Source organism: Acinonyx jubatus, chromosome C1 (assembly GCF_027475565.1).
Source record: "Acinonyx jubatus isolate Ajub_Pintada_27869175 chromosome C1, VMU_Ajub_asm_v1.0, whole genome shotgun sequence".
NCBI lineage: Eukaryota > Metazoa > Chordata > Mammalia > Carnivora > Felidae > Acinonyx > Acinonyx jubatus.
In genome coordinates, this window is record NC_069381.1 from 167864830 (window position 1) to 168009008 (window position 144179).

At 35.2% G+C, this 144179-nt stretch overlaps 2 protein-coding genes and 1 non-coding gene across 4 annotated transcripts; 1 reads left to right on the top strand and 2 right to left on the bottom strand.

The window, feature by feature from the left end:
• Window positions 1-8962: 8962 nt before the first annotated feature.
• Window positions 8963-116980, bottom strand: NCKAP1 (NCK associated protein 1). 2 transcript variants are annotated; one of them, XM_027055194.2, is made up of 32 exons: window positions 116724-116980; window positions 99584-99601; window positions 98422-98532; window positions 78813-78905; window positions 78558-78614; window positions 77621-77763; window positions 77447-77537; window positions 74861-74998; window positions 73680-73728; window positions 69602-69758; window positions 66517-66573; window positions 64342-64438; window positions 63587-63693; window positions 62734-62866; window positions 60100-60181; window positions 58503-58561; window positions 50005-50150; window positions 47957-48089; window positions 44579-44698; window positions 43796-43935; window positions 42830-42961; window positions 40086-40304; window positions 39760-39890; window positions 39384-39481; window positions 26791-26884; window positions 19255-19337; window positions 18753-18833; window positions 14624-14717; window positions 11858-11974; window positions 11143-11252; window positions 10712-10801; window positions 8963-9887 (listed from the first exon to the last, which is right to left on the bottom strand). In XM_027055194.2, the coding sequence occupies exons 1-32, from the start codon at window positions 116829-116831 to the stop codon at window positions 9771-9773; spliced, it is 3405 nt and encodes a 1134-aa protein (XP_026910995.1). In that variant the 5' UTR covers window positions 116832-116980; the 3' UTR covers window positions 8963-9770. The 2 variants fall into 2 exon arrangements, with proteins under 2 accessions (XP_026910995.1, XP_026911004.1); XM_027055203.2 differs by lacking the exon at window positions 99584-99601.
• On the top strand, window positions 84740-85113 carry LOC106988480 (60S ribosomal protein L39-like). Its single transcript, XM_053215412.1, has one exon. The coding sequence runs from the start codon at window positions 84797-84799 to the stop codon at window positions 84950-84952; it is 156 nt and encodes a 51-aa protein (XP_053071387.1). The 5' UTR covers window positions 84740-84796; the 3' UTR covers window positions 84953-85113.
• A 19486-nt stretch (window positions 116981-136466) lies between the features above and the next one.
• LOC113598322 (U6 spliceosomal RNA) lies at window positions 136467-136572 on the bottom strand. Its single transcript, XR_003418999.1, has one exon. It is a non-coding gene; the product is annotated as a U6 spliceosomal RNA (small nuclear RNA).
• Between the last annotated feature and the right edge of the window lie 7607 nt (window positions 136573-144179).

Below are 144179 nucleotides of genomic sequence, written 5' to 3' on the forward strand. Positions count from 1 at the left end.
AGAATAGCAGAACTCACTAGAGAGGTCATCAGCTGCTTCCCCTAATCACTTTCTGGGTGCTGTGACCTCCAGCAGCAGAGGCATTTATTCTCCAAGAGTATTCTGCCATCTTGAAAGCCTATGAGCCTTGTCGGTCCTCACTGTGTGATCAGCTGCCAAGGTAACTGCCAGTGCAATCTTGAGGATAGATGAGAAGTTATACTGACAGGATAACATTTCAAGGTCTCCTAATCCTTGTGCCTGATTACATGAGAAGATCACCAGACCAGCCCAAGTATGGGAGGTATTTCTACAAAGGGATAAGATTACGGTTAAGTGTCTCAAAGGTCCTGCCTTTTTAAAGAAGTACTGACTTTAGTTAGAGGTGAGTCACCAGATTGAAAGGATTATTTCTCTATTTCAGGACAATGACCTCAACTGTCACTTTGTAATTTCTCTGAGAGTTCCTCTTCTTTGCTCTTGGCATTTCACTTACATTTCCAGATTTTTTCTTTTTTAAAATCACTTTCCTGTAACTCTTGATCTCTCTCACTAATCCTCTCATCCTTATGCCTATTTATGTAAGAAGTTCAGATTCCACATCTCCCCTAAAGACTCCACACATGTGAATCATCTTGATGGGAGAAATCACAGATACCACTTTGTTTCACCACTGAGCTACCTCATTTCCGGGCACTGGAAAGCCCTACCTACCTGTACTTCATAATGCCCTGTTCCTCCACAAGAACAAAAAGAAAAATAACTTCTTGCCCCCAACATGAAGCAAAGGGCATTTTTTCTATAGCATGTCTAGCCATCAGCATTTTCCAGCATTCCATGCCTCAAGGCATTCCCAGAATCAAAGGAGACACAGATACGTAACAATTACACTATGACTCAGTAAGTACTATAATAAAGGCGTCTACAAGGTTCAGAAGAAATAGAGGATGGTGCATTATGAAAAAGAAGGTAATGTTTGAACTCACGGTTGACAATATGACCAGGAATCATATATAAAACTATATATATCTTATATATAAGTGAGAATATCAGCAAACATTCCATTCCAGAGGTAGGAAACAACATAAGGAAAAGCATGGAGGCTTCCAGTGAGCAATTGCTGAAATTGTTCTGGGTACTACAATGACATCTGAAAATGTAAGTTTTGTATCTTTTACATCTGTTGTGTATAATACACACAAATATAGTATAAAGTATATACAGGAAAGAGCAATCTTAAATTAACTTGGGCATCGCTTTATATTAAAGCTACATGAGATAAATAACTCTTCCCCACTTATGATAACATAAAGACTTTCAGACCAGAGCTGGAATACAGACTGATACAAAAACGTCCCATTCTCATGAATGGAAGTTGTGATGTTATATTATTCATAAAAACCATGAACTCTGAAGATGATAAGACAAATAGCGTAATTGTATCAGAAAAGCAACCATTTGCTGAATCTCACCAATTTATATACATGATGTCACTTACTCTATCCCCACAATAGCCCTCTGAGGTAGATATCCCCATTCTACACTACAGAAACAAACTCAGAAAAGCAATTCATCATGACATAAATGACAGAGCTGAGATTGAAATCCCAGAATTGTTTCATGCTATGGAATCCTACCTCTCATATACCCCTAAAACACTAGCAGGAACCAGCAAATGCTCATTAGGATGAAGATTTTGACCGTATAACTAACTATACACATATATGTAGCAACATGGCACAGGAGAAAGAACACTAGACCTACTGTACCAAGAATCAAGAAGACAGAATTCTAAGAAGAAACCTTGTGATCTCTACTATGTGACATTGGATAAATTACTTACCCTTGAGTAGGTTAAACTAGTTAATTTCTAAGACTCTATCCAGCTTTACAAGACTAAAGTGCTCCATTATTAACTGTCACTCAGTATTTTTATGACAAGGGGTTTAAAGCTCTTGTGATAGTTTCTTCATTCATTTTTCTTCATGAAAAAATAATCCCTACTGAGCAATTTGGTTGTGGAGATTAAATGAGGTCATGGGCATGAAAATGCCTCGTATCAAGAGTGGCATAATGCAATAAACACTGAGGAAGTGTTTCCTGACCCTTAAGCTGCAGTTAAGTTAGTGCAAAGCAGCTTTAAATGCTAGTGTGTAAAAAAGCCCACATTTATATCTGAGAGATCTGAGACAATGTAATGAGAAGTATATAGTTCTGGGCCAGATTTACATCATGGCTCTGCTACTTCCTTGCAATAGGAGTTTATGCAAATTACTTATCTTCTCTGAGCTTTGGTTTCACATCAGTAAATGAGGATAATCATCACGTAGGGTTAGTGTGAAGGCTAAATGAGCAACACTTAAAGGATCAAATCAGATAAAATTTAGCACAGTGTCTGGTGTCAGTAAATGTTAGCTCTATTACTTAGCCAGCATTTTCAACTTGGACAAAACTCTTATTAACAACCAAGGTCAAATTTGACCTTTATGCCCATCTCAAGTTCTGCCAGCTGGGCCTTGCTTCAGGTTACACACAAAGACCCTTCCTTGTACATTTTGGCTGAAGGTAAAAATTAGGAATGAGCTGAAGTTCAGCTTCAGCCTAGGAAGTTGTGCATTATCTGCCCCTCAGATTCAGCTCGTTTTTGCAAGATCTAACAACCGAATGCCTGCTCCAACCTGCTTTCTGGCACCCACAACTTGTACGTGATCAATGACCATGTAATTATATGGTTTATGGTCATACCTAGTTAGTATGGCATCTTGATTTAAGATTAATAATTGAATATCCACTTTCAAATAAAGATACACGTTTTAGATGTAACTTGCAGTGGAGATCTCCCTAAATTGAATTCTGTCAGTTCAAGTATGAATGTGCCTTTAGAATGCAAGTATTTCTTACATGATACTTGCTATAAAGATTCTCTTTCTGCTGCAAGGAAGATGCTGAAATTGGTGTACATGCTGTTACAGACAATATGCAAATGGAAATTCAGTTACATTGTTCCACTGTCAGATTTTTAGAAGCAAAGTTTACGAAAAAATTTCTTCTCAAGTAATTGTGAGGCAGTAAATGTATGCAAAAGTATTAAAAAAAAAAAACTGAACAAGGGCAACATACTTTAGGTTTGTTTCTGGAAATATCATCCAAAAATGCATGAAGTTTCAGTTTGTGAGAATGCTTTAATGAAATTTTATCATTACTACTGACCCCCAAAACTTCATATCCAGGAGTTAAAAAGGAAATGCCTTTAACTTAGTTACTGGTGGAGAAAAGGTAAATCTTAATAATTTGATAGCAAAAAAGCACACACACACACACACATTTAATTTGACATTAACTTCATGAGTTGCTCTCCACTCTACACTTGCAAGTAACTATTTAGTATTTTAAACGAGTGGGTTAACATGAGCACAGGAGCAATTTAGCAATTGACAAAGGTGAGAAATGAATGCTTCTGAACTGTATTAAACTTTAGAAATATAACTGATGTGATAAAATTATAATAATTTTTGAATAAAATTTGTTCATGTATTTTAGAAACTTATATAATAGTGATTTTCAACATAGGCCTTGGCCAAATACTAATTGCAAGACTAGACCATTGAGCATTTGGTCAGTACATACACTGTGAACATGACTTAACCATATACCACAGTTAAGATAGGGCAATCACCAGGTTGCTTATCCAGTATAGCCCCATCTTCGGGTCACTCATTTCCCAGGTTTATGGACCTTGTGCAAGAAGTTGACCAGAATCTGTCCATCCATCTAACTCTTTCTTCTTATACTGTTTTTAAAGTTCATTTATATTTATTTTGAGAAAGAGAGCAGGTAAGGAGCAGAGAGAGAAGGAGAAAGAATCTCAAGCAGGCTCCGCACCTGTCAGCACAGAGTCCTGCACAGAACTGGACCCCAACTAACTAATTTTTTTAAAGTTCACTTATATTTATTTTGAGAAAGAAAGCAGGTAAGGAGCAGAGAGAGAGGCAGAAAGAATCCCAAGCAGGCTCTCCACCTGTCAGCACAGAGCCCTGCAAAGAACTGTAACCCAAGAAGTGTGAGATCATGACCTGAGCAGAAATCAAGAGTCAGATGCTCAACCTACTGAACCACAAGGTACCTCCATCCATCTAACTCTTAACGCTAAAAGAAACTAGTCAGGTAAAGGTTAAGGTGGTTGCACTTAATTGGAAATGAGACATGGCCCTCTCTGGCTAGGTTCCTCACTTTAATTTGCTAATTCATCCTATTTTGTTATTTTTAGGTCAAAATGACAGCTGAAAACTTTTCTTGGAAATGAACCATATTAGAGTTAGGCATGCTTGATCTGAAATGTTAATGACAGTAATATGTATGGGAAGTTTGATTCATACAAGCATCCAAACCTTAATATACTTAAAGCAACTTTCCCCTCTGAAAATAACATCAAGTAGGGTCAATAAATACTAATTTTCCAGGGTGTCTGGGTGGCTCAGTCCATTAAGCATCTGACTCTTGATTTCAGCTCAGTTCATGGGATCGAGTCCCATGCCGGGCTCTGTGCTGACAGAGTGAAGCCTGTTTGGGATTCTCTCCCTCCCTCTCTCTCAAAAACATATTTCATTTTATTTTTTAAAAATTTACTTATTTAAAAAACATATGTTAATTTTCCTTTCAATCCAACAGGACCAGATAATCATTTTTCACTAAAGATTACAACATTTAAAATTTCAAACAATCTTATTCCCAAAAGACAAAGGTCACAGCAAATCTTTAGAAAGAGAGGCATGGTGTCTACTTGAAAATTAAGGCCAATGCCTTCAAATGAAATGGTGGTTTGTGCTCAAGTGGCCATAAAGAAGAGATGAAGGACAGATGCGGAGTTACTACTTTAAGGATTACTCATTCATAAACATTTTTATGAATAACACAGCTGAAGTCACCCAAAGGCAAGTCACTGTAACAGATTGCTGGGCCTGATTATATGCAAAGTAATTAGTAGATTATGATGCATTCCTGAAAAGAACTTGAGCTTGATTTAGAAGGTCTAGTGATAGGTATATAGTAGACTTTACCATTCTCAGATTAATGCCACAGCCTATCAGTGAATTTACTTTCTTTCTTTCTGACCAACTTACCTTAGACTGGATTTGTGAACTTTGAATATATAAGCAAAGAACAAAGAAAGAAAAAGAAGACAGACCAAAAAAGTAAAAGAGTTAGCCCACCCAATGAGGCTCCTACAACAGAAAAACTAATTGGTATACTTCCTTTTATTCCTCATGTATGTTAAGTTTGTTCTTGCCTTTGGACTTTTACCTTCACTGTTCTCTCTGCCCATTTCTGACTCCTTCTCATCTTTCATGTACCAGCCCAAATGATTCCCACACAGAGGCCTTCCCTGATGACACTTCCTAAGTAGTGCCTCAAGCAACTCTCTCCCTAACTCCCCAGCCCATCATCCTGTGTATTTCCCTGTCACTGTCAGAAGTTTGCTCTTTTACTATCTACCATTAACATGCAAACTTAACTGAAAAAGGGGAACTTCTCTATTTTGTTCACCACTATATCCAGGCATCTAGAAATATTTGCTGAATACATGAATGGAAAACAGGTAGGAAATTATTAGGAGAGTGCCAGTGACTTTGGAGAGGATCCAAAATGGGAAGTCATGGGAATCACTTGTGCCAAGTTCCATGATTACCTTGAAAAGAGAAGGGGAAATTAAGAGCAAAGTTGGAAAAAAGAAAAAAGGAATAAATACGAGTCTAATAGAGAAGGAAAAAAGCCCCATTTCAAATCTAAGGCACTGTTTCATGTTGTAGACTCTGAGTCTGGAGTTCTCTCTTGTCCAGCAAGAGAGCAGGACTCAGCATTAAAATGCCAAGAGAGGCTAATGTCCGGGGGGAAACAAGAGCCCTGAGTAGGGGTCCTTGCTCCATTTTAACTAAGATCAGAAGGCTTACAAACGTGATGGGTGTGAACAAAGAGACAATGAAATCTTGAACATTAATTTATGGGCATGGGGGAATGGGGGTTTTAAAGATACGTGGTGTTAGGGGTTTGAGTCAACATAAAACAAAATTCTGGCGCTGGGCAGAAGGTTGTTTACAGTGGACAAGAAAGACAGAGGATGCTACCTCAGGGTCAACAAGGCACCTTTCTTCTGCTAATTAGCTCTGCTCTGAGGTCTATAGACCTGTTTACCTATTTTGGTCCTTCCTTCCCGTGAAAGCAGCTTTCTGCTATTGTACTAAATTGGGGGGCATTTTTGCCCTGAATACCTAATCTTGTTTACCTCATCTTGGATGTTTTCATCCTGAGATTTCCTATTCCTATGCCTTTGTCCAATATTGGGGGCCTTTGCCCCATACCTAATCTTATTTACCTCATCTTGTTTACCCAAACGTGGGTGTACATCCTATGGCTAACTCTTTATGCCTTGTTAACCCATCCGTGCAAGCTCATGGAATTCCTAAGCTTATTCCCCAGTTTCACTTACTGACAACTACGTAGGGGTACTGCTAGCTTAGATGAAATTTATCTCATCCAGCCAATATTTGCTCAACTGCATCGGATTCTCCTTACTATCATACTATAATAGAATAAGGGAATTACAATCTTGGTGTAATTTCAATTGATTCTTACATTAGTACATTTAAACTGTACATCTTTTCATTCTTTAACAGGTATATATACTCTTTTTGTAGCCATGCTCTTCTTAACTTGGATGTTGGAAATAAATGTCCTCTACTTCTAAAACTCAATTAAAATTCAGTTATCAAAGCAGTTGTGCCCTCACATTAATTACTATGCACTATTAGTATATTTTAATAGCCATATCACTACACTCAAGACTGAACGGGGAGCTGTTTTCAACCCTAACTATATGTACTAAAAATGTTTAGATAGGCAAATAAGTGTTCAACTAGTATTTTAAAGTAAAAGCTTTTGAAAGTAACAAAACGGGGGAGCCTGGGTGGCTCAGTCAGTTAAACGTCTCTTAATTTAGTCTCAGGTCATGATCTCACATCAAGCCCCACACTGGGCTCTGCGCTGACGGTGCACAGACTGCTTGGGATTCTCTCTCTCTCCCCCCCACTTTCCTCTCTCTCTCAAAATAAACATTAAAAAAAAATGAGAATGAAAGTGAGTAAAGAAATAAAAGTAACCAATTAACAGAGATTCTACCTCCTTAATAAACAAGGATATGCAAATTAAAGCAAGAGGTGTGTTTCACCTTTTGAAGAGGCAAAGGTGTGTTGGCAATAACAGAGAAAAATATATTCACACAATTGCAGGAGTAAAACTGATAGTCGTACTAGAAGGAAATCTAATATTATGTGTCAAAGTTTAAAATGTGTACATGCTTCCACCAAGCAATCTTGTGAGAAATTATCCTAAGGAGACAAGTTCACCAAGATATAGATACAAGATATTTATAATGAAAAACAAGAAGTTGCCTAAATGTTCATCCAAATGAAATTATTAAATTAGTCACAGCATATGTGGAGGCATTAAAAAAAAAAAAGCAAAGAACTTTTCAACTATTGAGTGAAATAAGCAGAATATAGGGCTAGCATACATGGTACCATTGCAGGATTGTACAAAAAACAACAAAAACAGTATGTTGTGGTTTAAGTTTAGAGTAAGAAAAGTTAAGACAAAAAAAAAAGACAAACAAAATGTCAGAAATAGTACTGTCAATTTACTTTTACCTTAAATTTTCCAAGTTACCTTTGTCTTTTTTTTTTTTTTTGATAGATTATTAAGAATAATCAGACACTAGTCAGTCAGTCAGTCAGTTTGGGTGTATGAGGAAAAAGGCCCAGGCAAGAAAAACTTCACAAGACTATGAAGGAGTGCTATTTTCTTGGCCTGAACAGGGGTAAATAATGGCGTATGTACATGCGCCCTACCTCATTTTAATCAAGTGCACATATTCAAATGCCTACTTTCCCTCTCAGGATATCGATTACCAACAAGTTACCACCACTCTAGGATACTAATATTTCAAAATAAACAACATTTAGTCTTAATTTTAACTGCTCGCTGCATCATCAGCCTATTTCAACAGTGACAACTATTCAGAACCACTGAAAATTTTCAACAGTGACAACTATTCCCTGCTTTAAATATAAACTGGAAAAATCATACACAAAATAGCAATATGATAATCTTGTGGCACCTCAATGTCATTCTACTCTCTGTATCTGAACAAAGAAGAACGTTCTATAACTGAGTTCATGGTAGCTTTCTTTCCTCTTCACATGTTACGTGTATACTATAAGAAGTTGTGAGGGGCGCCTGGGTGGCTCAGTCGGTTAAGCGGCCGACTTCGGCTCGGGTCATGATCTCGCGGTCCGTGAGTTCGAGCCCCGCGTTGGGCTCTGTGCTGACAGCTCAGAGCCTGGAGCCTGTTTCGGGTTCTGTGTCTCCCTCTCTCTGACCCTCCCCCATTCATGCTCTGTCTCTGTCTCAAAAATAAATAAACGTTTAAAAAAAAAAAAAAAAAGTTGTGAAAAAAGCTCTATTTGATACCCAGATAGGAAGCTGCTGAGAAACAGGTTAGTTTTTAAACAAAATGAGCTCCTCTGCCCTCCATGCCAACCACTAAGCAGGTCTTTCCCATTTATTCATGATTGATGTAGTAGTTCTCAGCAACATGTGTGCTAGTTCCATAATCATTCTATTCCCATTCTTTCATCTAACTGTCCATTTGGTCACATAAACAATTAGTAATGTGATGGCACAAATTTCCTTTCAGTTCTTAATTTTTAAAAAATGTTATGTGATTTTATTTTCCAATTTTGCTTAAATTTTTTTTCCTGTGGAGTGTTTTTTCAAAATATTTAAGCAAAGTTTGTGACAGCTGACCTGGCATCAAATGCTATACTTAGACATTCCTAAAGTTTATTTTAAACTAAGTTGAAACTAAAACTCTCATATTATTGAATACATTTCTAGAGATACATAATTAAGGAAATAATTCAAAATGGGATACAGTCTAGTGTTTATTTTATGTTATGGCAGGTACACTTGAATTTCAAAAATTTAAAACATATAAAAAGTGGTTAGGGACTAACATTTGTATCAACAATTGATAAATGTCTAAGATTGTTTATTATACAGCAGGGTACAATGGTAGTGCTAATGCCAGTAGGGCACCATGGAAGTTAGTCTAAAAATTATCACCAGGCTTTATACAAGCAACAACATATGCTGCTGTTTTAGAATTTCCGGACATAGTCTGCTTCTAGTGCTAAGCAGTCCTTTAACATTTTTAATGTTATATAGTGTTACAGTATTTAGTTTGGCAAATGTTTCAAAATAAAGTAGAAATGTATTCATAACATCACAGAAATGCACATCCAGTTTTGTTTTCAATAAGAACCATAGGTACAGATCAGAACTCTTCCCTATATGAAATAATTTACACACAGATGAATGCTATAATATCACTATCTAAAATAATCACTAAATACAATTCTTTTTCAGAAATAAACAAGCAAAGGGTTTTTTCATTTTCAAATATCAAAAACATAGAGATAATGTATGCTTTCCAAACAATGATATTCTAAAATTATAGGAATAATTTTAGTGAATTCAGTGAAGGTAAAAGCTAAATCAACCAAGTATACTGTAGTACAACCATATTAAATGAAACCAATGATCAGAAAATACAATCGTAGGAAAGAAATTGATAATCCACAAAACTGCTTTTCAGGCCTCAAGGTAAAACAGTTCCACAGTTTACAGGTAAAACCAAAGCAACAAAAATGCGTGCTTGTCTTCAATAAGTAGATATTTTATGCGGAAGATGTAACACTTTGTTTGTAGACAGCGTGGTATGCATTTCTCAGCAAGACATAAGGAAAACAAGATTCCAAAAGATCCATTGTCAGGAATGGGGATTCCTGCACAATCTGAAAAGTTGCAAAAATTCATCAAAGAATTAAAGTTATTTATAATGGGAACATTTACTCATAGCCAGTAAATCATAATTTCTATAGTGTTCTTATTAGAAATTGATAGAAAATTATTTTCCTTTTACTTTAAAACCTGAAATATAAATGGGTCACAATGTTTTGCTAGCAAAATGTCTAAAATCACCACTTTTCAATGAAGTCTATTAATCAACAGGAATATATTGAGCACTTTCACATTTGCCCTCAAAAGTACACTAGACATGCAAGACAATACAAACATATTCAAAATATGGTCCATATCATCAAGTCCCACTGGGTTCCCAAGACTAAGTAAAAAAGCCAAATAAACATAAGACCAGCTGTAATGAAGTGGAAAGCCAGGAGTTCAAAAGGGATGAAAGATTAATGTGGGCCAGAGTAATGAGGAAAGTCTACCTAGACAAAGAGTATAGCTATGGCGTATGCTAAATCATAAGACAGATACAGATCTCTGCAGGAAAAGGAAACTATTTCAAGTGAGGGAAGAGTCACATGGTAGAAACAAGCATAGCTGGTTTGGATGGTGAAGAGACAGCACTGACTAGGCATAGAGAATCCAAGAATGCAAATCTTTTATTTTGTTGTCTTCTGATATGGTTGCCATTTGGTAAAATACAAGTGATGTCAGTCTTTCCAGCAATATTTAGAAAGAGTGAACTGAACAGAAGGGATCAAAAAGGTACTTCAGCTCTTACTGGTATTTAATTACTAAATCCCAAGAAAAGACTATCAGGAATAACAGAAACTTTGTTGTTGTTAATAAAAAATAAAACGAGACTTACCATATCTAGCAGTAAATAAACAGATTCTCTATTTCTTGTTGTTGTTTTATCTGTCTCCTGGCCAATTTTCAGTAGACTGGAGGATGCAAGCTTAAAGTATACAGACATTTTAAGTAAGTTTTAATGTTCACAAGTTACTTGTTTATTTTCAGTATGCTTCAACTTATCATACAGCTACATATAAGATAATGGACAAAATTCTAAGGCAGTCCAAACATTAGCTTAGAAAAAAAGAAGATCATATTGCAGAGCTCTAGGAGAGATCTGTTAAGGGAAAAAATGTCAAATGGCTCCTTGATTTTAATGCCTGCCTTCACCTGGTCCTCCTTCCAGAAAAAAATAAATAAATAAAGAGAATTTATTCTGTTGTATCTGACAGTTATCATTTTCCTCATAAAATGTCATGAGTTCTGCTATTAGATTATACATACCGCCAGAAATTCTTTCAGTCGGTCTTCAATGCTTCCTTTGTGAATTGTAAACAAAGCTGCAGCGATCTGGTTGATGGCTTTAGCCAAGCAATGTATGTTGTTGCAGTGCCCTGAGAAAGTGCAAATAGGGTTTGTGGTTTTTGCGAGACCCCAAAATTTCAAATAATACATAAAAGGCAACTCTTTAATGAATGACTTCACAATCTACATACTGATTCAAAAGAGTTATTAAAAAGAGTTGGGACACAGCCTGCCTTGCTCTCCTTTCACTGTTATGAGGACTAGTGCCTTCAAAAATACTATGGCAAAAAAAAAGCAACAAATGATTATGCCTGTGTTGAACAGGCATATTTTCAAAAAAATCCCTAAAAGAAATTATACATTAGTTTTATATTCTCTCTGAAACCTAAAAAAGAAGTTCTCAGCTGCTTTACATTTTGTCAATCTTCAAAACAATCTTAAGAGTTGGATACTCCCTCACCATTCCCTGTCACACACAGTCAAGCACCCAAAGGTTCACACACACACATTTCATATATCAAGATATGGAAAGCTTAGAAAAAGAAAATCAACTACTCAAGGTTACAAAGCTACTTAAGTGGCTAGTAAGTTAACCTACATTCTATCATAAATGAACATTAATTACTTGAAGAGTATCTATTATATCAAAACTCCTGACCTTTTCATTGCCAAAATAATTTTAAACCACTATTACCTTCTATAGCCGGGCTATACTGAGACATCACATTACTAGCCAGTGTCGGCAAAGAAACTGCCACAAAGACCATAAGGAGGCAGGCAATTTTATATTCTTCTTCTGGACTTATGTTTTCTAAGAGAGAAAATTAAGAATAAAACCAAGGTACTTCTTTAAAATTACTTGAGTTAATAATTAAACCAGAAAAAGTAATTTTAATTTTTGTATAAAGTACATTACTGAGCTTCTACAGAACTAATCAGAACTATTATAAGAAATATAGAACAGAAATAATATACATCATTGGTTATTATCACTACTCAAGCATATTTCGAGAACCTCTAACAAAAAGACAATTTTTTTAAAAATTGTAAGATTGTAGGGTAAAAACTGTGATTAGGATAAGTGGAATCCTAAAATTTAATTTTTATTTATTATTTCAGAGAGAGAGACAGAGAGAGCGCGCGCACGCACTAGCAGGAGACAGGGGTGTAGGGGAGGGGGAAGAATACCAAGCAGGTTCCACGCTCAGCATGGAGCCCAACACGGGGCTGGATCCCACAACTCTGGGATCATGACTGAGCTGAAATCAAGAGGATGCTCAACTGACTGAGCCATCCAGACACCCCCTAAAATTTCTTAAGTGTAAACTGGTAAGTAATTTTTTTTCAAATGTTTATTTTGAAAGAGAGACAGACAGACAGACAGACAGACAGACAGGGGGAGAGGCAGAGATAGAATCCCAAGCATTCTCCACACTCAGCGTGGAGTCCAGAGCCGGATGCAGAGCCTGATCTCACAAGCATGAGATGATGACCTGAGCCAAAATCAAGAGTCAGACACTTAACCAACTGAGCAACGCAGGCACCCCGAAAACTGATGTTACTTTATTAAAAAATTGTTTATTGTTGTTTAGAAAATTTATTATATCATAAATACTCTGTAATGTCATTTAAAAAATCCTTACTTTTTTTCTAGAATTGATATAAAAGTGATTTGAAGTTTACTATTACTATTTAAAAGACATAAATGTGGAAAGTGGAGATTTGCAACCTCTCCATTTTAGAAGACAGAAGGAACCAGTCATAAATAAAAATAACTAGCACCGCCCTAAGTCTTTTAAGACCTAATCCTTTGTAAAACATTTATTGTAATGTGTACTAAAATTGCATGTTACCTAGGCACTTGAATCTGGTGCCTGGGAAGTTCTAGTTACCCTACTATTCATCCCACCACTTATATGTAAGAATTGAAAGAGCCAGAATGTGTTTTTAAAATTTAGTTATGGGAGCACCTGGCTTAGTCGGTTAAGCATCTGACTTCGGTTCAGGTCGTGATCTCACGGTTCGTGGGTTGAGCCCCACATCAGGCTCTGTGCTGACAGCTCAGAGCCTGGAGCCTGCTTTGGATTCTGTGTCTCCCTCTCTTTGGTCCTCTCCCTCCCTCCCTCCCTCCCTCACTCTCCCTCACTCTCCTTCCCTCTCTCTCTCTCTCAAAAATAAACATTAAAAAAAACTTTTTTAAATTTAGTTATGAAAAATGTAACTGTGGCAAAATGAGTAATCGTGGCACTCATGTGACTATAAATTAACATAATGCATGAAGAATGAGACAAAAATCAATGTTAAATAAAAAAAGAACAGATGAACCCAGCCAAACATGCTAGGTGCAAGAGGACAGGGATGGGCACTTAAGTATCAGAAACAGATAAAATGTTACTTACTTTGTAGAAAAATCTAGAAATATCTACAGCATTCTGGGTATTACATTTCAAAGAGCTGGACTTACAATCTTTTAAATGTTTAATACAATATAACAATGTACAGACTCTATGGTAAATAGCTGTAGTTCAATGAAAATAGAACACCCTTTTCCAGTTATCAATTATGTTACCTACTGGGCCATCTCCATTAGTAAACAAATGTTGCTAGTTTCTTTCCTGAAAAGAATTCGTCTCTTGATTTTTTAAAAAAAATGTTTATTTTTGAGAGAGAGAGAGAAAGAATGCGAGCATGCATGCAAACGAGTGGAGTTGGGGCAGAGAGAGAAGGAGACACAGAATTCCAAACAGCACAGAGACCGACACAGGGCTCAAACTCATGAACCACAAAGATCATGACCTGAGCTGAAATTAAGAGTTGAACGCTTAAGCAACTGAGCCACCCAGGTACTCCAGTCCTTCTCTTGATTTTATTCCTGCCTCTAACTACTGTTAATTTCATTTCTTTGCTCCCTTTTACAGTAAAGTTCTTGATAGAGTTGTTTTATACTGATTATTTTCTATTCCTTTTTCCAATTCGCTTGAAAGCCCTAACAGCCTTTTGCTCCAAAAATTCCACTGCTCTTGGCAACATTACCTATTGCCCATATTAATTCTCCATAGTTGATCATTTCCTCTCCACTTTGCTGGAAGCTACTCTTTCCTAGTTTTTCTTCTCCTTCATCCATCCTTCTTTCTCAGTTTCTTTGTTGGTAGATCCTCCTCTTCTCCTGGAGTTCTTAAAGTTGCAAGTGTCCCAGGGCTCAGACCCTGATCCTCCTCAACTAACTGATCTCAGTAATCTCATCTAGTCTTATGGTTTAAATATCAACCTGTATGAGGACTATGTTCCAAACACCAAAAATAAATAAAAATAAAAATATAAATAAATATATAAATAAAAAAATAAATAAAATGCAAGTTTGACATTCAGCAGGCATTTGAGTAAATAAGTACCACATCTATATCTGTGTTGCCCTGATAATTTTAACTAAGACTAATATGTACTTACTAATGCATTTTACCTGATTTTTGTGAGGAGAGAGCTACCACCAAGGCAGGATCAATCTCACAAGGTAATCCAGCAGCTGATGATAACTCATATACATTCATTGCAACCTGATGAAATATGTAAGAATTACAGAGTAAGAAATCTCACTTTAGTAAGAAACGATAATACTGTTTAAATTAGAGTCTACCTACAACAACACTAGATTTCAAAGCTTAGGTGAAACAGGAACAACAGCACAACTAACCTATAATGAACAACTGTTATTACTTCATGATGTACTGCTTGTTAGAACTTCCTGTTGTTAAGGCCAAAGAAAATTTGTATACTTTCTGTATAAAATGCCAACAAAATCAGCCTAACATTATTTTTTTTGGAAGTATGGATATAATGTATCAAGTCAAAGATAAATAAATGAACAAAAGCAAATCAAAATCACTGAACTTATATTTACACTCATACTTATTTAATGAAAAACTGTGGTGGTTCAATGACTCATCATACCATAGCCATAAATATGGTAAATTACTTACCATAATAGAATTTTTTAAAAATTTATTTTGAGAGAGAGCGAGTGAGCAGGGGAGGGGCACAGAGAGGAGAGAGGGAATCCCAGGCAAGCTCTACACTGTCAGTGTAGAGCCCCACACAGGGCTCAAACTCAAAACTGTGAGATCATTTACCTGAGCCGAAATTAAGTGTCAGATGCTTAACTGATCGATGCACCCAGGAGCCCCCATAATAGATTTTTTTTTTAAGTAAGCTCCATGCCCAATGTGGTCCTTGAACTCACGACCCAGAAATCAAGAGCTGCATGCTCTACCAACTGAGCCAGCCAGATGGCCCATCATAGATTTTTAAGGAGTAATGACTTAAAACCCCATAAAGGAATTTCTAATGACTAAAGTAATTCTTTTTGGTGTCACATATGGATTTCATGTCTTTAGGAGATATATATATATATAAATAAAACCACCTACATAATTGGTTACCTCTGATAGTGCTACAAAAAAATTCAGTATAAAATATGAAGTAAAACTGTGTATCTTAAAATAAATAGAAATTGCCATGGATTAAGTTCTAGGAAAACATTTTTTTTTTTTTGTGATCCACAAAAAAAATTACTCCACTCACTCTACACACAAAAAATAACTCAAAATGGATTATAAACTTAAACATAAGAGCTAAAACCACAGAATTCTTAGAAGTAATATAGGTATAAATTTTTCAACTGTGGGTTAGGCAATGGTTTCTTAGGGAACCAAAAGCAGAGGTAATCAAAGAAAAAAAAAGACAAATTAGGTTTCATCAAAATTAAAAACTTTTGTGCTGCAGAAGATATTATTAAGAAAATGAAAAAAACAGCCCACAGAACAAGAGATTTGCAAAGCATGTATCTGTTACTGGACTTGTATCCAAACATATAATGAATTTTGTATCTCAGAATTAAAAAGACAAAACAATCCAAGTGAAAAAATGAGCAAATAATATGAACAGATATTTTTCCAAAGAAGATACACAAACAGCCAATAAGTAGATGAAAAGATGTTCAACATCCATCATTTCAGGAAAATGTTTAGCAAAACAAGGAAGCACCATTTCATACACACTAGCATGGTTATAATTAAGAAGACAGACAGCAACAAGTACTGACAAGGATACAGAGAAAGTGAAACTTTCATACACTGCTGCTGGGAATGAAAAATGGCACAACCACTTTGAAAACAATTTGGCAGTTTCTCAAAAGGTTAAACATAGAGTTTCCATATAACCTAGCAATTCAATTCCTGGCATATACTTAAGAGAAAGGGAAGCATATGTCCACACAAAAACCTGTATATGGATAGTCACAGAAGTATTATTTATAATAGCCAAAAAGTGAAAACAACATAAATGACCATCAACTGATGAAAGGATAAATAAAATGTTGTATATCCATATAATGGAATATTATTCAGCAATTAGAAATGAAGTATTGATACATGCTACATCAATAAACCTTGAAAGCATTATGCTAAGTAAAAGCCAGTACCAAAAGACTACATATTGTATGATTTATATGAAGTGTCAAGAATAGGCAAACTTACAGAAACAGAAGGTAGATTAGTGGTTGCCTAAGGCTGGGACTAGGAACAATTAGGGAATTACTGCTAATGGGCATAAGGTTTCTTTCTGGAATGCTCTAAATTGGCTGTGGTGATAGTTACACAACTCTGTGACTATAAATAAAGCTATTAAAAATACGTATCAGTCGGTTAAGCATCCGACTTCGGCTCAGGTCATGATCTCGCAGTTTGTGAGTTTGAGCCCTGAGTCAGGCTCTGTGCTGACAGCTCGGAGCCTGGAGCCTGCTCCGGATTCTGTGTCTCCTTCTCTCTTTGCCACTCCCCCACTTGTGCTCTGTCTCCAGCAAAAATAAATAAATGTAAAAAAAAATGTTTTTTAAATATGTATCTGGAGGACTGGTGGTTGCCAGAAGGGAGGGGGACTGGGCAGATGGGTGAAGGGAAGTAAGAGGTACAAACTTTCAGATATAAAATAAGTCACATGAATGAAAAGTACAGCATAGGGAATATAGTCAATAATGTTATAGTAACTTTGTATGGTGACAGATGGTAGCTATACTTATCAAGGCAAGCACTTCATAATGGGTATAAATGTTGAATCATTTCATTGTACATCTGAAACTAATGTATGACAACTATACTTCAATTAAAAATAGATTAATTTAAAAAAATACATGTTTGGTTTTTTTTTAAATATGAAGTTCTATTGAAAGTTTGCTAAAAACGCAACATAATTATGTTGGTGCTAAGAGAATTAAATAGTTGCTCAGAATATTAATTAGTATTCTCATAATCCACACACCAGTGTATTCTCAAGGAAGGATTCTTTAATGTTTTAACTTTTTTTTCTACAGTTGTTTCCACTTAACAATTTTGCACTAATCATCATACATGGTTTTCAATTATAAAATCGTAGGACAATCATTGATCTCAAATGTTTATGCAAAGCACTGTGGGAGAAACAAAAATATAGAAAACACGGTCTTCAAAATGTTTACAACTTAGTATAAATTTAAAAGGAAAAACACAATTATAATGCAAGGCAGAACTTATTTAACTCTACAATGGATAAACAAAAAGTTGTCTGATAATAATAAGAAAAAAATCCTTTATTGCCTGGGGATCAAGGAATGTTTCTTAGAAGATGGCAACTCAATCACGCCTTAAAAGATAAGCAGGATTTCAAAAGGCAGAAACAGAAAAGGGCAAGATTTGCAGGTAGAATAAACGAGAGGATGACACAGACAGATGTGAGCATGCACATTGGGAAGAATTAGTTACCTCACAGGATACATATATGAAGAGAGGGGCAGAGGAAGAAAAGGAAAGGGAAGAGCACAGGACAAGGATGGACAAGCGATGAAAGATAAGCCTCAGAAAGTGAGAGGCTTCAATCTGAGAAGACTTGAGTGTCATAAAAAGACTTTAGCGTAACTTTTTCAGTCACTGCATTTCAAAATATGAAACAGAAAATAATCTTTCCAAGACACATGAAAGTTTAGAAAACATATACATGAGGTCACTTACTGGATGTGTAACTACTGGTTAATTAATGCTGGGAGTAAATAAGTGAGTTGGATTTCATGATCAAAAAATTTTCAAAACAAAAATCATAAACTCACATGTGGTTACTAATCTTCTCTTATATTCATAAAAACAGGATATTAAAATTTTATTATACCCTATAATTGACATCCTTTTATAAGACTTTTTAAACATCAATTAAAAAAAACAGATTGAACTTTACTTTACTTAAAACAAAACAACTCCTATCTCAATGGCTTGTTTTTCTTATTCTGCTAATAACGACCATGTATAAAAAGCTATAAGCTTAAGGAAAAAAGACCAATACCAACCCACTTTACATTGCTATAGGTGACCAAGGAAGATGAACTTTCAAAATGCCCACACAGCATTTTAGTGCTGAGCTCTCAAAGATGTATTTTCAAAGGCCAGCATGCTAATTAATCACTCTAAAACAGAAACTTTACAATTGTTTTGAGTTTATTAAATTTTATTTCATATGTAACTCATATTTCATTTTAGAAAATGTTAAAATCCAAATAGAAGTTTTATTACCTTCATATCAGTTTCTCTTGGAATGTGATCCTTGAAATCTTCAATTGAACTTACAAGAAAAGGAATGTGGTAAGATAAGACCTAGGCAGGACAACAAATAAAAATGTAGACTTATTTTTAAATGGCAAATCCTAAATTTATTAAATATTACCATTCAATTATTTCTAGTTTTCATAAAAATTATTTTACTTTTTCTATTTTCACATGATTTTCTAAAGTACTAAGACACAGAGAAATGAAATATGTTTGATGCCAAGCTGAGTAAAGCCAAAATGGAAAATGCTTTAATGAAGAGTGAAGTTGAAAATGTAGTAAAGTATCTAGGCAAACTATACCTCTCACTCTCAATTTCAATACCAAAATAAAAAATAAATTTAATAACCCTAATTTCTACATATTTGATTATATATAACTATGAAAACTGGAATTTTAAGTAACTTTTAATTTCTGGGAAATTAACAGGGATTATTTGACTGGATATGTACTTATAATGGTTTCTTACATCTCTAAGTGCTTCTTGTGCCAATGATCGGAAGGACAAAATTACACCAATTATTGTCATCCTCTTCAAGACACTGTCAACAGCTAAATTGGAAGAAAGGAGAGGAGAACAACAGGAATTAGAGTCTTTCTTAACTTTGGAGAAAACTTTTAGTTATAAAATTCCCATGATAAAAGGCACAATAGCAATTTGATTAGAACAAGTGATTAAAGAGGCAAAGGTACTGAAAGCTGATATTAAAACTAAGGAAATTATAGTTTACTTCATATGGAGTACACACTATTCTTTAAAATGATTTAGATAGTTCACCAGAATCTTGAAATAATCACATAAGCAGCCACCCAGATAATCCTCTCAGAAATGGTAGAAGTAGGAGGGTGGAGAGAGAGACTTGGGGAGAAAGAGGAAGTTGTCAGAGTGGACAGGAGTTAAATGCCCAGAGGTCTCAGAACATGGAGATGATAAATTCTTAAATTGTTGAGGTGTGGAGAGTCAAGAAACAAAAAATGACACTGAGATCACAAGCAGTTTTGGTAAGACCAGGGTGCTAAAGACTATAAACAGATTTGATAATTTACATTTCGTTAGAAAGCATTATTCTGAAAATTATTATTATATATTCAGTATTAAAACTTAACAAACTCAAGGCAATTAGAACTGGAAGGATCAATACTTTCATATTTTAAAAAGCCAACAAACATTTACTGAATTATTCCTGATATATAAGGCATAATACTGTATAATAAGAACACAAATATAAACAGAATAATAATCTAGACATTAAGTAACAGTCTAAACGGACTGTCAAGAAAACTAAGAAAATATGATCCTATTTATGAGATAAAAGATATACAGTTGACCCTTGAACAACACAGGTTTGAACTGTGCAGATCCACTTACATGTGGATTTTTTTCCACAGGTAAATGAAGTACAGTACTATAAATTTATTTTCTCTTACGATTTTAATAACATTTGTTTCTCTTGCTTACTTTATTGTAAGAATACAGTATATAATACATATACCATATAAAATATGTTAATTAACTGTTTATCAGTCTTCTGGTCAACAGTAGGCTATTCGTCGTTAAATTTGGGGGGAGTCAAAATTTCTATGCAGATTTCTGACTATGGGGGGCGGGGTCAATGCCCTTAAACCCCATGTTGTTCAGAGTCAACAGTATATTATATATATATACACATACATATATATATATATTACATATATATACACACATATATACACACATATATTTGATAACATATTTCTAGAAAAACATACAGAAAACTGTTAACTATAGTTGCCTTTGAGGAGTAGGACTGCAGAGAACTGTTTTGACTTTCTACGTCCTGTGTGGATTGTTTAAAACTTGACCATAGCATCTTTATTAAAACATACTAACAGCCATAACATAAGCCAAAATGTGATGAGAATTAAAACAGTAGTGTTAATAAAATGAGGTGAGGCACAAATATGTTATACAATCCACATGAGCAGGAACTAGTCTAATCAATCAGTATTTTTAATCTTTCTCTAACACTCAGTGGAGTGAAACTCAGACTAGCAGATGTTTAATGACACGGTTATTCAAGAAAGGAGACTAGGAAATTGTTACGATCCAGAAAAGGAGAGAAGAAAAAGGGTGAAAGGAACTATTTAAGAAAATATCACCCAAGATGGTCATAAAACAACATTAAGAAGACAAAAGCATTCCACATCAGCAAACAACAAAAAAAAGGGAATCCAGAAAAAGGAAAGGCAGAGAGTATATCAGAAAATAAGTAGTGTGGTATAATCATGTATTTTCCAAGTGATGATACCCAGAACTTAATCAAATAATTTTGCCAAAACTATATCTCACAACCTCCCCTTGAACAATAATGACACATTAAAAGTTCTGAGGGGCGCCTGAGTGGCTCAGTTGGTTAAGCATCCGACTTTGGCTCAGTCATGATCTCGCTGTTCGTGTGTTCCAGCCCTGCATCAGGCTCTGTGCTGAAAGCTCAGAGTCTGGAGCCTGCTTCGGATCTGTGTCTCCCTCTCTCTGCCCCTCCCCCTCACACTCTATCTCTCTCTCCCTCTCTCAAAAATAAACATTAAAAAAATTTTTTTTTCAAGTTCTGAGAAACTTCATGGTAAGAAATGTGTTTAACTTAATTGTTAATGAATTATTTGCCATACCTTTTTAACCACTGGCACTTCCTCTTAGCCTCCATAATTTATTAATATCTTGCTATGCTTTGAATGTTTAAGTCTCCACAAAATTCATATATTAAAATCTTAAGCCCAAAAAGCTGATGGTATTAGGAGGTGTGGCCTTTTGAAGGTACTCAAGCCATGAGGGTGGAACTCTCAATAATTTGATTACTGCCTTCAGTAAGAGAGGCTTCAGAGAGAACCTTATCCCTTTCAGTTATGTGAAAATACAATGACAAGTCTGTGATGCTTAAGAGGGGCCTCACCCAACCATGCCAGCAGCATGAATTTGGACTTCCAGACTCCAGAACCGTAAGAAACAAATTTCTGTTGCATACAAAACTACCCAATCTTTGATATTTTATTGTAGCGGCCCAAACAGGCTAAGGCATATCCCAAGACTAAGAGCAGAGGCTATGTGGATCTCAGGCCAGGCAAGAAAAAGCAGTGGGGAAAATAAGGTTTCTAGAAAGAATGTTGGGACAGGAGGTTGATCCAAATAATGGCTTTCTAATGCCATGCTAAGGAGTTTGAGACTATGCTCCAGCAAGGAAAGGTTAGTAGTTCAGGTTTGTTTGTTTGTTTTTTAATATAAAGAGTGATAGGAAAAGAAACCTTTAGAAATATGACTTTAAATGTGGAAGATGGTTTAGAAAGGGAAGACTGGACTCATTAGGAAGCCACAACTGTAGTTCACAAAATAATGACAGAGCCTTAAATGGGAACCATGGGAATAAAAGGAATAGATTCAGGCATCACATTTAAGAGGTGGAGTCTGAAGGAGTTAAAAGCTCAAATCTATGGCAGGTAACATAAAATAGTTAAGTAGAATGGGGAAACAATAATGAGGAAGGAACTGGAGAAAAAAAATTCTAAAGGGGGCAACTGCTTATTAGCTCCAGCCAATCACTGCCATGTGGGGAAATATGTCCTAGGGTTCAGGAAGGAAGCCAGAAGTTTGGATATTTATGCAAAAATCTTTCATTTTTAAAATAATGATCAAAGAGACTGTGTTTTGTTTTGTTTTTTAATTTAATGCAGGATAGAGCCAAGCAAATTCTATCCTTGGGCCAACATGACCCACCAATTTGCAGACTCTAATCTGGAAGATACAGCTACTGGATGTGGAATGTGATGACAAGAAGAGTCAGAGAGCATACCCAAATTTCCCTGTGAGAATCACTGGCTGAATGGCATGGGAGGTAATAAAATGGCAATAAAAGTGTATCATGCTTTCTCCCCACCCACTTATACCTCCCATGAGGGGAATATCCTTCCTATTCCAGAGATGTTGCCAAGTACCTGTGGGTCATATAGCTGTAGATATCTAACCGTGTTTCTCAAACTTCAGTGCGAGTCAGAATCACTTGTTGGGTCCCAGCAAATTGATTTAGTAGGTCTGGGGTGGAACGCCAACAATTTACATTCTTAACAAACTCCGGTCCATGGACCACACCCTTGTCAAACTAGCACTTGGTATTAAATGCCTGGAGCTCCAGAGGGAGAATCAAGGCTAGAGATGAATATTTAAAGAAACACTGATACATAAGACTGGATACATTTTCCCAATAGGAGTGTAAAATGGTGGCTTGCAAAAGGTAAGAGACAAAAGTATTGGCAAATGAAGAAAATGAAGTTTCAATAAAAAGGAGAGCAAAAGGTAATACTACAGAGAAATCAAGTAGAATAAGAAAAAGGACCAGATTTTGAAAATGGATAGTCACTAATGACCTGTTCCAGAAAGGTTTCAGGAAAGTAACCACATTATGATGTACAAGAGTAAACAGAAAATTTGGAAGACAAAAGAGCAAATTCAAGCTAGTAAAATTTAGCAACGTGAAGAATGGTAGGGATGAATAAGAGGCAAGCTTAACAAAAAACAATAACAAGTGTTATTTTACAAGCAGTATCTGGCTTCCAGGAGGTAGGAGGTTTTTCTGGGATCAGGGAAACTGCTTGCAATGATAAGTGTAGCAAAGTCAGAGTATGACAGCACAGAGGAGAATGCAATTAAAATCACTAAACTTTATAGTCCAGAATGGATAAGGAAGTAAAACCAGGAAGTGGCTGATTAGAAAATAGAGAGAGATCAAAGTTTCAATAAGCCAGGACAAAAAATTTAACAGGGGCAAAGGAGTGAGGAGTGGGAAAGCCATAAGACAGGACTATGATCTGAGAGTAGAGTTTCAAATTCAAGATTTTACCAGTACAGCAATTTCAGGTGATAAAGAAAGACATTCAAAGTACTGCTAAAGTAAAGGTCTTTGGAGGCAACTTGTAGGTTTGCAGATGGTGGCAAAGTCAGGGCAAAATTAGAAAATAAAGATTTATAATAAGAAAGTCAATAAAGTGATTAACCTAGCCCCATGAGACACACTGTGAGAAAACAGAGAGACATTATTAAATTTGCTCAAGTCACATAGCTAGAAAGTCCTAAAACTGAAGATTAATTCCAGATTACCTCCCAATTCAAAGCTACTTTTAATAAATTATACTGCTTTTTAAAGGTATTAAAAGAATGTGGTTGTCAGCTATGAAAGTCAAACTGCTACAAAAGTACATCAACTTCTGGATATAGGGTAATAAAGGAAGCACAAAGATAGGGATCTAAGACAAAAGAATTTTGGAAAATAGTTCAACTGAAAGAAGAGCTTTCTCTACTCCACTAAATAAGCCATTCGCAAGCAGATCTTTTCTTTTTTCAAATCCCCAAAAAGATTTAATAAATTCTATTTAAAGGCAAATTTGACATACATGGGTCATTAAGACTCAGCAATTTAGATTTTGGCCAATTCTGTTAAGTCATGAATCACCACTACCATATACAAAAATTCAAGTAAATAAAATCTACATAAAGGATTATGAATTTTACTTTGAAAATCTGCAAACTGTTTGGAGTTTTAACAAATTTCATTTTGTTTCGATTCTACAAACAAGAGAGTTAAAGTTAACAGTAAACAGGCACTGAACATTGGAGTGGATTAAATGCTTCTAACCAGATGATATTGTCAAAACATTATTTATTAGTAAAAAGTTAAGTAGTTAGGCTGGTTGGGCGATCTATTAAAAAACGGTAGAAACACACAATAAATAATTAAGAATAAAGAAAACAAGACTAGCAAATGTAAGTACATAGTAAAACAATGAATAAAAAAGATCAGGTAGAGATTTAAAAATAATTTCCTACTAAATATTTATTCACACTCTACCTCCCTCTAATACTACCAACTCAGTACTTTCATTTTTAGCTTTTTAATTTCATTTTTTAAGTACCATACAGTAAATCTGACCTTCTTTCCTTCTTTTGGTATATAGCTCTAGGAAAAAAAAATTAATGTATAGATTTGTGTAACCACCTCGCCACTGTGGTAACAGTTTCATCACCCCAAAAAACTTCCTTGTTTGCTTTTCCCAGTTCTGGCAACAACTGACCTGCTCTACAAGGCAACATATCATATAGTTTAATTTTATACTAATTTTTATTAAAAAAGCTTGCATTTTTTAAAGCATTTTTGAAGACAGACTAATAAAGTAATTCTCTAAATCATTTTACACTTTTATAAAGTTTTATATAGCTGCCTAACATTCAAAAGAAGATTATCAGGGGGTGCCTGGGTAGCTCAGTTGGTTAAGTGCCCGACTTTGGCTCAGGTCGTGATCTCACAGTGTGCTGAGGCTGAGCCCTGCATCAGGCTCCGTGCTAATAATAAGCTCAGAGCCTGGAGCCTGCTTTGGATTCTCTCTCTCTCTCTCTCTCTCTCTCTCTCTCTCTGCCCTTACCCCACTCATACTCTGTCTCTCTCTCAAAAATAAAAATTAAAAATTAAAATAAATTAAATTAAATTAATAAATGAAATTAAAGAAGATATTGGGGCACCTGGGTGACTCAATCAGTTGAACATCGGAATTCAGCTCTGAACCCTGTGTTGGACTCTTATGCTGACAGCTCAGAGCCTGGAGCCTGCTTTGGATTCTGTGTGTCTCTCTCTCTGCCCCTCCCCTGCTTGTCCGTGCTCTCTCTCTCTCAAAAACAAACATTTTTAAAAAATTTAAAAAGTAAATAAAATTATCAAAGGAGAAGTATTATGTAAAATACATGCATGGCTTTAATTTTCCTCAGGACGATTTTTTATTTGGGAGAATAAACTCTGGTTTTCTCAAATACAAAGAATATTTTATTTGGTATTTGATTAATTTTCTACTGTTGGAATGGCCTTTATTTTTTCAAGCTTATTTATTTATTTTGAGAGAAAGCGAGCAAGCAGGGAGGGGCAGAGAGAGAAGGAGGGAAAGACAGAGAATCCCAAGCAGGTTCTGCACTGTTAGCACAGAGCTGGATACAGGGTTCAAAGTCACAAACCATGAGATTATGACCTGAGCTGAGAACAAGAGCTGAACATTTAGTTGACAGAGCCAACCCAGGCACCCCGGAAAGGCTTTTAAATGAATCATAAAGTATGACTTTAGAATAATTTTTAATTATAAGTTCAAGTACAAAGCAAATGAAAATAAATTCAAGTGGATCTAAAAGTTACCTGTCTAAATAGACTTTAATATATATTTAAGATTCACTGTTGTTTCACAACATACATCCCACAAAAAATCAATGTCAAGAAGACATTAAAAACAAATTTTTTTTCAGTTGTAGGGCTCAGGTTTTCATGCAATGAATACTAGTTAGCAATAAAAAGAAACAGATTACTGATTCACTTAACATAGCTGGGTAAATCTCAAAAACATATTGAATGAAAAAAGGCAGACACAACAGTATATGCAGTGTGATTCCATTTATATGGAGTTCTAGAACAGGCAAATTTAATCTATAGTGATAGAAATCAGATTAGTTTTTGTCTGGGTTTGGGGATGGTGAGAAACTGACTACAAAGGGAGAGGGAACTTTCTGAGGTGATGGAAGTGCTCTGTGTCTTGACTGTGGTAAAGGTTACTTGGATGTATACATTTGTCAAAATCCATCAAACTGCTCATTTACATGCACAGATTTCATTGTATGTAAACTACACCACAATAAAGTTGATTTTTAGAAAGTTAACTCAAAAGTTAATTCTCCTTTAGTCTAAATTAACATAGACTTACTTTGTATTAAATGAGTTTATAACTAATAGATAATATTTGCTAAATATTTGATCATGGGACTAAGAGTATGGTAAAAAAAAACCCAAAAAACCAACTGTGACATACATCAGTCATGTACTTAAAAATATCCTCTGACTGCAAGAATTTTCTGGTTCTCTTCATAAGCTAAGGAGTGCTTATATTTATGTTTGAATAAAGGCTTAATTCAAGGTCTTAATACTTACAGAAAGTATCATGAGTTACTCACATGATAATCTTTTAAAGAGTGCAGCCATCTGATCTGGTTTGTCAAAGCTGGTCCTCATTTGTGTTAGCACATCAACATTCTCTACCACAAGTTTCTAAAACAAAACAAACAAAAAGTAAGAAAGATTCTAGCTTAGGCATAGACCTCCTTGCATTAATGAGACAAGAGCATGTTTGAAATCACAATCCAGCAAGTAGGAAATACAATTCATGAAATCCAGATGCTCTATGCTATATACTTTTGTTGTTGGTTTAAAAAAAGAATCTTAAAATTATTTATATAGGATTAATGTTTTTATTCCGTTTGAAATTCAAGAAGGGAGGATGGTTCAAGAAAAAGCAATAAAGATAAACAGGAGGATAAAGGATTATCTAATGCTTAGGCACAGAACAGCATCAATAATAAAAAACAGACACTGAAGTGGATATAGAGAGCAATAAATTCCAACTAAAAAAAAAAAAACCCAAAAAACAAAAAACTTGCTAAAGTTAAAGGCAGCCAAGGACAGCCTACAGTTCACCACTAGATGTATACAATCAGAGGGAGAGTAATTTCTGGGGTATGTACCACTTCATGGGGATTATTAATAGACCAAGGTTTCCCACACAAATTATAAAATGGAAGTGTTAAAACTCTCTACCTTCTTTCAGAGACCACTGAGAAAAAGGAAGAGAAGAGGATGGAGGGATAAAAATAAGGGAAGGGAGTACAGACAGCTATTAAAGAACGCATAACTCTTTAAAGAAGGTTTGTCTTAAAAGGTGTTTTGGAAAAATAATTTAGTTTAGAAATTATAATTAAATATAGTCAATTGGATTCTGTAAGAGATAATGGCTTTATGTATGTGGAAAGTCTGGATGTAATATTTAAATATCCAGGGATGAAGCCTGGGCATATTTCAAAGTACATACAAATCCAAGCTTCATCCTTGGATATTTCAATTCAGCAGGCCTGGCTGCAAAGATTTAACAGCAAGCGTATTGTTAAAGTGCCATGAGGGTTTGTCAAAGGCTGATGATAACTGATTCAAGGGGAATATGAAAACCTATACAGAATGTTTATAAAAATCATTTTTCCTATACTAGTATGAATTTTGTTTACGTTACTTGATATCACAGGCATACCTAGGAGATATTGCAGATTTGGTTCCGGACCACTGTAATTAAGCAAATACCACAATGAAGCAAGTCAAATAACTTTTTGGCGTCCCAGTGGATACAAAAAGTTATGTTGACACTACACTGTAGTCTATAAAGTGTGCAACAGCATTATATCTAAAAAAACAATGTCCATACTTTAATTAAAAAATACTTTATTGTTAGGATGGCTCAGTTGGTTGAGCATCGAACTTCGGCTCAGGTCATGATCTCACAGTTTGTGGGTTTAAGCCCTATGTCAGGCTCTGGCTGACAGCTCAGAGCCTGGAGACTGCTTCAGATTTTGTGTCTCCCTCTCTCTCTTCCTCTCCCCCACTCATACACTGTCTCTTAAAAATAAACATTAAAAAATATTTTATTACTAAAAGTGCTAACCATCATCTAAGCCTTCAGTGAGTTGTAATCACAAATCATTTTAACAAATATAGTAATAATGAAAAAGCTTGAAATATTGGGAGAATTACCAAAATGTGATACAAACATGAGCAAATGCTGTTGGAAAAATGATGCCAATATATTTGACACAAGGTTGGCCACAAACCTACAACTTGTAAAATTGCAGTATCTGCAAAGTGCAATAAAACGAGGTATTCCTGTACTTCAGATTATTTCTCTTTATGTTCCCACCTGTAGTCATATTTGTTTGCTAAACTCAACTTCTACAATCTCTGATGAAAATGCCTACTCTTTCTGGGGCTAATCCAATACCTGTTCCATGCTCAAACTTGGTTCAATCAGTACACACTCAAAGTATATGCTCAACCCTGAAAGTCTTCCTGCACTCTGAACATAATACCACATATCACTGAATCATACACCACTGAATTTTAAGTGCACCATTATCTTATGGGCCATTAAGGAAAAAAAAAAAAACAAACAACCTTCACTAATTAAATTGACACAGTGTTTCTAATATACAACTTTAAGACATCTATAATTTCAGAAATACTAATATGGAATAACTGTTGTTTTAGAATCAATAAATTACGGTATATGGTTTTTTAAGTTTATTTAGAGAGAAAGAGTACAAGCGCATGGGGGGCAGGGGAGAAGGGCAGAAAGAGGAGAGACAGTAGTATATGTTTAATAGTAAAGACACTGTAATCACTTTTAAGCTCCTGTACCCGGCAATTTACAAATAACCCCATTTACCTATCCACATGAGAGGTGACATTCTAATTTCAACTGAAGAAACTAAGGCTTGGAGAAATTAAATAATCTGTCCAAAGTTAGAGAGATACTAAACAGTGGATTATGCAATCTAAATTCAGGTATGTCTGATTTAAAAATCCATGATCTCAATCCCTAAAGAAACGGTTCCCAATTTTTTGTATGTATCAGAACAATCTAGAGGACTTATTAATTAAAATATACATTGCTGGGTCTTAGTCCCACAACAGATTTTGACTGGCTCAGTTGGAGGAGAGTGCGACTCTTGATCTTAGGGTTGAGGTTCAAGCCCCATGTTGGGTATGGAGCTTACGTAAATAAAACTTAAAAAAAAAACAACTGTGCATTGTTAACAAGTTCCAAGGTAATGCTGCTGCTGCTACAAGGACCATACTTTAAGAACCATTACCCCAAAGTGGTTTGCACATTATCCACCCCCCCAAAAAAAAAATTAATGATGTCTCTACTTAAAAAGTTTATACATTTTTAAATGTTTTTCTTTTCTCCCTCAATTGCATCCTGAAAGAGAGCTCTCTACACACTTAAAGCCATTGATTAATATCATTGGCAAATGGGCTGCAAGCTGGAAGTAACATTAGTGAATACAAATCAAATGAAACATATCAAGAGTACTAAAAATAAACTCGGTTTTCAGTTAATAAGAAAGTGTTAAATTCTTGGCACAATACATATTTAAATTTCCTACTTCATTTGAAAAAAAAAAAAAAGTCTTCCATGAAGAACTGGAGGAACTGATCTATAAAATGCCAAAAACGATTCTTTTGGCAGGATTAAAAGGAGATATTGACTCAATGGGCACACCACCAAATGAAACACTCCAAGAATTTTAATAGGAAAGAAGACTGGCTGTTTTCTTCTTCAGAGAGCAATGAACATATTTTACCATGAATATGCATGCACAGTGCTGACTATGTCTGACACACAATTTATTCACGACCATTAAATATAAAGCAGCTCTCCTTTTTTTCACTGACAAATTTACTCTTTGAAATAAAAGGGTCCTCAAGACATAGTATAGAAGGCAAGTTGATGCATGCTTTTTAGGACCCAAGCAGGGCTCAGAAGTTGTAGGCAGTGACATAGAAAGACTTAAACCTAAACAAGAGGGTTATTACATGTCTGTATAGGGGACTGTTGCACATCCAACCTCTCACCATCTTAAGAAGTGATGCCAACAAGGACAACTCTAAATTCAGGAGCAAAAGTTGGTGGTGGGGGTGGAGGGTGTAGCAGGAGAGAAAATGACCTGAGACAGCCAACTAGAGTACTAAATCTCCTATTCCACACTCCAATGATCTCCAACAGACTTCCACTCTCCAGCTAGAGGTTATGGTTTTTGAAAAAGTTTGTAAGAATTACTTGAAACTTTTCTCCCAAGAATATTTGTTATCTTCTGCCAAGTACTTTGGGGCACAACTCATCCAGGACCATCTTAATCCATATTTAAGACTATATATTCCTTGAACAAAGACAGTAACACCAAAAGGAGGAGGAAAACCTGGGAGGGGCAGATCATATCCAGTTCACAACTGCCCTTGGTAGGCTAATTTAGACCATCTTTTCTCCAAAAGACAACTTAAAAAGTTGGAGAGCTATATAAAGAAAGAGTCTTCTTTCAAAGAAGCTAAAAAGGTAAGTAAGCTACAATCAAGGAGAAAGTGGGAACTCAGAAACATAAGCCTAGCACTGGAAGGCTTATATAATAACCCTTTGAGGTATCTGTATAAAGAGAGTGGAGGGGAATTTAAGCAGATTTCCCACTCTCCATTGCAGGTAGGCTTTGGGTTTTATTACAGACCCCCTTGCTCCACAAGACCACAAAAACTGTGTCTTAATCTTACAAATGTTGCTTCTTGATTAGCAAATGTCTTCAGGTCAAAAGTGGCTTCCAGTGCTAGGCTTGTGTCTGACTTCCCACTTTCTCCTTGATTTTAACCTACCTACCTTTTTTTTTTAGCTTCTTTGAAAGAAGAATCTTTCTTAATATAGCTCTCTTTTTAAGTTGTCTTTTGGAGGAAAAAAAATGGTCTAAATAACCTAGCTTACCAATACTTGAAGCGAAACACTAAATGTTATTTCTTCTTGTAATTTCATAAATTAGGTCATTCTAAGGGCAGTAACTTTATAGGACACTAAAAAATGCAAAACAATTATAATCACCACTGGCAGACTGACTACTTTTGGAGATTGATCTCAATGTGAGAGAATAATATACAACACACTGAACTTGTCTATATGAAACATCATTATATTATGATAAGATTTCTTATGTAATAAAATACAAGAATACACATGGAAGTATGCCTCAGTACACAGAGGCCAGAAATACAGTCATAAATAACACCTTCTCTAGTTCTTAATAATACACAAGTAGCTGAAATCCAATAAATTTGGACTATGTATGTATCTTTGTTAAAAGGGATCTCTTAGAAAATCATTGTAAAGTACTGTGCAATTCCAGAAAACTGAATCATTAGGACTAGCTTTGTTGTTGTTGTTTTTATTTCTTTATTTTTTTTGAGAGACAGAGACAGAGCACAAGTGGGGTAGGGGCAGAGAGAGAATTGAGACACGGAATCCAAAGCAGGCTCCAGGCTCTGAGCTGTCAGCAGAGGCTGATGCAGGGCTCAAACTCACAAACTGTGAGATCATGACCTGAACTGAAGTCGGACGCTTAACCGACTGAGCCACCCAGGTGCCCCAGAACTAGCTTTGTTTTGAAGAAATTTCAATGGTAAAGGCACAATGCTAGAAATGTAAACCTTTCATATTTATGGTTGACCATCTGAAGGAGTCTTTTGAAAAATAGTTAATCAAATCAGGATTTAAACTTGAGAAGTAAAAAGGTAAAAATAGGAAGTCCCTAAATACCAAAACATAATCATGTGATTGTTAAAAAGTCTTCCTACAAATACAACCTCCTATCATTAATAAAATATACAAGTTTTTATGAAGATAAATAAAAAGTCAGGCCAAGTAAGAGAACTCACATAGAAGATTTCTAAAATGCTAAAATCAAGGAAAGACTATATGCCTACAAATTGGACAACCTGGAAGAAATGGATAAATGCCTAAAAACATACAAACTACCAAAACTGAAACAGGAAAAAATAGAAAACCTGAAAAGAAACTGCACCAACAATAAAAAAAAAAAAAAAAAAAAAAAAAAAAAAAAAAAAAAAAAAAAAACCTCCCACAAAATAAAGTCCAGGGACAGATGGCTTCACAGGCAAATTCTACCAAACATTTAAGGAAGAGTTAATACCTATTCTTCTCAAACTATTCCAAAAAACAGACAAGGAAGGAAAACTTCCAAATGCATTCTGTAAGGCCAGCACTCTGATACCAAAACCAGATAAAGATTCCACTAAAAAAGAAAACTACAGGCTAACATCCCTAATGAAAATGGACATAAAAATTCTCAATAAAATACTAGCAAACCGAATCCAACAATATATTAAAAGAATCATTCACCACGATCACGTGGGATTTACTCCTGGGTTACAAGGGTGGTTCAATATTCATAAATGAATGTGATACACCACATTAATAAAAGAAAGGATAAGAACTATATGATCCTTTCAATAGATGCAGAAAAAGCATCTGACAAAGTACCACATCCACCACTCATAACAAAAACCCTCAGTAAAGTAGGGATAGAGGGAATATACTTCAACACAATAAAGACCATATACAAAAACCCCACAGCTAATGTCATCCTCAATGGGGAAAAACTGAGAGCTTTTCCTCTGCGGTCAGGTGCAAGATAAGAATGTCTACTCCCACTACTGTTAATTAACATAGTACTGTAGGTCTGAGCCATAACAATCAGACAACAAAAAGGAATAAAAGGCATCCAAATGAGCAAGGAAGAAGTAACACCTTCACTATTTGCAGACAATATGATACTCTATATAGAAAACCCAAAAGACTGCACAGAAAAAGTGCTAGAACCGATACACAAATTCAGTAAACTGACAGGATACAAAATCAAAGTACAGAAATCTGTTGCATTTCTATACACCAATAATGAAGCAACAGAAAGAGGAATTAATGAATCAATGGCATTTACGATTGCACCAAAAACAGTAAGATACCTAGGAATAAACCTAACCAAAGAGGTGAAAGAGCTGTACTCTGAAAACTATAAAACACTGATGAAAGAAACTGAAGACACAAAGAAACAGAAAGACATTCCATGCTCATGAACAAATAGTTAAAATGTCTATACTACCCAAAGCAATCTACACATTTAACACAATCCCTATCAAAATATACCAGCATTTCAGAGCTAGAACAAACAATCCTAAAATTTGTATGGAACCACAAAAGACCCCGAATAGCCAAAGCAACCTTGAAAAAGAAAAGCAAAGCAAAGCTAAGGCATCACAATTCCAGACTTCAAGTTATATCATAGAGCTGTGGCCAAACAGTATGGTATTGGCACAAAAATAGACACAAAGATCAAAGAAAAAGAATAGAAAACCCAGAAATGAACCCACAACTATATGGTCAATTAATCTTAAAAAAGTAGGAAAGAATATCCAATGGGAAAAAGACAGTCTCTTCAACAAATGGTGTTGGGAAAATTGGATAGCAACACACAAAAGAAACTGGACTAATTTCTTACACCATACCCTAAACTAAATTCAAAATAGATTACAGGGGCGCCTGGGTGGCTCAGTTGGTTGAGCGTCCGACTTCGGCCCAGGTCACGATCTCACAGTTTGTGGGTTCAAGCCCCACATCAGGCTCTGTGCTGATGGCTCAGAGCCTGGAGCCCAGAGCCTGCTTCGGATTCTGTGTCTCCCTCACTCTCTGCCCCTCCCCCGCTCACGCTCGCTCTCTCTCTCTCTCTCTCTCTCTCTCTCTCTCTCCTTCAAAAATAAACGTTAAAAAAAAATGCATTAAAAGACATAAATATTAGACATGAAACCATTAAAATCCTACAGAAGAACACAGACAATAACCTCTTTGTCATCGGCTGTAGCAATTGTTTTCTAGATATGCCTCCTGAGGCAAGGGAAACAAAAGCAAACATAAATTACTAGGACTACATCAAAAGAAAAAGCTTCCGCACCACAAAAGAAACAATCAACAAAATTAAACGGCAACCTACTGAATGAGAGAAGATATCTGCAAATGACACATCCTATAAAGAGTTAGTATCTAAAATATATAGAACTTACAAAACTCAACACCCAAAAAACAAATAATCCAATTAAAAATGTGAAGAACATACATTTTTCCAAAGAACACATACAGATGGGCAACAGACATATGAAAAGATGCTCATCATCACTTATCATCAGGGAAATGCAAACCAAAACTACAATCAGATATCACTGTATACCTGTCCGAATGGCTAAAATCAAAAACACAAGAAACAACAGGTGTTGGTGAGGATGTGAAGAAAAAGGAACCCCCTTGCACTGTTTGTGGGAAGGTAAACTAGTGCAGCCACTGTGTAAAACACTATGGAGGTTCCTCAAAAATAGAAGCTACCTAAAAATAGAAATACCTACAATCCAGCAATCATACTACTAAGCATTTACCCAAAGAATACAAAAATACTAATTTAAAGGGATACATGCACCCCAAAGCTTACAGCAGCATTTTCTACAATAGTCAAATTATGGAAACAGCCCAAATATCCATCGAATGATGAATGGACACACACACACACACACGGAATATTAGTCAACCATAAAAAAGAATGAAATCTTGCCATATGCAACAATATGGATGGAACTAGAGAGTATTATGTTAAGTGAAATATGTCAGTGAGAGAAAGACAAATACCATATGATTTCACTTATATGTAGAATTTAAGACACAAAACAAATGGGGATGGGGAAAAAAAGAGAGAGACAAAGAAAGAAACAGACTCTTAACTATAGAGAACAAACTGATGGTTATCAGAGGGGAGGTGGGTGGGAGGATAGGGTTAAATGGGTAATGGGCATTAATGAGTGCACTTGTGATGAGCACAGGGTGTTGTATGTTAAGTGTTGAATCACTAAATTGTATACCTGAACTAGTATTACACTGTATGTTAACTGGAATTTAAATAAAAACTTAAAATCACAAAAATAAAATGTTAAAATCAAAAGTTTTAGAAATACAATGGTTAGTATCCTAAACCATCTTTGTTTTGGAGCATATAGTATTTAATGAGAAACCCAAGCTAATTCACACTCATGCTTCTCAATTATTATCAACCTTAGTTCTTACACAAAAAGTTTCTTTTGTCTAGGTTTGTGAGTTAAGCTGAATACTGTCAAATATTTAAATGAGAAGTCAGCCAAGAAACAACACTCTTGAGTCAGAAAATTCAACAGCATTAAAAAAAAAATCAACACTATTTACACTCTCATCAAAACTTTAAATTTTAATAATATTCAAGAAAAGAAATAGTCACCCAGAATACAACAGAAATGTTAAAACATAAGCTCCTCTCATTTCTTTTTTAAGAATACAGGATGTACTTGACAATATTAATACCTAAGGACAGAGCTAAGAGAGTTATGTTCATAAATAAAGTATTAGTAAAAGATTATGACAAAATCTGCACTCAAAAAAGATCTGGGGGCACCTGGGTGGCTGAGTCGGATAAGCCTCTGACTCTTGGTCTTGGCTCAGGTCATGATATTATGGTTCGTGAGATCAATCCCCTCATAGGGGCTCTGTGCTGACAGTACACAGAGGCTCTCCCTCTATCTTTCTGCTCCTCCCCTGCTTGCACACATGTTCTCTCTCTCAAAATAAATAAACATTTAAAAAAAAAGATATAGAAATAATAGTATCTAACAAGATAAATTTTTAAAAGACAAACAATAAAGCAACACTTAAGTCTAAAGAAAAAAATACAAAATCAAGGATGTGGAGAGCCGTGGTTCAAGGTCAACATGTGAAAAAAAGAAAATTTATGATTGTAAGTTAACATGAAAATATTATGTTATAGGTACCAAATGTGTCAAAGCAATCTTAAATTGTACTAGTAAGTGTAGTGTCCACAATGGATAAGTGTACCTTTACTAATCAGATCTCTAGCTGAAGTTTATTCTCAGTTCAAGGCACTATTTTCTAAGAATGACACAAACAATTAAGACAGAATTTGTATAAAAGACAGAGAGATTAAACATGAATATATTTCACATGGAGAAGAGAAAGGCAATACACTACTAAAGTTTTTAAATATGTGAAGGGTGATCTTGTTAAACGCAATCTCTGCCTCTTGACATTAGAATGAAGACCAATCAGGGGTGCCTGAGTGGCTCAGTTGGTAGACTGTCCCACTCTTGATTTTGGCTCAGGTCATGATCTTATGGTTCATGGGTTTGAGCCCCGTGTCAGGCTCTGTGCTGGCAGCATAGAACCTGCTTGGGATTCATATTCATTCTCTCTCTCTCTCTCTCTTTCCCTCCCTCCCTCCCTCTCTGCCCCTCCCCTGCTCTTTTCCTCTCTCAAAAATAAATAAGCATAAAAAAAAAAAAAGAATGAAGACACATCAAAAAATCACTACTCAGATTTACTCAACATAACTAGAGATATGCAGTAACTGAAGAGACTGCCTCATTTTCAAAAACACCAGATCATCCTCCTAGAGAAATGTAGTGTACCTTCCTGCATTAGATAAGTGTGGGTTAGAGGACTGCTTAGATCTCTTTCATTTCTAAAAACAGCATAGCACAGGACTAGTATAAGGTCTAGGGCTAGACTGACTATGTAGGTTCAAAGTTCAAAGTTTAGTTTCACCATTTTCAAGCATGTGAGCCCAGAGAAGGTACTTAGTAGTTCTTGATCTTACTTTTTTAATTTGTAAAATAGGGGCAATACCACCAGTTTTATGTCAGGAGCTTAGAAAAGTCCTGGAACAAAGCAAAGGGTCAAAAAAAAGCTACCTATTTTTATTTTTGCATCCAACAGATACTTAGCAAGTACCTTCTATGTGTGGACACTGATTTAGCAAAGTTTTAAGAGGGTTTATAACTAAGTTTTTATTCTTGCGACAGTGACATAAATACATGACATGAAAGGTCACAATAAGATACACAAAAAGGTGAATAAAAAGAATAAAAAGTGATGCTTGCTGTTTTTAAAAGTGTGGTCAAGAAAGGTATTCTGATAAGGCAACATTTGAAAAACACACAAATATTATGAGAAGACAATACTTCAGTGAAAAGTATTTTGAGGTAACAACAAGCAGGCCAACCAGGCTGGAAGAGTTAAGGAGGTAAGAAAAGCAAAAGGCCAGATCCTATAGGGGCCTTCCAGTACTGTTAAGGACATCAAATCCCCTTGAACTCTCATAAATACAGATGCAGAGACCTAAATAAGCCAATCTGTACCACTACATGACAATATTCTATCCATCACATTAAATAGCAAAGAAGCACCCAAAATACTTAGTAATTCCAGAAGTACCTATTATTTAGTCTGAAATAAAAAATAGCTGGCAAAAGTGAAATTTTCTTGAATTCAAGGAAAAGAATATCTTGCCATAATTCTTCTATTATATCATACTGAAAAGAATACAAGAAAGTGAACTGAAGATGAGAAATCTGTTACCTAAAAAATAACAGAATAGAAAAGAGATCATGTATTTACAGGGGAACGAATCTAATAAACAAGAACGATATTACTTGTGAAGAACTAAAACTGTCATTGCAAGGTTTAGCATTTAAAACTATATAAAGTATACAGTGTGTGTATTTAAAACCCACATATAAAAGTTGAATTTTATAAAAGAATTGCAGAATGTTCTTAGAGGATAATGAACATGAAAAATACCAAGTAATAATTACTCAGTGCTTATTGTGGATGAAGAACTATGCTCAGTACCTAAGCATTTGATATGTATCATATAACTCTTTCAAAGTAAAAGCTTAGTGAGTTTAAACTTTGCCCAAAGTCAAAGCTCATAAGTGAGAGGACTGAAATTCAGGTCTTAAAAGCTTGAGTTCTTAACCACTGGGTAATACCACGTCTCCTTTTAGTCACAGACTCTTACATATTTTATTCATTCAGCAAAATATTTTTTACCTTGCAGGAATTGGCTTATCCTATATAACTGCTAAGTTTTCAGTAAATTGGATTACCACATTTAGACTTCAGTGCTCTATGTAAATGCAAGCTACTTATCAATGCTACCTACCATGTTCTTAAATTAAAAATGCAAGGCGCAAGTAATCACCAAAAAATTTCACAAAGGGCACAATTTAAAATATGCCTCTTGTATTCTGTTAAGTTATAAAGTTTTGGTGGTTCAAATTCAAATTCTTTCAAAAACTAGATAGCTATTATATACAGACTCATTCAATATAAATCACCTTAGAGCTGGGATATTTCTAAAAGACTTTAAAAAAGTCATTTAAAAGGCTGTTGCTTCAGCCCTTTTACATCTTAACAAAATGTTAAGCATTCTAAAGAAATTTTTTATCTACCTTAAAGGGTGTAAGATAATTTAAAAGATTACTTAGTAATAAAAAAACAATGAGCCCAGGGGCACCTGGCTGGCTCAGTTGGCAGAGCATGCAAATCTTGATCTCAGAGTCTGTTGAATTCCAGCCCCACATGTGGCATAGAGATTACTTTAAAAAAAACCAACAACAACCCAGTGAGCCTAATAATGTTTGCAACATAAACTGTGGGAAATAATACATTCAAACTACAAATTTAATTTTTTTTTTCAACGTTTGTTTATTTTTGGGACAGAGAGAGACAGAGCATGAACGGGGGAGGGGCAGAGAGAGAGAGGGAGACACAGAATTGGAAACAGGCTCCAGGCTCTGAGCCATCAGCCCAGAGCCCGATGCGGGGCTTGAACTCACGGACCGCGAGATCGTGACCTGGCTGAAGTCGGACGCTTAACCGACTGCGCCACCCAGGTGCCCCTCAAACTACAAATTTAAACAAATGACTTTGGCTGGAATTTTGAACAGTCCTTCAAAGAAAAGCATTATGGTACTATAGAATCAAGACTTGACCAAACATCAAGAAATCCGACTTTCAATCTCCTTTAGCAAGTCATTTCACCTCTCTAGGCTTTCAGTTTTTTCATCCATAAAAGAGAGAGTATTAAATGACAATGCAATTGAAAGGCCATCGTAGCTCTATAATTTCATTTACATGAGAATTTTCATGTTGGGTTAAGGTAATTAACAAAATAGACTTGTTCATATTCTTGAAATGTTTTTTCAGGAATCAATGTTTCAAAGCTAAAACTGATAAAGACTGTATTACCTTAAGTTCAGCAACTTGTGATGAGATATGCCACATAAGGCTCTCACTTAGGAACTTCATACCGTATGGGCCTAGTAGTTCTGATAATGACCTCATTTCTGAAAGGAAATGTAATTAATTTTACACTCTGATAGAGCAAATACTTTAAGAAAATGAATATTAACATTTTGGAATGTTCCATCATAGAAGCAAATTATTAATGCAAAAATCTCTAGTCTCTAGAATAAAAAGGAACACAAATGCAAAGGTAAGTCTAAGATATAATGTATGATTATGCATTGAATGAACGTAACTGAATGAAAATAGTTGTAACAATGAAAAGCCAAAAGAATCAAGGTTTCTTCACTCCATTAAACATGTCATAGGTTTTATTCACCTGATATGTCAGAATATTCCTCTGCATTGAATGTTAATTCATTTTCTGTAGGTAAGTTCACAAATGCTTTCATTGCAGGGAAATAAGCTATATGACCATTGCTGACTTGTCTTAACAAAGTTTCCAAATACCTAGGAAGAAAAAGTAAATTTATAACCGGGAGAAATTAATTCAAAGTTTATGGTATTATTCAAATTATGGTATACATTCCTGCATTAAGATGACTGATGACACAAATGAGCACTTACTGATAAAAAATAACTTTCCTAAGCATTTCACCACAAAGAAACTTTGTATCAATCCAAATTTCTAAATGTGCTCCTTACCAATTTGTGTATAGACTTGTAATGGTTGGTTCTCCATGACTGTCTAAATGTTGTGTTTGCTGAAGAAGAACATTATTAAACACTCTTGTAATATCAATTTGCACATAGTTTTCTATCGACTGTAGTACAGTCATGTATGCTCTTACACTTGTTAGAAGCTCTGATGGTTTTGCAATTTCCTGTGTGGCTTGATTATACATAGTCATTCCAACAATTGACCTGGGTAAGGGAGGGAATAAGAAATGAACTTTTCCATTTATGTACATAGGCCATTCAACCTACTGATCTCTAATATTAAGTATGCAATAAAATTAATTTTAACATACTAATTGTTACAAAGTAATGAAATTATTATCTTCCCAAGAAACCATCTTTAAAAAGAATGAACACCCAAAAGCTACAATAAGGTAGAATTAGGATTTTAAAAATTCTAAGGACATCAATAATAACAATGAATTAAGGATAAAGAGGGTCTTAAAAAATTCCTTTAATAGGACTCACTGTCTCTAGCAAGCACACTGGACTATTTAATCCATAGCTCAAACTCATCTGGCACAGTTATGTGCTAGTATTTTCTTAGGCTTTATATCAATCACCCTCATGTTTAAAACCTTGCAATGTATCAAAAATAAATAAAAACATTTAAAAAATTTAAAAAAATAAAAAAATAAAAAAAATAAACCCCTGCAATGTAGTTACTACCACCACCACTTCACAGGTAAAAAGAAACTAAGGCTCAGAACTGAAGTCAACTGAATACAGTCACTTTGTTTGGAAGTAGTGTGCCTAGGCTTTGAACCCACAACTGCCTTAGTGCTGCCCTTCAACAAAATGCATGACAGTTAAAACAAGGCAACAAACAAAAAACTTTATTGTTCTTTAATTGTTCACAGCACGTGAAACACAGTTCTGTTAGGTTTATATCCCAATAAACTATAAAAGCCTAAAAAGAAACACAGATTTTGAAAATACTTTCCCTTCTGATCTTTTCCTACATTGGCCACCCCTATTTTACCATCTTTAAAACTCCTTGAGCATTGGATTTATAAAGATCTTAGACTTATTTATTTGTAAGGATAAATCCTTAAAGACAATGACAAACCCCATCGATAGAAAACAATCCCAGAAAACAAGGATTCAAGGCAATAATTGCTATCCTTGTATATAACCCCTAAAGTCCTAAGATTGTGCTCAAGTGATCAGTAAAACCCAACCAACTAACACAGCTATTTGTTTTGGCAAAAAAATCTTTCCCCGTAAACAAGTTTACAGCTTTGCCTTGATCCTGATCACTAAGTGGATGTTTTGTTACAAGAACATGTTTCTCTGTGGAGAACATACTTACAGAAGGAAAACAAGGGAGCTGAAAAGTGAGCTCTATCTTCCACCCACAACTCTACCACCCCGCTGACTAGAGAATAATAAATACCAGAAGCTGTAATGTCCCTTTCGTCTAAATACTATTCTGGGTTTCACTGTGAGGCTGCCTACCTTACTAAATTTAGGATAGTAAAAGACAGTCTTTGTTTAACACCTGACTAGGCAAGTGATGACTTAACACACAATTTAGTGCCCACTTATACATTCTCCTATTTTGTTCTCTAATTGTTAAAGTCTTCTCACAAACTATAGCTCTCAGCTTTATACTGTTTTATTACTACTCACAGAACTTAACACACTGTCAAGCACATGGCGCAGATACTACTTGTTAATGACTACAAACCTTTGAAAAAATCTTTGGCTAAATTTTGGTTTATAAAGTGTTTTAAGGCCTTCAGGAAAAACTTCTCAAATTAATCAATATTTTCTTTAACAAGTATGTAACTTTAGAAACATATATAAGACTTATAAAACTCTAATTAAGATTGAGTGCCTCAAGAGTCTAGAATTCTACTGGCCTAACAGCATACATTTGAATTCAGAAAAAACAAGAGTTGGGGCACCTGGGTAGCTCAGTCAGTTAAGTGTCCGACTTCGGCTCAGGTCATGATCTTGCAATTTGTAAGTTCAAGCCCCGCATGGGGCTCTGTACTAACAGCTCAGAGCCTAGAGCCTGCTTCGGATTCTGTGTCTCCCTCTCTCTCTGCCCCTCCCCCACTCATGTTCTGTCTCTATTTCTCTGTCTCAAAAATAAACAAATGTTAAAAGAAACCTTTAAAAAAGATTAAAAAAAAAAGAAAAAACAAGTGTTTATCTAGTCCTGATATTTTCAAACATTTGACTGGACCAACTATAAGATATGTAGTTAGCATCACAACTCAGTACATATATACATATACATAGCGAAGAGTTTCATGAAGCAGTATTTATATTTACTACATACAGTGCACTGGTTCTTTATTGTTTGTTTGTTTATTCTTCCTTGTTTCTTTTCCTTCCCCTCCCTCTTCTTTCTTTAAATGTTGACTACAACAACCTTCTACACTGATTTCATGACCCTACTTGGTTGCTACCTACCAGCTGAAATACAGATTTGCTCCAGTCTTCTCATTTTGTTTATACAAAAGCTAAGGCTCACAGAGATTAACTGCTTTGTCCAATGTTACAACTAGTTAATAACAAGTATGAGACAAGAATCTGCATAACATAATTCCCAGTTCACTATTCTTTATACTTCCCCATTCGTTATTCTTGATACTACATCAGTTCTAATACTTTTCCTCATAAAAGGAAACACCATAGACATATGAAGACTATAACAAACCTATTAGCTGAACCAACAAAAAGTTCATATTCTCTCTTACTTAGTAAAGCGGATTTCCAGATGAGACGTCAAATATTCTCGTGGGGTAAAGGTATGTTCCCAAACTACCATGTTTGGTACATAATTTATAGAGAAACACAACTCAGAAAGTGCAGTGTGCAATTTATCAAGGCTGAAAAAATATTAATAGACAGTAAATAAAATGTTAAACATTTCATCACAGCAATACAAAATTAATTTTATAAATATATCAGACCTTATTTGAGAATTACAATTGCAGAATTCAATATTTTTCTTCCCTAAATGGACAAGTTCAAAATCTTTAAAAAATTACTAACATATGAGAGCAATTTTCTAAAGATAGCATCATTCATCTGTTTCTACATTCAGATAATAATGACTTTACTGATTTTATAGACAAGAAAGTTTATTACATGCTCATAAAGACAATCATTTCCAAATCTTGCTATATTTTCAGTATTGGAGGAAGAAAATAGTCTACAAAATGGCAAATAGCTTGTTCAACATAAAAAAGCAAAGTAGTAGGAAATCTACTTTAAACAAATGTTGATCCATTATTGCCCACCAATGCCTACCCTCTAAACAAACACATGGCCCTTAATAATATCTAGTCTGATATACCCACTTTAAAAATGATATATGTTCTAATATGACAACATGCCAAAATAAAGTCTCAGATTATCTGATTTTAAATAAATGTAAAATTACTAGACAGATTTCTAGACAGATTGTTGGCCTTTAGTATTCACTATATAAAGACAAATATTACCTATTACATGAATTTTCTTTAAAAATCTAAAATCTGTATTTTGGAAATTAGCACTACCTCCTCAAGTTTCACAAAGGTAAAATAACAACAACAACCAATGGCTGAAAAATGAAGAATTTACAATTACTAGCATTCCTTCAGTACTAATGCCATACAAAAAAATGAAAAAATTCTCCTACTCATAACAAAAAGATATAATAAAAATGGATGGCTTACTTGGTCACTACCAGTCTGTTTTTCCTCATACTCTCAACTCCTGGTTTTTCCCTTTCAGGTTCCCCTTTCTTACCAGTCTGTTTTTTTGACTTTTTATTCACTGCTTGACTAATGGTTTTGGCACAATGCTTGGGTAGCAACTAAATTTAAAAAGAAATGAAAATTTACATGACAACAATTATTTTGAAAACATATTAACTATGTAAGCAAACCTTAGCTGAATCCAGACTATGTAGCACTAAGAACAGAGGTGTAAGTGAGATGTAGATTACCTAGCTAGCTAAAGGAGCTCGCACAACTTGGTAGAAAACAGAAATAGATGAATCTTGTGTGAAGAAAACTTCACAGAGGTTCTATAAAGGCTACAGTTTAAAGGATAAGTAAAAACAAAGTAGGCAAGTAAAGAATGAGAATGTATTACTAGAAGGAAAAAGGTCTATGAAGAATAAACTGTGCGAAGACATGATGTATTCAGAATTTAATAAGAACTACTAGCTGGTAAAGCATCAAGTGCAGGGTGAAGTATACAGTCTGAGCTAGCAGGAAGGGACTTGAATACAAAGCTAAAAGTTGGATTTTAAACAGTAAGTAATCCTAAAGATGGGCTAATTTTTAAAAACCTAAAAATGGAGTTTTACAAGAAGAGGTAATGAGATTTACTAAGAGTTTAACACACACACACACACACACACACACACACACACACACACAAAAAACTAACAGCTTATTTTCTTGCCTTCATACACAAACATCCTGTCCTTACGGAAACACGTGAATTTTTACCTGGTCACTGAGAGTACACTGTTCTGTGCAAATATCAGTGATGAGATTTCGAGCTTGTTTGGCCATTTCATCCAAGAACATATTACATAAGGAAAGACTGCGATCTCCAATATGATGTCGCTGTCAAAGCAGAATAATAACAACAATAATAAGTTATAAGAAAGTGGTTTGAATTAAAATACTTTTTAAATAAACATGGAAAATAAAGTCTGTATAGTAAGGAGTGGGAGTAGGGAATGTTACAGATGGGGGGAGGGGACAACTAACCTACCATACTGTATTTACACAGTTGACATAAAGTAAGTATTTGGTGATTATACAACTACAATGAGTGGAGGGATCTTAGAGGACCAATATTTTCCTTAACACAAAAAATTTAATGTAATTTCCAAGTTTCACAAGGTCCTATGCATCCAGTTCTTAAATATTAAACTATCAAAGAAAGGATGTGAAAGAGATTTAGAGTAATATTTTCTAATCTTAAATGATATATATATACACACACACACATATATACATATCTCAACACAATGAATAACTTTGTAGTGTACCAACAGAAAAGAAAAGCTTAAGTATTTAATTAAAATTGTTAGAAATCAAGTCAGTAAAACAGAAATTCACAAGGCATTCAACTCTCTAAAATCAAACCCATCAACCCAGAAGAGGAAAAAAAAAAAACCTGTGCATTTTCTCAACACAAGAGGGGAAAAAAAGAACACTGTATTTACTTTTTAGGAGATTAGATATGTATATGTAAACATACACTCACTCAAATCCATCCATCTCTCTCTACAGGATTCTGTATCTTTTTAGTTTTGGTGGATGTCGCAATAATTTAATAGGGTTTTCTTGTCAACGGTAACTGGAATGTTGAGTATATAATGCTATAAAATTTTGCACTACACGTTTGTAGCACTTTACAAAGAGATAAATTTTTGAAAGTTTACCTTACAGATCTTCCACAATTACATAACGAATGTATAATTTACATATACTTCTATGCTAAAATAATGTAATATACAAGAATATAAAAATACTTAAACACATAACGTAACTGTTCCTAGCTCTCTCATGATACCTTAATGTATTTTATTCTAAATGCCCTTTAAAACTTTAACAGGAAGCCAAACTGAACGGTTTGCATCTCCAGGCCAGATCAAATTAAATGTTAGTTCACTTTACTTAAGGAAAGATTTCAAATTACAAACATTTAGGATTTCATTTAACCAAAATCTGACTTTTGAAAGATGAAACATACCCCTTGCTATCATTTACTCCTGAAAAAAGAACATTAAATTAGCACTGCTTCAAATTCACTAGCCTTAATTTAAAATACAAATCTGGTATCACTACTCTCTTCAAGTGGCTCAGAAATGCTGAGACTGGATGGAAAACAAAACAACTAAAGTCTCTTAACATGTCACAGTCTCTCCATGATCTGCTCTCACCCTACTGCTACAGTGCTGAGACAGATTTTAGGAGAACAATGTCAGAAGCAGAGAAACCACGTAAGGACACTGTAACAATAATCCAGGAAAAAAGATATGGCTTTGACAAAGACGAGAAGAAGTAGGCGTCTGGATATATATAAAGGTAGAGCCAAAAGCAGAAAAGGCTTTGAACGATGGCAATGGGGTAACATGTGGAGAATCAATAGTTCTATTCTGGACATGTTACATTTCAGATGGTCACAAATACCTAAACTGCAGCAGAATATACAGAAAATCTAGAACTAAAGGCAAAGGTCTGGGCTGGAGATAAAAATTTGGGAGGCATCAGCAATATGCTAAGTGAAATGAGCCCAACACAAAAAGACAAATACTACATGGTTCCACCTTTATAAACTACTTAGAATAGGTAAATTCTTAGAGACAGAAAGTAGACTAGAGGATACCAAGGGTTGAGGGATGAGAAATTACTACTTAATGACACCAAGTTTCTGCTTGGAGTGATAAAAGTTTTGCAAATAGGTAGTGGTGACGGTTGCACAACACAGTGAAAGTAATTAACGCCAATGAATTGCACATTTGAAAATAATTTAAATGGTACATGCTTATATTATAAAGTTAAATGTTTATTAAAAAAATATTTTTATCACAGTTTTTTAAAAGGCAAAAGAAAAAAAAAAGAATGGGTGTAGAGTCCAAATTGTTGAAGTTAAATTTAAATGCCTGGCTGAGAAATTTTTACTTTCTCTACATGCAATGGAGAACCACTGAGGATTTTTCAAGAAGGAAAGAAGTACTCTGGTGGCATTGTATCAGGTGATCTTAAAGGCAGAAATACTGAAGACAGGAAAACTATTTAGGAGTATATATGAAGAATATTGCAAATTTGAGCTACAACAGTGACAAAAGCAATGGAAAGTAGAAGACGGATTCAAATTCTTGTTTTATACCAGACAAATAAAACTAAGAGGACTTCATGGGTAATTTAATGGGAGGGATGATGGTGAGGAAAATTAATAATGTATTTTAGGTATAAAGCTTAAAGAAAGTATCTATTAAATCTAAAAACTCTATAAAACTATTAAATTTGGTGGTGTTGGTATCCCTGCAGGTAATAATCCTAAAAGGTGTCCCTACTGAATTTCCCTCAGGCTAACCTTTCTCAGAGTCAGTTTCCAATGCATTGCTGGAATACAATCTGCAACCTAATGCTTAGAGACATTAATAACGCTACTGCAATTTGTCGGTTTCTCTTCTCCAAGTTTTGTAGTTCTAAGTAAAGGGACTCAACACTAAGTTAAACTATGAAGAAATGGACCATTTAAGTTTAATATATATTCTTACCACATTTACAAAGTGACATTTCTTCTCTAAAGATTAGAAGAAATACTGAATACATTTTTGATAGATACTTGTTGTCAATAAACTATGGAGTAGTTCAATTTTTCAATAACTATGTGTGCCTGCATGAATGTCTTACAAATACTAGCAAATATTAATTTTGTGTACTACATCTATCATATTAACAAGTCAGTGAAATTCTTCTTTGACATGTTTATGTTTAGTCAGTAATGTGTACATTCAATTTTCAAGTCTTTTCAATAACAGTTTGACAGGAAAAGTAGGCATATAAAATCGATAGCTATATATAACTTTACAATAAATATTAATACCTGACCCACCATTTAATAAATGTAATTCCAAGTGACTTTATAACATGTTCTTAGAAATATGTACGTGTATTTATCCATCTATGCAAATAAACATTAACAGCTTTTTTAATCTATTCAAACATTCTTCTGATTTTGCAGAGATAAAGTAGGTAGGAAGCTAGATTAGGTAATTGTGACTTTGTGAAACCCAGCCAGCTACATATTTGTTCTAGTTTACTCTGCATGCCATACAAATCACAGTACTACTCTGAACTTACCTCTTCTGGACACAGTTCATGTGTGCAACTCATAAAATGAGTGCAAAGCAGTGGAAACGCAATTGAGTATCTTGACTGAGAGGGTAACTCCAAACACTGTTGAAACATCTTCTCAAAAGCACGACTATAAAAACTATACAAGGAAACAAAAATTAGATCACAATTTTTGTAGTTAAAAACTTTAATGATATAGTACTTTATTTAATTGGATTCAAGTAAGTGAAAGTTATCAACTGGTAACCTTTATTACCATAAGAGGAGTAGTTATTTTTCCAAAGAGTATCTTTCATACACCAACAATCATTACAGAGTAATAAAAATATTATTTGTAGAATATTAACAAATTTTAAAATAAACTCAAACAGAAAATAAACCATATCTATGACATATGAATACGACATTCAAATCTCACCTTGCCAAATTTTTATCCAAGCTAAGTCATTATCAATTGCAAGAAACACCATTATTTTATGTACGACTAGGAAAGAAAAACACTGTCAATTAAACAATGACACACCCATCAATTTTAAATTACTTCCAGATTTAGGAGATATTAAACATAAAAAATATGAGTCCGTAAAATATAGTGCATCTTGGAATAGTAAGACAACCAGAAGTAGTGAACATGTCTTTATTTTGGATGTAACAGACAAAATAAGAACGTGATAAGAAAAGATGCATAACAATTAATTAAATATGACTACAAATCACAAATTGTAAATACTACTCAAAGTACTTTTACTTCCAAGAAAAGGGAAAAGGACTTTTTAATTGCAGTAGCTTCTTTTACAATAGGAACTTTTCTGTAGTTCAAATATATGTAAACATAAAATGCTCCATTTTCTTTTCAAGCCCAACAATAGTACAGGGTTCCAAATAATCTTAAAATTTTTGCATATCTAACATATGATATATTGTGTTTCAGTGATATACTGTGTTTCTAGAGTTCCTTTAAGAGATCTCTCATGCCTTCCGTCTGGTGATTTCTATTTCTTCTGCAATACTGCTAATTAAAGCTATCCTAACAAACTGCCAAAATCAGTGTGGACTGAGTTATCTTCCAAAATAAAACCAATGAGAAGCTATTCATAATGACAGCTTTTCAATACATAGAAATGGCTATCACTATCCACTGAGATTATCTCAGCATTGTAGAAATAAAGGGACATAATACTGGGTTATTCCAATCAGCTTCCCTACAGGAAAAAAGGCCAAGAAGCAGATATAGAGTTGATACTGCACACCTTTGGTGCCAGAATACTTGAGTTTAAATCCTGATCCCACTGTTTATTAGTTTGATCATAATGAAGTCCCCTTATTCATTCAAGCATTTAATAAGTACTTACTATGTTAGACATTAAGAAAATAAAAACATGACCTTACTTCAAGAATCACATTTATGTGGGGAGAAAGGGGGAAAAAATGTAAACTGCTAAATTTAACTAAAGAGGCTACGATAGGAGCAAAGGAGAACAGAGAACAATGGAGGGAGTAGTAGTCACTACATCATCATTATATTAATATCTAATTTAATACAGCAGAGCGAAATTACTTGCTATTTATTTACTTCCCAACATTTGCTCTATTTGACCTTGATTCACAAGTTTTTTTTTCCTTAATCTAATGATGCAAAAGAGGGCCTTAAGGCAATCTGACGTGACAGTTTCTTACAACCTCAAAAAATATATAAAAATAAATTTACAACAGTAAGAGTTCCTCTTATAGAGAATAAAAAAAAAAAGACATAAAATCTCTACTTTGTAAACTTCCTTTTGTTAACAAGTTGTCAACTATTCCCTTTATAATCTCTTTTTTTAAAGATTTTATTTTTAAGTTATCTCTACACCTAACGTGGGGCTCAAATACACAACCTCAAGATCAAGATTCGCATGTTCCAACTGAGCCAGCCAGGCACCCCTATTCCCTTTATTCTTAAGAGTTTATTACTGAATAGTCTCAAGGACTACACTAATATAAAAACAATCAACAAAGATATATTTGGATACTAAAAATTTCAAATTCTGATTTGAAAAAAAATTACCACATACCAAAATATGGAGAGATCTGATGTTTCCACCAACATTTCCACCAAGGAATCTACCATTTTTGTATGAAAAATTATCGTATTCATCATCTTTCCAAGTTCTCTGTGATCTGCAAGGCTAAGTGAAGCCTTGGAAACACTAGTATATGCCTGTGAAAATACAGCAAAAAACAAAGTCGTTTAAGCATGGACCAATGATTTTAACCTTGACATTCTACAGGGGGGATAAAAACACTATTGAAAAATTTTTTAATGTTTATTTTGACACTATATTAATAACATCACCGTTTTAAAATTGTCAACAGTGACTCACACTTGAAATCCCTATTAAAAATTTCTTCAGATAAACTCAAATACTACTGCCAATAAAACAAAACCTAATATATGCGTCATTCATCTTGAACCCCAAAGGAACTGCAATTATAATATCAAAAGTATAAAACGGTGAATTGTCAAGTTAACCCTACCAAAAGGTATTTTCAGTCCAGCTTGAAAGAAAGCATACATGGGAAACATTCAGATGAAAATAAGTATGGTACATGTTGATTCACTGAGGTTTTAGACTATACTGAATCATTAAAAACCAGATAACACATTGTACTAATTGATGGATTCTAGAAAAAAACTGAAGATAGTAAAAATTAGTGTAGATTGGCTAATAAGGTGATATAACTTAACCAAATCCATCAGTATAGGTTTATAGGGAAAGAAACTCGACTATAAAGGTACCAAATCAAAGAACAAAATCCTGTCAGTGGATAGTGGGCATTCCAGAAAGGCATAGGACAAGAATAGAAGGGGTGTCTACAGAATAAACACTGTTCACTATGGCTACAGTTAAAATGAAAAGAGGAAAAAGAAAATGGTGTCAGAAGAGATTCAATCATATCTTGCAGACCCCTGTATACCATGTTAAAGAATTTAAACCTTTTGGTGAACCAAAGGTTCTGTGTGGTGGTCAATTACTATTTCAGAAAGATTGCTCTATGTAGTGGGGGAGTCGAGAGAAGAACTGGGGGAGAGGAGGACAGAAAAGGACCAGGAGAGGAGGCAGAGATCTATCAGGAGGCAGTGGTACAATAATCCAGACAGGATTATGATGCTCTGATCCACAATGGTGGCAATTTAAAAGAGTTAAGTCTGGGAAATGACTAGATGTGGGCAACAGAAAAATTATGAATGATGGCCAGGGTGCTTGCTTTGGGGAGATACTCCTTCAAGGATCTCATATGTACCTACACATGTTGGATATGCCAAGAATGAAAGACCCAGAGCACTCATTACTCAGGCCATTTCTCAAGACTGTATCTGCAGCTGCCAAATTTGAGGAATGGTAATATCTCCCTCTGAATCAAAGAGTAAGTATGCTTACTATTAATAAAATGTAGGGTTCATCAAACTCAGTGTTCCTTAACTGTAACACAAACATACTGTATACATAGTATTCATCTGTGTTCGTCTGGTCCCCCCAGCGTGGGTCATGAAAGCAAGTGAGAAAAATGATATATATTTGTTGATGCTCATGGTGCTTCCTGTGCAATGAATAGCTAAGTCCTTTGTCTCTGACCCAGGGGACCCATGTCTTCTGTCAGTTTCCATGAAACATTAAGAGACTAAATAATTCTTTTCCTTGTAAATCAGATAAAAATCAAATCTCAGCCCCTACAATGGCAAGGGGTCCATCAAGGATGGTTACCGTTCACTAAGAAAGCAGTTTTATATTTTGTCATTTTTGAATGGATAAAGAATAATAAGAGCAATATTCTGATGGCAAAGTATACTCAGATATTTATTATAAACTAAGTTTAAATGAAGTTTAATTACCTTTAATCAGCTTTAGAGTAAAAAGAGGAGCCACTGTTGTGGCCATGAGGTCACTAAAGACTTCCATTAATTGACACTCATTTAAAAATTCTGAACTAAAGCATCACTGTGAAAATAATTTCAGAGGAAATGGATGGTGACAAAATGATAATTTAAAAGACATTTGAAAAAAAAAATTTAAAAAAAAGACTCATTTGAAATACTTGCCAACAAGGGATACAGGAGTACTGATGCATAGGGGCACTTGTACCCCAATGTTTATAGCAGCACTCTCAACAATAGCCAAATTGTGGAAAGAGCCTAAATGTCCATCAACTGATGAATGGATAAAGAAACTGTGGTTTATATACACAATGGAGTACTACGTGGCAATGAGAAAGAATGAAATATGGCCCTTTGTAGCAACGTGGCTAGAACTGGAGAGTGTGACGCTAAGTGAAATAAGCCATACAGAGAAAGACAGATACCATATGTTTTCACTCTTATGTGGATCCTGAGAAACTTAACAGAAACCCATGGTGGGAGGGGAAGGAAAAAAAAAAAAAAGAGGTTAGAGTGGGAGAGAGCCAAAGCATAAGAGACTCTTAAGGACTGAGAACAAACTGAGGGTTGATGGGGGGGGGGGGTAGGAGGGAGAGGAGGGTCGGTGATGGGTATTGAAGAGGGCATCTTTTGGGATGAGCACTGGGTGTTGTATGGAACCAATTTGACAATAAATGTCATATATTAAAAAAAAATGAAATACTTGCCAACAACGAAAGGAGGTTATTAAAAAAAAAAGGCTTAAATAAAAGTGTAAGATATGAACAACCCAAGTAAATTTGAAGACAGAGGGAAGAAGACAAATGAGAAAATAACTGAAGATGCTTTAAGAGACTACTGAATACACAGGGGAACAAGATGCCTTAGGAAACAGGAAAAAAATGACAAAGAATACATGGAGAGAGAAAGTACTCTTCTTTAAAGATTAGAAAAAAAGAGAAATCAAAATGACCTGTAAGAGACCAATGACCTTAGAATCAAAATTGCATAGGACTCCAGTGAAGGCATAAAACTATAAAATTCTCCCAACTGCTTATCCTTCAGGCCCTGCTCTACTCAAGAATTACTGATATTGGGGCGCCTGGGTAGCTCAGTTGGTCAAGGTCTGACTTCGGCTCAGGTCATGATCTCGCAGCCCATGAGTTCGAGCCCCCGCACCTGCTTCAGATTCTGTGTCTCCCTCTCTCTGCCCTGCCCCCACTCATGCTCTGTCTCTCAAAAATAAACATTAAAAAAAAAAAAAAAAGAATTACTGATATCTACAGAATGCTACACCTCTCTCTGGTCATATGCTTATAGTTAACCCTTATCCTTCCACCTGATCATTGATCAGTCAGATCATTCAATCTCTTGTGAAGATCTGTTCCTTCTTGTAGTAATACTTAACACTAAGAAGTCTCTTTACTTGCCCTTTCCTCACTGGTTGCCCTTTTCCTGTGTAAACTATTGTCCTATTCAATTTCTACCCATCTTTCAATGTCTGGACAAAATGATGCTTTCTCTATAAAGTCATTACTACCAATTCCCACTTGGAAAAAGCTTTCTCCCTTTTAAGAAAACTGTACTTAATAATAATAATCATACCCTATCGGCGGCTTCTTTTAAGTTAATCTTTTAGATTTTCAACTGCTATTTAATTTTTCCGTATCTGTTATGCCTGTCTCCACAGCCAGATTAATAACATCATCAAAAGAGGATCTGTACTCCTCTACAGATTATATAATACTGCTCAATATTTTATCTCCTGTATCGTATGGTCGAGTATGAAGGAGTGGAACCTTTGCTGTTAACCTGTTCTTCATTGTCTATGCAAGACTTCTGGATTCTGGCCACTGCCTCCCAACTTGCACTTTTGCCCTCTTTCCATGGAGAAGCTTCGCTGGCTAAGTTGTATATACCAGTTTCCTTCCTTGGTATGCTCTGCCCTACCTACTGTCCCTAAAACTTAAGAGTTATACAGTAGAAAATGACTGCATGTCCTAGTCATGATTATGAGAAACACTATGGGCTGAATTGTGTCCACAAAATAGATATATTGAAGTCATAGTCCCCAGTACCTCAGAAGGTGACCTGATTTGGAAATAGGGTCTTCACAGAGATAATCAAGTTTTTAAAAATGAGGTCATTAGAGTGGGTCATAATCCAATATGACTGGTGTCCTTGTAGAAAGGAAAAATTTGGACCCAGAAATATGCACAGATTATATGAAAAGAGACAGAGCAAATGCCATTAGAGTGACTCATCTACAAGCCAAGAAACATCAAAGATTGCTAGCAAGTCACCAGAAGCTGGGGAAAAAGAATGAAACAGATTTTCCCTCACTGCTGTCAGAGTCAATCCAGCTAACACCTTAATTTTGGATTTCTAGCCTCCAAAACTATAAAACAATAAATTCCTGTTGTTTAAGCCACCCAACTTTGGGACTCCGTTACGGCAGCCCTAGCAAACTGATAAAATCAAGACTACAACGCGCGAAAGAATCAAACAGCAGGTGGTATTCTTTTTTTTTTTTTTTTTAATTTTCCTTAACGTTTATTTATTATTGTGAGACAGAGAGCATGAGCATGAGAGGGGCAGAGAGAGAGGGAGACACAGAATCCGAAGCAGGCTCCATGTTCTGAGCTGTCAGCACAGAGCCTGACACAGAGCTTGAACCCACAAACCATGAGATCATGACCTGAGCCGAAGTTGGACGCTTAACCAACTGAGTCACCCAGGTGCCCCAGCAGGTGATATTCTTATAATTATCTCATAAAAATTAAAAAAAAAAAAAAATCACACAGGGATGTATCAATTCTACATTCTTAATGCTTACAACAAATGCTTTATACTCTGCCATATGACCAAACCAAGCTAAATTCTCAAGTGAATCCTTCAGATGAGTAAGCTTAATAATCCTGAAAGTATTTAATAACGAGTACATTTGAAATGTACCTAAATCTCTTAAGATTTTCTGAACCCAAATGTTGGTTTAGGTACTCTCACAAACTGACAGCAAGAAACTTAATACTAAATAGTTCAATTTTTTGACAATGAGTGACTTTCAAAATTTTAAATGTGTATATCCTTTAGCAAAGCAATTTTCACTTCTATTTTTACCTCATATGCTCTACTTCTGTACTTTTCACAACTTTAATTAAAACAAAGAAATGTTAATCTCTAAACTTCATTTTTAATAGGAAGAAAACAACGTATTATATATGCACATTTAATATTTGCAATGGTGCTATTTCAAGTCTTCTTTCCGGATCTACCATTACCTAACTCTGCAATCTCAGGCAGGTTACTTAATACCTGTGGTCTCATTTATAAAATCATTTCTAAAAATATGTGATCATAGAACAAAGAACAAGAGCAAGAAAAGTGCCTATGTATTTTGAGGTTGAAAGGAAAGAACCTAAGAGCCAAAGTACCACAGGAAATAAAGAAGACTGCCAGAAAATTATGTCTTGGAGTCCTTCGCCAGACTGAGTTGATCTAAAAATTTCTTCCACAAACATATATTGCTTATATTTTCATTTTTTAATTAAATGAAAAATTAATCTGTGGTGCTGAACCATATGTATATATAGTATAATCCCATTTACTGTTTGAACACCTAAAAAGATATAAACCACTTATTAAAAGTTAGTATTTCTAGGGCATAACACTGGGAAAAGTACAAAGTTTCATTTTCTACTACTTTACCTCTGGGTTTTCTGACATTTTATAATGAGAACACATTAGTATTACTTTAAAATATACGTATTTTTAAGATATGCAGTTATTAAAAAAATTGAGCCACAGTTTCCACATAATTACTGGAAGTATTTAAGGGGCAATTAAATGCCATCATTAAATTTACAGTATATACAAAGATTTTAAGCTTGAGTTTTAAAGCCCTTAAAAACTATTTAAGTGAGTTATATATTAAATGAAAAGTTTTAAAGTCTAATACCTTTTATTTCTGCATTTCAGAAATACAGCTTTTGGCACTACATCAGGGGATGGTAAACTATGGCCTGTGAGCTGGCTGCTTGTTATTCTTTTCCAAAGAAGAAATCCAGATAGTTAACAAGCACATGAAGAGGTGCTGAAACCTCATTACTCATCAGGGAAATGCAAATAAAAACCACAATGAGATATCACCTCACACCTGTTAGAAAAGTTATTATCAAAAACACAAGAGGTAACAAGGCAAAAATGTGGAAAAAGCGGGAACCTGCATGCACTCTTGGTGAGAATGTAAATGGGTGCGGTCACTCTGGAAAACAGTATGGAAATTCCTCAAAAAATTAGAAATATAACGAACTACCATAGGATCCAATTAATTCCATTTCTAGGTATTTATCTGAAGGAAATGAAAACACTAACTCAAAAAGATATCTACAAACGCTTGTTCACTGCAGCACTACCTGCAACAGCCAAGACATGGAAATAGCCTAAGTGGCAACTGATGGATAAATAGATAAATTGTGGTGAAAAAAAAATGTGTGCGTGTGTGTGTGTGTGTGTGTGTGTGTGTGTGTATATAAGAATATCAGTCAGCCAAAAAAATGGGGTAAATCTTGCCACTTGCAACAACATGCACGGACCCCAAAGGCAATGTGCTAAGTGGCGTAAGCCAGAGAAAGGCAAAGACCCAATGAACTCACTTATATATGGAATTTGAAAAAATAACAACAACAAAATAACCCCTTAAAACTGAACTCATAGATGTAGACAATGGACTGCTGGCTGCCAGAGATGGGGAGCTGGAGTTGGGGAATATGGGTGAAAGTAACCAAAAGGTACAAACTTCCAGTTATAAAACAAGTAAGTCCTGGAGATGTCATGTACAGGATGATGACTGTATCAGCAATACTGTATTGCATATTTAAAAGTTGCTAATAAAATACATCTTAAAAGTTCTCATCTTGGCACAAGAACAGACACTCAGATCAATGGAACAGAACAGAGAACCCAGAAATGGACCCACAAACGTATGGCCAACTAATCTTTAACAAAGCAGGAAAGAATATCCAATGGAATAAAGACAGTCTCTTCACCAAGTGGTGCTAGGAAAACTGGACAGCAACATGCAGAAGAATGAACCTGGACCACTTTCTTACACCATACACAAAAATAAACTCAAAATGGATGAAAGACCTAAATGTAAGACAGGAAGCCATCAAAATCCTCGAGGAGAAAGCAGGCAAAAACCTCTTGGATCTTGGCTGCAGTAACTTTTTACTCAACACGTCTCTGGAGGCAAGGGAAACAAAAGCAAAAATGAAAGACTGGGACCTCATCAAAATGAAAAGCTTCTGCACAGCGAAGGAAACAATCAGCAAAACTAAAAGGCAACTGACAGAATGGGAGAAGATATTTGCAAATGACGTATCAGATAAAGGGTTAGTATACAAAATCTATAAAGAACTTATCAAACTCAACACCCAAAAAACAAATCATCCAGTGAAGAAATGGGCAAAAGACATGAATAGATGTTTCTCCAAAGAAGACATCCAGATGGCCAACTGACACATGAAAAAATGCTCAGCATCACTCATCATTAGGGAAATACAAATCAAAACCACAATGAGATACCACCTCACACCTGTCAGAATGGCTAACATTAACAACTCAGGCAACAACAGATGTTGGCGAGGATACGGAGAAAGAGGATCTCTTTTGCATTGTTGTAGGGAATGCAAGCTGGTGCAGCCACTCTGGAAAACAGTATGGAGGTTCCTGACAAAACTAAAAATAGAACTACCCTATGACCCAGCAATTACACTACTAGGCATTTATCCACATGATACAGATGTGCTGTTTCGAAGGGACACATGCAACCCCATGTTTATAGCAGCACCATCAACAATAGCCAAAATATGGAAAGAGCCCAAATGTCCATTGATGGATGAATGGATAAAGAAAATGTGGTGTATGTATACACACACACACACACACACACAATGGAGTATTTATTACTCAGCAATCAAACAGAATGAAATCTTGCCATTTGCCACTATGTGGATGGAACTGGAGGGTGTTATGCTAAGTGAAATTAGTCAGAGAAAGACAAAAATCATATGACTTCACTCATATGAGGACTTTAAGAGACAGAACAGATGAACATAAAGGAAGGGAAACAAAAATAATATAAAAATAGGGAGGGGGACAAAACAGAAGAGACTCGCAAATATGAAGAACAAACTGAGGGTTACTGGAGGGGTTGTGGGAGGGGGATGGGCTAAATGGGTAAGGGGCACTGAGGAATCTACTCCTAAAATCATTGTTTCACTATATGCTAACTAATTTGGATGTAAATTTTATAAAATAAAAAATTAAATTAAAAAAAAAGTTCTCACCATAAGAAAACAAATTTCTAACTATGTGTAGTGATGATGTTAATTAGATACATTATGGCGACCATTTTGCAATAAGTACTAATGTAATGATGTTGCAAACCTGAAACTAGTATAATGTTCTATGTCAATTACATCTTAATAAAAAAACTGTTTCTTCTGAGGTAAAGACTATGGTCAGTTATACAAGGCTATGGTTACTTTTTTCAACAGGTATACAACAATGAACTTTTTTCTAAGTAATGTTTCCATATTAGCTAAAATAGTCAATATCCAAACAGAAAGCCAATGAAAATTAAGTTATTCTTACCTGTAACCTAAACCAATCTAATCTCATTCCTCTGAAATCAAATACTTCCCCATCTTCAACTACAACAGTAGAAAAAAGATTACAAAGCAAATTAATGTTTCAACAAATATATAATCACAGTTTTAAATTTAAGATCAAGATAATTCAACTATGGCCATATACACAAAAGAATTAAAAGCAGGGTCCTAAAGAGATCGTTGTAAACCCATGTTCAGCATTATTCACAATAGCAGCATTATTCATAATAGCTAAAAGGCAGAAGCAACCCAAATGTCCACCAACAGTGCAATAGATGAACAAAATGTGGTACATTATTCAGCCTTGAAAAGGAAGGAAATTCTGACACATGCTATAGTGTGGCTGAATCTTGAGGACATATGTTGTGAAATAAGTCAGTGACAAAAAGAAAAATACTGCATGATTCCACTTATGAGGTACCTAGAGTAATCAAACTCATAGAAACAGAAAGTAGAATGGCGGATACCAGGGGCGAGGGAAATTGAGAAGTTGATATTTAATAGCTATGGAGATTCAGTTTTCAAGATGAAAACGTTCTGGAGATTGGTTGAGCAATTATGTGAATACAGTTAACCCTATTAAACTATACACTTAAAAAAAAAAACAAAAATAATTTAATAGCTAAGACAAGGCAGTAATTCTCAAATCCTATAAAAATGTTGATAGAAGGAGGGAGTTATGCTAAGAGAAGTTATGTTAAGTACAGACTTCTCTCCTAAACTGTTTCTAAGTGTGCTTGCATGTCAATTTTGAAGACGCTAGACTAGAGCTTGAGGAATTCTGTAAACAAAAGCTTTGGACAGCATAGTGAAGTTCTTCAAAATAACTCTTTACAAACCAAATTATCACCAACCAACTTTACAACAGTTTCACTACTTAAGTGTGATATTGATTAAACTAAAATGTATTTATTACTCAAATTTTCAAGGATTTGGATACCCTTTACTTAAAAGGTTACAAAACTAAAATATAACACCAATCTGTTGGAATGAAGTTTTCAAATAATGAAGAAGCAATCTAGTATATGACATTAACTTTTGGGATTGACAGACCGGAACTTAAAATTCCTATAGTAGCACTTAATACCTGTTAGAGCTTGGGAAAATCATGTTAAATAATGGAGAGGTTAACTCTCAAATCTTAAGTTTCCAAACCTACCAAATAAAAGCATAAAGAACTTTTTAAAATTGATGTGGATTAAATAGGATAATATAAGTGCCTGGCAATTTTTAAAATGTTTTATCAACGGTACATACTATTGTCACAGGTGATGCTTGGACCACATATATACTTCATTATGTTTCTTTGTTGTTGTTGTTTTTTTTTAATTACAAAATGCCTTTTTTCACCTGCTGAATAATAAAATATTTCAAGCTATAATTCTCATTATTTTTATAAATGTCACACACCCATTTTGGAAACTTTTGTTTCACAGAGAACAAAGCTAAGACAAAAGAGAACAGATTAAATATGTCCAAAAGTAAGTGAGTCTATAAAAATTAACTGTGAAATCCTCTCCTTGAAAATCAAATTTGAAAACCTAATTAGAAGAAAATATGCTTTTATTTAAAAGACTTACCTTGTTTTACACTCAGGGAAGTCATAGTGTTAACAAAAGAGGACATGATGATTGATTCATCTTCAGGGCAAACAGAAAGATTCTAAAAGAAGAAACAAAAAATAATGTTAAGAACATCTAACAGGGGAAACAATTCATAGGTCCACTAACTGGTGGGTGGATACACAAGATGGTATATCCATACTAAGGAATATTTTTCAGCCTTAAACAGGAATGAAATGTTGATACATACATTAACATGGATGAATCTCAAAAACATACTAACTGAAAGAAATAAAAAACAAAGATTATATAGTATATGATTCCATTTATACAAAATTTTTTGTTAAAAAAAGGCAAAAGTGACCAAAAGGAGATGAATGGTTGGTGGGGATTTAGAGCATCAGTACACAAGAAAAAGGTACACAAGAAAACTTTTAAGTGTTGGAAACTTTCTATGTCTTGACTGTAGTGGCTGTAATGTGAACGAAAACAGACAGTTGCTAAAATTCAAACTGTACACTGAAAATAGGTGACTTTGTGTGTATTATACTTCAGTAAGATTAGGACCAAAAACATCCCTTTCAAGCCAGCTAAAAAAATGAATAGCATATAAAGTACATCTGAAGTTGATAATAAATAATACATTTTTTAATAAGGGAATGCTTAGCTCACTAACAGCATAATTTTCAAAACTTGCACAATGTGAACATACATAATTTCACTGAACTGTACACTTAAAAATAGTGAACGCAGAAAATGTATATTTTACCACAAAAAACAAATTTGACAGCTATTTCATCAACTATATTAACAGGTTAATCTTAGTTCTAAATTTAAATCCTACCAAATGGTTAGAAACACTATGCAGGTACTTCACAACAGAAGAGGGTATAAAAAGCTCATGCATTGTAATTAAAGCCTAAATTCAAATACGGGCTCTACTACTTATGAACTGTGTGATACGGAGCAAGTTACACAAAGTCTATTTTCTTCAACAAATAATGATAACCATACCTATCCTCAGAGGATTGTTGTATAGATGTAATAAAATATCAATAAATCTGACAATTATTAATATTAGTATTACTGCTATTATAGTACTATAATTCTAGGAAAAAAAGACATTAATCTCCCTAGTGTTGTTAAAATACAGTTGATGAAAAAGACACCAAAAGATACGGAATGACTTAAAATTTTTAATGCTGTAACATAAACCTATAAAATTAATAAAATATCCAACCAGCCACAGCAAGTTTAAAACTGACATGAAACCAGGAGACTGGTTTACATTCTGATAGCACAAAAGCCTCTGGCTTATCTGTTAAGTAGTAACTATTAAAATAGAAGTACAGCAAAGCAATAACATTCTAGAGATAAAATCAGCTTTTCTAGACCTTTTTTAATGGACATTGTAAACAGGAAGCATCTGAGCTCCACCTAGCGGATAAAGGAAAAAATACACCAATTCAGGATAGTAACCTAGAAGGAGTATTTAATTCAAGGTAAACAATGCCATGAAAGACATTTTCTTTTCTCATTTACATTTTTTAGGTAGATTTGAAAAAGAAAAATCAGGATTTCAAAGTATGGTTATTTCTCTGGAAAACCAATAGCTCTTAGAATAGTCTTCTTTTTTTTTTTTTTAAAGTTTATTTTTATTTATTTTGAGAGAGAGGGAAGGAGACAGAATTCCAAGCAGGCTCCACTCCGTCAGCACAGAGTCCTATGTGGGGCTCCAACTCATGAATACGAGATCATGACCTGAGCCGAAGTAAAGAGTCTCAGATGCTTAACTGACTGAGCCACTCAGGCACCCCTAGAATAATCTTAATACAAAGAGAATTTGTGTTGTTCTTCCTTTATACTGTATATTAGCTTACAGAACTTTTTTAGACATCTTGATTTTATAAATGAAGTAAAAAAAACCAATTTTCCTTACAGTTAGCTTATTTGGAATAAAAATAAATCTATATTAAGATGAAAAAGACTAAATTATGGAAAGCAAAAAAAAAAAAGACTAAAAATCAATAGAAGAAAATTCAAATTGAAAATAAAATCAGCACATTTAATCTTATTAGGACATCTAGATGAATTTTGTTTTAAAAGTCTGGTCATTTCTAATATACTATGCTAAAAGATTTATCTTCTGTGTTTTATCTAATACTTGGTTATCAATTATAAAGTCTCCATCATCTCTTCTTTATTGCCAGAGCCAATGTCCAAGTTCAGGCTCTCATCAGCTCTCTTCTAATCTCTCTGTTTCCTCCCTTGGCCCCCAGCAATCCATCATCCATACTGAGCCACAGTAATCTAAGTAATAAATCAGATTTATGACTAACCTCCTCTACTGAAAGGCCCTCGATAATTTGGTCACTGTATACCAACCTCCACCCGCCAGGTAAAGAATAATTCCCTGAATTGTGCTCAGTCTGAGCTTTGTACACACTTAAGCATAACACTATGCTACAACACTTGACTACAACTAAATGTTTTCTCCCCTCTAGGTGATGATCCCCCTTAACAAGATACGACAATGACTTGTTTACATTTGTATCTATCACTTGGCACTAGATTATACTGAGCAAACAAATCAGTTACTAGAAAGGAGGGAAGGAAGGAACAACAGGGAGAGTAACATGAGACAGTTCCTACCTGCACAAGTTCATTGAGAACAACAGCATCAAAGCCAGAGAGGTACTGCACATAATACCTCTGCATTACAGGTCCATATTTCCTTACATGTGCTCTAAGCTCTTCCATGTAAAATATTAATTCAGCAATGTGCCTTTTTAAAAAATCCAAGAAAAGTATTTCAAAAAATAAATTCATCATTAAGGAAAATATAAAATGTATCTGATATTACTACAAGAGTTTTTTTCTTAGAAAAAGCATTATTAAATATAATTTTATGTCAATTCCTTCCTAAAGACATTTCCATGATGCAAAGCAAAAATTAAAAAACAGCGATGACTAAAAAGTTGATAAAGGAAAACCCAAAATGAAAATAAAATTAGAGTATCTCATAAATTACATCATTAAAAAAAATCACAAACGGAAGAGGAGTAGAGGATTAGAAGAATTAAGATTTTTCTGTAAGCTCTTATTTCTGTTTCATTTATCTAATTCCTGTTGAAGGACTGTGTACTAAAATGATAAAGATATTTCAAATAACACACTTGGTTCATTAAGGTTCTTATTTAAATTTTTGTGTAGTGAATCATTTTAAAAAATGAATTCCAAAGAAAATATGACTGGTTATAGCAAGAAAATAAGAACTTTATGACCATCTAGGTTTAGGAAACATTACAAGCCCTAATATTAAGCTAACACTGACTCTGCATTTTAATTCATATCATCTAATGGTGTATTACAAATATCCCTTTATTATGAAATGTGAAAAGCTCTAAAAAAGGTTTTCAAAATAATTTAACTTCAATGTCCCCAAATTCCACATCCCATACATCAAAACATTCAAAAAATAACTCTTTAAATGTTGCTAACTTACTTATCTATAAAGTCATCTGCACTCTTCTTTGGCATGTTATCTGCATGACGAAGTAGCCAGATAATTTCATCACGGGCAAAGGATAATGCCATAAAAACAAAAAGTGCCTAATTAAAAAAAAAAAAAAAAAAAAGAACATTTGCTTATTCTCATGCCAAGATTATTAACAAAACCTATTCATAATCTTTGTCTAAGTGAGAGCCACTGGCAAGAACTGATAATATGAAGTTCAAAGACAAAAACGAGAACACAGAAGAAAACCTAGAGACAGGTATCAAGGGGAGTACACATTCAAACATGAAGTGAGAAAAATGCAGGAAGGTGTGATGTATGAATGTCAAGTAAGCAAATTCATTCTCAGTTAAATATAAATTTTAGTAGTTTTCCATAGAGAATTTTTTAAAAATTTTAATTGGCACACCTACAGTTAAATAAGAATTCAAATTTTAGTAAAATTTCATAGAATTTTTTTCATTTTATTTATAATTTTTTTTTAACGTTTATTTATTTTTGAGACAGAGAGAGACAGAGCATGAACGGGGGAGGGTCAGAGAGAGGGAGACACAGAATCTCAAACAGTCTCCAGGCTCTGAGCTGTCAGCACAGAGCCCGACACGGGGCTCGAACTCACGGACCGCGAGATCATGACCTGAGCCGAAGTCGGCCGCTTAACCGACTGAGCCACCCAAGCGCCCCGAATTTTTTTCATTTTAATACGGTACACCTGTAGTTGAAATAAGAATTAAATCAATTACCTTTGGACCTAGCAAGCCAGGTTGATCAGAGAGGACAGTAGCCAATTCTTTCAGTGCAGATCTTAAAAATTTGCGTCTTTCTCTGTGCATTGAACCACTATAGGGAAAGACATCAATATAACTTATCTGTTTCTACTAAAATCATTATTGGCAATTAAATAACTTACCATTTCAGGTCAATTTACAAACATTTTTTAGGAAGCACAAGCTCCTACAAATATCTTCTATATGTATGTCATATCATTAAATGACTTTCCAAACTTATGTTTATCCTGGCCTTCCTTGCAGTGTTTTTATAACCATGTTTATTCTGTTACTCTCCACCTATCAAAATCCTACCCAAACTTCAAGACCAACCCTTCAAGAAGCATTTCCCAATATCCAGATGCCCATTTTTGAATAATGTCTGCAACTTTAACACCATTTAGCCTAGCACTTTATAAAAGTGGACTGTGAAATCCTTGAAAACAAGCAATGTTCTACTACATACATTTTCTGTCACCCCCACAAAGAAAATCAATGAACACAACTTATTAAATATCTGATTATATCCTACTTTATTAAGTATATTCTTATTAAATAGGTAAGACTAATAAACAAGAGCTATATATAATAAAGATATTAGGATGAGATCATTTGGTAATCTTCAAAAACAGAAAGATGAGGAAAGGAAAAGATAATCATAAATATTCACTACTAGGTATTTTTAAAATAAAATGCAAATTTAAAAGAATTACTCTTACATATTAATGTGGAAAAAAATATCACAGAATGTTCTAAGTATTCCAACTCCTCACACTATGCAAAATACACAGTCCCAACAAAGTTTTAAGATTTTGATAGGTGCAAAAAACAGCACCCTCTGCCCACCCCCCCCGCCCCCACACACACACACCCCTCCTAGTTTCACCCTGTCATCTATAAAACAGGGATGATGACACCTCCCTGAAAAGATACATCTTTCATGATGTCTGATACATAGTATTATTACATTAGGCTAATTCCAATGACAAGCTCTTTTTTATCTTACAATAATAAAGTCATCCAATATAATTTCTAAGAAAAGAGGCAATGTTATTTTGACTATTTGATTACACTGAGTTGTGGCAAGGAGTCTGTGGTGTTATTAATACTGAGAGAAAATGTCTATAAAGTACCATGCTTGGCACAAGGTAATGAGGAATTCCTATGAGGAATTCTTACTGCTTACTACCTACAACTACTTTATATAATAAAGGGGGAAAATGCCTTACCTTTAAAAGAATTTCATAAAAGATAGCTAAGAATCATATATGTGCCTACAATAGAGTCTATCCCATGAAGAAGTGATAATCATTTGTATTTCTGTATGTCAAGAAAGGAATGCTAACACACTCCAAAATATATTAGTACTAGAAAATAACTTTTTAAATATAAGCATTTCATTCAAGTGAAAAAATATGCATGAGGAAATAGGTCACTGACAGCAATGAATAAAGATGGTTTAAATTCCCAAAATCCATCGTATAGCCTAAACCTAAATTCTGAAATTCTTGTGGTTTTTATATTTTCATCGATGGCAGTGGTGCTTTATACTCTGCTTTACAGAAATACGGATGGATCAGATAACATTACCTAGGCTCAGTGGAGAAAATATTTTATAGAAGTATATATGTAACACTGAATTATCAAATTATTTATAATTATTTCATGAGAAAATCAAAAAGTTGTTCAAAGATCTTAAATATGATAATTTTTAAGTTATTCTATATACTTACTAATATAAAATATTTACTACAATTAGGTAAGGGCATGAGGATAACATACTTTGAAAAGTAAATACTATTTGGGAGCGTATAAAGATATATCTATGTTCATGAAGTGGTACAAAAATCATCACACCTTGAAAAGTATTGATATGAAAGCATAGTGATGGCAAAAGATCTGAATGATACCTAAAATAAAAGACCTTTGTATGGCACTTGCTTAGAGCATTTTTATCAACACTTCAAAAATATTCCAGATCTGTCTGGACTAACCTGAAGCTTACTAAATACTGAGGATATATACTTCTCATTGATTGGCCCACTTCTATCCCATATTGCACACCATTAATCTGCAGTATGTGAACAAAATTATGCTTTAAGACAAATTCTTGTTGATTACAAGTTCCACAGAGAAAACAGAACTACTTACGCATGTGACACAGCTGCCTCTTTGCATTCTCTTATGTCATTAATACGCTTATTATAGCTATGTGCAAAAAAAAAAAAAAAAAAAAAATTAGATCCTTGTTAATCCTAATTTCATCAGTAACAGTCAAAACGAGTTAGCCAAATACTAAGTCAATTAAAAACGACTATTAGCAATAAGAAAAAAATGGTGCTCAAACTAGAAATGCATGGAACAAGTCCACCTACCTCCTTTCCTAAGTACCCAGTCAAGTCTTCTTAGAAAAACAGACCTCATATTATATTAAATCTAACAATAAAATTGAAGCTCACAATGTAGATCTTTGATTATATACACCTCGTAAAGAACCCACAGAGACACTAAAATTGTACCTCCAATGTAATTAACAGTGGTCTCCAAAATCTAAAGTAATAACAAAGCTACTACTTCTAATTTTATACTATCTGATTTTAAAAAATTCTGAAAGGATATATACTAGGGAGTAACACTACTGAATGTCTGGAGATAGGGGTTTTATGGTAGAAAAAACTGGGGCAGGAAAGCCTAAGACTAAATTAAAAGAAATAGGACACCAGATGCCTGGGTAAGTCAGTCAGATAAGCATCCAACTTCAGCTCAGGTCATAATCTCATGGTTCATGAGTTTGATTCCCGTCAGGCTCTTTGATGTCAGTATGGAGCCCGCTCTGAAGCCTCTGTCTCCCTCTCTCTGCCCCCTCCGCTCTCTCTCTCACAAAATAAATAAACATGAAAAAAATTTCAAAAACAAAAACAAAAAATAGGAACCAACATAAAAAAATTTAAAGGTAACATGTGAAAAAAAGAGCAAATGAATGTTATTTTCATTAATACTACATGCAAAAACTCAAAATTCCTGAAATGTTAAAGAAAAATTATCTTCTTGACAACCTGGCTAAGACCACTTAAACCAAGAAGTCCCAGCTTCTAAATTAAGTACTCTAAGATTTATGTGATCTTTGAGCAAATGTCTAAAATATACTAAATCTGTAATCATTCTCTTTCATAATTAATAAGCTTTTATACTTACAATCTAACCTGTAAGTACTGTAAATCATATTTTCAAGTGATCACTCATGACTTAATAAATTAAAACTTTACAACTTTAATCATGAAGATTCTTAAATGGTAAATTCATTGTTAGAAAAGTATTAACATAAAGAAAAAAAAGCGTAACAAAAAGACAATTGGTGGGGTGCCTGGGTGGCTCAGTCAGTTAAGCATCTGACTTCAGCTCAGGGCATGATCTTGCAGTTCGTGGCTTCAAGCCCACGTCAGGCTCTTTGCTGACAGCTCAGAGCCTGAAGCCTGCTTCAGATTCAGCATCTCCCTCACTCTCTGCCCCTACCCCACCAACAATCTGTCTCTCTCTCAAAAATAAATATACATTAAAAAAAAAATTTTTTTTAAGATAACTGGTCTCATGGTGTCATTCAACTTATGTGTACCATATATAACATAAGCTCGCTCAATATATAGACTACTTGGTTCTAAATGCTTACATATATTTAAATATGATTCCACAGAGAAGCTATCAATATGCTAAGACATAATACAAGTTTCTTAATTTTCAATCTGAACCAATTAGAAAATGAAAATAAATTAGGAAGTATCCCATCTGACATAGGATATTTCCAAGTACTCCAGCATCTAAAATAAAAGCCAAGTAAGAGCTGGAAAGTACATAGGGCACTAGTTCTCATATTATACCTGAGAATCTACCAACATGAGAATGTCAGAACCATCCATGGTGACAGAAACCAGAACAGTGGTCACCGGAGAAGGGAACTGAAAGGTGGGAGACCAGGGGTGGCAGTACTGACCAAAAAAGAGACACAAGACAATTTTCTGGGGATAATGGAAATGTTCTATATCTTGATCTAGGTGGTCACCTAGAGTATTCATATATAAAGTTATTGAGACATACATGTAAAATTTATGCATTCTTCTGTCTGTAAATTCTACTTCAAAAATTACTAGGGAGAAAAAGAGCAGATTCTTTTAACTCTCCAAGATACAGATATAGGAAATACAAATTAGGGATCATGCCCAGTAATCTGGATTAATACGCATCCCAGAGTAATTTTTATGCACACTAAAATTTGAGGCTTAGTTGGTATATTTACTTTTTAATAACTAACAGATGCTTTATCTCAATTTCTTCAAGACATTGTTTTTGTTTGTTTGTTTGTTTGTTTGTTTTTAAGTAGGTTTCATGCCCAGTATGGAGTCCAGCATGGGACTTGAACTCACAACCCTGAGATCAAGACCTGAGCTGAGATCAATAGTTGGGACACTTAACCAACTGAGCCACCCAGGCACCCTGCATGAAGACATTTCTAAATTGGATATGAATCAAATGTTGGTAAACTTCATTTGTATCTGAAACTAACAAGCTGAACATAACTATTTGACACTTTCAGGTATTTTAGAGTATTTTAGATGCTCCTAATTTCAAAAGACTTCAAAACTACTACCAAGTCTGAGGCCAACCTGTTTACTGTATACTGCCTACAGAACCTCATATAGAAAGAAATGCAGGCATTAAAAATTTCAAGGAAACAAATTTGTAAGAACTATTTGCTTTCCAGGGAATGAATATAAATGAGTCACTTGGAACATCTTATTAAAAGGAAACATGATTTCTTACGTGCAGCAGTCTGACTTGTATAATTGTTATAATTTAATGAAGTTCTTCTGACTGACCCACATACTTCTCAATAGCACTTCTACAAATTTCAAAACTCTAAAATGTATATGGTGCTTTTAGCAATATTTACGTCTAAACCCATATCATAATTTGCAAAAGAGAGCACATCTTCTTTATCATAGAATACAAGTTTTAAAAGGGGAGAAACACTAGATACTTCAGTCTGTGAAATTACCTATAAAATATATGAAAATACCGTATCAGGGTGACTGTTAAGAAAAAAACTTACTGTGACCAGTAAGAGGGTACAGGTGACATCTTCTTGCATACATGACCCTTCTCTATCCCCAAACTTCAACAAAAATCATTCACTCACTACCCTTCTCCAAAAAAAAAGACAAGATAAATGAAAATGCCATACCCTCGTATGTTTACAAATAAGTCTTCTGCAGCTTTGTGAATGTGGAAAACTTCATCCCGAAAGAGAGAGAGGCAAGAGCTACTTTGAAGAGCTAGCTTCCAAAGGTTCAGTGCTGTCGCATCAGTATTTAGAATCCCATGGCACAAAATGAAGCCAACTTAAAAAAAAAAGTAAATACGAATATAAAAGTATTCCAAAATTAAATTCTTTCCATTACAAAGTAGCTTCCAAAAATTTCAGAAACATAAAATTGAGGCTTTTTATTGAGGCTTTTTAAATGACAGGTAATAACTCATACACACAAGATGGCAACAATTGTCAATAATTTCCTGTATTCTGCAAAATCAGTCCTTTGAACCCACACTGATGAGAAAAAATGTTGCTTCTGGCCTGTGAAAAGTCATTTTAATAAATGAGTAAAAGACATTTTCAAAATCTTTATGAAATATTTTAACCTAGATATCAGAAGTTAAACTAATCAACAAATACAGTAATCATAACTATTACAGTAACTGAAAAATAAGGCTAATCTACTTTTTTAAATCACCAGAAGAAATGCATCTCACATTTTCACAGCAATATATAGATTACTAAATAAGCTTTCACTTATATTATCTCACATGATTCTCTGGAGTAGATAAAATAGATGGTATCCTTCTCTTTTATAGTTGAAGAAATGAAGGTTCAATGACTTGCCTAAAGTTATACTATTAACTATTAGAGCTATATTTAGCCTCAAGTATTTACCCTTAAAGTCTAAGATTCTTTCAATATATTATGCTGCTTTCTTACATGAATTCATATATCTCTTTCATCTTTTGTTATCTACTTTGGAAATCCTATACAAATTTAAAATCCTATGTATGTTTGTTGATGCCCTCTGTAGCCCTCTCCACTACGCCACAAAACCTCATCTGTCAGTCATTCAACATTTACTCAGTACCTGCTATACACAAGTTACTGGGTCAGTTACTAACCAATCCTATTTCTGTGAGATTTCCCTAGGATTCTCAGTGGTCACTCTCCCCTTTAAACTCCTGAATCGTTAACATATAACTTGTCATTCATCTTTTTATTCTTAGCTCAACCTTCCTTTAACAGGACACTATGCAAGCAAGTTAACTTTTTAAGGTAAGTAGGCATATACTGTGGAATCATATACAGAAGCATATTAAACTTCTTTAAATACCCTGAAACATAAAAAAGTTTTTCATGCAACAGGACCCCTAAACACAGCCAATTACATGGTCTGGTACACAACCAAAGAAACAGAATATACACATGGAAACTTAAGTCCTCACGAGAAACTGTTTGTAAAAGATTCTTGTCCTATATAATGTTTTTTTACTCTAAACCTCTGAGTAAAAAGTGATTTCGCTTAGTGTTTTATACCTCGTTGAATACTTAGAGTCACAAAATTGCTGCAGATGATAAAAGGTTTCTCTAAAGATGTTAGCAGTTATTATGGGTTACCATATATTTTATTTTTTTAAGATATGGATTACCTTATGAATTAAAATATCTTCATTTGTTTATGACAGAATCAAAAAGGGCAAATGAATTTAAAATAGACTGCCCAAGATTAGGATGATTTATTAATTAAATCATATATTAACTTCCTTTACCCACCAAGGTTCCAATACAAGGACAGAAAAAAAAAATTTAGTTATTTTAAGCCACAAAAATGTTAGAAAACAAGAAAGAAGACCAATACTAAGAATGCAATCTTGCCATCTGCAATTATGTGGATGGAACTAGAGTGTATTATGCTAAGGGAAATTAGAGAAAGACAAATATCATGTGACTTTACTGATGTGGAATTTAAGATACAAAACAGATGAACATAAGGGAAGAGAAGCAAAAATAATACAAAAACATGGAGGGGGATAAAACATAAGAGACTCTTAAATACAGAGAACAAACTGAGGGTTGCTGGAGGGGTTCTGGGTGGGGAGATGGGCTAAATGGGCAAGAGGCATTAAGGAGGACACTTGTTGGGATGAACGCTGGGTGTTATATGTAGGGGATGAATCATGGGACTCTACTCCTGAAACCATTATTGCACTATATGCTAACTAATGTGGATGTTAATAAATAAATAAATAAATAAATAAATAAATAAATAAATAAATACCAATACTAGACAAGAAAGTTGGGAAAAATCTTTTAAGATCGAAAGTAGACAGAACTCGACTATCAATTTAAAGAGAGTCAGGAATTAGTAATCCAAAACTCCAGAGATGAAAAGAGATCTTTCCCAAGGAGTCCTCTGAGTCCAACCAACAGAGCAAGAATAGACCCTGAAAAGAACATCAGGATAAGTTATTTTATAATTGCATTCCAAATAGCTGGGTCTTCAACATTCCAGACTCTCAGTAACTCTCGGCCCCAGGCTATAATCTAGACCAATGATTCTCCAACTTTAGCTTGCATCAGAGCTACTAGGAAGACTTATTAAATCAGATTGCTAGGATCCATTCACTGTTTCCAACTGAGTAGGTCTAGGGTGAAGATCAAGATTCTACATATCTAATAAGTTCCTAGGTGATGCTGCTGATCCAGGGACCACACTTGAAACTAATCTAGAGCAAAGCACTAAAGAAAGCAGACCACAGTCTACAGAAAAGTCCTACTATGAGTTTTAGGGTTAAAATGACAAGTGCAGAGTTTAAGGCAATTCTTAACTTCTATATTAACTCTACTCAAGGCTCAAACACATGAAGGCAGCAAACTTCAGAGTAAACCTTCCTTACTTGGGCAACTGTGAGTATCCCAAATCTGCCTCTATGTCCCTACATTCCTTCTTAGGGTAGCCTGCCTTCTGACCTACCTCCCTCTCATCATACAGGGCCCTGTACTCAGCATTCCTAAAGACTAGGGGCACTAGTGCTATTAACTCTAGGTCATCATGCTACCTAACTCTACTAATCACCTCTGTTCTACAGCCAAACTTCCATAAACATGAACAACCAAGGATCACAATACATTTAAGCAAAATTAATACTTTGAAAACTGTGTTTTGATCAAGTAAGAGACTAAAGGATGAAAATCTTAACTATCGTTACAGAAGAAAATAGAGTATCACAAAAATGATCAATGTAAAATATATAATTAATAAAAATGGCCAGGGACAGGGAGTTATGTGCTAAATTCCTCCTCTTTCATACTAATAACAGTGCTATTCAAAGTGCCAGGGCATAATGAGATTGAGTAAAGAAACTAACGGTATTTAGAAACTCTCATAAAAATCTGACATTGATTTATGAGTAGAAAGCTAAAAACAATGTTAGATTAAACTGAATTTAATAATTTAAAATGTGGGCTTTTGCATCTGTATTAATTTCTGGTAATTCTAATAATTCAATTTTTTTGAATTTTATAGAAGTATCAATGCAAAAAAAATTTTTTTTAAAAACTGGTCCTTCACTATAGTTTGAGATATACTATAATAAAAAAAAACAATAAATAAATCTTAAAGGTTAATAAACCAAGAAACAAGACCTATAAGAACTAAGAAACAAAAACTGCTCAAAATTATTCCCATATGCTACTGGACCTGGGGGCGGTAGAAGTAATTATAGAAACTCTCATTCTATATTGTATCTGTATGTTACTGTGTCTATTTCCCCTATGGTTTGTGAACGTCCCAGGGGCACAACTAGTAATTTCATCTTCCAATGCATTTAACTGCCAACGATGAGTCATTATTATATGTACAGAAGTAAACTAAAACCAAAAACCTTAGCTGAATAAACATGACATTTTAAAAAATCATTAAAAACAAAATAAAAATGTAGTTTTGACAGTCATACTGAGAGGCAATATAATGTACCATGAGCCTTGGCATTAGCCTAGGTTCTCATTTTGTCTTTGTCACTTATTAGCTACATAGACTAAGCTTTAGATTCCTCGACTATAAACAGACTATCTTGACAGGGTCAGTATGAGAAATGAATGAGGTAATACACAGAAATGGCTTAGGACAGTGCTTGGCACAGAAGTAATCCATATTACCTGTTATTTTTCTCTAAAACTTAAAACTTGAGAGATAGTTACAAAACTAATTGATTTTACTTACAGATAATCCATTTTTCCATTGCATCCAAAGAGAGATATTCACAAGGCATCTTAAAAAGAGAAAATATATACCTGTGATTAGAAGAAATTCTAAAAAAACAAATCCTATGCTAAGTCACTCTCTTTCTCTTCCTCCTAAAAACTCTTACTGCTCAATTCTTGGCTCAAATACCACCATGACGTATTTAAAAGGCTGGATAAAAGTTTTATAACTTATGATTTAAACTTGCAGTCCATAAAGGACAGTAAGAGCTGTGCCCCTTTCACATTTACACTCCCTGAAACCTCCCTTAAAATAATACTGTTGCTAAATTGTCTTCAATCTGATAAAGGACAACTTCAAATTTCCCAACTCTATTTCAGAGCTTGTAGTATTCCAAGAGATAATATTTAATCAATTTAAAAAAGATTTAGGTACATGGGTACTTACTATCTCACCCCAATCAGTAATTTTGTGTGTGTATTCTCCATCTGCATAACATATATTTTTATACATACAGAGAACAGACTGAAAATACAGTTGACCCTTGAATAACAGGAGGATTAGGAATGCCAACACCCTGCTCCCCATGCAGCTGAAAATTTGCCTAACACTCCTGACTTCCAAAAATTTAAATACTAATAGCTTACTGTTGACCAGAAGCCTTACCAATGACAAAGTCAATTAATATATATTTTGTAAGTTACACATATTATATAATGTATTCTTACAATAATAAAGCTAGAGAAAATATTAAGAAAATCTTAAGAGAAAATACATTTACAGTACAATACTGTATTTATCAAAAAATACACGTGTAAGTGACCTTACACAGTTCAAACCAATGTTGTTTAAGGGTCAACTATATAAAACAATATAATGATTTTGGTGAGGATTTAAGATGATTTGTATTTCCTTCTTTACAATTTTCTGCATTTTCCAAATTTTCTACTATAACAGAACAAAACAGACATTTAAATTTTAAGAGAAAATACTTACATTACTGATTGTATTAACTTAGCATCAGATTTTAGAAATAAAAAAACTCAATAGTACAACTTAATTACTGGACATTTTACAATAAACTTCACTGACAGGCTAACATCAATCAGAAGAAAAATCACAACAGTACTGCATTGCTGATATTTTTTTAAAAATCAACTTTACTATTTTTATTCAAAAAGGGAAAAACAGAACCATACGGTGTCAGACTGTGCAGGATTAAGCATTGTACTGGGTGCACTGATGAGACTCAATAGTTGGGCATTTCTCCACTGGTCAGCTGAAAGATTCCTTCGAGGATACACCATCTGAAGAGAAATTAGTGCATCTGAAAGAGACTAATTAAAATAGGAAAAAAGGAAGTTGAGGAACAAAGACTTTTTTTTATTTTTCCATTTAAATTTCAGCTACAAGTGCTATGTGTTTCTAACTGTACCATCCTAAAACAACAAAGCCTAATTACAACTATGCTCCATATAGTATCTAAGGTGGGTCTGGCTACCACCTCTAGAATTTTTTTTAATTTCATAAAAACTACATAGATTCTGTATTCCTGGGCAAGAGCTCAGCTCAGGAAATCATGTTAGTTCCTTAAAAGTTACAATGTTTGGCAATCTTGGGATCTTTATTTCAAAAGGGGTAGTAGGCACATTCTTTTGTGCATCATTTTCTACTCTAATAGTTCTTTGAAAAAACACATTAGGGTTATAGGACTGTTAATAGAGCTCAACATATTTCATATTTCTCCAAAGATTTCTTTACAAAAAAAAAAATGTGCTCTATCTTAATAAATTACTTAACTTCTATTTGTCATTTGGTCTGTTAATTATAGCTTTATCATCAAGGTATTTAATGTTTCTTCTCATCTGCTTCTTACTTGCTTTTAACTGTCCTTTGCTATTCATCTTTGCTTCCTAGAATCTCTGTGTAAGAGTGAACATCTGAGTGCACATGAATTACCATGGAATTTGTTCAAAAATCAGAATCCAGAGTTCTACCTGAAACTTAGTAAACCAGAACCTCTGGGAGTAGACCCCAGGAATCTGTATTTTTATTATACTCTCCCAAGTGATTATGAATGTTTTTAAAATTAATTTTAACAAATCCTAGCAAATACAGGATAGACTTTGTATCTAAACCTGAGATATCATGGAACATCAGAAAAATTGTGATTAGGAAATAAAGGGTCTAATCCAAATGGATAATTCTCTTGAAGCAATTATTAATAGTCTAGTATATGCAAATGACTATGGAGAACTTAAAAAGACATGCAAGAGTCTTAAGGAAATTTTCATCACTTAAGTGGGAAAAGAACGAAATCTGAATTGGGTAAATAAAAATTTGGCCGTATGTGATTGGCAAAAAGTCAGAAATGAATGTATAGACAAAACAGAGAGGAGTAGGGAAGACAGTTCCAGGTGAGGAAAAAGCAATACCCAAATCAGAGACAAATGACTGTGGTATGCTCAGCACGCTGAGGAATCCTGACATCTCCATCTGCAATGCTGATTTTTACTTCAAAACTGATGCCATCCACTGGCCTCTTTCAAACTAATGATCCAACTAACTTCAAAACAATAACCTATATAAATTTGTGGGTATAATACAGCTAAACAAAGAAATTAAACTACAAACACATCTTCTGTAAACACATCTTCAGAATTTTTACTGGAGTAAAAAAATGGAAGGAAAATTCTTGGTGTTAACTGTGGGTCAAAAAAAAAGCACAGATTTAGAGAAAATAGTGTATTATTAAAATGTTTAACTCTTATGACTCAAAGAGAATGAACCAAGATTCTAAAATCTTGGGATTTAGCTCTGGTTTTGCCCCAATTGCTGCTAAATGACTTATTGTGTCACTTCTCCAGTTCTCAATTTTTATCAGTAATAGGATGTATGAGATACCTCCAAATTTCCTTGATGTGCATATGAACTATGGTTCTTTGAATCAGCCCTACTGCAAAGAAACCATAATGGCAAGACTCCCTTGAACCAAAATTGTTTCACTAAAACTACTTTTTTATATATTGTAAAAGACATTCAAAATTATTTTCACAAAGCTCTTATAGTTTTTCTTAAGATTTATTAATAACTTAGTTAAAATTTATCAAACACTATGTATCTAAATACTTTTTATGAAGTAATTCATTTAATCCTCATAACAACCATATGAGGGAGATATTATTTCTCTATTTTTACAGATAAGAAAATGGATACAGGGAAGATGGTTAAGGAATGTGCCCAATATTACACACTCAGTAATTGGCAGAGTTGGGATTAGAACCCAGGTAGTCTGGTATCAGAGCAGACATTCCCAAATACTAAACTTCACTACCTCTATACCCTATACTGAATCTAAAATCTATAATGGAGGTGACTGGGTGGCTCAGTTAAGCATCCGACTCCCGATTTCAGCTCAGGTCATGATTTCACGATTTGTGAATCTGAGCCCCATGTCAGGCTCTGTGCTGACATCGCAGAGCCTGTTTGGGATTCTGTCCCCCTCTCTTTCTGCCCCTACCCTGCTTGCTCTCTGTCTCTCAAAACAAATAAAAATAAACTAAAAAAAAATAATAAAAATAAAAATTATACTGGATCAATATATTCCTGAGTTTCCATGTACTATTTGGAATCTAACTAATGAGTTCTCTGGTTCACAATTAGATAATACCATACACAGCTATTATTCGCATCCCATTATGTTTTTCATAAAGAAGTTTATCTAACTATCCACCCTTATACTATTTCATATGCCTATTAAAAGCAATCTAAAAACCAGGTCCTACCTTGCTATGGGGTACAAATTCTTCCATCATTTTTTTTAAAGGGTTTTCATAATCCACAATCATCTGACCAAGGCGTGGGTATTCTCGGTCACTTAAAATAGACATATCAAATTTCAATGAGTTGTTAGCCATCAAACTGAGAATTTCACAAAGATCTGTATAATGCAGGTCTACCTGGCTCCATGGGTCATTTCATGAGCATAGTTGTATAATCCAATGATTGCCTTCCTTTCTTCAATTCGAGACAGTAGTATCATTAGTGTTGTATAGGTTATAATCAAATCTAAGTAGTTCTTTGTTAAATCAAAGTTTACAGTCTAGAAAACAAAAATCAAGTTTAACCTCTTATTTTGTAAACTTTAAGACACACACACGCACACACACAATCTTCATGGCAGCTACTAAAAGTCAATAATCTTTAGTTATTTATTTTATGCCTACTTCTAAAATTCTAATTCCTTTCACCAAAAACATACCTAAAATTTAGAAGTTACAGGTAACGGTTTCATGTTGGTGACACAATTTTATGGATGACAAAAAGCTTGTTATTGCTTTATTTAACTGGTAAATAGTTTAAAAGATAAATAAAACCAGAATAAGAAGAAATATGGAGCCAATCTCACTAAGCAAGAAAAAGGAGTACTAAATAAAAAAGTAATGGAAGTCATTTAGTAGTAAATTGTCAATGGAGGCATTTTTCACTCTGACTTCCTGTATCTAGAAATTGTCGTACCTAAGATTCTATCAAGTATGCCTTTTACAGAGAAAAGTATTAGTCACTTAACTTTTTTAAATTGCAATTACTAAAATACTAAAATTAACAACTATTTTCCAATACACTCAAGATTTATACTCAGTGACAGTGAAATAAGTAAAAATAGAAAATACATTATAACTCCTTACCTTTAAAAAGTGCTACAAAATACGGGCTCCATGCTGACAGCTCAGAGCCTGGAGCCTGCTTCAGATTCTGTATCTCCCTCTCTCTCTGCCCCTCCCCCACTCGTGCCCAGTCTCTCTGTGTCTCTCAAAAATGAATAAAAACGTTAAAAGAAAAAAAAAAAGAAGCTACCAGGAGAGAATCAGGAGTTTTTCTGAAAATAATACTTACGATATCAAAGAAGACTTGGCAAACATCAATAGTGTTCAGCAATTCACAAACATGGTCCTGAAAATAAAAGCTTATGTTAATTTTCTACCTAGGTAAATAATACTAAATTTAGAAAACACAAAAATAAAATATATTTTAAATTGTAGTTGCAAAAGAATTCTTATTTTATTATCTACAAGTGACAAAGCAATTTATACAATTAATAAACATCAACCTACTTCTGAAATATTAAACTTTATATATTAAAATACATACCTTAAATTCCATAACATCTACAAATGTAAAGTAGTATAATGCCAGATTTTTCAGAATCTCTGATTTTTCTTTCTGTAGCTGTGCAAGCTGTTGCTGTAAAAAAACAAAATTAGAATGCATTTTTCATTCAGAACAAAAATATTTAATTTTACTACAAACTATCTTCTTTTATGATTGCTATATGGAAGCACAAGCTCTTAGAACAGTATCTCTAGATGATTAAGGCTTTTTAAAAAAAACCAAAATACTTGACATAGCAACTGCTAATAGTGATCAGCAACTGACAGTGTGAGGCTATAAAACCAATCAAAGCAGATTAGTACCAAACTGCACTACTATTAAGGAAAACTGGAAAATGTTAGGGAAAGGTATCAAATGAACTCTTTAAAAAAAATTAAAAACAACTCATGAGAGCATGATCACATTACCAGAAGTGAGAGGAAAAAAAAGGATGATAAACACTGTGACTTACACTACAAAAAAACAATATGCTTTATAAATTTGGAACTTACCAAAAAGAACATCCAGGCAAAGCCACGTTAAGCATGCAAAATAAAATGTAGATACAAACATAAAATACAGTAACGGTTCCCTGACCAGATCCACAAAACACAATAATACATTAAACAAAAGCAAAAAACCACAACAACAAAAAAAGAAATGAGAAAGAAGCAAAACTAGAGTTAAGACACTGGTAAACATGAAAGAGGGAAATGTGAATATAAAAGATAAATATTATCCAATCAACTGCATTATTAAATTTAAAAAGCCCTAGGTTTTCTTTTCAAAACTGTAAGTTCTGGAAGAATCCAGCCACATTTAACACCCTGTATCATAAGACTGACAGAATTCCAATAAACCTTCTAGAACCTTGATATTCTCAGTGTAGTCCACAGAAGAGCAACTCCACATCATTTAGGAGCTGATTAGAAAAGCAGAATCTCAGGCCCAAGGAAGATCTACTGAATGAGAATTTGCCTTTTAACAAAATACCCAGGTGATCTGAATGCACACTAAATGTCTGAGAATCACTTGTCTAGAATGTGAGAAAACTAGAATACGGAAAAGTGGTTTGAAGTAACAAAATTGCTGTCATAGTCCACATAATTTTGAGGCCCTCATACGGTTCTTACTTATACAGGAGAGTTGGGGGAAGAGGTGCCCCTCTACATAATTGTACTGAACCATTATGATAAGCCAGAAAATTTACAGCAGTGAGTGCAACATCAAGGGAAAATTCAAAAAAAATTCTGACAAGACAGTTTAAAATAGCAAGTATAGCAGTCTAGTAGACCCATCTAATATAGGGTAAACTACCCTAAAGACTGCAGTCCCTGAAGACATTTAAAGAATTATGTCTAGAAAATATGTAAATGAAGTACCTCATTACTTCCTCATAATGCCAGACATATTAAAGTGTATACTTACAGTGATGTGTAACTGGTTTTAGCTTTATCTATGAGTAACTGACTTTATTTTCAACAATGTATCTGTTTCAAAACACTTCCATGTTTATATGCACATTTTTAATCATTACCACTCATCAAGCAGATACTTATACAAAAATGACTATTTTCTGGGGGTGTCAAGTGGACAAATGGGTGAAGGGGAGTGGCAGACACAGGCTTCCAGTTATGGAATGAGTAAGTTAGGGGAATAAAAAGTATAGCATAGGGAATATTGTCAGTGGTGTTACAACAGCATTGTATGGTGACAGGTGGTAGCTACACTTGTGGAGAACGTAGTATTAACATATAAACTTGTGGAATTACTGTTATACACCTGAAACTAATGTAACACTGTGTCAACTATACTTCAACTAAAACTAAATTAATAAATTTTAAAAGATTCTATTTCCTCAGATTATATTACCTTTACCTTTAAGTTCAACAATAAACCTTTATGATTGATGACTTAGTCTTTTTTTTTTTTTTTTTTTGCTTTTCAGTACTTTAAATTTGAGTTTTGAAATATAATAGGTAAAGTACACTCATAAGAAGCAACAGTATAACTCAGTTGCTACTGGGCTTAATTATTAATAGTACCTCCTTTCAATTTCAGCATCCTAGTTTGGACCAAAAAAAAAAAAAAAAAAAAGACAGAGTCACCATCTCATTATGGCCTTAATGATCTTTTACACACATTTTATTTTACATATTAAGAACCTAATGCCCACAGAATGTAAAAGAACTGTCCTTTCTACCATTCTGTATGGTCACCACCTCCCTTTTTAGTAATAAAATCTCATTATGGTCTAAATTTCTCATTCAACTTTATTTCCCCCAAACCATATGTAACTAGCCTCAAAGTGACTAAAAACATTCACTCCACTAACAAATGTCTGAATTCAAAACAGTCAAGTTTTCAAGGCCTTACACAATTTGGTTCTAAATAAAATTTACTTTCCCAATCTAAAATTTCTCCTACATTCATTCATACACAGTACCTAAAACAAACTATTCCCTATTTTCTATACACATCTCATATTTGTTTCCTCTACTGAGATGTCCAAATCCTACTATCCCCAAACTATTCAGTTTAAATGTTAACCTATCTTCAAAAACCATGCCTGATTAAACTTCTTCCCTGAATGCAAGTATTAGCTCTCTCTTCTAAATGTGTATAATTTCTAACAGTATCATTTTCTACCCTGTATCACAGCTTTCTCCAGCACTATAAGACAGTGTACCAAACTCATTTTTTTCAATCTCCACAGCCCATATCACATTGCTCTGAACATAAAAAAGTATCCAACATAAACATCTATCAGAGGAGAGATTATGACAAATTTAAAAGGTTTTTATGTCAATCATAGATGACAAATTTTGCTAGAAAGCCTACCTCTTATTGAACAACCAAGACTAACTGACTTAACCATTAGAGCCTAATACTCTCATCATTAGCCAAAATAATGTACATGAGAACATCTGACAGTTCCTGGCACCCAGAAGCTATTCATTCAATATTAGATAAATGGCAAAGGAGGCTAAACAAACCATTTCTTCAAAACAAAAGAAAAGCTATTTTAAATAATGTAGTACTACTCATAGTACTTCTAGTAAGAGCTGGTATTATATGAGCACACACTCCTTGTCAGGCATTGTTCCAAATACTCTACAAGTATCTCACTCAGTCGTCCCAATTATATTCCCTATTTAATGACAATAAATTCCATAAAGTTCTGTATGAAAGAGATCAATTATAACCACAAAGAACAAAAGTGTCTACAACTTTAAGACTTCAACCACAAAAAAAGAATGGTACCTTTTAGTTCTTAAAGTGAAAGAGAGTAGATACTACTAAATGTATTTAATTTTAGGTTCATCATCTCATTGTTTTATAGTAAACAAAAAGCAGGAAACAGCTAAACAACAGATCAATAATAAATTGTTTGATGTAACAGAACAGAATTAGAAAAGTGTAATTCTGAGAACTGATTCTATTCATTAATACTTTAAAAGCATTATTTTGGATACTTAGATTAACTATATACATTAGCAAAATATTTGTACAATGCTTTCACTAAATTTCAAACCATGGATCCTTATTCTTAACATTCAAAGTAAAAAATATGTAAAAACCGAAAACAAACAGGAAAAACATTAGCAACACAGATCGTAAAAACATCGTATCTTTGCACTGAAAAATGTTGGTTATCAATCTTTGTCAAATTAAGAAGCATTTTACACACAAAATAAGTATCTAAAAAATTCACTGAAATGTAGTATTTACTAGTTTTTACTCTTTCAAAGAAAAATTACTGGCAAATTACAATAAAGAACCAATGCCTAAGATGGCAACTCACTGATTTTCAAAGAAATGTGGCTATAGTTCTCTATTCACCTATTTCAAGTATTATGTTCTTTCATTGTCAAAACTGCTTATGCATAATAAACTATTTTTCTTGATCTAAATTATGCTAGTATTTTGTTCCTTTTAAAAACCAAGTACAGTATGGAACCCAAATAGCCAAAGCAATCCTGAAAAAGAAAACCAAAGCTGAAGGCATCACAAGTCCGGACTTCAAGCTGTATTACAAAGGTGTAATCATCAAGACAGTATGGTACTAGCACAAAAACAGAAACATAGATCAATGGAACAGAATAGAGAACCAAGAAATGGACACACAACTATATAGTTAACTAATCTTTGACAAAGCAGGAAAGAATATCCAATGGAAAAAAGACAAGTCTCTTCAGCAAATGGTGGTGGGAAAACAGTACAGCGACATGCAAAAGAATGAACCTGGACAACTTCCTTATACCATACAGAAATGTATACTCAAAATGGATGAAAGACCTAAATGTAAGACAGGAAACCATGAAAATCCTAGAGGAGAAAACAGGCAGCAACCTCTTTGACCTCAGCTACAGCAACTTCTTACTCAACCTATCTCCAGAGGCAAGGGAAACAAAAGCAAACATGAACTATTGGGACCTCAAGATAAAAAGCTGCTGCACAGCAAAAGAAACAATCAACAAAACTAAAAGGCAACCAATGGAATGGGAGAAAATGTCAGATAAAGGGTTAGTATCCAAAATCTATAAAGAACTTATCAAACTCAACACCCAAAAAACAAATAATCCAGTGAAGACATGAGCGAAAGACATGAACAGGCACTTTTCCAAAGAAGACATTCAGATGGCTAACAGACATGTGAAAAGATGCCCAACATCACTCATCATCAGGAAAATACAAATCAAAACTACAATGAGATACCACCTCACATCTGTCAGAATGGCTAAAACTGACAAAACAGGAAACAACAGATATTCACAAGGATGAGGAGAAAGGGGACCCTTTTGCACTGCTGGTTGAAATGCAAACTGGGACAGCCACTCTGGAAACAGTATGGATGTTCCTCAAAAATTTAAAAACAATTACCGTACAACCCAGCAATTGCTCTATTAGGTATTTATCCAAAGGATACAAAAATGCTGACTCATAGGGGCGCATGCATCCCAATGTTTATAGCAGCACTATCAACAAAAGCCAAAGTATGAAAAGAGCCCAAATATCCATCAACTGATGAATGGATAAAGAAGATGTGTACACATAAACACACACACACATACACACACAAATGGAATATTACTCAGTGATCAAAAAGAATGAAATCTTGCCATTTGCAACAGCGTGAATGGAACTAAAGTGTATTATGCTAAGTGAAATAAGTCAGTCCGAGAAAGACAAATATATTTCACTCAAATGTAGAATTTAAGAAATAAAACAGATGATCATAGGGGAAGGAAAGGAAAAATAAGATAAAAAGAGAGAGAAAGGCAAACCATACTAGACTCTTAAAAACAGAACAGGGTTGCTGGAGGGGTGCTGGGTGGGGGATGGGCTAAATGCACGATGGGCATTAAGGAGGGCACTTGTTGGGATGAGCACTGGGTGTTATATGTAAGTGATGAATCACTAAATTCTACTCCTGAAATCATTCTTACACTATATGTTAACTTGGATTTAAATCAAATTTAAAAAATAAAAATGAAAATTCAAAAACAAAACAGTAACAACCAAGTATAGAAGTTTGGTCTCAGAAAAAGCTTTGTTCAGTTTCTTAATATGATATTCTAAACCACACTTTTAAAAATATGAGTCCTGAGAAGGTATTTGGGTAAACCTCTTATGAAAGGAACTGTCAGCTACCACCCTTTGTCATTAACTCTCATCTAGACCACTACACTAGCCTCCAAACTGCTCTCCAAACTTCATCTTTGACTTCTTTAGCCTCACTCAGTAGCTGTCATACAGGTCTTTCTCCTCTGTTCATCAAATTCATCAAGGTTGGTCCCACCTCAGAGCCTCTGCACTTCCTTTCTCAAGTCTGGGATGTTTTTGCCACTTGTTTGCATAGCTCACTCCCTCACTTCTCTTCAGAGAAGCCACTGTTAAGCACTCTTATCTAAAATAGTCTCCTTTTGCTTTTTTTCCCTCTTCTACGCCGTCCTTGTGTGTGCCGCTGGCCACTTCTCGCCATGTCTTCTCACAAGACTTTCAGGATCAAGCGATTCCTTGCCAAGAAACAAAAGCAGAATCGTCCCATTGCCCCGTGGGTTCGGATGAAAACTGGTAATAAAATCAGATACAACTCCAAGAGGCAGAATTGGAGAAGAATGAAGCTGGGTCTGTAAGGGATCGAACATGAGATGGCACAAGTTTATGCTGCCTGAAAGTCAGGTGTTTCTATTCCATCCCTCCCTACTGCCTGACCAGTAGATCTGTTTTATCAGGAAATTGACTTTTCTCTGTTACGATGCTTCTGCACCTGTAGGTTGGTTCAGTAATAAACATGTGAGACCTTTTGGTTCAAAAAAAAAAAAAAAGTCTCCTTTTGGGGCTCATGAGTGGCTCAGTTGGTTAAGCATCTGACTCTTGATATTGACTCAGGTCATGATCTCGCAGTTCGTGAGTGGAGTCCCACATTGGGCTCTGCACTGACAGTGTGGAGCCTGCTTGGAATTCTCTCTCTGTCTCTGTCTCTGTCTCTCTCTGTCCCTACCCCACTCGTGTTCTTTCTCTCTCTAAATAAACTTAAAATTTTTTTTTAAATAATAAACGTAAAAATAAAATAAAATAGTCTCCTTTCCTCCTTGCTCTTTAACTGCTTATCCTGCTTTTTATTTCTTCCTACCACTTATCACCAAATCAAAGTATGTGTTTATTTCCATTAACTGTTTGTTATCTAAAAACCCAACTTGAATTTAAATCCACGGAGCAAGAAGGTTTGTAACACTCTCTGCTATATCTCCAACATCAAGAATACCAGCACAGGGGTGCCTGGGTGGCGCAGTCGGTTAAGCGTCCGACTTCAGCCAGGTCACGATCTCGCGGTCCGTGAGTTCGAGCCCCGAGTCAGGCTCTGGGCTGATGGTTCAGAGCCTGGAGCCTGTTTCCGATTCTGTGTCTCCCTCTCTCTCTGCCCCTCCCCCGTTCATGCTCTGTCTCTCTCTGTCCCAAAAATAAACGTTGAAAGAATACCAGCACATATTAGGATGTACAATTAATCTATCAATTAATTTCCAATCATCAAGATTCTCAATGTAAAAATCATAGTCAATTTTTAAATTGCATTGCTGATTATAAATGAATGCAATATCAGGTATCAACTCATGTCTCAAATGAGTTTATGTATCCTAACACAGACTGGTGATTTAATCCCTGGAATAAATCCCCAAAGTTGGGCAAAATATTTTATTATGTCCTTCCAGGACAGAAAAGCATAAAACAAGGAAACAAGAAGCGTCTAAAAAGAATGGCATATTCGATCCAATATAAGCGAATCTAAGATTACCTGAAAATCCAAATCAGCACAAAGAGTACTCATTTTACTTTTTTAAAGATTTTATTTTTAAGTAACCTCTACACCCAGCAAGGGACTCAAACCTACAATGCCAAGATCAAGAGTTGCGGGTTCCACCAACTGAGCCGGCCAGGTGCCCCAAGAGTACTCATTTTAAAAAAAAGGTCCATAACATTTTGTAGGATTCTCCTTCTATCATATACAAAATGATTCTACTGGTAGTCAGTATTTCATAAATGCATTTTTCTGAGCAAAGGGTAGTAAATAAATTTCAGGGAAGTATCCTTAACACCTGCCTAGTAATTAAGCATGACTGAGTATTTAAAATTTGTTACTGAATCTAATCCTCATAAATACTCTTCAAGGTACATGTTTTTTACAGCAATAAAATATACATAACACAGAATCTACTTTAACAATTTCAGCCATTTTGAAATGTGTAGTTCACACTTAAAAATATACTAACGTTGTACAACTATCACTCCCATCTGTGTCCAGAACATCTTATTTTTTTTAAGCAGGCTTCACGCTCAGCAGAGCCCAGTGTGGGGCCTGAACTCACCACCCTGAGATCAAGACCTGAGCTGAGATCAAGTCCAATGCTTAACCAACTGAGCCACCGAGGCGCCCCCCACCCCCGAACTTTTATCTTCCCAATCCAGGTATATTTTTATCCTCACTTTCCAGATACAGAAACAGACCATAAAGAGGGCAAAATGCCAAATGAAGTCAATGAGACATCAAAGTTTAAAACACCTCTTCGATATACTTCAACATTCAAGTGTCCATACAATGATACAAAAGTAGTATAGGAACAAGCCAAGCTATAACTATTTTCTTTTCAGAAAATACTTGTATTTATTTGTAGCCTCATCAGACTACAGCTTCCAAGAACTCCTCTAATTCAACCTCCTCATTTTATATATTAAATTTTTTCAAATTTGTATTGCTAGTCATCGTTTAAATTAATTCCAAAGAACAGAGTTTTATATTTTAAAGAGCAGAAAGGCAAAGAAATTAAAGGTTTATACATACCACTTTTGTAATAGGACTTTATTGCTCCTCCCATCAATAGTATTCTCTTTTCCCACCCTTACAATCTCAGCTGGCCTTGTGACTTGCTTTGACCAACAGAAAGCAGAAGCAATGACACTGTTAATGTGAGGCCTTGCAGCTTCTGATTTTGCTCTTTTTGGAACACTGCCCTTGAGTGCCATGTGTGAAGAGGCCTCAGATATATCATGAGGAAAGAAAAGTCTCAGTATCTTGCTATCTCAGTTAGGCCCACCCCCCAGCCAACCCACCAGCTACATGTAGTTGTGACATAAGGCTGGTGAGACAAACACAAGAACCGCCCAGTGAACCTACAGAATAAGAAATAAGTTGTTGTTTTAAGCTAATATTTGGGGTCATCTGTTATATAGTACCAAGTAACTGAAACAAAGACTAATAAGTAACACAAATTAAAACAATCTCTATTTCACCACCTGTGCACCTTAAGTTGCACCTGAAAAGATCCTGAAAGTTTAAGATTTCTGGTTACAGGATGGTCAAATTAATACAAACTCGTGAACTACTGTAATTTTATCATTAGTACTAGAAAAATCACTAATTATAGGTCCTAGAGTAAAGAGAGGTTAGTGTAACATATTTATATAAAAGGTAGTATACTGTGTTAATGATAATGTAATTTTTGTATAATGGCACCATTTTCCAATATAAATGAAGCTAGTTCCTCACATTCATTTTTAATAATTTTTATTTTTCTAATATGTGATTACCTTGCTTTCATAACCTGGGCACTGAAAAAAATCAAGCTTTTCTTACAGATTAGATGTCAACATTATAATCAATAATTATGCCGAACTATTTATGTCAAGATGGCCTCAGGTGCTACTGACATATCAAGGTAATAAGTCAACATTAAACTGTCCTTGATGGTTATACTTTTTTACTTTTTAAAGTTTTTATTTCTCTGGATGCCTGGGTGGCTCAGTCAGTTAATCACCCAACTTCAGCTAAGGTCATGATCTCACAGTTTCTGAATACATTTCATTTTTTCTGAAATACTTCCAGGACCACCTGGGTGGCTCAGCATCTGACTTTGGCTAAGGCCATGATCTTGTGGTTAGTGATTTCAAGCCACACATGGGGATCCATGTTGACAACACGGAGCCTGCTTGGGATTCTTTCTCTCCCCGTCTCTCTACCCCTTTCTCACTCAAGCTCACGCAAGCGTGCTCTCAAAATAAATAAATAAACTTAAAAAAAATAAAAAATAAAAAATAAAATACCCCTTCTGGCTGTTGAAAATTGTTTTTCATAGCTTTATTAAGATACAGTTTATGGGGTGCCTGGGTGGCATGCTCTCTCTCTCTCAAAAATAAACATTTAAAAAATAAAAATATAAATCACTTAAAAAAGGTAGCTTACATAACATAAAACTCATCCATGATAAATGAACAATTAAATAATGTGCATAAATTTAGAGTTGTGCAACCACCAACCCTATCGTTTTAGAACATTTCCATTATCCCAAGATATACTATTTACAGTTAACCTCACTCTTACCCCATTACCCCCAGAACCAAGCAACTACTGATCTACTTTCTGTCTCAACAAATTTGCTTTTTCTAGACACTTCCTATAAAATAGAACCACACAATATGTAGCTTTTTGCATCTGACTTCTTTCACTTAGCCCAATGTTTTGGAGTTCATCAATACTACAACATCTATCAGTAGTGTGTTCCTTTTAATTGCTGAATAGTATCCCATTAAATGGATATACCACATTTTACTTACTTATTCATAAATATATTATTCATTTAGTCAACAAACATCCCAACCTATTATATTATCAGGCATCATGAGAGGAGCTGCGGATAAAACTGTGAATAAAATGATGACCTTGCCTCTAAAAGAGTATATAGACTACTGAAGGATGTACATGTCAGTATGCAGGTAACTCTCACCTTTTTTTTTTAAGGTAAATATCCAGTTTTAAAAGCTGGTTACACCACAATTAACTTCTAGGTGCAAGGTTCAAAAATGGTGAAACACTATAATGCTTATAATACAAGACAAAAACCCTCACCAACTAGTAATAACATGAAAGAAGTTTAAAGCACACACACACATTCCTCCCCCTTCCCAGTTTGAGAAAGACCACAAGAATGGTCAGAGCTTCTAAAGGTAGTGAGGATGGTGAGGAAGATGGGGAAAGTTAAAGGATACCCTAAAATAAAGAGGGCTCCCAGGGATTATTTTTCTTACATATTGACAGTGTGGTGGCTCATGTTAAATTTCCTCAATTTGCAGGCCTGTAAAGAGGAATAAAGTTTATGCTTAAACTCTCTTGGCTTCTTCCTGACCTTTTTGTTTATATGTTGTTCTTGGGAGATTTGGAAACAAGGTTAACTGGCATCTATGAATAACTCCCACTTAAGACCTGTAATACCCTCCTAATACCTTACATCCTCATCAATTCTTGGAACTCAGAAGCACCTCCGATCCATTTACCCTACCATTTTTTTCCTGTCACTTGCCTTCTTATGCCATAATACCTTTTTTAACCATTTTAAGACTGAGTGGCCCATCACTGGATTACTCCCTTATCTCTTTCTCCATCATGACTGCCTGATAAAACCCACAATAAGAGAAAGCATATACATATGCTGACTTGATCTCAACCTGAATTCATGACCATAAACCATAACTGAGTAGCAACACAACACCATTTTCACTGCCAATTTTTACTGTCAATTCATTCTCTCATTCTCAATGATTATGCCATTCCCTCTCTCTCTTAAAACACTCAATAATTCCATTTCAACTTCTGTTTCATGTTAGCCTGTGCCCTAGACTTAATACGTATACTTGGCTACTCAAAATCTCCACTCAGATTTCTAATATTTAGACATATTGAACATATCTAATATTGAGTTGTTGAGTACTATCCCCTTTTATGCCCGCGCCCACCCCAAACCTGTTCATCTTGGGTCCTTACCCAAGTAAATCTTGAGATCTGTTCAAGCCAAAATCTTGGGGTCATCTCTCATAGTCTCATGTACCCCATACCAATGGATCAGCAAATTACTGAAGACTCTATCTTCAAAATACATTTTCAGAATCTGAACATTTAATGGCTGTCTTCAAAGTAATTCAGAATCTGAACATTTCTCACCTCTACCATTCTGGCCCAAGCCACTATTAGCTCTAATCTCAATGACTGCAAATATCCTTCTCAGTATGGCATTCCCTGGTCACCTTAAGTATCTCCCCACTATCACTCTGTTTTGCTCTTTTTAAAACTCATCTCTACCTGATATTACATTCATATTCTTTTTTTGTCTATCTTTATCCAATAGAACATAAGCTCTACAAGAACTGTAATTTGATTTAGTTATTCACTGCTGGATCCCCTCTCCCATAACAGGACTATGCAGATAGCACTCAACAAATGTTTTAAATAAGTGAATGAATGATAAATGGAGGGAACTATACATGCAGCACTTAACCTAACTTGAAAGGGTTAAAGAAAGTTTCTCTGAAATGGTGACATCTGAGGATAAACCCAAAAGACAAGTAGAAGTTAGCCTAATGAAAGAATATGGGAGGCAAGTATTTTTCCATATAGTGAAAACAGCATAAACAAAGACCTCAAGGCTAAGGAAAGCATGGTCAATTTGTGCCATGAAAGTATACACATACTCTCCCAAAATAAAATACTCCTTAAAAAATAAGCACTTAGGGGCGTCTGGGTGGCTCAGTCAGTTAAGTGTCTGACTTTGGCTCAGGTCATGATCCCACGGTCCATGAGTTCGAGCCCCACGTTGGGCTCTGTGCTGACAGCTCAGAGCCTGCAGCCTGCTTCAGATTCTGTGTCTCCCTTTCTCTGGCCCTCCCCGACTCACACTCTGTCTCATTCTCTGTCTCAAAAATAAACAAACATTTAAAAAATGTTGTTTAAAATAATAAATAAACATTTTTTAAAAAGCACTTAAATATATTTTCCCATGTTCTGCATTCTATCTAACACTACACAGAGGACTAACATCGTATACTATCCTATTTATTTTTGGCTAAAGACCATTAGTATACATATTTAAAACATTTTTAGCCCAAGATGACTGCTAGGAAGAAGAATAAAGAAGAGTAAGTGTTTTTGCAACATCTCTTATTTACTCCACTATAGTTTCTTTTGTCGCCTTTTACTCTGCATCTTAGCAAAAATTTTTTGATCTGACAAAAGGTAAGACCAGGGCAGCCATGATAAACAGAAACCATACTAACGGTGCTCAAAGGGTACCAGGCCAAAAGTAGCTAAAGCTCCCTTCAAACAAATAACCAAGAAAATAAAAATTAAAGATCAACAAGTGATTACATATTGGTAATATCCTTTGTTACTAGGAAGGGCATCATAACCAACATTGCAGCCAAAGGGACAGTTTGGAAGATAGCTAAAAAACTATCACTAAGGGCAAGATATAACTAAGAAATTTGAGGAAAATAGAAAGATGATTGCAAATGCCAGGAATGCATCTCCATGGGGAAAACCCCAGTATAATGCTCATTAGCAGTCTCATTTGCAGGAAAACAGAGAGCATCAATGAGCTGAAGAGGTTACGATTAGAGTTTAGTATAATTAGAATATATAGTACACAAAATTCACAAAATAAAGTGATTTCAAAGCACATGTGTTTTGGGATCATAGGAATCAACCCTGAGAATACAATGAAAGCCAAAAAATACACTCACATTCAAATTCTGTATACAGTATCAGGGGATTCCCAAATTCTGTGAAAACTTCATGTAAAAGCCCAGGTAAAAACCATTATATTTGGGACAACAAAGAGAAGATTTCCCAAGATGAAAGCTTTGCAGCAGACATAAGCAAACTGTCCAGAGGAGTTAGACGACAGCAGGTTATAGAAGAGTGGGCTCCATACAAAAAGGAAAGCTTACATAGATGATATGATTATTAGGATGGATAAATTTTAAGAATTCTATCAAGGCACATAACTGTAAGTCCAGAAATCATGATATACCTATGAAACAAATTTAACTACAAAATAATTCTGGATGAAAGAATCCATTTTACTTTAATGGTAAATATATTAAAGATATAAACATAAATAAATTATTTTAAGTCCAATGTGACAATGGAATGAAGAATACAAACTAAGCACTCAGGTCTTTACTAGTTAATTTTTGGAATCAGCACAGAAATCAGTCTCAGAACATTTTATGGTTTCATAAACAAAAGAAAGCACTAACAATTTTGACAGCATTAAAGTATAAATGACCAAGGGTGAGGGCATAAAAACAGAGAACTGTACTATGTGAAATTCAAAAAGGAAGTAACCAATGATCCAAAAATATTAACAACAAAACTATCAAATATCAAGAAGAAGGGAGAGTAAGTAAGGAGCAAGAAATCGAATGAGCTCAATTATCATCTTCTGTAGAAGAGAATTTATAATAGGCATTGTCTAACACTGGCAAATGAATTTATAAAAGAACAAGCATATTCCTTAGAAGACGTTCCTTCTGAGAAATATGACTAGGGTGGGAAATAGTGGGTAGGAGATACACCCACTTTTCATCTTAAATTCTTCTGAACTATTTGGCTCATTACCATGAATTTATGTTATTTAGGTATAAACTAAAAGGAAATTTAAACCAGTTTAGGTAGGTCATTAGTGCTAATGCAATTCCCTGCCAGCACTTAACCTATTTCAAATACTTTTCAAATATATCAAAGCATGGCTTACTTCTATCTTTAATGAGGGGTTCATTCTTCTATTTATTCTGTTTATTCAAGTTAGAATTAAAGACTATTACATGTAGAAGAGATATTAAATGAATATTGATGATACCTTTTTAAAAGAATAGACACTTTAGTTAGTTCTCATTGTATTAAAATTCTTTCAATTTTGGCACAGTTTACTTGGTCAAAACCAAATATTTAAGTTTACATTAGGGTATTTATACAGATATACAGAGAGACATATTGACTAATGACAAAATATATCCTCCAAATCTTGTTATATTATCTTATTATATAATAATTCCTTTTAAAACCAAAGTATTTCTTGCTGGCCTACTACATCCTAGTCAACAGAATTCAAAGATGAGTGCTTAGGGCAGGAAAACAGAGATGGGAGTTACCACAAAGAAACAGATTAGTGTTCTGTTTGGCCTCTCTAGTGTGGGGAATGGGGAGTGGCAATAGGAGGAGAGACTGGAATGGCAAGAAAAGCAGTGTTTGGATTATCATAGCATTTGTCCCAGCAGGAGACTCGGACCTGAAGGGGATAAATTCAAGACATTATTGAAACTGACAAGTATTAAAAACGACGAGCTCTAAATCACCAACTTGACATTTTATAAAAGCCAAAGGGGAATCTAAAAATTCTAGTTTAGATAACCAAGTGGAAGATGATGGCTCCAGGCAGAAAACACAGAAGAGAAACAAAATGGGGAATAATCATGTGTTCAATACTGGATACAAAGTTTGTTATTATTTAACTTGTGCAGCTGTCCAAAGGGTAGCTGGAATCAGACCTAGAATTTCAGAACCCAGAAAACAGAAGAGAGTAGATTACTTAGTTGAAGCAATGGAAGAGAAAGTTTTCATACATATATACTGCTGCGGGTGGGGTGGGAAGCAGTCATTTAGAATTACCCACATTTAAAGGGCAGCTAGAAGAAAAGGCAGTGAAGCAGACCAAAAAGTCAGAGGGGTAATATAAGTAACAGCTTCCATTTTTCAAAAGCAATTTGTCACACAAATCTGTGAAGTACTGTAGGAGATATTAAACTGCTTCTTGAGATTGGTATTATCATCATTTTAGAGAGAATAACAAAGAGGCTTTAAGATGTGAAATACCTTACCCCAAATCATTCAGCTAATAAGTGGAAAGACCAGAACTCAAATTCTGTTTCACTGACTCTAAAGTCCATCCTCGTAACCAGTATACTACCACATCATAATGGAAGCCAAGACAAGACAAGCTAGAAACAAGTAAATTTCCTCACCTCTTCCTTCTACTAAATCACAGTGCATGTGTCAGGGTTTCCCTACATCTGTCCTCAAGTCCACCAGCCCACTCCCAAAACACATTTATGTTTTTAAGAAGCTGGGACTCATCTTATTCCAGTTTGCTCTCAGTAGTATCATTAATGAGATGTATCTGTGTAGCTCCACTAAAAAGGATAGTAAATTTTTAGCTAACAACATAATGAAGTTAAAAATTTATTGGTAAGTTTGAGTTCTGACATAAATTTTAAATAATGATTGAATAAAATAAATTTTATTCACTCATTCAAACATTTATTTACTGTCTCTTATGTACCAAGCACTAGGGATAAAAAGTTATCTAAAAACAGATTCTAATGCTGTCTCACAACTAACATTAGAGTTGCTTTATTTTGTCTTTACTTGAGTAACCTTGCAAGCTACTTAAAATATTTAATTTATTCCATAATATCCTGTAATACTGTGTTCCTTAAGAAAAAAGTTAACACATAACACAAAATATTCCTCTAAGTTTGAAAACTTAATTTTCAAATTATTTCAATAATGGCCTGTTTCTCAATCTAGAATCCCTTATATTATTCTTGTGGCACTCTCCTCACTAACAAGGTCTTCACTCTTAGGGAATTAAGACTTAATTCAACATACACATATCATTTTGTCATTAATTTGGGAATCAAATCCAAAATTTTATACTAAAATGTAGGTAAGTAGGCAAATCCTATAATGACATTGTTGTGTCAGATATTTAAACTGTTTTAAAAAACAAACTAGCTTTTAGATGGAAATACAACACAAGAACAAAAGGGGTAAATAAAGTTTGAAATATTTTAGGAAACATTTCATAAGAAGTGTCTTCACGTACATAAACATGATCATTTCCTTAAAATGCTCCTCAGAATTTCTTGGACAAAACAATTTCTACCTGTTAAAATATGGAATTTCTACTATTTTCTTTACCCAGGAAAATAACAAATTTCCCTCTATATACTCAGAAGAAATTTCTGGGAAACCAATTTTACATTCACTTGCAGTCACCCTTTCAAAATACTAGAAGATTATCATGTTATAAATCAGACAATCTCTCTGCTCAGAAATGCTTTCCTTAACCTAAAAATAAATTTAAAAATCTATTAACTCTATTAAAATAGCCTGGCAAATATTAGACACTTAGTAAGTGCTACTATAGTTACAAAACTCTTATTCATTTGAATTTTACTTAATCAGCCTACTTTGAAGCCTACGGGCACATTTAGTTCAACATCATGACTCAGGGAAACAAAACAAAACAAAACAAAACAAAACAAAACAAAACAAAACAAAACAAAACAAGACATCCTTTGGCCCAGACTTTCCTTAAATCCAGAACTGGAAGAGTACAAAAGTTTCTAACTGGTCACAAAAGGGCCCAAGCAAGACAGCAAAACTGACTCAACAGAACCCAACATCATCATTGCTGAGGCTATGTTAGGAACCAATCTGGCTGTATCTGTTAGCAGTGTCCTCCCTTTGTTAGAATACCAGATAACCAGGTTATCTATCAGCATACAGGTAGCCTTTTTGTAGGAATCTACTCTCAGAAACTTCAAAATAAAATTTGTGCTTAATTTTTCACCAAAACAATATTTTTGTCTGCCTTTTCTAAAACTGGGGACAAGTTAGTGCTTACCAGGAATTCTCCCTGATTTCTGAGATAAAGTAAGCATGCTCTGTGATACATATTTATATAGGGACCCAAAGACCAGGAATAAGAAGGAAAAAAAAAACCAACCACGGTATCAATATATTTTTTTCAGTTTACTTAGCACCCAGAAATCTGCAAGTTTCCATCATTCCCAGATGCTACTGCCATTCCCAGTCCTGACACCTCCATTAACTACTTCCATGAAATTAAAAAATAATAACAAAGTGGCACTCATTTGTCATTTCCTAACCCAAGTTGGCTAGGAACTTCTCACCAGGATTAATCAAAACTGAGATCATAAAACTTCATAAATACCCAGTATATAATACTTCAGTAGGCAAAAAATAATACAATAGCATTACATGAGATAGTTGTAAAGGCCGTATCACAAAACTGAGACTTTGCACAAAACAACCAAAGTAAATTCTACAAGCAGCGTAATATCCAACAATATCCAACTGATTTTATAGGTTAAACAAAAAATTACCACATGACCCAGTAATTCTACTTCAAAGTATACATAAGTTCACACAAAAACTTTTACACAAATGTTCATGGCAGCATTATTCATAATAGTAAGAAAAGTAGAAACAATCCAATCATCTATCAATTGATGGATGGATAAATAAAATGTTATAGCCACAAAACGGAATTTTTTTGGCAATAAAAAGAAATGAAGTACTGATACATGCTACAACTTGGATAAACCTTGAAAACATTATGCTAAAAGAAAAGCCAGTCACAAAAGACCATGTTATAGGATTCTATTTACATGAAATCTCCAAAACAGGCATACAGAAAGTAGATTAGTGTTCGCATAGGGATGGGGGATTAGCAGGTGTGAATGCTAATGGGTCTGGGGTTTCTTTTTGGGGTGATGAAAATGTTCTAAAATTGTGGAACTAGACACACAACTCTGTGGATGTACTAAAAACTCACTGAATTGTATACTTTAAATGAGTAAACTGTATATATGTGAATTGTACCTTAATAAAGCTATTACTTAAAAAAAACAACTTTGTGCTGCAAAAGTTGAGAAGGGAAGTACAAATATTAGAAAAAACAAGAAACAGCAGCATTATTATAAAGTTTACCCCACAAATCAAGGAGCAAAGACTCTTAATTTACTCTTTAACAAAATATGTTACTGTTATGAAAACTGTATTTAATCAGATCTTGCTAATTTTCTAAGAAAAGACCTCATATTTAGGAACTATGCTTGTTCTCACATGGACATTTACACACACACACACACACACACACACACACACAAATTAAACTTAAATGATTCTCTCAAGAGCTCATATCACAGAGATTTTATAAGCCAGGAGAAACAGAAGTGTATATGAAACTAAATGTAAAACGATTCTCATAAACCCTCTCTCATTCTGAGTATATTATTTCTCAGATAAGTCAGCTAATTAATGTCAATAACTAAAAAGAGTCTCCACACAAATAATACTGTTCTTAAAAAGTGTGTACTTTGAATCACCCATTTGTAATCAGCAACTAGTTGTGATACCTTAATATACCAATTACAAAACATATTCTATGAAACAAAGAAAGACCTCTATTAACCTGTACTCACAAGAAACAGAGACTTTAACCAGACTTTATTACTTCTGACTGGTATTTTCCCTCTACATTAAAATATTTTTAAGTAAAGGTGATATCAGTAAGTTAAATATGAATCTTCAATAAAAATATAGGATTTAAGGAAACTAAAAGATGACAAAGTTTTTTAAACAGTTTCTCAAAAGTAGGAAGACCATATGTAAGACGAAATTTCCATACAAAGTTTGTACATAAAGAAAAAGAGAGCAAAGATTATAACACAAGACTACCAAAGAAAAATATTTAAAAAGAGAAGATGTGTAGAAAGATTCCAAGTCAACAAAATTTATATGGAAAGAACATGGTAAAATAAAAATTAGCTCTAATTTTCTAAAATTAGTTTTTATAGAAATTATTATAAAGAACTACCAAAGGATTATGTAAACATATCAGGATTATGTAAACTCTGAATATGATTATATTTTGATATACTAAGAAAAACTACCCCATCTGAAGAAAGTAATATGGAAAAATAAAGATCCTACAACATCACCTAGTTATATTATTTTTCAGAAACAGTTTTCTCAAATGTAAAAATATTAAAGAAACATATATTTTATAACTAAACATAGCTAATTACTAAAAACAATACAAGCTCTATGACATTTACTAATTTCAAAATAGTGTATGATTATTAGGAAAAACTCCCCAACTAGTCATGCAAATATCTGGAACATAAACATATCTATTACCTTACTTTCTGTTGCAACTTGAAAGTGAAGAAGTGTGTAAGAAATTAACATCTTATGTTTTGTATGATAAAACGGTGACATATTTCAGTCATTTTTCCCAGTTTTAAAGATAAGAATAGTGTCTGTGTCTCTGAAAGTCATTCATCAATGTACATAATTGGTATACCAAAATATAAAGAGTTAGACAAATAAGAACTATTTCAAGTATTAATCTAACCATTTCCCTACTGATGGTTAAAATCAAGTAGCACAAAAATTTCTATGACTTACATTGTTGTTGCGAGTTTCTACAGCAGGGAACTTTCTGACTATGAATTTCACAGCAGATTCCAGATTTTTGTCAATAAGGTAGGATGGTTTTGCCTTGGGATCTCCACATGCCTATAAAACAACAGTAATAAAAAAGTGAAATGCATCCTTGTTCTAAAACCAACTAATAGCAAATCTGTAATCAGAAATTAGAGATATTTATTGTTTTTGGTGAGCAGGTGATAAAATGAATAGGCAAAGTGCAGGGATTGTCACAGCTGAAATATGCAATGGGAGACAGTACAGAGATGTTCTTCTACTGAAAAAAATGCATGGAAAGTTTCAAAGCAGTTAGCGCAGAACAGCAGTGAAGAAAAAAGCTCAAACCTAAAGAAAAAAAGAAAAAGAAAAAAAAAAGTCTTGGTTTGAGGTAGAATTGTATTCATCTGAAGCTAATAAATTATTACAAAATTAAATATTCAGAAGAGTACTGGAAATGTTTCTTTCTAAGTGTTATAAAATAAAGCTTATGTTTAAATGTCTTTTCCAAAATGTTTTCCTCATTCATTTTAAACATTTTAATACAAGAGCCCTAGTTCAAAAGAACTGGAAGCTGCTAAAATTGTCTTTATAGTACTCAAGTGTGTAACCTGTTCCTCTGAACACCTGAGTCACAACAGTATTTTTCCATCATACCGGCAGCACGTCAAACAATGAATCTGTATCTGTTCTAGATCTCGTAAGCACAGAATAAATGGGAATGTTTACATTTTGACCACATCAGCCATATAGCATTCTCTGTAGTAAACTGTAAAGCATTATACAAATGTAAGCATTAGAAAGAACTTTTTATCTGAACTATTAGCAATACAGAATATAATCAGTACTATTCAGTGGTTCGTTATGCGACATTTAACTAACTGCTTGCTAGTGAGATGTTATTTCTTAGGGAATTAAACTATAACATTGCTATTTAACTTCTCATTGCATTTTTTTTAATGTGTCCTTTGAAAAGTTTTATCTCTCTACTATGTGTGAGGAAATATCATATTGCAATTTAATGTTTTTTTTTTTCATCTTTTACTATGGCTATGTTGTGAATTGCAGAAAGAGAAGTTATGAAACATGAAACTGATCTGAAAGCGGGCAAGCGGGCAAAGGGAAGGTGAAAAGCTTTGCAAACCTTCCAAACTTGTCCTTGCTGGGGAAGCATTGTAATAAAAAGAGAGAAAATTACGTGTAAACAATGATTGTCAAACTATGACATACGTTTCAGTAGAGAACTTATGCACCGCAGACTATGAATAACAAAACAAGATTAGAACTATATGGTGCTACAATTTCAAAGGTATTCTAAGTAGCGAGTTTAGTATACAATAGATTTTATAGAGTTTACACTATTCATATATATTTAAATACTACTGTGTAAGTGTAAAACCATGTCAGTTTCTTGGTGCTCTTTCTAAATCAACTTAAAATAATACTAGAAGGAAAAATGAAGACTACATGCAACTATAAAAACAGGAGCAAAACCGTCAGTGAAATTTTACATACCTTAAAAAGAAACGGTAGCCAAGAATAAAAGTAAATTGTTATTGGATGACTTTTGCACTTCAGTCCAAATTGAAACTATTTTTCAAAAATCACCTAACTCCCTTCCAAGTCAAAGTATAAAAATCAATGCAAACATTCCTGTATTTTCCAAATGGAAATAGGAATGCATTAAGAATGCTCTTAATTCTCAAACATAAGTAGATAAAGCAAAATTAATTTAAGAAATTTAGAACTTCATAATCCTTCATGAGATTGACACAAGGCAACTATGCAAATTCTATTTCAACATCATAAATACTAAAATATATCTGACTTTTCTTCAGAGTAGACCATCATTTATTGCACATAAACTAATTTGCTAATTAGTCCACCTCCCCAAAAATATTATGCTATATAATAATAACTAAGAACCACATACTAAAATTCTGTCCAAACAGAAATACCTAGATTAGCATTTCCTTACACCAATGATACAATGAAAATCAAGTTTCCTAAATATTGCCTGAGGTGGTGCAGAATCCTAAAGTGATTCCAAATTACATTCAGTTTATTTTTTTATTACATTCAGTTTTTCAATGAAATGTTTTATCCTCCATATTCTAATATTTAAAAATTTAACTATCCATTCTAACAATATTAGTGACTATCTAATAACAAAAATACGATAGACTACTATACCCATTTCCCATGAGCACAAATTCTACTGTATAAGAATTTAATCAAGTATCTGAAAACTAACATATATGTATGCTCACATATATATGTGCTCAGGTGAGCATGTATATATAAGAGGAACTCTTCCTTCTCCCTCTAAAAACTAAAAGAATGGAATTTCATTTCAGTGGAAAAAATAAATGGTTGTATAATCTTTCCTTGGAATTGATTTACCTTTTTCCACCCTGCTCAATGAGCCATAGCTAAACATACGATAGCAGGAGACAGAACACAGACTCTAAAAATTACTGGGTTTTACTCTTCACCACTTACAATCCATAGGACTTGAATATATTACAAAATATCTCCTAGTCTCAGTTTCTTCATGTTTAAATGAGGAAGTTAGTACTTACCTCATACATTCATTATGAGGATTATAAAAGAGATAAACTGTGTACAATATTTAGCTGAAGGACTGACACATAAGTGCTCTAAAATGCTCTAAAAATGCTCGTTGTTGTCAATAACAGCTACAATAATTATAATTACTCAAGTAAAAGTCTCATGAATAGTAATTGCAAAACCGTATTTATCATAGTATATGGAACTAGAAATAATGACTACAATTCCCTCTTCTAATCACATATTTCCTTCATTTGCCCTATATCTAAATACCAAATTTGTTGTACTTTTACAGTTTAACCTAATAGTTAAGAACATGATTTCCAAGATATTCAAATCCTAGCTCCATCACTTCCTGGCTGCATAACCATAAGCAAGTGATTTTACTCCTCTATGCCTCAGTTTTTCCATCTGTTACATAGGTTGATAATAAATGCAATTTACCCTATAAAGTCTTTAACCCCATTACATGAATATCTGTGTGTGTATGTGTGTGTGCATGCATGCAATTTACAGATAGTTAGCATACCACGAGCACTCAGAAATGCCAATAAAAAATACAGGGTTCACAGGTACTATACAAAAGTACTAGACCTTATTTTATTTTTTCTGAAATCAACCTGCTTGATTTACTCAAATACCAACAGAGACACTGTGTAAGGAAAACTCAAGCAAAGAAAAAAAAAGTACAAGAAAAAAACAATGACCTGACTAAAAGCTAACATCTAAGTAAATAAATACATCTAACAAAAAGCCGTACTTAATAATTCAGTTAAAAAGGATTTCCTACTGGGGTGCCTAGATGGCTCAGTCAGTTAAGCATCTGACTTTGGCTCAGGTCATGATCTCACGGTTCATAAGTCTGAGCCCTGCATTGGGCTCTCTGCTGTCAGCACGGAGCCTGCTTCAGATCCTCTGTCTCCCTCCCCCATTCACTCTCTCTCTCTCTCTCAAAAATGAAGATTTTTTAAAAAAGGATTTCCTACTTGGGTGCCTGGATGGCTCAGTTGGTTAAGCGACGGACTTCTGCTGAAGTCATGATCTTGTGATTCCTAAGGTTCAAGTCCCACATCAGGCTCTGTGCTGACAGCATGAAGCCTGCTTGGGATTCTCTCTCTGCTCCTCCCTGCTTGCCTGCTCTTTCTCAAAATAAATAAACATAAAAAAAAAGGGGGGGGGGATTTCCTACTATACCAAAACAGTATAGCAAAATTCCAAGTAACCAGCTGTCTCAGTTTATAAAAATTAATCTTCTTCTTCCCCACCCTAACTCAGCACATTTCATTTTCAGGATATGGAGGACAAAGATATCATAAAATAACAACCTGTATTTCAAAAACACTGTCTGCAGTTGGTACCTATGAAACTCTACCTCATCCTACAACTACAATATTACACAAAATCAATCTTTCACTCTCAAAAGTATCATCCTTTGAAGTGGCACATTTAAGAAAATGACATATACTACTGTACTTAGTTATTAACACATTTTACAGTAATACATACCAAAAAGGCTTACCATAAAGACTGAATCAAAAGATTTAACAAATTACCAATTAAATTAAATAAAACTTTTGAATAGTTCTACCATGCCACACACACCAAAAAAGAAAAAGAAAGAAGGAAAAGGTGAGTACAGGGCAAAATTGCATCTAAATAACTGAACTTATAGCCCTACTGAAAAAAAAAAATTTTTTTTTTGCTTAATTGGCTAAAAGAGCTACTTCACTAGAGAAAAAGGACACTATATCTGAACCACAGAATTAAAAAAAAAAAAAACCCACTCCAAAATCTTGTTTATCTTGACTTACCATGCTTTCATAATGCATAAAATACTGTAATTTAAAATTCCAGAAGATCTAAAGCAAATTTAAATATTTATATACTTAAACTTCCAGTTCTCACAATTGAAATTTTATTTTCTATGAATATTCTACTTATCTTTAAATTCAACAAGGTTATGACTATATAAATTTTTTTAAATATTTATTTTTGATAGAGAGAGACAGAGCACAAGTGGGGGAGGGGCAGAGAGAGAAGGAGACACAGAATCCAAAGGGAGCTCCAGGCTCCGAGCTGTCAGCACAGAGCCCGATGCGGGGCTCGAACTCACAAATTGCAAGATGATGACCTAAGCTGAAGTCGGACGTTCAACTGACTGAGTCACCCAGGTGCCCCTTAGGTTTTTTGAATTTTTTTTTTATATTTTATTTAAGTTATTACTATATAATGTGACAGATAAAATTGCACTAGTGTTAAAGGGAATACTTAAATATAATAACTAAGAAATCTGTCTCTGAGTCAAAGAGCACAGCCCATATGACTTCCTGGCAAGTTGTTTAATCTCTGAACTTCGGTTCTATAATCCACAAATGAAGGGTACTAATATTATCTACTTAACAGGGTAGAATGTACAGATTTTTAAAAGACAAAATGCAAATAAAGTGCTTATTCCAGTGCCTGGTACATAAGCACTTAATAATTAAGTTCTAAATAATCATCTTCTATTTTTTAAAATAAAACTTCCCAAAACACATCAATATCTATAGTGAGTTCCCAATTATCAAAGTTAAGATTTTCTATGTAACCAATTCTAGGTCAGTATTTCAATCGACATCTCCAAGTTCATTTTTTTCACAAAATACAAATATAATATTTATCACCAAAAATAAAGAACAAAGATGTTTTAGAAAACCACATAATATTTTACTCATGCCAAAAAGTAAACATCCTTCACTGGAAACCTCAAGACCAAACTTTATGTGATTTTAAAGTAAACCTTAAAACAAATATTTCTGCCAATCTACCACCAAAACCCCTTCCAAGTCCCTTCCTTAGGCTGTCACAACATAAGATTACATAACACACACAGATTAATTTTATGTGATTAGTGCTACATGTTTTTTCAAGAACTTATCATGTTAAAAAAATCAAATATAGATAGAAATAGTCCTCTATTCATAAGAGATTATGTGACAATCAAGAAAGCAGAAAACAGGGGCGCCTGGGTGGCTCAGTCAGTTAAGCATATGACTTTGACTCAGGTCGTGTTCTTGCAATTTGTGAGTTCAAGCCCCACGTCGGGCTCTGGGCTAACAGCTCAAAGCCTGAAGCCTGCTTCAAATTCTATGTCTCCCTCTCTCTCTCTCTGCCCCCTCCCCCACTCACACTCTGTCTTTCTCTCAAATATAAATAAACATTAAAAAATTTTTTTTAAAGAAAAAAGAAAACAACAACAAGGGTAGGGAATAAAGAGAACATTTACTGGGCACCTGTTGTGTGTAAAACATCTATGCTTTAGAAAGTGCTAACCCATCACTCAACGGAGAGGAAAGGAGCTTCAGAAAAATTAAGGTTTTACAACTATTAGCTGTTGAGGACCCAAAGATTCCAAAGCACTAAAAATGCTTAATTAAAAAAATTTTTTAAAAACACAAAAAGTAAAAAAACATGCTGCATTCTTTCACTACCTCAGCTGCTCAAAACTTTCATTGGAGTAATTACTATCAAAGGAAAAACCTGCTTAGTTCGATCAGTTTTATTTTTTAAGTCCTAGTCTATCTAAGTCAGCAGTAAAACACATTCCTTTGCCAAAAAACTATAGAACAAACCAATTTTTTAAATATAGTAACTTACAGGCACCTGGTTGGCTCACCTGGTTAAGTGTCTGACTCTTAACGTTTATTAATTTTAGGAGAGACAGGGAAAGTACAAGTCAGGGAGGAGCAGAGAGAAAGAGAATCCCAAGCCGGCTTCTTGCTATCCACCCAGAGCCCCTTGCTCAATTTCACAAACCATGAAATCAAGACCTGAGCCAGAATCATGAGAGATGGAGCGAGGAGTGGGGCTCTGTGCCGACAGTGCTGAGCCTGCTTAGGATTCTCTCTCTCCCTCTCTGCCCCTCTGCCACTCTCTCTCTCTCAAAATAAATGAACTTTTTAAAAAAATAAAATAAATTCAATAATTTAATTAAAAAACATGAACAGGGGTGCCTGGGTGGCTCAGTTGGTTAAGCATCTGACTTCAGCTCAGGTCATGATCTCATGGTCTGTGGGTTTAAGCCCCATGTCGAGCTCTGTGCTGACAGCTCACAGCCTAGAGCTGCTTCAGATTCTCTGCCCCTCCCCCACTCATGCTCTCTCTCAAAAATAAAACATTAAAAAAAAAATCTTAAAAATAAATACAATGAATAAAATCCCAGAGATCAGAGTGAGAATACTATTTGTGAGAGTACAGGAAAGAAACCAGCCCCATCTGAATATGTAAGGGAAGAATAGAAAAATGCAAAATGTTACCAATTTATATAGAAACAGGAATTTAATTTTTTCTCAATAAAAAAAAGTCAGTTTTTAAAGGTTTTGCACAATTAAAAGCATAACAGGACCAAGATTCTCCCGAGTCTCCAAGGAAATTAACTGACATTAAAGCCTAGAGGAAGAATGAACATCACCTAAAATCATGGACTAGTAAAGCAACTTACCTAGCCTTCTTTTATTTATTTTAGAAATAATGAAAATAATACAATGAAATTTTTCAATAAGTACTGGAAAATCTGTCAGAAGCAAAACAAGCCTTAAATTCTCATATTAGTGGTTAATTTTCCAATTATTTTGTTTTCTTGTCCATATCACCTACATTTTGGCAAACCAAACTGCTCTGAACTTCCCCTTGAGCTTGGGCAGGTAAAAAAAAAAAAAGCAATTCACTGCTAAAATTTAGATTAAGAAGCTTCACAGGAAAGTTAACTGGAATTATTAGAAATGCTTTCTTTAAAATTAATATAAATTGGGGCACCTGAGTGACTCAAGTCGATTGAGCATCCAACTTCAGTTCAGGTCATGATCTCACGATTTGTGAGTTTGAGCCCTGCATCCAGCAGCATCCCGCTGGCAGCAGGGCCTGGAGACTGCTTCGGATCCTGTGTCACCCTGTCTCTATGTGCGCCTCCCCCCCAACTCATGCTCTGTCTCTCAAAAATAAACAAACATTAAAAAAAGTTTTTTGGGAGTGCCTGGGTGGCTCAGTCGGTTGAGCATCCGACTTCAGCTCAGGTGGTCATCATCTCGCAGTCCATGAGTTTGAGCCACATGTCAGGCGCTGTGCTGACAGCTCGGAGCCTAGGGCCTGTTTCAGATTCTGTGTCTCCCTCTCTCTCTGCCCCTCCCCAGCTCACACTCTGTCTCCCTCTATCTCAAAAATAAATAAACATTAAAAAAAAATTTTAATAAAAAAATAATTTTTTTAATTAATGTAAATTTATCAATAACTACCTGTTATTTACAGCTAATAACATCCACCTTAAAGGTATATAAATTATGCTTATTGTTTTCTAAGCACCAGTTCTGGGAAAAATCACAAACTTAAGAAATATTTCAATGTCTTATATAATTCAAAATTAATTAAAAATTTTAATGATATAGGGGCAATTGGGTGGCACAGTTAACTGTCCAACATTGGCTCGAGGTAATGATCTCATGGTTTCTGGGTTTGAGCCCCACATGAGGCTCTCTGCTGTCAGCATGAAGCTTGCTTCAGAACTTCTGTCTCCCTCTCTCTCTACCCCTCTTCCACTTGCTCACTCTCTCTCTCTCTCTCTCTCTCAAAAAGAAACATTTAAAAAATTTTAACGATTCAAATCCATTACTAATTACTACTCAATTCAAAAGAAGAGGTCTATGTCACTGTTGCTATTAAACATTTTTCAGCTTGCAATACAGAAAAACATCTCCATTTATAAAACAAAGGTGTTCCATAGTTTTTTTAAAAGCATTATATATGATCATATTTTTACTGTTTTAAAGAAGCTACTCTTTAAAGGACTACTGAAGCACACATTTCTGAAATACATATAAATACTTACTCTGTATCAGCAGTAAGTAGATATCAAACTATAATGTCAGGTAGTTAAAAAGGATAATTAAGAAATATTTCCAGAAGTTGTCTTGAGGTGGATTTAACAGGGGAAAAAAATAAACACTTATTAAAGGTCCACTTTGTTTCAAGGCCCAGGAATAGGTTTGATAACAATAGCCAAAACTTATTTATTTCTTACTCTTGTGCCAGGCACTGCACTAGCACTTAATATTAATTAATTCATTGAATTCTCAACCTTATAAGGTTAATTAAAGAGTATTCCACAGGGGTGCCTGGCTGGCTCAGTTGGTGAAGCATGCAACTCTTGATCTCAGAGCTGTGAGTTCAAGCCCCACGTTGGTTGCAGAGATTACTTAAAAATAAAAAATAAAAAGAGTATTCCACAGATGTAGGAGAAACGGCATATCTATTTAAGATTTCAAGAGTTAGAATCAAGAAGATTGGGGCGCCTGGGTGGCGCAGTCGGTTAAGCGTCTGACTTCAGCCAGGTCACGATCTCGCGGTCCCTGAGTTCGAGCCCCGCGTCGGGCTCTGGGCTGATGGCTCGGAGCCTGGGGCCTGTTTCTGATTCTGTGTCTCCCTCTCTCTCTGCCCCTCCCCCATTCATGCTCTGTCTCTCTCTGTCCCAAAAATAAATAAACGTTGAAAAAAAAAAAAAAAGAAGATTAACATGGCATAGAAAATAAAAAGTGTACCTTGAAGCATAACAGAAGCTGAGAACAAATACTCAGTAGATGATTTTGCTGGTAGAAAGTCTACATGCAGTCTACTAGCATTCCAGAAATTTAGTTATACCACAGAAAACAAAATTAAATCACTACAGTGAACAACTTCCTGAGAAAGAAATCAGAGGTATTAAAAACATATTTTACTTATCTTAGTGGCTCTTAACATCAGAATCACTTCAGGGGCTTTTTCTTCTCAGTAGTTTGTGTCAAGATACACATGTATTTTTAAAAACCCTTTAAAATGATTATATTATGTATCCCTGGCTAAGAACCACTAGTCTTCAAAGCTTATAAATAAAGAAACTATTATAACCCAGAAAGGTTAAATAACTTGTCCAAACTTTAAAAAACAAAATAGAATGGCACCTGGGTGGCTCAGTCAGGTAAGCGTCCAACTTCAGCTCAGGTCATGATCTCACGGTTTGTGGGTTCGATCCCCGCATCAGGCTCTGTGCTGACAGCCCAGAGCCTGGAGCCTGCTTCAGATTGTGTCTCCCTCTCTCTCTGCCTGTCCCCCAGTCTCACTCTGTCTCTGTCTCTCTCACAAATAAACATTAAAAGATTAAAAAAAAAAAAATAGTACCAGAGCTTTATCTAGAATCTAGTTCTCTCAAGCTACAGAATATACTACAACTGTGGAAAATGATAGGCAAGTTTAGAAGCTGTATGCCAGCAAGAAGGACATTAGACATTACTAAGGTATTTTATAACCTTATATGTTTTATATCTTTATATATTCTCCTGAACAAAAGTTTTGGAACCTTAAATAATGACTATTCCTTGACATCGCCTACCTGAAGCTTCTATTCCTACTTCAAAACCAAGCACAAAAGTCATTATCTCTTCTTCCTCGGAATGGAATCTTCAACGCTCTTCTGAAGATTCCCATAATCACACTTACATAATACATTTCAGTTAGATCTCTGTAAATCTCTCATACCTACTAAAATATGAACTTCTTGACACTGGAGACTGTATATCAATTTACCAGTGTCTATGAAGGAAGACATTCAACAAATGAAGAGTAAACAAATGGAAACCCTCAAAATTTGGGACTAAAACAATAGTTCGTAAGATTTATAAAATACCTTAAAAAAATTTTTTTTAATTTATTTATTTTTGAGACAGAGAGAGACAGAGCATGAACGGGGGAGGGGCAGAGAGAGAGGGAGACACAGAATCTGAAACAGGCTCCAGGCTCTGAGCCATCAGCCCAGAGCCTGACGCGGGGCTCGAACTCAAGGACCGCAAGATCGTGACCTGAGCTGAATTCGGATGCTCAACCAACTGAGCCACCCAGGCGCCCCATATAAAATACTTTTTAAAATGTAGTTTTAGATACTATCAAGTATCTATGCAATAAAAAAGTATTTTCCAACATAGGCTTTTACTTAAAACAGGAGACACCTTTAAAATTGGCACACGTACAACCCTACTTACAAATTAGCAATTCAAGAACTTATGAAGTCTGTTAACTTATTTAACTAAAACACTACACTGTAACACTATTTGAAGAAATAATTAACTAGGAGATTGTCTCATCACAATTTACCAAAAGTAAAAAATTTACCAAAGTCTAATTATGGTACTGCAAATTCCTACAGCATTAAAACTAAAAAGATTTTACTACATTTACTGATAAAGGCAACAGTAAAAACAGCCAACAACAACAACAAAACACAGAAGAGTACTACTAGTTTACTAATTACTAATTTTTGCCCAAGAGAGAAACAAACTTATTGGTTAGACTTTCTTTTTTTTAAGTTTATTTATTTTGAGAGAGAGAGAGAGAGAGAGAGAGAGAGAACACATGTGCATGTTGGAGGGGCAGAGAGAGGAGACAGAGAAAATCCCAAGCAGGCTCTGCACTGTCAGCACAGAGCCCAATACGGGGCTTGAACTCACAAACCATGAGATCATGACCTGAGCTGAAATAAAAGTCAGACACTTAACTGACTGAGCCACCCTGGTACCTGCTGGTGGGGCTTTCTTTACTGCACTTCTTATATTTCATGTTATGGAACTTTCAATGTGAAAATGTTACCATTTGACTTCATGTAAAATGAAAAAAGTACATTTAAAATTCCATTTAATTTGGAACAGAGTATCGAGTTAGGAAATGATACCATGTGTCCTTAAAATTAGGAAAGATAAATGCTACTTCATTGTATCTTTTAGTTTACACTTTCCTTTCTGCTTTATAAATACTCTTCCCCCAATTTAAGCAAGTTCCTGTTTCTTTAGTATTGTTTATATGATTAGTTCTTTCAGTTTGTATATTTTAATAGGTCAGGGACTAAACTTTAGAAATAATCACAAAGAAAAACTGCACAGAACATGAAAAGTAAATACAAAATATGTTTCCCAAAAAAATTTGAATTGAATTTTAAAGTTCCTAATTCTAGGGGCACCTGGGTGGCTCAGTCAGTTAAGCTTCTGACTTCAGCTCAAGTCACAACCTCATGGTTCATGACTTCAAGTGCCACATTGGGCTCTGTGTTGACAGCTCAGAGCCTAGAGCCTGCTTCAAATTCTGTGTCTCCCTCTCTCTCTGTCCCTCTTGTGCTCAACAGGCTGTCTCTTACTTTCTCAAAAATATACATACATACTTACATACATAAATAAATTTCCTAGTTCTAAACCACTGCTCATTTTAACACATGACAAAGCTAAACGGAAGTCTCCAATAATAATCACTCTGGTACACTGATAGTATGATCTCAATTTTCATACAAATCCATACAAAGTTCATACAAATGCAATCTACAGTAAAGACAAAAACTGTAACAGAATTACATATTTCTTTAAGGTTACTGTGTTCAAAATCTAATTCTATCTACCAAAAATATATCAATGACTGTAAACCTAATGGCAAAATAATTAAATGAAGAGCCCATACTTAGTGGTCAATAAAAAAGGTGTCAATCTGAATTCCAGCTGGCTCAGTCAGAAGAACATGCAACTCTTGATCTGGGGGTCGTGAGTTCGAGTCCCACATTGGGTACAGAGATTATTAAAAAAAAATTAATAAACTAAAAAAAAAATTGGACAGATTACTTAACCTCTCCAAATTCAACTCCTTTATCCAGAAATAAGTATGTACATCACAGAACTAAAGACAAAGAAAAAAAAATATAAACAGCATACAATGGCAGCTAGCATTAATTTCATTACACACTTTTTTTTGACAATAAAGAGATGAAACTATTTAATTCTAGTAACAAATAAAGTGTGTAACTACTGGAGCTGACCCAAAATTACTGTTGGAATTTAACTGATGTGAACATTCCTAGGATATTATCAAACAATAACATAGATTAGATTTTCAATCATCCTAGTCAAGAGGGACAATTACTTCTGACACTGACAGTTTTTCACCTGAGCCTCCTCATTTTTAACATATTGGACATAGCTAGCTAGTAGCTATGTTCGTTCCTTTAAATTTTTCTTACAAAGTATACAAGCAATAGATTAAGGACCCTAATTTCATTTATATGTAAACTGCATCCATGATGCTTCATTTTTATTTTTGTAAAGAATCTAACTTAATCAAAAGGTAATAAAATATGCATGCACATATGTTAGCATTTGCACAGAAAAGCATGTAAGTATACAAGGTTTATTTTTAAAAGTAGGAAATGGGTAAGCAGAGAAATTTCTGAAGTGACACAATTCTGTTATGTTTGAATTTCTAACAATAAACAGGAATACAATAAATGTATTCCTTTTGTAATCATTAAAAAATCCTTAATATTTAAGTTACTTAACAAGTCCACAAAGGATAATCTATCATTGCTACTTAAAAAAAAATAAAAATGGGGTCCCTGCGTCGCTCAGTTGGTTGAGCATCCGACTTCGCTCAGGTCATGATCTCACAGTTCATAAGTCTGAGCCCCCACATCAGGCTCACTGCTATGGGCACGGAGCTGGATTTGGCTCCTATGTCCCCCTCTCTCTCTGCCCCTACCTAGCTCGTGCTGTCTCTCACAAAATAAATAAAATATAAAAAAACAAAATTAAATTAAAAAATAAAAATAATTTTTCATAAGTATTTTTCAGTGATCTTTATTTCCTCAGCCTACCATCCAATATAACAAGAAAAAAATTATCAAATCCTCATTTTTACAAGCAGCATTCATTAAAAAATAAACTTACAAATAGACATAATAGGATCTGTTTAAATAAATAATATATATTATTTAATTCAGGTTTATGGAGAGATGTTTCCTTCTTAACATGCTTAAGGCTCTCATGAAACCCCCCTGGGGGATGGGGGGGGGGAATCTCATACTAACAACACTTACTACTCCAGAACTTGCCACAAACCAATCTTTGGAGCATGTTTCTGCTCCAGATTGATGAATAGAGAAAATAATACCCTAAATGAAGAGAAAGAGAACACTGAAAGAGAAAACTAAAGCTGGTTCCCCTCCCTTTACCTTGCGCTATACCCCTCCTTCACATGCATCTTTTTTTTTTCCTCCATTAAATAAGCAGGTACCAGCTAAGGACTTTCAATTTTTTTATACTCCTATTCATTTTTTCGTCATAAAATAAATGTATCCAAAATCATGGGGAGAAGACTATGAAAAAAAAAGAGAGCCTCTAACAAAAAAAAATTTTTTTAAACAAGTGAAAATACATTGAAATCTGCAAACACACACCATTCAAAAAAAAAGTCTGCAATAGTTGGGTGGGTCTTTTCTTCTTTTCCGTCGTTTAGAATTAAGGCAATGATGTAACTAGAAAAATCACGCAAATATTAACTGAGACCTTTCTAGTAAAGAGTTATCGTTCATATTAGTGATAGGTAGGAAAAAAAAAAGGAGACTTTGAAAAAACAAAATAGAAATATTTGCTCAACTCAGCAAAAATGTTCTGGTATTTGGGAATGTGTTTGCTAACAGCAGCAAAATTTCAGAAAAAAACAAACATTGCCCCCAAAAAGTTGCTGAGACTCCTAAATAAACACTTACATTCATGAAAGTTTTAAACTATTTTAACACTGTTATTATCTTTTATCTTCACAAACAATCCTGTGAAGTAGGCAGAGCAGGCATTATCTCTGCATTATGGAAACTAAACTGAGCTCAGTTACTATTTAAAATGGGCCACTGTAAACATTATAAAGATAAGATAATGAGAGCTAGAATGGACTTTAACATTCCTTTTACAGTTAATTTTCCTCTGTTTTACAGATGAGAAAAAATAAAGCTCAGGGAAGTCAAGACGTCTCCGATGTTACAAAACGCTCAGTGACAGATTGAAGACTGGAATGCAGGTCTCCTAAGCCCTGGCCCACTACTGTACTTCGAGTACCACACCACAGTCAGATATAAAAGTAGACTGGAAAATGTTAAAAATCAACACGTAGGTAAGTAGCATTACCAGGTCTGGAAAAAGACATATTTTTCAACAAAAAACAGAATTTTTAAGGAATTAAGACAAAGAAATGTAAACATAAAACTACCTACCACCTTCATGTCTTTTCCTAAACTCCTCCTTCACCTGTTCTTTCCTTTTTTTTTTTTTTAAATGTTTATTTTGAGACAATGCACGCCCTCAAGCAGTGTAGGGGCACAGAGACGGCAAGAAAAAAACCCAAGCAAGCAGGCTCGTACTGCCAGCACAGAGCCCAAAGCTGGGCTTGAACTCAAAACCATGAGATCATGGCCTGAGTGGAAATTTAGAGTCAGACACTTAACCGACTGAGCTACCCAGGCGGCGACTCCTTCTGTCCTCACGTAAGGATGTGATTAGTCTACAAGTTCGTTAAAATTTCCATAACCTGTACATATTAAGATCTCAAAATTTTTTCAACTGATCGATTTTCTTTTAAAAAAAAAGTAAAACGGGCACCAATGGGTGGATCAGTTGGCTGAGGATCCAACACTTGACTTGGGCTCAGGTGATGATCCCAAGGTCTTGGGATCAAGCCCCATGTCGTGCTCCACGCTGGTCATGGAGCCTGGGATTCTCTCTCTCCCTCTGCCCCTCTCCCCAACTCGCGTTCTCTCTAATAAATAAAAATAATAAATAATAATAAATAAATAAAAAGGCATCTTCAATAACCACATTCCTGTAATAAGCATTAAAGTGTGTGTATATATATACTATATATACATATATATACATATATATACATATATAAATATAGATAATAGATTTTTTTAAGTAGGCTTCATGCCCAGCATGGAGCCCAATGCAAGGCCTGAACTCAGGAACCTGAGATCAAGACTGAGCTGAGATCAAGAGTCAGATGCTTCATCAACTGACCCACCCAGGCACCCCAGTATATTATTTTTTATTACAGTAACTTATGAAATTATTTTACTCAGGTCACTTTAAGTATTTTCACTGTGTATGCTCACTAAAATATTTCCATGTAGACTTCCAACTGAAACAGGAATCAGATCTGATAGACAATCTAATGCATGTACGCATTAATAAAAATGTGATAATTGATTGGTAGACATGTATTATGCAGTGGAAGGTTTTTCTGAGAACTGTAAGAGATTGGGATTAAAAAGATGTAGCTTATACAGTCATAAAAATGCAGACAGCATGAACCTTATAAACACATGGTGAACCAATCTTACTCACTTTTTTTGGCAAGATTTTTGAACAAATGTTTCAATCCCTAGCCAGCCAGGAAGATATGCCAGTCTTATAGACAACTCTATAGGCTAAAAGATGCAAAAGCTATCTGATGCATTTGTATGCAAAATTGCACAAGGAGAGCAAACCAAAAGCTATTATTAAAACTAGAGCAAGATTATACACACACTCATATGTTATATATGTCATATATGTTAAATGCGTATATATATTTTTTAACATGCCATATATGTTAAATATATACATTGTACATATGTGCACCAATATATATGCACATATATATATGTATTATTCATCCATTTCAACAAGACTTAATGGAAAACTCTGGACCAGGTAAGGCCCCAAGTACCAGTAATTCAAAAATGAGTTAACACCGTCCGTGCCCAGAGGGAATGTAAGGCAAGATAGACAAAATATTTCTCAATAAACTCTAAATATGCGTTAAGTGCTGAAATATAACAATAACTCAAATATTTGACAATTGGATGGAATAATCACGTTCAAATCATTTTAAATTTCAATAGCTCAGTAATATAAGAACCTGAAGCTTCTCAAAACAGGAAGTGAAAACAAGCTTTTAAGGCAGTGAACTGAAATAACAGGAGTTCAAACGCTTCAAGTTTGTTTTAATTTTGTGCAATTTATGAAGGTAGAATAGGTAAAGTTTGGTTGTGTTTATACCATAAAAATGTCTAAATGCATGCTTAAAAAGGTATTTTGCCCAAATACCCAAATCACTTTTGATGTTACTCTCACTTCCTTTTCTGAAAACCATCGTAACCATTTCCTTTAACCACAATACCACAGGTCTAGTAATTTTTAGTACCGTTTGCCTTGCTTGTTTTTTAAGACAAAGTTCATATAGGAACTAATTTGAAAGTTTGTTAAGGAGCATAATATCACAAGAAAAGTTCAAGTCAATACAACCTGTAAGTAGTACTATCTAAAATTAAGTTGTTTCCATCTACCATAAATGTATAACCAAAGCTCTTTGGTAAATGCAGAGGGCTTCTTTGTGATGACGCTGAGCTCCTGCCACAGAAGATGTAACAAACTGAATAGACATGTTGCAGTTGCCCTCTCCAGATTTTACTGAGTTTAGAGGCAAATCAATCCTTGCATTCAGGTGAGCAACAGGAACACAAGCCATCCTTATAAAAAATTTATCACTATTAAGCTAGCATAGTCTTCTCCTTTAGAATTACAACATCTATATCAAATTGTTGGAATAAATCAGTTTTAAAACTTGAACTCCATGATATGGATTTCAAAAAAATATTTCTTCACCAGCCCTAATTTACACACATTATAATTATATTGCTATGGTCAAGCTACAAGGAATGTTCATGATATAGTTAAAATGCCAACAAAAATAATTATGAAAACATGACATCAAATACACACTGCAAACTCAAAAAATGGTAGAGTGTGCCCAAAAATCTCTTTAATTTGCTCTTCACCACGTTCTTTGAAACTTACTAACCTTGCCTTAAAAGGAAAACGATTTTGGTCTGTTTTCTCTCAAGATAAATTAATACAATATTTGTCCTATCTTTACATCTATTTCTCTTAACTCCAACTCAGCCTTCCATTTCTTATTCTACTGAGGCCATTTAAAGACTTTCGATGGGCCTTTGAGTTACAACTACACAAATTTTCCTTACATGTTATAAACCAGCAGTAATAGCAACATATTTACAGTTCTAATTGTACCGACACCGAACTTTAAGAAATGGTGTTTCGGTGCTATTAGATAGACATGGTTGCAAAAACTAAGAGGAGGAGTAAAGAGGGATGGGAGAGAAGGTTGTTATTCCTGTTCTCGTGACTCACAGCCCAGAAGTATTTCAGAAGAAAATTGGTTCCACCCTCACTTTCCCCTCCTCTCTACCTTCAAAATGAAATAATTTCAAATTGTCAACATGCTCTCAAACGACTGTTATTTAGCAATCCAAAATAAAGTGGCAAGTAAGTGGAGGAGATGCGGGGTTCATCCCGATTAGCCATTCCCTTCCCACATCCACACACTTACACACCAAAAAACTGAGACAAAATTGCTACCACCTCCGACAGATTCCTAACATTCAACCTCAGTTATGAACACCCAAGTTTTCCTATCTCCTCCCCCCTCCCCCAATCTCACCCACCCTCTGCCCTCCCTTTCCTGTAGACCCCGCTCCGGGGGCGGGGGCGCCGAGGAGGGGGCGGCAGCGGCGCCCCGGGCCCCGCGCCGGCCCGGCCGGATCCCGCCGCTGGGAGCTGGGAAATGGCTTCTCTCTGCCTCCGGCCGGCCCACCCGCCACCGGGGGAGGCGCCGGGACTCCGCAATAGGCCGCGGCGCTTCTCGGCGACCCCGGGCCCGGCCTGACGCGGCACTGCCGTGATTTTTGCCTCGGGCGCCGCCCGCTGCCCCCACCCCCGGTTTTCCCCGGCCGTGCGTCCTTCCTCCGCCCGCCCGCTGCCCCCGCCGCGGTCTCGCCGGCCCGTGCGCACCTTTTTGATGTTGTAGAGGCGAGTCAGCATACCGACGCCCCGGTCGTTGAGGATGGTGAGCTTCTCCGCCAGCTTCTGCTGACTGGGCTGCAGCACGGAGCGCGACATGGTGGTGCTGGTGGTGGTGCCGCCGCCGGCCGCCTCGCACCCAGTCACCGGCCCGCGGCCTCCGCCGCAACCTCTGTCGGGCCTCCTCCCCCACCGCCCGCGACCTCCGTCTCAGGGGAGAGCGCCCATGACCCTTGCGCCCCAATCCCGCGCCGGTGACTGAGCGAGCCGCGGCAGACGCCTCGGGGGTCCCTTCCCCCGTAGGAGCCCGCGTCCCGGCAGCCTCCTGCCTTCCGCCCGCCGCCCTTCCGTCCCCACCCCCGGCGCTCTCCGCCCCAGCCCCCACCGAGCCGCCTTCCCCGGCTCCTCCACTAGGTGTGGCGGCGGCGGCGGTGTCTCCGGCGGCTGAGAACGAGGCCGCTTCCCGCAGCCCAGGACGAGCGCTCGGTCACCTGATCGGCCGCGCCGGCGCCCCCGCGAGGCCGGACGGGGAACTGCGCCCTGGGGGCCTTCGCCTGCCCCGCCCGCCTCGCCGCTGCCGCTGCCGCTTCGGACTGGGCTCCCGCCCCAGTCCCGGCCCCCCGCGCCCGCTGCGCTTGATCCCAGTGTGGGAGTCCTAACCTGAGATCAAGTGGAGTCGCATTTCCACGCTCGTCCCGCTTCGCCCCACACCCTTCTACAAGTTCCCAAAAGTTGCCTTTCTGCACCACCTGCCTAAAGAAATCAGCAGAAGTCCGGGGGGGTGGGGGGGGGAGGGGAGCGTTTCAGGCGACTTTCGTCTAAGAGTGGGCTGGAGGCTCCAAGCTCTTTTTCCTCCCACCGCTTGACAGACGCTTGTCGCTGAACACAGCAGATGTTGTGCTCCACGAGGCGGGCATCGCCTCTCCCATCCTCCCTATCCCATCCCTACCCCCCCTGCCTGAAGACAGTTTTTGAAAGGGGAGGTCGGAAGTGAGGGCAACTCAAGTTCCTGAGATAATCGGAATCCGGAATTTGTTGACTAGCAGCACCCATCCGGAGAAGACGCAAAATAGGCTCTGGCATGAGGGAGGCAAAAGATAAATGCTTGTTCAGTGAATGAAGGAACGCTCGCATTTTTTCCAGGCCTCCACCCTAAATCCCACCCCTTCTTGGAAACATTCTACTTTTCCATCTTTTTGTTTTTTCCTGATCGATTTCTTCCCGGCTACTTCTTCCAAGACTACTTCCTCTAGTCAAATGTATTAGACTTGGTTCCAAAAGTGAACGAATAAAGGACTTATGTAACTGACTGGCATGAGGCGTTCTAGCCAAGAGGATTCATACTGCTTTGATTATTTCTGGCCTTAATTTCTTTCAATGTGTTAATCTTTGTATTATATTCATTAATTTTTAGTGTTACGACACAATGTTCTGCCACCTTCAATAAAAAATATACTAAGAGTAAATAAGCTATCGTTAGATTGATCTAAATGCCTTATGAGAAGGAAATTGTGATGAACAGCTTTTAAAACATTTTTTAAAGCTAGCGAATGTACCATCCTACAGAAATATTTATTTTATTATCTTGACAAGAGAAAGGGAGTGGACTAAATGCATTTGAGTTAAGGGTCATTAAAGAAGTCCAACACCCACCAGAAAGTCTATCATACCTGACACTGCTTGAAATTCTACACATAGAAAGAATTTCATTACCTTTGAATGAAGGCTTTGTACCTAAAGTGTCCTTTATTTTCTTTTTTCTTTCTTTCTTTTTTTAATGTAAACACCTCAGAGATCACCTATTGAGCTATTATTACTCAGTTAAGTGTTGGGGGATTTACTTTCCAACGTGACAGTTAAACTTTCAGTTTAGAGGAGGCAAGCATCTGGAGCCTGCCACAGTGAGAGCAGACCTGGGAAATGCAAAACTGCAAAGGGGTTTGGGACAATTGGATAAGAAAACTGAAAGATGTTCAACGTTGAGGGAAAGATGTGCTCTTTTGGGGGACCACACACAAATTTAGCTAGATGCAGAACTACAGAGTGCACCAATGAAAGTTTGCATCATTTTCTAGTTTTTCAAAAGTGCTGCAAAAAAAGAACGAGAAAAATGGCACCATATTACAATTTGAACACAACTGCTACTCAAGAAAAACCACTATCATGTTTCTATATGAACTTGAACAGTTGTACCTACTTATAATTCAGAATACCTAATAGAGGGAGAACTCTGTAGATGTTAGTCTCATGATTCAATTTTTATTATAACTAATTTCTAGACATATTGACCCTAGAGTGAATGGAATATGCCTATTTGAGTGAAAGAGTTTATGTCTAAATGAGGTATTCATAATTCTTGCATTTTTTTCTATATTTTGCATCAAAAAGCATTTTGTTACTAAGATTCAACCCTTTCAGTGTTTGCCTGTATGTGTAAAAGTATACTGTCAGAGCTAGGGTAATTATATATTTTGCCACGTACATATGATTTTATGGCAATTATAGTAAGTATATCATTTTATATTTTCATTCATTTCTTCAGTCTTTGAAAATATCTTATACCATGCTAATCAGCCTGTAAAGGTATTATGAAAATTGTGCCTGTTGTGGTTTTTTCCTACCATAGCTTTCTGGAAAAGCATAAAATTTTAAAAATGATTAGTGAGCTAAGTTTCAAAAGCATTATTGAAGATTTTATTTCCCTCATCATATACAGCAGTCTTCACAGTTATTTTTGGTACTAAAGATTTCCAAACACTTTCCTTCAGTTAAGAGATTTCTACTGTTTTGTCCCTAGAACATATTCAGGGATCATTAAAATTATTATAAGCCTTCAGAGAGATAGATGTAGAGAGTAGGTAATAGCTTCAAATTTACAGTGATCTTAGAAAATTAACTAGTAAAATTAACTAGTGGAGACCAATATGCCTAAAATGTGAATTTTATTGTATGTAAATTATCTCAATAAATCTGATTCTTAAAAAATAAGAATTTTGGAAAATAATTTTTTGAGGTAAGTATAATGATTCTCACTGGAAAATATTTAAATTGGATAAGGAGGAGTGAAGTTGGCTTCATAGAAGAATTTATAATAGAATTACAATTTATGACTCCCAAATATATTTTATAATGATTCAAGTATAAAATTGTACTCACAAAATTTCAGAAACTATGGCACACAACTTTTATATAGGGTTTACATAAAAACATTCAATCATTTACAGTGACAATTGTGGATGGGTTTAAAGAGTATTATTCAGTTCTTTGTAATATATTAAATCAAATATTTAAAATGTGCAGAGTACTGTTGTTCTAGAAGGGGATATGAAACTGTTATAAGATGTAGATTTTGATCTTGAAGTCACATCCTGGTGGAATAGAAATATGCATAAGGAGATACAATGAGGCAGCCTGAGATATAAGACCACAGGAGAAGACTTAGCACAATTTCAACCGGAAACGTCTAAGAGCCCTTTTCAGAATACGGGTAGCTTACATTTTAACTTTGAATGAGAGCAAAGTCTTGGACTTTTAAACCTGTAGAAAATGATATTCAACAAAGTTTAACTTTAGTAAATGCAAAATAGCGGGAAAGTGCAGGAAAATAAAAAGAATGTTCATTGCATACACAAAAGACACAATGGGAAATATAGGTAGAAAAATGGAACAGAAAATATATAGCCTTATGAATGGTAAGAAAGGGGAAAAAATTCAATGAAGAAAGATAGAAAAAATGGGATAAAAATGGTGACTTTTGGAGATTTGAGGATAATAAAGATAATTTGAAACAGTTGCTGACTGTGACAAGTATTACCGATTAGCCTTCAATATGTATGGTCTCTTTCTCCCCTAGAAATAAAATAAAGACTACATTTCCCAGCGTCTCTTGCAGCCCACTGTGGCCATATGACTGATATTCTGGCCAATAGGATATAAGCTTTCAAGAAGCTTCCTTAAGAGACTGCTGCAGCTTTCCTTTTGCCAGTTCTTCCCCACTTTCTTCATTCGGCCACATGAAAGAAGGATGCTATGACTGCTATCTTGGACAATAAGGACAATGGCCACGTACGAAGGATGGCAAAAATAGAAATAGAAGGTGTACGTGAGCTTTTTAGAGCAGAACTGCCATACCAAACCTTGCCTATCCTAATCTGGATTTTGTGTGAAAGAGAAACTTTTATTTAAGCTTCTTTTGTTTACTGTTGCTTATTTTAGCCAAACCTGACACTAAATATTAACAATTTTTGTGGCCAACATGATAATATCTCTACTAGGAATCAAATAAGGGATAGAAATTAAATTTAACATTCAAGTGTTTTTGCACTATGTGTTAGGTGCTACTATTTGAGTTACATTTCCTCATCTATTTGTCTCAACGATCCTTTGAGATATTATCCTCTTCATTTTATAAGTGAGGAAACTGGAATGCAGATAGGTTTTTTTTAAATTGCCATAGAAAGTGTTAAAGCTGGTATTGGATCCTTTTCAGTCTGACCAAAGTTCGTGCATACTCTTAGTTACTGTGATGTCACTGCAGATCAGTTGGATGACATAAATTTGTCATGTAACCCACTAAACATGATTCTACAGTTTCTTCTAAAGTCCTTTAACTGTGCTCAAGCCTTTATAAATAATCCCCTCATTAAAATTTCTTCAGATAACAGCTAGGCTGTCATATTTTCCCCTGACTAATAGATGAGTTTTTCTAGTAGCTTTCTTTAGCTTTGTTTTCTCCAGAATATAGGATGAAAATTATTTCATTATTGCTTTTTCCTAATCATGAGGAAGATTTAAACTTTTTTAAATCACTTAGGCAAGCCAGATTTCTGGTGTTTCCAGAAAAATCTTAAGGCAAGAAGAGAGAAAAATTGATGAAAGGTATCTTTTTGAGTTCTTGGGATAAAGCCTTTTAAGTAGGATGTTTCTTGTCAAAGGTACTGTTCCACTTATTCTTAAAGACAAAAACATCATTCTTTTTCCCATCAGACTTCAGAAATATATAACGAAATTTCTCACAACCTGAGAATCATGCAGCTGATATATATTAGTTTTACCTGTCCTCCCTCCCACTGTTTGGGAAACTGCTACATTCTGACAGAATTGAGTGCAGAGAGAGAAATGTGAGTCAGGCAATGGGAAGGGTCAGGCACATATAAGATAGAAATTAATGGTATTTTTCAAGGAATTATCATTTTTAAAAATTGGTGTTTGTTTGTGGTAAGCTCCGTGCCCACCACAGAGCCCAACACGGAGCTCATACTCATGACCCTGAGATCAAGAGTTGGATGCTCAACCAACTAAGCCATCCAGGCACCCACAAAAATTGTTTTAAAGACTAAATATAGGGGTACCTGGGTGGTTCAGTCACCCCCAGTTTAGCATCTGACTTTTGATATCTGCTCAGGTCGTGATCTTGTGGTTGTGAGATCAAGCCCCCCATAGGGATCTATATTCAGTATGGAGCCTACTTGGGATTCTCTATCTCTCTCTCTCTATGCCCCTCTTCCTCTCATTCTCTCTCTCTCTCTCTCTCTCTCTGAAAATAAATGTTTACAAAAAAAAAGAAAAAAAAAAAGACTACATGTAGCCAGACTATAATGTAATCAGAGAAACCAACTTTGAGTGAAGTATGAAAAAAGGACAACAGAAGATTTCACTGTTGTTTAACAATGGTCACAGAGAGGGTAGACAATAACATATATGCTACATCAATACTTCAAGTTCTGTTCCTTTCCATCCAAAGACAACCAGGTATGATAATTTACTCCACTAAAAATTAAGAAAGAAAATAGGGAAAAGTTGGAGCAACAGTATCCCAGTACCTGTAGTAAATGAAGTAAGGAGGTAAGACTTAGCCAGAGATCGCAACTTGGTATTGCAAAGGAGTAATGAAGACAGGCTTAAATGAAACATAAGATGTCTCCGTAGTTAGCAGAAGAGATGCCAGAAATAGAACTGATCCGAAAAGTTCAAAAAGAAAATGATGAAAAATTAATTACGGTCTTGATCTTGACCATTCACATCAAATTAGATTCATCTTCTAGCCTGCCAAATCTTTGATAATGCACTTCACTATGTTTATTTGCTTCTGCTGTGCAAAACTAAAGATATATTTATCTTTCTTATTAAAGTCACCCAAAGAATTTCAGTTTTCCCTGTAGAAAAATTCCAATGTATAATGAAGTTTTTAGTTTATGATTGGTTTTAATTCTTCTTGGTTATTTTCATAGTACAAAGGATTTGTGAGTTTTTTAGTTTTGTTTTAGAAATTTGTTGGGCTTAGATGAAAAAAGAATGAAATCTTGCCGTTTGCAACAACGTGGATGGAACTGGAGGGTATTATGCTAAGCGAAATAAGTCAGTCAGAGAAAGACAGATCTATGATTTCACTCATGTGGAATTTGAGAAACTCAACAGATGAACATAGGGGAAGGGAAGGAAAAATAAGATAAAAACAGAGAGGGAGGAAAGCCATAAAAGACTCTTAAATACAGAGAACAAACTGAGGGTTGATGGGTGTGGGGGGATGGGGTGTGGGTTAAATAGGTGACAGGCATTAGGGAGGACACTTTTCAGGATAAGCATTGGGTTCATATGTAAGAGATGAATCACTGGGTTCTACTCCTGAAGGCAAGACTACACTGTATGTTAACTAACTTGAGAATAAAAAAACAAAAATGAAATTTATGCTTAGATTTACACTTAAATAGTGGATGATGAAATACAAATCAGTGTAAACAAATATTGGTGAATCTTTTTATTTTGATGTTACGTCTTCTTTAAATATTAGAATGCATGGAAAATTGGCGAAGTCAATGATAGAACAAAACTTGAGTTAGAATACAGAATAAGCCTATGATGATACTGAAGTTCCAGCTGAACACATAAGACCCATTTACATTTTTACATTTAGTCTACCCCAAAAGTAAACAGTCTTTCAAAAATTTGGAATGATATTGAGAATACTGAACTAGACATCCAAGGAATGGCCTAGACTGTAGATACAAATTTGGGATCATCAGAATATGGATGTTATTTGACGCCACAGGAGTAGATGAGATCATTTTTGGAGTATTTTAAAAAGGAAAATAAAGCCTAGTCCAAAGCCCTTAGGAACTCCAACTTTTAAGAATCAAGAACCTGAGGTGCCTGGCTGACTCAGTTGGTGGAGTATGCGACTCTTGATCTCGGAGTTGTGAGTCAGAGCCCCACATTGGGTGTAGAGATTACTTAAAAAAATAAAATAAAATAAAATAAAATAAAATAAAATAAAATAAAGAGCCAGCAAACTGAGACTGAATAGAATTGTCAAAGGGGCCAGAGACTGGGCAGTAGCTGGAGGGATTAAGGGGGGGGTGGGGTGGGGGAGGGAGGAGGTTGTTTATTTTCAGTGGTAATACCAAACTATCCTGTAGAAAGAGATAGATTTATAACTCAGTACAGAGAGCTAGGATAATCAAAAGAGCAGAAGCTTTGACAGTACAGGAAGGAAAGTGATGAACGGGAAGCAGATAATATAGAGCCAGATTGATTTTTGATTCGGGGTTGTAGGGAGAGATAAGATAATGATATTAGCTGGCTACCTGCAATGTGTCATGTTCTGTTCCAAGTGCTTTTCGTGTATTAATGTGTTTCATATTCATAACAAACTCTTGAAGCAGGTACATTTTGTTTTTCCTATTAAAGAAGAAAGGAAGTTATGTCTATGGTCACAACTGGTAAGGGGCAGAGCTTAGGCTATTAACTACTTGATGTGTACACTGATGCAGATCAGTAGAATTACTTTGGTGAAGATAAGAAAGTTTTCTCATGTCTTCTATTTTCTCAGTGAAGTAGAAATACGTCTTTAGCTTAAATGGAATGTCATGTGTCAGAAAATGTTAAACGTTCATTTCAGTTTAGAGTTATGCATTTAAATGGTTAGCAGAAAAAAGCCTTAGCTCTGGGGTCAGACTGAGAGTTGGAATCCTTCCTTTGCCACTTACAGCAGTGTGACATTGAACATATGACTAAAGCTCTCAAAATCCCAAATTTTCACCTTAAATGGGTATAATTTTACATCCCTCACTAGATTATTGTGAGGTATGCATGAGATAAGTTTTAGGACTGTACCTTATACAATTCAATGAGAATAAATGCTGTTTGTCATTACCATTATTATTATTATTATTATTATTATTATTATTGCCCCAGTCTGCCCAGTTATGTAATCTTCTATATTGGTAATGACATAAAACAGACGGAAGGTTGTGGATTTTTCTTTTTTTAGGTGAATGCAAAGGAAAGAGAGAGTAGTAAAGGAGCTGAGAGAAGTAGTTGGGGAATAATATAGCTAACTCACTGTTTTAGCATTCAACCAAAAAATATATATATTAAAAGCCTACCTAATTGTATTAACACTGCTTTGCTTGACAAATTTCTATTTCAAAGTAATAATTTCTGAAAATCATATTTTCATTATTTCATGTTAGACACACACCATAATCATTAAGCTTCTAAGTGTTGATTATGTGCAAATGTTAAATTTGTTCTTATTATAAAATATACATTATGCTAAAATATTATAAACTCATTATAAGATGATTTTTCTCCATTAAAATATCACTGACGTCTAAGTGTTTACAATAAGTCAGGTGTTCACTGATGCTTAAATTCAACTTTGTATTCCTACTTAAATTCACATCCACTGTTACTTAACCATACAAACTAAGCTGCCACTGTCAAATCTATTTTTTTTTCCTGCTTTTAAACTATGAATATACAATTGCTCCACCTGGATTGTTTGCATGTTAAAGTTTTACCATTTCTTCATTTCTTCTATTGTTTCTTTTTTTTATTTATTTAATTTTGAGAGATAGAGAGAAGGCTTAAGTGGGAGAGGGGCAGAGAGAGAGGGAGAGAGAATGAATCCCAAGCAGGCTCCACACTGTCAGCACAGAGCTTGATGGGGGCACTCCATGCAGGGCTCCATGTGGGGCTCAAACACATGAATGGTGAATCATGTCTTGAGCTTAACCAACTGAGCCACCCAGGCACACTATCATTTCTTCTGTTGTTTCTAATTACTTCAACTAATTGCTGTTTCTATTATAAAACATTAGAATCAGAATTAACTCAAAATTTTCACACTTTTTGTATTTTTCCCATTTCTAATGGTCTTTGTGCCATATTTGAAATGATAGGATAAACAATTCACTTTCAGTTTATAAAGAAAGGAAAACCACTTGTCCGAACTAGTTCCAAATTATCACTTATATAGTAGAGTCTGCATTTAAAATATTAGGAGCATGTTAAAGCAAACTTCAGCGTATGCGTATATATGCATAAATACTTTCTTGTGTTAGATTTTAATTATAGAATAGTTTGACTTGAACAGTAAACATTTGTAAATTGATTTAAGTAGAAAATAGTTACATTATCCAATAGATTAGCTTTAAATCAGAGAGAGAGAGACAGATATGAGTGGGGTAGAGGCAGATAGGGAGACAGAATCCAAAGCAGGCTCTAGGCTCTGAGTTGTCAGCACAGAGCCTGACTGACGGTGGTGGGGGGTTGGGGGGGTAGGGGTGGGGGGCTCGAACTCACAAACTGCAAGATCATGACCTGAGCCAAAATCAGATGCTCAACTGACTGAGCCACCCAGGCACCCCTCTCACTCTTGTGTTTTAAGAGAGGATGAGGTAAACTTAAAGCCCAAGGATTGAATCAAAAGAAAGGAATGAAGTAAACAACTCATTTTTACTCATGTTCTCCAAGGAGTCGAAGCAGAAACAAAACAGAGCTGCAATATTTTTTTTCTTTTAATATGTTCTTGTTTATAGGCCAAATTAATTTTTGGCTCTAATTTAGGTTCCTAATTAACCTTGGATCCTGGACCTCAATATAAATTTAATGAAGCTATGTATCCTATCCATAAGAATATACAAAATTTTAGTGCAATTTTAAAGAGTTCATGGTCTCATTAAAGCCTCTGTGGGAGGCTTTCATAGACCCAAGTTTCATAGACCCAAGATTCAGAAGCATTCTGGATTGTAGTGAGTCCACCAGAAAAGGCACAATAGCAGCAATTTTATACCCAAGCAATCATGTGCTAAGTGTCCAGGTTTAACCTGACATAAGTGTTAAAAAAAAAAAAACAAAAACCAAAAACCTTAAAAAACAAAAGCAAAAATTTTGTACCCCATTGTCCAGAGACGTAAAAAGTATTTTTTCTGATCAGTTCAGTGTGTTACAACCAACTCCTTGGTAATCTTTCCACAGATGTGTTAGGGTAGCCTTTGTAATCAACATTTTACCAGGACTCAATATCAACTGTAGATGGATGACTCAAGTTCTCTCTTCATCTGCCTCCTCTGGTTGTGAGAACTTTGGCACCTCCAACAGAAGGTGGGAAGGAGAACTGAAAGCAGGAAACTGAAGTTGTTTTGTTTTCCTTTCAGTTGAATACCTTGACTAAACAGTTTACTGCAAGGAAAAGGTGGAAACTGCTGTTTTAGCTCTAAGTCTTTTGAATTGTATGCAAGTTATCATTTGCCTACATATCCCTTTCTCCTATTGTTATAAGTAACACAGGGTTTGCTGCCTCCTTAATGAAACGTGCAGTGCTTTAAAGAGATCCTGTGGCTTCTGCACATTACATAAGCCATAGTTAGTTTGCCTCAGAATGATTGCAGAAAAATTGTAAATTTAGTCTCAGAAACCTGCTGCTTAAAGCAGACTCAGCCAGCTTTTTAGTTTTCAAAGCTGCTCTGTATAAAGCAGCACATTTGGAAATCTGTTGCTGATATACCCTATTCATACTCTATTCATAAGAAGTAAAACTTGGGACACCTGGGTGGCTCAGTCGGTTAAGCGTCCGACCTAGCCTCAGGTCATGATCTCACTGTTCATGAGTTCGAGCCCTGCATTGGGCTCTGTGCTGACAGCTCAGGGCCTGGAGCCTGCTTCAGATTATGTGTCTCCCTCTCTCTCTCTGCTCCTCCCCCACTCATGCTCTGTCCCTCTCTCTCTCCTTCAAAAATAAATAAAAATATTTTTAAAAAATTTTTTAAAAAGGAAGTAAAACTTAACTTGAAAGGGACATGGCATACATGAAAGAATCACAAAAATGGAAGGAGCAATGAATTCTAAGAAAATCCAGTATTGCTTAGGTTTTCAAATACTGGGACATTACAATATCTTTGAATGTTGATAATATACTCTTATTAGCGAAATAACCCCTCTCTTGACTTCTATGCCAGGTGACAAATTCCCAGTCTACCAGCTTAAATTGGCACTATGTTTCACACTGCTATTGCTTTTCTGGGGAAGCAATGTAAATACAAAATAAATACAACCCCCACCACTACCACCATCATTTAACGTTAAACAGCAGTTTGACACAAAGCAATGGACTTGACTACAATGACCAGAGTTAGGTAAGCTGCCTCAAATTCTTTGAGGCAAAGAATATAACCAAATACTAGGATTAAGGGATTTTTTTCCTCCCCTCCATGGGAAACAGATTAGTTTAATTCATGTGAAAGATTTATTTTTCTTTTATGTATCTTTTATTTCTAGAGGTATTTCAAAAGGTATCTATTCAAAGGGAAGGTTTTTCTAAATTTTAATTTTTTATAACAAATTGTTTTAAACATAAAAAGAATAGAGGGGCACCTGAGTCTGTTGAGCATCCAACTTTTTTAAAAAAGAGTAGAGTATAATAACCTCCTATATGCTCATTACCCAAGTTTGACGCTTAATATTTTCCCAAACTCGAACGCAAAGGATTTTGATTTGTCTATAATCAAAACCAGAATTTTTTAATTTATCCTATAAATAATACATGATTATAATACAAATAATAAAAAAACTAGAAACTCTTGAAAGAGATCAGTTTGAATTACTTTTTAAAAGACAACTTTTTAGGGGCACCTGGCTGGCTCAGTTGGTGGAGTATGCAACTCTTGATCTCAGGATTATGTGTCAAGCCCCATGTCGGGTATAAAGATTACTTAAAAATAAAATCTTACAAAAAAAAAGACAACTAATTATTGTTGACTCAGGATGGGCCTGGAGTTATAAACAGCATTCTTAAAATGGGGCTAGTTTTATTTTCACATTTTTTAATGATAATGTTTAACCAGATATTTAAAAAATGAGTCTGTAAGGACAAACATCAAAGTGGCGTGCCTAGCAACAGCCAAACCAAGTAGTAAAACTTACTAAGATCAGTTAAATACATATCTGTCTATCAAACTGAAGCTAAGCTCACAGCAAGTGATGCCACAGCTGTCTGAGTGGGGCCTCCTAATCTTGGCTTGATCAGAGAAGCAAATAAAGAATGCACCAAAGTACATTCATTATGCTGAGTCACTGGGTTGAAAGAGAGAAAGATAAACCACTTACTGAACAATGACATATTTTTCTTTTAGGTGATTCACAAGTCCTTGAGGACCGGCAGGCATAAAGCCACTAGGCTTTGTGTTACCTGTCCAGTCTACAATAATACTCACCAGTATTTGTTCTGTGTATTTTGATCTCAGGCAACTTTGATTATGAGAATTTGCTTATGTAAAAAGCTCTCTGGCTGGTACATAGGTGCAAGTAAAAAAAAATTTTTTTTCTTAATCAGATAATATTCAGAATCCTAGTGAAGTATTTTATTAACCAAAACCTTTTTAGATTAGTATTAAACATTTGCTAGATATTTACACTAATTGACAAGAAAATTACAAAATCATTCTGATTGACTCAGTTCATTTGTTTATTTAAAAAAATTTTTAATGTTTATTTATTTTTGAGAGAGAGAGACAGAGAGAGACAGAGCATGAGTGGGGGAGGGGCAGAGAGAGACGGAGACACAGAATCCGAAGCAGGCTCCAGGCTCTCAGCTGTCAGCACAGAGCCCGATGCAGGGCTCGAACCCACGAGCTGTGAGATGATGACCTGAGCCCAAGTCAGACATGCAACAAACTGACCCGTGACCGACTCAATTTAATAGTTTCTCCATGTTTCATTTCCAAAATAATCTTGGAATACCACTTTTCCTGGCCATATTGGCTGTAGCTTCGGGAAATTTTACTTATTATATTGACAAGCTTGATAAATACATCATTTATTTTTTGTTTAGTAAATTTTAAGTTAAGCCTAAGATTCATTATAAGAAAAAGAGCTACAATAAAATGGAGAAATATTAATCTTTATAATTTTGTGTTTTTCATGATATCAAATGCCTTTTCCTCTCTATGACACAAAAAATCCAAACTGCATTTTCTTCATGAATTTACAACATGGGAAAAAATGAGGTCTCCAAAATTTAGAGCAGCAAGACTTCATACTTTGGAAAAAGAGAAAAATTAAGTTTAAAAATAAGCTGCTTTTGAGGTGCCTGGGTGGCCCAGTTGTTAAGCATCTGACTTCAACTCAGGTCATGATCTCACTGTTCATGAGTTCAAGCACCATATCGGGTGAGCTGGAGCCCTGCTTCAGGTGAGCCCTGCTTCTCTCTCTCTTTCTCTCTCTCCCTCTGCCCTCCTGGGATTCTCTCTCTCTGCCTCTTGCTCACTTGTGCCCTGCCCCCCCCACCTCAAAAAAGCTGCTTTTGTAGTGAAAAGAGCACTTTTATACAGTGCTGTAATCTTTTTGGAGATCAATTTGGACATATGTGTAAAATACATTAAAAAAAATCCATGACTCCTAAATACAGATCTATGTACCCATAAACTGAATATTTGAACCCTGGAAATAATCCTTAAGAAAAAAAACTCAAAAATAATTTTGTGTATAAGGATGCTATTTATAATAACATACATTAGATACAATCTAAATTCTTATAGTTACAGGAATTCTAGCATATCCATACCAAAAAATTTTTAAGCAATTCCACGTCAATGAAAGAAAACAAGGATATCCAGGTATTACTAAAACCTGTTATATATCTGCTGCTAGTTGAGGCTTTTGATAGAAGTTCTTGGTCCTCTGTTAGCTTTTGAGAACTAAAAGGTAGTATTTGTTGGTAAAGTAGTCCACATAATAAAAGCAAGTAGATCACCAACTTGATGTGATATGAGTAACACTTTAAGCTCTTGATAAACTATTATAATATCACTTACCTTCAGTTCAGATTCTTAGAAGGGAGAGAGTCGGGTGAAATACTAAACTATCTCTCAGGCCCGTTTAAAAGTACTAGGGTCATAACGCAAGATTTAGTAATTCACATAAATAGGCCTTCAGAGAGGGATACCTGGAACTTTAGTCATCTGAAAAAGGGTCAAGGCAAGCACTGCCTTTTCAAGTCACTTGGCCTGTGGACAATGACTAATATGAGGTACAAAATCCACTAACCTCTGGGAACCAAAACAAAGTTTCCACTTGGGGTTCTTTGTATTCTCTGTCCACTAACAAAGCCAAATGCCAAAATCAATCCTTTCATGGACTGAAGAGGTCATTGGGCAAACTATGTGTTTTGTAGGCGTTCTGTGGTACTGCCCTACCTTTTTAAAAGCCCCCAATATTCTTGAGGTGAGACAAAAAATGTAAGGACACTGACTGCAACGCTGCTTTTAAAATATACTTGTATCCAAAAGAGATCCTCTTTCTCCTCATCCTCGCCAACATCTGTTGTTACCTGAGTTGTTAATGTTAGTCATTCTGACAGGTGTGAGGTGGTATCTCATTGTGGTTTTGACTTGTATTTCCCTAATGATGAGTGATGTTGAGCATTTTTTCATGGGTCAGTTGGCCATCTGGATGTTTTCTTTGGAGAAGTGTCTATTCATGTCTTTTTGCCCATTTCTTCACTGGATTATTTGTTTTTTTGGGTGTTGAGTTTGGTAAGTTATTTATAGATTTTGGATACTAACCTTTATCTGATATGCCATTTGCAAATATCTTCTCCCATTCTGTCGGTTGACTTGTAGTTTTGCTGATTGTTTCTTTCACTGTGCAGAAGCTTTTTATCTTGATGAGTTCATTTTTGCTTTTGTTTCCCCTGCCTCTGGAGATGTGATGAGTAAGAAGTTGCTGCAGCTGAGGTCCAAGAAGTTTTTGCCTGCTTTCTCCTTGAGGATTTTGATGGCTTCCTGTCTTACATTTAGGTCTTTCTACAATTTCGAGTTTATTTTTGTGTATGGTGTAAGAAAGTGGTACAGGTTCATTTTTCTGCATGCCGCTGTCCAGTTTTCCCAGCATCATTTGCTGAAGAGATGGTCTATACTCTATTGGATATTCTTTCCTGCTTTGTGAAAGATTAGTGTCCATATGCTTCTGGGTTCATTTCTGGGCTCTCTATTCTGTTCCATTGATCTGAGTGTCTGTTTTTTGTACCAGTACCATTCTGTCTTGATGATTACAGCTTTTTAAAAAAATTTTTCTTTAATGTTTATTTATTTCTGAGAGAGAGAGACAGAGTGTGAGCGGGGGAGGGGCAGGGTGAGATGGAGACACAGAATCCGAAGCAGGGTCCAGGCTCTAAGCTGTCAGCACAGAGCCCAATGCGGGGCTTGAACCCACAAACCGTGAGATCATGACCTGAGCCAAAGTCGGACACTTAACCGACTAAGCCACCCAGGCACCCTGATGATTACAGCTTTGTAATACATCTTGAAGTTTGGGAGTATGATGCTTCCAGCTTTGGTTGTCCTTTTCAAGATTGCTTTGGCTATTCAGGATCTTTTCTGGTTCCATACAAATTTTAGGATTGTTTGTTCTAGCTCTGTGAAGAATGCTGGTGTTATTTTGATAGGAATTGCATTGAATATGCAGATTGCTTTGGGTAGTATCAACATTTTAACAGTGTTTGTTCTTCTAATCCAGGAGCATGGAATGTTTTTCCATTTTTTGTGTGTGTCTTCTTCAATTTATTTCATAAGCTTTCTATGGCAATGTTTATAGCAGCCCTATCAACAATATCCAAAGTATGAAAAGAGCCCAAATATCCATCAATGAATGAGTGGATAAAGAAGACATGGAATATATATATACAAGGGAGTATTACTTGGCAATCACAAGGAATGAAATCTTGCCATTTGCAACTACATGGATGGAACTGGAGGGTATTATGCTAAGTGAAATTAGTCAGTCAGAGAAAGACAAATATTATATGACTTCATTAATATGAGGAATTTAAAATACAAACAGATGAACACAAGGGAAGGGAAGCAAAAATAATATAAAAACAGAGAGGGGAACAAAACATAAAAGACTAGTAAATACAGAGAACAAACGGAGGGTTGCTGGAGGGGTTGAGGGAGGAGGGATGGTCTAAATGGGTAAGGGGCATTAAGGACTCTACTCCTGAAATCATTGTTGCACCATATGTTAACTAACTTGGATATAAACAATAAATAAATTGAAAAAAAAAATACTTGTATCCAAAAGGTGTACACAAATTCTCCAGTCCCTCTTTTCCTTCATTAGCATGGATTAGGTCACTAGGCAGCCTACCAAGAGTGGAGACCTAAGAAGAGTTAGTATGTTTGGGAGTGAGTCTGGGATTGGCAAGAATAACAGTGATTATCTTGGTGGTCTGGTCAGGATGTGCTTGGCCCAGATAAGAGAAAAAAGAGTTTTCCCCATTACTGAAGAAAGCAGAAAAGGAGGACTTGTTAGCATGCAGGTGAACTCTGAGAGAAGATGTGATACTCCAAAGGAAGGAAGTAATTTAAAAGGAGTTCTAAAGGAGTTGGGCCCAAAGTAAGGATTACTCTCAAAGGAAAATGTGGTGTTACAATTCTGCCACAGTCTGCTCTGAATGAAAGTTTAGGGAACCTGCATCTTTCTGATCCTTACAAATCTAGGAGCATAGAGAATGTAAGGCCCTGGAGGTCGTTGGAAGAGTAGTAGAAAAACTAAAGTCCAAGGAATCAGCCTTCCATTTTCCTGGAACTAAAAAGGGTTGGGTAGAATCTGTCCTGCTTTTTACTATTCCTCCGTTGATGTATGTTCTGACCCAGCCCATCTGAGGGTCACAGAGACTTTCCCAATCCCTTGGAGGACTCAGATATTGAAATTCCAACAGAGGAAATGTGGAGAAGAAATATGTGCAAAATGAGCATCCTTAAACCACAGGCAGGATTTTCTCCAATGAAAGAATTCCATTCAACTAGTCCTCATTTTGTTGTGAGTTCAAGCCCCATGTTGGGCATGGAAACTACTTAAAAAAAAAAAAGTATAAAAAGGTGCATTGCAGATAAAGAAAACTCTTCAGAAAAAAAACTTAACTCTCCTTTATTTAACCTAGTAAGGAGAAAAAAATTGTCTGACTTAGGTTTCAATTGTTTTTATTTTCCAAGCTTATGTTCTTATAATGCTTCAAGCTGAGTAGAGAAATCATAAAATCATAAAATCTTAGAGCTAAAAGAGATCTGGAAGATCATTTCTTCTGTTTATTTTATAGCCAAGAAATCTCAAAAAGGAAAATGGCTAAAATGTAGGAAGCCAAAAAGTTTCAGGAGAAGCAATAAATACAGATAATCCATAAAATGAAAATGAGACCAAACAAAATCTTGGGTTTATTATAAAAATTATTATTGCACTTAACCATAGTTTCTCCACAGATTTGGATATATATTTGTTGTCTCTATTTTTGTTGGTTAAGGAATGGATCAAAATTTTTCAAAATTATTGTTTGCTGCTACAATGGAAATCTACAAAAACGGGTAATAGACTATTTTGGGATCATTGTTCAGAAGCACATTTATCTTAGAAATGGTTACCATGGAGATGAGCACACGTCGTATGACTCTACAGCTTGTGAGTTAGAAGTCATCTATGCTACTAAGACATAAATAGCCATATATACACATACACGCACATAAGCCCATCCACACACGCACAGTGAAGTTATATTGTTCCTCTCCTTTCGTAAAATAATAATAAAACTCCATTCAATGCTGGTCTTTGATGGCGGAAGGACTGGCAAAACTCTACACCTTTTAAAATGTAATATTATACAATGACATAAAAATCACTTTTTAAAAACATTGTAAAAGTAATCTGAATCAAGCTTAAAACATACTTAACATGTAAAATAAACGATGAGAACATACTTCTTAGACATCATTCCTCTTAAAGTAGAAATATAAAAATAAGAAAGTAAAATGAAATGCCTGGTTGGCTCAGTCTGTAGAGCATATAACACTTGACCATGGGGTCATGAGTTCAAGTCCCATGCTGGACATAGAGCTTACTTAAAAACGTAAATAAAATACATTTTAAAAAATAAGAAAGTAAAAAAAAGCCCAGAGTAGATTACAAAAAAGTTATTGAGTTATTTTCCCAAGGAATTCAATAATATTAATACTAATATATTATTAATATTGATAGCAATTAGCTATTAATAATAGTTTTAATAATATTAGGGCCTAGTTATCAGGCTAGCCTTTCTCTCCCTGCCTCTCTCTAGCTAGAAAATTTCTTTTTTATTTATTTCCTTTTCTTTTTTTTTTTTTTTTGCTTTTTCTTTTCCTTCAATAAATACAATTTTAAAGCTGCTTAAATTTCAAAGACACTGGCCAATTTCAGAGCATCACAAAGGTATATATTCTGATTAAAGTTAATTTGCTTTTATTTATTTTACTTATTTGTTTACTTTTCAGTAATGGACATTTTCAAATTTTCAAGCAACAGGAGAAAGAATAGCAAAATTAACACCCCCTCCCATGTACCCATCACCCAGCTTTGTTACTTATCAACATATAACTAATTCTGTTTGATTTATAACCTCCTTCCTCCATCATTTTAAATCAAATGTAAAACATCATGGTAAAGACTTTTTAAAATAATTACACTATCCAATTAGAAAACTTTTCCTCCACAGTTTGAATTTTTTATACTTTTCGTAGAAAAGTACTTCAACATTTCATTGTGTATAGGGTACAATAGCAGGTACTAAATTCAGTAGTATAAGAATGTCCAGAACTAGAATAATAATACTTCCTTGAACATTCACCACTTAATACACTGATGACTTACTTATGTAAAGAGATATCTTTTCTTAAGCAGTATAATTTTTTTAGACTAATGCATGTGTTTAAAAGTATATTTAAAGAAAGCCATGCACCTTGATTTGTTTTATAGAAACACAAGAAATGTAAAGCAAAAGCAAAAACAAAAACAAAACACCACAAGAAATGTATATTAAATAAATAAAACCAAATGTGTTTTTGCTTTTTTCCCCAAGACAGCTATTTTAACATGTTTGATTAGCAGACAAAACTCTATACTTGCTAGAAGAGTGTACAAAAAGGACAATTACAGAACAACACATCATCTTTCACAGTCTTTCCATAAAAAAAAAATTGTCATGCAAAGTTTCTCAATATTTGCTGCTATTTTCAAATTGAGGCAGCATGTAGTTTTCGAACTGGGGTATATTCTCCATTTGAAAAATTTAAATCTGAAACTGAGATCAGCAAAAAGTCTAGTCATATAACCTTTATTCCCTTTTACTTCACTACTCTTGCACTCTGCTTTCTAGAATTTGAGCACGAAAGAGTTGTGAAATTTGCATTTTTCCTCCAAGTTCATCAATCCAATATTCCTTACTCTCTTCATGTTAAATACTTATTTATCAATGTATTTAAATCCAAGTCTTTAAAATCTGAAGTCTTTCAATCTTGCTTTTTTTTAAAATCCAAGCATCAGGAAATGAAAGACATAACTATCATCGAATGAGTGACCTCTCAGAGATCACAAAAAATTGTTTCACTCTACATAGTGTCATCCCAAATAGTTTTAAATAACCACTTTTTAAAAAATATGAAACACTTCACAAATGTGTATATCATCCATGTGCAGGGACCATGCTAAGCTTCTCTGTAACATTCCATTTTAGTATATGTGCTTCTGGTGTGAGCACTTACAGAAACAATTTTTGGGGCGCCTGGGTGGCTCAGTCGGTTAAGCGGCCGACTTCGGCTCAGGTCATGATCTCTCGGTCCGTGAGTTCGAGCCCCGCGTTGGGCTCTGTGCTGACAGCTCAGAGCCTGGAGCCTGTTTCAGATTGTGTCTCCCTCTCTCTGACCCTCCCCTGTTCATGCTCTGTCTCTCCCTGTCTCAAAAAAATATAAAACGTTAAAAAAAATTTTAGAAAAAGAAACAATTTTTAAAAAGAATGAGTGCTTTCTTCTATATGCTTAGCTCTAGTGATTCTAGCTTTTACTAGTCATTCTCATAGAATTTCTATAGAGATACTTCCAGATAAGTATACAGTTCCTTAGGAGCATTTCCAGAGAAGCAACTCCTGACTCAATTGAGAGAATTGAAGATAAAAGTAGAAGAAATGTCATATCGCATCGTACCAGTTGGTCATCCAGCTGAATGCTGACACCAAGACACATTTTTTAAGTTTTAAATTTAATTCCAGTATAGTTAACGTATGTTATATTAATTTCAGGCATACAATGCAGTGATTCAACAATTCTATACATTTCTCAGTGCTCATCATGGTAAGTGTGCTCCTTAATTTCCTTCACCTATTCTACACATGACATCAAGACATTTTGAAGGAAAGCAGTATGGCTTTCTAATTCATCCATCTAAAATCCAGAAATATAGATGGTTTCCTTACTGTAGTGGATCAGTTGATATATGACCTAGACATTTTCTAAATTTCTTGACAATTATTCTCTTGTTTGCTTATTCCAGTGCTTTAGGCAACATTTTCAGTTAACATTACTACCCGCCGTGTTCTTTTGGTTGACATGAAATTACTTCTTTTAAACTTCAAGATACACTCACTAGTATTTTTTAATATCCTAGGATTTATTAACTTAGTTAACATTATCCATATTATTCCTGATTTTTTTGAATAATTTGATCACAGTTCTCCATTTCTATCATTTTATTTATTGTTTTCTAATTTTTTTCTGATTTTTTTAAATTTTATTTTTTATTTTTTAAAATTTACATCCAAATTAGTTAACATATAGTGCAACAATGATTTCAGGAGTGGATTCCTCAGTGTCCCTTACCCATTTAGCCCATCCTTCCTCCCACAACCCCTCCAGTAACCCTCAGTTTGTTCCCCATATTTATGAGTCTCTTCTGTTTTGTTCCCCCGCTGTCTTTATATTATTTTTGTTTCCCTTCCCTTATGTTCATCTGTTTTTTCTCTTAAAGTCCTCAGATGAGTGAAGTCATATGATTTTTGTATTTCTCTGACTGACTAATTTCACTTAGCATAATACCCTCCAGTTCCATCCACGTAGTTGCAAATGGCAAGATTTCATTCTTTTTGATTGCTGAGTAATATTCCATTGTATATATAGACCACATCTTCTTTATCCATTTATCCATTGATGGACATTTGGGCTCTTTCCATACTTTGGCTATTGTTGATAGTGCTGCTATAAACATGGGGATGTATGTGTCCTTTCGAAACAGCACACCTGTATCCTGTGGATAAATGCCTAGTAGTGCAATTGCTAGGTCGTAGGGTAGTTCTATTTTTAGTTTTTTCAGAAACCTCCATACTGTTTTCCAGAGTGGCTGCACCAGCTTGCATCCCCATTCATTTCTATCATTTTAAGTAAAAATATCAGGTGTTATACATATATATGTATATATTTATATGTATATATTTATAAACATATATATGGTAGGCATAATCATATATATATGTGTGTGTTTAGAAAAAGATAAATTCCTGGCAGAAAGTGGAGAGGTCAACATTACTTGAGGATGATGCCATGGAAGGGAATTTTCTATCATTGACAATCTAGTACTTTCTGAGCACGACCTACATCTGCCTCTGTTTCCAATCCATCAAATCCCTTCAACCCTCTAATTTGACAGCTATCTCTATCACTCTGATGGAGCCATTCTATATAAAATCTCCAGTTCATCTCATTTTATTATGTCAAGTTATTTTTTGCTGTTTCTCTATACCCTGGCCTCTCTGTAACTTTTTATACCACTGGACAACATTTTTGTTTTAAACTCTTATTTAACCTTTGATTACACAACCCATCTTTTCTACCCGCCTTCATGACTTCTCCTTATCTGGTTTCTTTTCACATTTCACTTGCTTTTCAGCCTTCCAAAATTTGTCCCTCAGGGCATTGTCCTTGGCTGGGCTTTCTCTAAACTGGATCTTTTGAGAAATTCATATTTTCTTAGTGACCATCACCTCTATGTGAATGGCCTCAATTCAACTCAGATGTCTTGGCTTTACTCACTCATTTGTCCATCTGTGAAAAAGTTATTGAATGCTTACAATATGACAGGCACTAAATAAATAAATAAATTGGGTTCCTCAATACTCTATAAAACTGTAATTCATAACCCACATAAGACTAATGTCCAAGTTTCCCTAGCTTTAAACTTTCATATCATGTTTGATGAACCTTTGTTCAATCTCTATATTCATTTTTTCAATATCTTTCACTTACTTTTAAAAAGTGTCTTTTGAGTCATCAGTTCTTCTTATGGGCTTCAACATAATCCAAGTTGTCATGTCCCTTATACCTGGGTTATTACTTTAGCTTTCTAATTGGCCCTCTGATTATTTTATTCAGCCTGTATAATAATATATTTCTTATCATGTCACTCTTACTGTTCATAAACACTACAAGTCCAAACATTTCCACCTGATTTTTGAAGCTTATGTAACTAGAGTTACCGTACTGCATAAATTTTATTCCTAACGTGCACCTGTCTTTATAGACAGGAAGTTTCCCTACAAAATTAATCGTTTTTTTACCTCCATATTTTTGCAAATACTGATTTCCCCATTCTGTGATTTATTTTGTTTCAGTTGATTTCCCCCCTCCCAAATGGAATTGTAAGCTCTTGGAAATCAGGATCTATTTTTAGTTATTGAATTGTATCAATTCTATTTTTTAAAAAAAATTTTAATGTCTATTTATTTTTGAAAAAGAGAGAGAGAGAGAGAGAGCATGAGTGAGGGAGGGGCAGAGAGAGGGAGACGCAGAATCCGAAGCAGGCTTCAGGCTCTGAGCTGTCAGCAGAGAGCCCAGTGCAGGGCTAGAACTCATGAACTGCAAGATCATGACCTGAGACGAAGTCAGACATTTAATGGACTGAGCCACCCAGATGCCCCAAATTTTATCAATTCTAAAATGCACATTTTTTCATATTATTAACTTCCCTAAAGTCAACATGCATCTTATAATCAAAGTTGACATCTCAAACATTATAATAGTTTACTTGTTTTTAATGTTTATTTATTTATTTTGAGAGAGAGAGAGAGAGAGAGAAAATGAGTGAACAGGGGAAGGGCAGAGAGAGGAAGAGAGAGAATCCCAAGCAAGCCCCGTGCTGCCAGCACAGAGCCCAATGCAGGGATCGATCTCGATCTCGCAAACCCTGAGATCATGACCTGAGCCCAAATCAAGAATCAGACACTTAACTGACTGAGCCATGCAGGCACCCCACACATTGTAATAGTTTAACTGGCATTATTATTCTCTCCTGGTGGTAAACAAAATAATGGTGTGTATTATAAGCAATAGTATATTAACTGCAATCAAATACCATTTTTTTTTTACTTTTACAGCACTTGAAGAAGTAATAGGCTCATTGCAGATATGCCATAAATGCTTGTTGGTTGATTTCTTTCCTAGTTATATGGTTTTGAACCACAAAAGTGGCTGCAATAAAGATAACCCATATACCTAGCATGTTACTAATTTCAAAAGTTAAAATAAAAATCATTTGTTTTTTGAGGGGAGGTAGAAAAGATAAAGAATTAGACAAGTATGTGAATCCCACTTTTAAAAAAAATGTTTATTACAAAAATTGAACTCTAAAGTTCTAAATTATATCTTAAACTCTCTTTCTCCAGGCTTTGAGAAGATCTCACTTACTTTGGACCATGTGAGATCCTTAACTATCATTACAGACATGAAGATTGTATATGGAAGGAAATGTAGAAAGTTTCTGCTTCTGTTTTTATTGCTTCTTTTTGTATTATCACTATAGCCATGCACATATAAACAAAAAATGTTTTGTAATCAAAATATTCTAATAACATATAAGAGGCATTGTATTCATAAAGGAATTTGCATTCAAACTTGTTTTAATTAAACTACTATATTTAAAGTTTATTTACTTATTTTGAAAGACAAAGAGAGTTGGGGCGGGGCAGGGGCAGAGAGAAGGGGAGAGAAAGAATCCCAAGCAGGATTGGCATCGTCAGTGCAGAGCCCTATGCAGGGCTCAAATCCATGAAATGTGAGATCATGACCTGAGCGGAAACCAAGAGCCCACGCTCAACCAAGTGAGCCACTCAGGTGCCCTTAATTAAACTAATTTTAAAAAAATATCTTTAAAAAGTACGCACAAGGAATAGTGCCATAATCATGACAGAAGTTTGGTTTTTCTTTGTATTTATTTCAGCCTATGTCTGCATATTCTCAATGAAGTGCAGAATTGAGCCCAAAATTGTAATGCAAAATAGATTTTTTTTTATCATTCATCGATGTTTTCAGCCATGCCAGCCATATCTGAATTAAGATTATATACTCCCATGATGATTTTATCATGTAGTATGTCTGAATGTGTAATGTAGCGGATGAAAGTGGGCACTGGGATCCAACAGACCTGAGATCAAATACTGGATCCACTGCTTACCAAGTCTTTGCATTTTACTTACTTTATCTAAAGGCGGGATTTTTGTGATGATTAGAGATAATGCTTAGAAAATACCTGGTATAATAATCAGAAGGAAGAGGAAAGAAGGACTTTGTCCATTTTGATACTTTGCTGTAGGTGGCCAGTTTCTCATAGGGAAATCTGCCCCACCTGTTGTGTTGGCGCTTAAGGAACTGCTGTTGTAAGTGGTTCATCAAGAGTTGAATGTCATGTGGCCTTGTTGGGACTATGGAAAAGGAATTAAGCCACAGGATTGCCCATTCAGTCTTGGGAAGATCTGGATGATTCTGCAGAAGCAAAAATGATTTGAAAATGTATATATAGATACCTCTCTACCAATCCATCCTCACCTGACTGAATGTTGTATAATAGCCCTTTTCCAAAACAGGGGTGGAATGTTCTGGTTTCACCACAGATTTTCTACTCATTTCATTTTCTACTCATTTCATTCTACTCAGCTTAAAGATTTCAGGTCCCTTTTGTATATAACCTTTATTCTTTAGCTTTTTTAAAAATAATATTTTTGCATATTAAAAAACAAAGAAGGGGCGCCTGGGTGGCTCAGTCAGTTAAGCCTCCGACTTCAGCTCAGGTAACGATCTCATGGTTTGTGGGTTCGGGCCCTGCATCAGGCTCTGGGCTGACAGCTCAGAGCCTGGAGCCTGCTTCGGATCCTGTGTCTCCCACTCTCTCTGCTCCTCCCCTGCTCACGCTCTGTCTCTCTCTCTCAAAAGTAAAATAAAAAGAAATTAAAAAAAAAAAAGAAAATACCTAGTACTTGGCATAAATACTCTAAATCTGTTAGAAGAGAGAAACTATATGGGGGTCATGGGAATATATTCCAGGGTGTATTCACTTCACACTTTCCCCTTTGGCCCAGCCCAGGGCCTCTTAGCCCCTGTAAGGATGTGCCCGTCTTTCAGGATAACCCCTTACCAGTCATGTCCCAGGATAGGCAATGCTTCCTGCATGGATGGAATGCTGCCCTCTTCCTCTGACTGGGTCTCATAATCTTTTGCCTCTTCTTTCTCTTCTGCCAATTCTCCAGGCCTGAGAGAGTGGTGCTTCTCCCAGTCCCTCTGCATCCAGACTAGCTATGTGGAAAGGAGTTTTGACCTTAAAGGACTTTTTGGAAAACCATAAACTGAAATAGAACAAGCAGTAAAATTTGAGTCAAGGGACCTGGAATCACAAGTGATGTGCTATTAGACAAATCAGTTTCTTTATCTGGACCTTGGTTGTTGTTCTGTAAAATGAAGGGTTGAGTTGGATAGAGTCAGTGAATAGAATCAGTGTCTTAGTGTCCAACGCTACTGCAGGCATATTAATCTCACAGAACTATCATCAGAGACTGGAGCTATCAGTGTGTAGCCAATGATTCTACCCATCTTCTATAGAATGATGTGGTGTAAAGAGCACAGGCTTTTGAGTAAGATGGAACTGTGTTCATCCTTGTTATTAGAATCTAACAAACAAACCCAAACTCTGTGACCAAAGGCAAGTTCCTTCAGTTCTCAATTTAATGTCCTTCTCTTTAAAACTGCAGTAGATATTACCTACCTCATTGGGTTGTCATGAGGATTGAATCAGATACCATTCATATAGTGCTGGGACATAGCATCTGTTTCTGCTAAGGAGGTCTTTACATCCAGTAGCAGTGCTCACTCTCCATCTTAATCAACACGATCAGCAGCATGTAACAGTTGATCACACTGTCTTCCTTGAGACACTTTATTTGTACTCTCTGACTTCTCTCTCTCTTTTCCCTCCTATCTTCTGGGCCTCTCCTTCTTAGTCTTCTTTGCTGGATCTTCCTCCTCTTCCTCACCTGTGAATGAGGGGTGAGGCTTCTCTGTCACTCTTCCTTACTAGATCTTATCTACTCTTGTGGCTTTAAAAGGCATCTTTAAGCTGATTACTCCAAAATGTACACGCCTTGCAGAGATCTTTCCTATGAAGTCCAGATTCATATAGTTCAGCTGCCCACTTGACATACCTATTTGGTTGATTCATAGGCATATTAAGTTTAACATATCCCCAACTGAACCTTTCATCTCCACATCACCCCTTTCTTGGTAAATGGAAAATCGCCTCTTTAGTTGCTCAGGCCAAAAATCCTTGTAATTATCCTAGTCTCTTCCACATTAATCTGGTCATAAATTCTCTTGGCTTGATTCTCATATATATCTAGAACCTGACTGTTCCCTCTCCCTCCGCTGTTATTCTAGCCCAAACAGCCATCTTCTCTCATGTGGATGTTTGCAGTAGTCTCCTAACACATCTCCTTGCTGCCATTTTACCCCCTCTCCTCAAAGAAGCTAGAAAGATCCTTCTGCAGCATAAGCATAGTATCATGTTACTTGCCTGGAAGCAGACTGGGGTGGAGTTCCAGCATGCAAGACTTTTTTAAGGATTGCCCTTGGTATCAACATTTGTGGAAGGGAAGGGAAGGATCAGGACTGGACAGAGAAGTACAAAGGTTATGCGTGCCCACTGACAGTCTTGGCCAAATACATGTTGGCCTGTAGAGCTACAGTGCCCTTCAGAGTTGTTTCAAATTGGGCTAAGATGCCAGACCTTTATGCTCCCTCATCATGGACAGGGATGTGGCCTGTTCTGTGAAAGGCACAACCGAAGGCAAGGAGGTCTCTGAAGCTGAGGCAGTCCCAAAGGCATTCTTGACTTTCAGCCAAAAGCACACCCAGACAACAGGCATTCACGGAAGGGGGATCCAGGTAGCACAGCACAGGATCTACCACTTCTCTACCCATTTCCCTCCAGTGGCTTCCCATCTCACTCAGAATAAAACCCAAAGTCTTTATCATTTTTCCCTTGAACTCATCTCTTACC

Excerpts from the sequence above, each read along its gene's own strand:
- LOC106988480 (XM_053215412.1), top strand. The coding sequence starts at position 84,797 with ATGTCTTCTCACAAGACTTTCAGGATCAAGCGATTCCTTGCCAAGAAA.
- NCKAP1 (XM_027055194.2), bottom strand. The coding sequence starts at position 116,831 with ATGTCGCGCTCCGTGCTGCAGCCCAGTCAGCAGAAGCTGGCGGAGAAG. Across the intron at positions 74,999-77,446 it reads AATTTGTACCCCATAGCAAG|TCTCTTTCAGATGCACTAAT; the intron begins GTAGGACCTGGT and ends TATTTTAATTAG. Across the intron at positions 40,305-42,829 it reads CTGGAAATCCGCTTTACTAA|GTCAATTGTTGGAATGACTA; the intron begins GTAAGAGAGAAT and ends TCCCTTACCCAG.